Source organism: Poeciliopsis prolifica, unplaced genomic scaffold, assembly GCF_027474105.1.
Source record: "Poeciliopsis prolifica strain line A6 unplaced genomic scaffold, Auburn_PproV2 SCAFFOLD007, whole genome shotgun sequence".
In the NCBI taxonomy this organism is placed as follows: Eukaryota; Metazoa; Chordata; class Actinopteri; order Cyprinodontiformes; family Poeciliidae; genus Poeciliopsis; species Poeciliopsis prolifica.
This window is the reverse complement of record NW_026562382.1, coordinates 3767787-3889297: the sequence shown is the minus strand read 5'-3', so window position 1 is coordinate 3889297 and position 121511 is coordinate 3767787. Positions and strand designations below refer to the sequence as shown.

The window sequence follows — 121511 nt, the reverse complement described above, 5'->3', positions numbered from 1 at the left end:
ACCTTTTTTCCCAGGGATACTACAGAAATAACAAGACGCCAGCTCCTGGAGGCTGACTCTCCCTCTGCTGTGAGGAACCGAGCTCTACTGTTACCTTGTGCTTTGTGTTTGCATTACAGGAGTACAAAATGTGACTTTGTGAAGCTTTTTGTAAATGGATGCAACCTAAATAACGTGTGCCACTGTGTACACATTGGGAGCATGAATATGAATTTTGCTGAGCGATCAAATGAAGACACAAAGGGAGGCCCAACCTGTTGTCGACTCAGCCCCTTTCTTTCCCCTGCTGTGAAAAAATCCTGCTCCCATATTAATTGCGCATCTTTATGACAATAGGTGTTAGGCAAAGCACATAATCACCAAAGCATAAATACTGCATGACGCTGGTTTGTCAGCACACATGTGACGAGGGTATATGCTCAGGTTTCAGATATTAAACCGTTTGTCTCCCTCACTCGATCACTTTCCCTCCCCTCTGCCGAAAAGGTCTCGGCCTCCATACGGTCACAGACTTATCGTCCAATTGCTTCCCATTGATCCTATCAGATCAGGTGCCTAATGCTCGTCCTTTGATGTTTGTGAACTCCTCTGGGATCCTGCAAAGGTAATAATGGTAAGCTTTAACATATTTTGTTACATTACAACCAAAAACAGTTGTACTTAAGGCATTTTATCTGACAGATCAACAAAATATAATAATAATAATAATAATAATAATAATAATAATAATAATAATAATAATAATAATAATAATAATAATAATAATAATAACTAGAAAATTCCTGAAGAAATTTAACCGGGGCCTGCCAAAGTATGCCCGTCGATTTTGACCCAGCGTTCTGATGCTAAACATTAGCATTCATGCTAAAGAAAGCTGCAATGTCATCAATACAATGTGGAGAGTCACAAACATGACTTACTGCATTCAGTATACTAAATATGGGTAATAAGTAAGGGAAATAGTGATACCTCATGCAAGGTAAAAGGCTAATGCTAATGCTCTGCCTTGCTGCGCAAGGCAGAGCCCTAACCTGAGTGGAAAAGATCATGCAGGATAATCTTATTGCACTGCCTACGGCAGTGCACTGATGGGGAACAGAGAAATGCTAATGTTTGTGCTAATGCTAATGCACTGTCTTGCTGCGCAAGACAGTGCCCTAACTTGAGAGGAAAAGATAATGCAAGCTAATATCATTGCAGCGCCGCAGGCGCTGCATTAGCCACGGCCGAATCTTAAGGCTTTTATTTTGAAATGTTCAGAATGTTTCATTTTAAATGGTCAATGTAATCCCATGTATAACAGTGATTTGGTAAAATCAGACATATAATGGTCAAAAGAGCACTTATTTAATATAAAAATTCTCAAGGCTTTTATTTTGAAATTTTTTTAAAGCTTAATTTAAAACTTCCACACTAATTCCATGTGTAACAATGGTTGGTTAAAAATAGTTATAAAAGGCCCAAAACACAAGCAGTTCTAAAGTCCAGCTTTTTTCTCTGAGTTTTGCCATAGTTAGAACTACAGTGATGCGTTTTTGTAGTCCTAATCAGCTGGCCCCCTTGTGTTCCGTTGCCATGGTAATGGATCCTCTGCCAGCTGTGAGTCAGACAGGGGGAGACTTAATTCTATCAGTTTGAGGCAGCCATTTTTCCTAAAATAGGCATGAGCCAGAAAGTAATCTTAAGGCTTTTATTTTGAAATTTTCATTGAGATTAATTTTAAATGGCCAATCTCATCCCATGTTTAACACTGATTGGGTTAAATCAGTTATATAGTGGTCAAAAGAGCAATTACTTGATGGAAAAATTGTCAAGGCTTTTATTTTGAAATTTACATTAAGCTTAATTTAAATGGTAACACTAATCCCATGTGTAACTATGGAGTTTTGAAATCAGTTCTAAATTCCCAAAAACCAAGTACTTGTCATGGCCAGCTGATTACTCATCAGTAGTAACTGACAGTTCTGCCATATTGTAGTTTTTATATTCACCTATGACCTCTTCTGTAGGCACTGAGTGTTCCGCCACGTTGTAGTTCTAACCTGCAGTCATTGTAGTTATAAAGAGCAGCTCAGTCCCTTTCAGTAGTAACTGACAGTTCCACCATGTTGTAGTTTTATATTCACCTATGACCTCTTCTGTAGGCACTGAGTGTTCTGCCATGTTGTAGTTCTACCCTTCAGGAATTGTAGTTCTAAAGAAGAGGTCAACTGTCATGTCAGTGTGACACACAAGGAGAGACTTAATTCTAAATGCTTGAAGAAGTTAGTTTTTCTGACAGGCCCGAGAGAAATATTCAAGATTTTATTTTGAAATTTTCATTCAGCTTAATTTAAAGTTTCCACACAAATACTGTGTGTACCAATGGTTGCTTAAAATCAGTTATAAAAAGCCCAAACACAATGCAATTCTAAAGGCCAGCTCATTCCTCCTCAGTAGTAACTGACAGTTCCACCATGTTGTAGTTTTTATATTCACCTATGACCTCTTCTGTAGGCACTGAGTGTTCCGCCATGTTGTAGTTCTAACGTTCAGAAATTGTAGTTCTAAAGAGCAGCTCATTCCTCCTCAGTAGTAACTGACAGTTCCACCATGTTGTAGTTTTTATATTCACCTATGACCTCTTCTGTAGGCACTGAGTGTTCTGCCATGTTGTAGTTCTACCCTTCAGGAATTGTAGTTCTAAAGAGGAGGTCAACTGTCATGTCAGTGTGACACACAAGGAGAGACTTAATTCTAAATGCTTGAAGAAGTTAGTTTTTTTCTGACAGGCCCGAGAGAAATATTCAAGATTTTATTTTGAAATTTTCATTCAGCTTAATTTAAAGTTTCCACACAAATACTGTGTGTACCAATGGTTGCTTAAAATCAGTTATAAAAGCCCAAACACAATGTAATTCTAAAGGCCAGCTCATTCCTCATGAGTAGTAACTGACAGTTCCGCCATGTTGTAGTTCTGACAATCAGCTCAGACCTCTTTTGTAGGCACTGAGTGTTCCGCCATGTTGTAGTTCTAACCTTCAGGAATTGTAGTTCTAAAGAGGTCAACAGTCATGTGTGTGAGGCAGAGACAGATTTCTATCTTTGTGAGACAGCTCAGTCAGTTATAATGGAAAAAGCAGCCCGAACAACTCCTTGCCGTTCGGAAACCGTGATACGTATCGGAAAACCGTTTGAAGCATATGAGAGAGCTTTTTTGTCTCCGATAGTCCTGCAAATCATATCTGTAGCTCATTCACAGTAATTACAGCGATGAGAGAAAAATGGTTTGCGCTGAGGTCTGAAATTTTCCAGAAAAGTATGAAAATATATGGTGGAGAGCGTCAGTTAGGCTGGAACTTGATTTTGCTAAAGCACCTTGACAGAAAACCGTAAGCCCTAGAAAAATTTTGAAAACATTTTACCGGAGCAAACATTCGTATCTATGTTATGTCTGAGTTTCATACCGATAGCACGATATTTGTGGGTGTGGCGGCGATTTCAAAATTTATTTGGGGTCAGAATCGCACTGCTTCCCACACTCTAACGAAACGTCAGTTACACTCTAGGTTTTGGCAGTTGAGCTTTTCGGTTCGGCAGTTGGAAATTTTGCTCGTTTTTTGCTTTTTACGTCGCCGTCATAACGCCGATTCCCCATAAAAGTAATAGCTCCAATGCCGGGAACGAGCCGCACGTTTTGATACCACTTTTGTGGGTGGGCTCGCAGCGGTGCGAGCCGCATTCCGGTCTACGGAAGAATAAGTTAATTATAAAGAGACATTCTATTGGGTGAAGATTAATAGGTGCCTGCCATGCAATGCATGGAGGCAGTGACTGACTTGCTTTGCAAGTCAGTCACTGCTCTCCTTATGCATTGCTATGGGCAGGCCCCAATAATAACAAACTCATGTGGAGGTTATATGGAGAGTATCTGCCCACATCAACTTACAAATGTCAGCAGATCTTCAGCTGAATTCAGGTCTTGACTTCTGACTTTTTTTTAACAAAATGACAACACTTTGCTCTCCAGTACCTGCCAAATGTATTCCCCAAACATTGCACATCATCGCAAACACATCATCTTCAATGTGAGGTATTATGGTGGCAGCATCATACTGTGAGGATACGTCTTAGCAGCAGGCTAAAATTAGTGCACTAAAACAGAGAAATCCCAGGGCACAATTTGTTTCCATTTACAAGCGAACTGCAGCTAAAGACACACGGAAATGATTTGAAGCAATGTGGATGTTGTCAAGTGGCCCAGTCAAAGCCCAGACCTCAATCCCATAGATAATTTGTGGTTGGACTTGAAAAGGGATGTTTTGCAAAGAAGAATGGAGGAAAAATTGCAGAGTCCAGATGTGCTGACACCTCTCCACACAGACTCCATCTGCAGGTGCATCTACTAAATACAGCCTTGAAGGAGGTGAATATTTATGTAGCCACTTAATATTTTTATTTCATTGACATTATTTTGTAATTAAAAAACATCAGTTTTCACTTTGACGTTGAAAGGGTACTTCTTTTTTTTTTTTTTTTTTACAAAAAATAAACTAAAGTTGGTCATGACTAATTTTTAAAAGCAACAAAAAGGACAAAGCATCCAAGAGAGTGAATACTTTTCATGGGCCCTGTAAGCTTTCAGTTGTAACTCTGACTTTAAGATAATGGTTGTTCTCCTGTCAGAAAATGAAGATTTGGCCCAGTGTCAAGTCTTCTGCCGTCTCTAACAGGTTTTCTGCCAAGGATCCAGCCACCTATCCAATAACTCAAACCAGCTTCCCTGTCGCTGCTAAATAAAAAAAAAAAAAAAGAACCTCTGCATGACGGTGTTGCCACTACCATGTTTTGCTGTGAGTGGTGGCGTGTTTGGAGTTTTAGTTTTCCATCACGCACAGCAATTTTGCAGATTCAAACCTTCCTTCAGATTTGTTTATTTATTATTTTTTTTAAAAGCACATAAATAAAGGACTAAACTAGTAAGAATACATCAACGAATGCATTCACCGGACGTCAGCATAAAAATGAAAAACAGAGAACACAGTCGACACATGACATTCTGAAACAGGTGTATAAAAAAACATCCCTGGATTTCAGTCTCACTTGCAGAGCAGCTTCTTCCAGACTGCCGTGCTTCTTATGGTTTCCTTTTAACAATTCAAAAACCTTGCACTTTTCTATATTCCAGATTTAAGAATGCCTTAATAATAGTTGTCCTCTTGTCAATACACTCCCAAAACAGAGCTGTTATCCTTTGTAGCTGCTCCGGGGCGAGCTTATCTTATTTAATTTCTCTATTTGAATTTCACTGCTGAGGGTCAATGAAAGATATATTCTTTCTTTGCCCAATTATGACCTACTTCATGTAGATCTATCACATAAAACCCCATTGAAATACATTTTTCTTTTGGCGATGGTTTTCTGCCAAAAAAGTTCCAGGGTAAGGCGCCGTGTGTGTATTTTGTTAAGACAGATTTCTCCGTTCTTTCTCTTCCAGAACAGATGAAGTCCTCAGTGTTCATTTTGAAATATAGCTAAATCATTCTGGATGGGCAGCATAACAGAGAAACCCCATTACCTAAAGGCAAGCCGAGAGCCTGTGAGCCCTCAACAAGAGGGGGTGCAAGAACAACCTTGTTTACTTTGGACGGCAGCTGGAGAGACTTTTCCGGTAAGGTGAACCCGGATCAAGGATTTGGGACAGAAACGCCAAGCTCCACCTAAAGATTAAATGAAATCGGCATCAAACACAAAGGCCAGCGTATGTTGGCAGGCACTGCGCTGGATCTGTTTGGGATTGCTTTTTGTTTTCTTTTGATTTTTTTATTCTAATCATCACATAAATTCAAAATACATTTTGTTTTGCAACAACCTAAATCCTGGACGAGAGCCACAGCCCCCGATATGAAACGTTCGGCCATCACTGCTTCACTTTATGATGCTCGCCAGTTCTTAGGTGGGATCAGATCAATGGAGAGTCTCAAATTTGTTGCAGATGCCGAGGTGGACAGAAGACACCATCTTTGGCGCACATTAAGAGAGCACTTTCCTTCCCTCATGATCACAGGTTTCCCTTTTTTAAAATTCCTCTTTACTGTGCTGTTGAGTAAGACTCAACTGTCTTGTGATGTCCCTTAAAAATATTAACGCTAAAAATGGAGCGTCTTTCCACCCTTTGCAATGTGGGTTTAGGTTACTTTGAAAATAATGGCCTAATTAAAGCAACTTCGTTTGTTATTATACGCAAGAAAAATGATTTCTTCAGATCACTGAGCAGGTCCTTACAAAAACAAAAAATCTGTTCACAATACTTCATATTTTCCATAGAGTAAGAGGTGAAAAACATTTTAGACCATATTTTCATCAATTGATAATGTTTATTTTCAACTGCTGATGCACAGAATAAGAACATTTTTCTTAAAACAAAAAACAGAATCGGATACTCTATTGTGAAGAGTAAAAAGAGACCACCTACATTTTAGTGTACCTTGTAGGTCTATGCTGTAAAGACGGCTGAAATTAATCTTTTTTTTTTTTAAATCCAGCTGGATCAAATAATAGGCTCCCTTGTTTATTTAAAATCCCAATTGAACCAGTGTACTGGGTTAGATTTTCAAGACATAAAACGGGTTAAAGTAAAAATAAAAATGTCTAATATTAAGGCTACTAAAGAAGCAGGAAGAAAAAAAAATCTCATAACCTGGATGTGGCACCTATTACCTTCCTGGACAAAAAATAAACTGAGAATGGAACATAAAGTGTTTCCAGTCACACTAATTGTCCCATTTAAAAGTAACGTAGCATGAAAATGAAGAATAGACAAATAATAAATATGACGCATTTCGTCTGGTTGATAAAACTTTACATATGCATATTATATATGGGTGGATTGTCGGAAAGATAAGGAGCTTCTTAAAGAGACAAAGGCTAATTACTTTGAAATCATGTTTGATGTATATGGCATTTTTGTAACATTTGAAGGTAACTTGATACTTACTTGATTGTGCGATAAATTATTATTATGTGTATGGAAAATGCACATTACTGCACGCCAACCTTGATCTGTCAATAACTCTTCCACCATTTCTAATTGTATTTCATTTAAGAAGTTAAAAGAAGTCTGATCAGTTCAAAATGGCTCGGTGAGGACTGATGAGGATCCCTTTAAGCTGCGGCAGAGTTTGTGACTAAACATTTAAATGAAACTACCCAACATGTCTTCCTGCCCCAACATCCTAAACTTGGAATCTGGGTTCAAAAACTAACCCAGCAGGGTTTTTTTGTGTGTAGTGATATAAAACCCACCCAAGATGTTTAACGGCCTATCCGTCTTTCTTCATGCATGGAATTTCTTCAGCTGTTCTGTAAATACAGTGTAGCGGCGCGAACACCCTGCAAGCCTTCTGTCGTGCATTATTCAGTCTCCTTCGGATGTACAGGCCGCCCTCCTCTCTCTCTCTCTCGCTCAGATGAGCCGACCACTAACACGCCGCACTAATGTGATGTAAAAGTGAATGATGAAATCCGAGGAGGCCAAATGAAAGAGGAACAGGGAGTGTGTGTGTGTGTGTGTGTGTGTGTGTGTGTGTGGGTGTGTGTGTGTGTGTGTGTGTTGTGTGTGGTGTGTGTGTGTGTGTGTGTGTGTGTGTGTGTGTGTGTGTGTGTGTGTGTGTGTGTGTGTGTGTGTGTGTGTATGTAAACGCTGGCCTGGGTCTAAGGCGGTGCATGTGTGTTCAAAGGTGAGGCCTTGGGTGATGTGGAATAGGATTCCCTTACCTCCCTATAAGTACAGAGGAGGATAAAAGCCAGATGTAATGACCTTGGTATAATGAAGGCCTTGCTGATTTCCATGAGTTTTCTTGCCTTCGCAAATCAGCCGCTCCATCGGAGCGGGGTTGGGGAGGAGGCCGAGACGGAAAAAAAGAGGGGAAAAGGGGAGCTTTGTCTGCGGCCAGCAACATATGCCCGCAATCGAACACAAACTCTTGTTCCCATGTACGAGCGATTATGTAAAAGATTATTATCTTGAGGCAAATTAATAGATGAAACACATTTTTCCAAATGGGTGGGTGTTTTTTTTTTTTTTTTTTGTTGCTGTTTTTTTTTTTTTTTTTTGTTAGGTGACCAATTTACTTGCAATTTCCTGAATTCGTCAAGTTATTTACAAAGTGATGTAATGCTCGTTTCATTTTTTTATCTTGAAAGCGAAGGCAGCATGTTGTCTAGGGCCACTTTGTGCAGCTAATATGGCAAGACGAAATGAAAGGCTTCAAAAGAGCTCCTCCACTCAGAGCCGATGCGGTGTCGTGGCCGACATCCAGATATCACTCGACTGCAGCGAAGCACAACAATAGCAAACAATAAACAACTGGTAATTGGTGTGACCCTCTGTCCCAACAAACAAAACAAAACGGGAAAATTGCTTGATTTGCTGCAAATTACGAGCGTTAACGTGTCTGCGCGCTGTGACCCTCCGAGGATATCAAAAGGCTCGTGATGGGCCTGTCTCATTAAAGACGAAGCTGGAAACAGATGTACAACACTCTGATCATTAGAACTGGCACGAACTCACCTCTGATTCCTGCTGAATGCGTGACTGGCATGAAACATCTGTGTTTTAGTGAAATGTTTCTGTGGACTGCCTATGAGAACGTGAGTGAGAAAGGTGACAGGTGGCATCTCAGGTTAATTGCGCCCTCTTCAGGCAGTTGCTACACATCCTACATTCTTGTGTAGTGCTTGAGGGGCAAAGGTGCAAATTGTGCAAAGCACATTCGTGTTAAAGTTAAGATTTCTTGAGCGAGAAGATATGTTAAATATCTGTGAACATGCACTGAGCTTTCTTTGGCATCCTCACAACTATTCCTGCCTGAGCTCTCCAACTCCATACATGCCACCTCTTTCATTAATATGTGATGAGAGAGAAAATCTCCAAAGGCCCAATAGGCAGAGGCATTGTTTCTCTTTTAAAGTCATCTCAGATGGAGGGAGCAAACTTCACAGCCTCAGTGAAGTGTGTAATGAAAGGAGTCTCCTCCTTCGCGCCTCCACTTCGCACAGCATATTAGGAATCTAAATGTTGACTGAAGACAGTTTGATTTTTTTTTTTAGTGCCTGTGATTTTCTTCTGGAAAAATAAGAATAATAATACAAAAAAAAAAGAAAAAGTGGTGGCCATGAAAGAGCTTACGAGCAGGCACATCTTTGCTCAATGCCATTTTGGGAGGCGGGAAAGTGAGGTTCACACCACGGTTCATTTGAAAGCCTTATCAAACGGAGGCTGTTTAAGGCAAAGATCAAAGCCATTTCTGGGCCAAAATATCACTAGACTGGCAATATCCTTGTAAGATTCCTGCTTTATGCTAACAACTGTTTTAACAATGTCTGGCTATTATTGGAGATAAAGCAGACACTGTGCACAGCGGGACACAGACAATTAAGTCTACTGTTCAGCAGTATGGCTGAAGCATAAGCACCTAAGCGTTTATTGCAGTTTGAATCATGGTGAAAGTCACAGGCCTGCTTCATGGCTGCAGACGTCATTCTTGGAGAAGGAAAACGAGATTCTGCTTAAGGTCTTAATACAAAATTTATTTTCCATTTTTAAATTGCTGACGGTTTTCCCGCAAAGTCAAGACAAAGAGAGAAGATTTGGGCAAGGGCAGTAGGCAATGACTTTAGGAGTGAGCATCACTGCCACGCACAATTGATTCATGCTTACTCGGTAATAAATCTTGTTTACATTTTTTTAAAGACATCGCACATACACTTGTTATTGCACAGTAATATTTTGTCATAATGTTATAAAAATTACAAAGACGACATCTGTTTCATTTTTTGTTATCGTCATTGTGACAAAATAAATTCTAGTTGTATAAATACACTAATTAGGTTGCAGGCGGGAGGGAATATGATTAATGCAACAGTAACTGTCTGTCATTGTACTCTGGTGAAATAATGGCTGCTAATTACTGACCAGGTACTTACAGAAATAAAATGTGCTAAAGTAATAAATATCAACATTGCAGCTACCAAAGAGTGGAATGAAATTACCAACATATCACATTTAATACTAAACATATCAGATTTGGATTCAAATTACTTATTCATTTTTTTATGTATTGCTTCATTCAGAACAAATGCATAAATTCAAAAAATTAAAACAAACCAATAAGAGAATTTTGACAGTAAAAATCATACTCAGTATACAACACCTTAAAATATTGTGTGCTTTAAGGACTATTTTGTTGTCAAAATGGGAATTTTGAGTTTGGCTAGCTTTAGCTACAAAAAGATGGAACTAATTTATGATTTTGGAGACGAGGTTCGATTGGAGACTAAAACTAGTTAATATCTCGCCTGCAGCAGATAACTCTGCTGGTGTCCTCATTCAGCAAAAATCCAGATTGGTTGTCGCAGAGGCTCAAGCTGGCAGCTAAGTTATGCGCTACTTCACTAATGATGGAGACAGTTAATCTGACAAGAAAAACTTTACATGTTCTGTACTGAGACGTGTTTCACACAGCCTCCAGTCCCTCCAGTAAAAACAATCATAGACTTCTATGTGAAACAATTGAAGGACATTTTTAAATTAACAATAAATTAAAGGTTGGTAATAGTGACCACTTACCTTAAAATTATGTCTTTGCTGGAGAAGTTGTTTTACAATGATAGAAGTTTAATTTAGGATAAGCCATTTTTTTACGAGTTGCATTTATAATAAATAAATATGCTGAGGGCATTTTTTAGCAGAACCTAATTTAAAAAGAAAGCAAATTAACCGTACAATATTTTGAAATCTGTATCTTCAGATTCAAATGTTTCAACTCTGTCCTGTAAAGCAGTTTCTATGCTTATGCATGTTCTTCACACATAAACCAAGAAAACTGACTCCATTTTATTTTATTACGATTAATACTCAGTTTCATTTTGTTTGGGAGTTTTAAATTGCTGGAGATTTTTCAGTAGATTTGTTTCCCCCTAAGTCCAGATAAAACACTAAATAGCAACTCGTGGCCAGAAGTTGCAGGAAACATCTGAGGCACAGTCAGCATTCATTTCACCTTTCTATTCACTTTGTGGTTCATTTTCAGTAAATTATAGTCCTTGTTCTGTGGCCCTAAAAAGCTACATTGCTTATACACCTGCTAGTCTTAATGTCATGAAAATTGCATTGTTGACATGTGGGGGGTTTTAGCTGTTATTATAACACAAGTATACATTATGGTTGTAGAAATAGACTGATCAGATGAAGAAATTATAATTTCAAAATAATGTTTTTGGATTGCAGACCAAAGGAGAACAATCCGCCTCCAAAAAACATTGCTCCCAGAAGAATTCATTTGCAAAATGTTAGAGGAGTACTCAACCTACCATTAGTTAAATAGTTCTTTAAAAGGAAATACGTAAAAACTTTTGGGACATCTTATCACGATCCATGTGGCTTTAGGAGTGAGCTGACATACGTCTCTCTCTGTTTTTAACACATTTTTGGAGCATAATGAATGTGCTGTAAAAATGAAGGGGCCTATCTGTGCATGAATTTAAATTGTAAATGTATAAACAATGTGGGATTAAATTCATTCTACATATCTTCTGGGAAATCTCTAAAAAAAAAAACGACTTAATTCGGGAAATTCTGGAAAATCTGCAACAGATGGAGAGCTAATTTCTTTTAATGATTAAATGTTTGTGCTTATCTCTGACTCACTCAAAAATGTAAAAACACACAAACAAACAAAAAAACATCTACTGCTTGACCAAAGGTTGAAGAACTGGTTCAGGCAGAGGTGGCAAAACAAATTCTTACGAAATTCACTTGGCCCGAGGCTGTAGCTGAACTGGAGAACTACACAAGCTACAGTGCCTTCAGAAGTATTTATGTTCCTTTAACTTTTATATTTTGTCGTTTTTACGACCAAAGATTTCAGTGATAAACCGACACAATGTAGTGCCTTATTATGAAGTTGAAGGACGAAGATGTATGATTTTCAAAATGCTTTAAATTTCTTCCTGGTTGAAAAGCTCAAGCTCTGTGAACCACAACTTTCAAGCCTTTCCATGAATTAAGGCCTGGACTTTGACTAGGCCATTAAAACCCCGAATACACCTTGATCTAAGCCACTCTAATGCAGCTCTGGCTGTATGTTCAAAGTTATGCTACTGAAATGTAAACCTCTGGTTATCCCATCAACTATAACCCGGTTCCCTGTCCCTGTGGAAGAATAGCGTCTCCACAGCATGATTCTGCCACCTCCATGTTTCACTGTAAGGATAGTGCTCAGGGTGACTCTCACTTCAAGTTATACACCACATAAAGCACTTTGCATGTACAGGAAAAATAAAAATTGGGGGTCTCATCTGACCATTCTTCAACCATGTGGAAGAAGACAACGTTCTTCCATATGGTTGCCTCATCCCCCACATGGCTTTCTTCTAAGCCCATTTAGAAAAACAAGTGTAATTTTTCCTCCGCTTCATATTTAAGTGCTGTTTTGTGCTACTGTATTATACAAAATCCCAATAAAGTACACTGAAATTAGTAAATCCAACATGAAACATTCTGAAAATATTAAGGCGTGTGAATACTTAAAAAAATAAATAAATTAATCCTTTATATGCCAACTGCTCTTCCTCATTAAATATGGCGAATATTACTGTGTAAATATTGCTGAAGAATGTTTTCCCTTTAACTTGTGCATTTTCATCCAATTAAAAAGAAGAAATTTCAATATGGAAATTTGCTTCAGAAGAAATGTAATAAAACCTTAAGCATATACAATGTCAAAGACCTTTTATATATATATCCCCCAAATCTGAAAAGTGCACCATTTTCAGCTCTCCTTATTAGAGCGGATTGCTTATCATCTGCTTCAGAGAGGGCCCGTATAGCATAGCTGACAGCAGTAAAGGAGAGCTGCACACATGAACTCTTCACTAACGCTTTTCCTACGCTAACCAGCTGTCCCCCTGTGGTTTCAGCCTCAGCTAAAAGCTTTGAAATGTCCTTCAAGGCATGGAGGAAAAAGGAAGAAAAATAAAACAACAACATGCACACCGCTTTGGGTAAAATCCTATTTGTACACTGTAATTACACTTTGAAAAGTTGCAAAGTTTAAAGTTTCAAGACCTTCACTTTTTCTCTTCTCATTTCGGATATTGATCCGGCTCTAAAATGCATGTGAGGCGGGGGTTGTTGTACAGAACAAAGAGGGCTCTCATTACATGTTGCGCCTCAGACAACTTTGAATGCTTCAGATTTGATTTGCTTGCGCTATCAAGGGACACATAAAGGAGAATGCAGTCAATAATTTTCACAACTGTGGAACCACTGCTAATCTTCTCTTAACAACAAGGCCAGAGGCACTTTGGATGGGGTTATTAGGAAGGTAGATGGAGGTTTGGAAAGATGGGTGTCTCTGATGTATTTCTTGCAGAAAATAAAAAGAAACATCTGTAAAAAAAAAAAAAAAAAAAAAAAAGACGTGACAGACAAGCCCAGAAAAGTTAGCCTCGCAACTGCGCTACTGTCTTTTATTCAAAGGAAACATTCTCGCTTCACAATACAATTTCTGAAAGCCATCTTTTATGCTGCAACTGAGTGATTATGTTCAAAATAGAGGCAGAGGCATAAATGCTTAAAGATATTTTTTTAAAAAAAAAGAAAAGAAAAAAAGAAAGAAAGAAAAAAGGAAAGAAAGAGAAAGAAAGAAAGAAAGAAAAAGAAAGAAAGAAAGAAGAAAGAAAGAAAGAAAGAAGGAAAAAGAAAGAAAGAAAGATAAAAATGAAGAAAAAGTAGTGTTTACATCTGTTGTTTCTCATGACCAAAAGGGGAGAAATTAGGCTGGACAAAATTTGTTGTGTTGGCTCCGTGATAAGTGTAATTGCCCAGCAACACTGTATTTACAGAAACACAAAGTAATTAAGTTGTTGCTTTTGATTGCAGTGCTTGTGCAAGTAAGAATAATTCAAAGGGAAACTGATTTTGTGCCATTAAGATAGGGCCCCATTATCATGAGAAACCAAATGTTTCTTCATACCTAAATGACTTGCTTATCTGTCCGGCACGAAATACCCCAATATAGAATATAAATTTTATTTCCTCTCTGCCGGTGTCAAATACTGTGTCCATGCAAGCGGGCAACTTTTGTTACCCGCTTGCATTCCTGGGGAGGATACGGCGAGGAAGCCATACAGTCAGAGTCCACTTCTACAAAGCAGCAATCAATAAGGATTTCCAGCTCCGCTCACACCAGGTGCTCAGTCAAGAAGAAATGCAAAAACACACAAAAGAGAGTGGGATTAGGTACAGATGTGTCATTGTTAGCCATGCAAAGAAAGTCTGGATTAAATTTGAAAGAGGACACGTTAAATGTGCACCGATAGTCTCCTGAACACAATTGTGGTAATGAGCAGTTCATGTATGGAGTTTTCATTTGCACAAGGGACAAAAATAAAAATAACAACAAAAAAAATTAATAAACAGGATATAGATGTTCATTTTAAGCGGGAGCAATTTTTAGTGTAATGTAACTGTGGAAACGAGACAAGCGTCAAGTGCCTCGCAAAATATTCATACCCGTTTCATTTTTCAGTTTCCGTCACGTCACAAGGACACACTTTACTGTATCTCAAGGAGTAAGTTAAATCCACCGGAACCGATTGCCTTAAGCAGTCCGCTCATTTTGAAGTTAAGTCAACTTGAGTGCATTTTATTCTCAGTATAATACCAGCTGGTTTTGCCTCAAAGGTTTATTTTTGGTTTTAGAGAGAACATTAGTGGGAAAAAAAAACATTGTGAAGACTAAAGAAGACCACAGATAGGTTAGGAATAAGGTTGCAAGGATCTTCAAAGCGGGGTTGCATCATTAAACAGCGCCCTAAGCTTTGAACATCTCACAGAAATCTGTTAAATTCATCATCTGAACACATGGCTGTCCACCAAAAGCTACAGGAGAACATTAATCAGAGAAGTAGCCAAGAAGCCCTCGGCACCTCTGGAGGAGTTGCAGAGATCAACGGCTCAGATGGGAGAAGCTATTCACCTACTGGTTGTTAGTTACAGACTGCATATATCTTGTATTTATGGAAGAGTTGTTATAATACAGGCACTGCTGGGGGCGGAAAAAAGACATAAGAAGTCCTGTTAAATGTTTGCCAGAAAAGGGAACAATAAATACAGGTCAGTTCTGCAAGAAGTCTTTCTGCAAAAGACTTGAGACTGTGACAAAGGGGTGCCTTCCAGTAAGACAAAAGACCCACAAGGGCATAGTTTAGATTAAAAGATTATTCATGTGTGGGGTGACACAGACATCCAGACCACATCCAACTGTGGCAAGACCTGGACATTCCTGTACATAGACGCTCTCTTCAAATAGTCTGACTTAACTTGAACTACTTTGCAAAGAAACTATGTTGGGCATCGATTTTAGTCTCTAGCTGGTAATGCCGATAGAGGCATATTCCAAAGGATTCATGTGTAATTGCAATAAAACTTTGCTCTGACACGAGGGAACTGAGCACTCTACCTTTCCCGACCACAAACGTAACAATGAAAATGTTATTGCCAACATTCTTTGACTTATTAATCAGTGCAATGGGTGAGAATGATTATTATCATCTGGAAAACGTAGAATAGAATAGAATAGAATAGAATAGAATAGAATAGAATAGAATAGAATAGAATAGAATAGAATTTTATACACAAGGATAACAAAACTGACTAAGGATACTGCAAAAAAAGAAAAAGAAAATCCTTCCATCATAATAAGTTGTACAAGTGTTGGGGCGAAGGAGGAGTGGTAATTGATGCTTCTGTGTGGGGTATTTTGTGCCGGAGTTATACTTATACTGCAGACACTGGTGAGTCATTTCATTTTAAACTTTCATGTTTACTTTTTATATTAAATAATATGGAAGATCATTGCATCAAAAGATTTAGTATTTTTCCTTTTCATAGTATTAATAGTCTACTGTTATAAAGACTGTGTCACATGAATTAAATTAATAAAAAGAAGGTGTTAGATGAATGATAGGCAGAAATAATGCTCAGAAAGGAGGCTTCCATCTTATCAGTGATGGAAGCCAAATGGTAAGATCCCCCCAAAAGCACCGGAATTCTCATCACCAGGAGCGAACTTTCCCAAAATCTCGCGATAATCTGGTGTGGTTACCAGGGGAACGCGATCTTAAAAGTTATTTGCTCCATTTGTTCCGCGTCTCACTTCCAGGAATTGGCGACAGGACCGTGGCTTTATTTTTTGCTCTAACTGTATATAAATGCAGTGTCGCTCATGAAGGAAAAGTAGTGCAACGAGATGCCGACGCGTTTCACTCCGCCGTCCGCTCACAGTGAGGTTCGTTTGTTCGTTTATGTAGCATTAGCATGTCAAAGCTACGTAGCGAACCGAGACTGAGTTTATTTTCAACCAAGTGGCATCATGAATAGACCAATTCTCTAAACTCTGGTTTATGACTTGTACGTTACGGGACACATTTCAAGTGAATCACAGATAGGTTGAAGAGTTGTGCTCAAAATATGGTTTAAGTGATCAGTTTGTGAGGGTAGAGCCGCAGGTTCGTATTATACTTTCTCCCTGTCGGCTAATATAGACTGAAAGTTGGCGCTAAAATTGTTTACGAATGTTAGATGTTTACTTTAAACTCAAGGTAGATGTGTTCGTCTGTCTCATTCAACGCTGAGATGTGAATTCATGCCAATTGTTGTTGTTTTTGTCTGAAAAAAAAATACAAATGTTTTGCTTTGACACTGATGCTACTTTCCTCCCCTACACAGTTTCGTCCTTCAGAGAAACATTAGTCAGCAAGATGCCGTCACCACAAGTTCTCCAACCGGTTCTCAAAGTGAAGGTGGACGAGCTGTTCCTCAACTGGCTGAGTGATCCTGGGACACAGTCAGTCCTCAAGGATTTCCTAGACTTAATCAAAAGTGGCGAGTACAGCGGCTTGAGTGGTGGACATGCGCAGGACAAAAAGTCGTTGAGCTTCAACGAGAACAACAATGTGGCATCACAGAAGAACCTTTCCGAGAAAAAGCCCCTGGGTACCAATTCAAGCCCTGCACCCAACAGCACCCTGCCCTCTCGCAGCAGCAGCAATGCACGGGTGACAGGACCCAATGGGAGAGTACTGCGAAGGTCTGTCAGCACGAAGAAGGTAAACTCTCCCTTTAAGCACACTGTTATAACATGGAGGCTGCATTGATGTGCTCGCCTGTCTTTCCATTCTTGTCCATCCACTGTGTTCTGCTTAACCAGATCTGGTCACAGTAGTACCAGGTCCGGCAGGGAAGCCCAGGTATTTCTCTCCTCGGCTCCTCATTCGGTGTGAGTCCAAGACTTTTCCAGGCTGGAATGGGAAACATAGCCCCTTCGTTGTGCTCTGGGTTGTCCTCCATATTTCCTCCCAATGTCTTGCATGTGGAGAAAGTGTCTTTTTTGGTTTGTTTCACTGTCATTATTTCCGAATTATGTGAGTGCTTTGGCTCATAGTGCAATCATATCGTAGATTTGAGCATTTTCAGTCACTATCAATATAATTTCTAAAAAAATAGAAATAAGTGCTTATAAGAGCTTAAATACATTAATACAGCATAGTTAATTTATAGGCAATAAATTGATGGAGGTAGGATTTTGTGTGGATTAGAAAATGGGGTAATAATTGACCTGGAGTCTCAAGTTGATCTTCCATCAAATGTTGTCCCATTTCTTTTTTTTAATTAAGTTATTTTTAACAAACACAGTTTTTAAAAAATATTTGTATTTTTATAATTATCAATTAAAAGATTTTTTTTATCTTTAAAGAAACAGCCTTATGAGATGAAAATCCAAGAATCTTGAACCAGTAACGTGTTTTATTACTTAATAAAATATCTGTGAAACAAGAGCTGCAGTTACATGATATTCTGATGCAGGACATTCATGTGTCGTATATGTCAATAAATTTAAGTGTGAAATGACTAAAACACATTAATTCTGTAATTCTATATTTGCAACATTTTACAATGACATCAGAATTTTTTATGGTTTTTATCAATTCTCAAAAATGATCTAGAATAAAGCACGAGAGCACTGCTGGACGCATTAGTATCTTGTAAACAGTGGAAATAACAGAACTCATCTTGTTGTACCTTTTTAGATCAAATTAATGAAAGTACAGTGAGGCTTCTACCTGAAAACACCAGATTTCCGATCCACTAAGAACTTATATCTGAAACTTAAATCTTCATTGGAGTAGAAAACTTTGTATTAGGGGTCAATTTCACGTTTTCATGGAAGAGATGGCAGCAACTGATCAGAAAAATCTGCATATGTGGATGTGTTTACAGTACTTCCGTATTGCTGTTTTCTCTTGGATTTTAACTTTCTCTTGCTGGCCACAAGAGGCTGCTGACAACCTCACAGCAGTAATTATATTCCAAACAGAGTCTTCATGTTTGTGGGTCTATGTTGTAGATATTAATCAAATTCTCTAGGCCCTCCCTTCAGTGAATTTGGTATGCGGTCAGGGAGTGTTTCACCCAGCCCTACCTGAATCACTCAGGTTGCTCCCTATGTTTTTGTGCTATTGATCCTATTTCATCACATCTACGCCTCTAACTAGATTTAATTGTTGGGGAAACAAAATGTCAAAAGAATGTTTGTCGAAGGACTCGCGTCCTAGTGTTGGATTATGAATGACCCCAAGACCGTCAGACAGCTGGGTGTACGTGCTTCTCAAGAATGCCCAACCCACACGATGCTGACTCGCTAAAGAGGGGCACAACTAAACATTCAAGTAGTTATCGGTTGCCCATCTGTTTCCTTACTGCCTGGAACATCAGGGAGGGGGAACATAAGAAATACAAAGTCACATTCCCAGATTTTCTTTGGTGAAGTAAGTCCAGTTTGTCACTCAATTTGCACTGACCAGTTTGAAGAAAAACTGGCTGAGTGTTTTCTTTGTTTCCATGTGGGAATGGTCTACATGAATCCGTACTCTTCCCAATGACCTTTGGCCCTGATACCCGCTCACCACAGATTATTGCAAACCAGCAGCTGGAAAAGTTCCTGTATTTCGCTGCGACGTGTCACGCGTTGCGACCGCTCTGATTCACTCGGTATCAAAGTGATAATGATGTCCTACGGGTGTGATATTTCTATTTTGAGACAACCAAAATAAATTCCGGCATTCAGATGCATTCTTTAAAGGCTTACTCAAAAATTCGATTTATGTCACACTGGTGCAGGCTGGAACAGCTGCTCTGACTTTGACATCAGACACTGATAAAGATAGCCTTGGTTCCCTTGTGTTGGCATTAGTTACCCAGAACTCTGGCAGTGAGATGAGGTGTGGCAGCACATTCATCCTCTGCTTAATTTACTTTTATACCGCCTTTATTAGATGCTGCTCATTGTCGGGATATGTGGCCGTAGATTGTTTATTTAAAGCGCGTACAGTAAATGCAAAGGTCTTTGTGAATGGTTGGCTATCCTGCCTGCTAGCTCAACTTAAAATTATTTACCTTGTGAACGCACCATTGACAAAGAACCAGTACTTTGTGGACAATACGCAGCGGATAAAACAGCTTTTCTTTGACTAGAGGTGGAGGACACATCTCTCAGCCTCTTTATCTTTTTTTAACTTGCTTTGTGGGGTTAAGCAATATGGCTGCTGTTACAAGCAGGGGCCTCTGAGAACATGTTATCAGTTGCCTGCCGTTCAAGAGGGGGGAGACGGTGTTATTCCCCAAAGTACTTTTGTTTTAGTTGTGGTTGGATGTCAAGAGTGGACAGTTTCAGAGTGTGGTTTCACATCAGACCGGAAATAGCTTTATCAATAGGTACGTTTTTGTTCTGTGATTTCAGGCAGAAAATAGCCGAGAATGATAAAATGCTCCTGTAAAACAAAATGACACTATGTTTATTACGGTGTCTTTTACAGTGGGGCATGAGATTTAAGATTTTGTCTGTGGTGGTCTTTTACTCTCTTCAGTTTATTTTATCCATCGTGTTTATTAATGTCTGCATGCATGTGCCGATTAAAATGTATCAAGTTGCTGGATGAAAACATCCTGAAATCAGTTCAGTCATCTGCTGATGAAGACCTGTTGTTCCTAAAGTTTACCATTTCTGATTGTAAACTATCTTGTTGAGCAAGAAAAAATGTAAATAAAAATAATAATGATGATAAAGATGCTGATAATAATCTGCTTCAAACAGCAAAAATGATCTATCCCCAAGACTACTAGATGAGAGTTTTTTCTTCAATAAACCAAACTTACTGAAATAATTTGAGAAATAATGAATTAAAAAACAAAAACAAAAGTGGCACCAATGATTCAGAGTATTTCCTGTGCTAAAAACTCCTTTCTGAAAAAAAAACAGAACAAAAACTTAAACATAAGCACACGTGTTAGTTGATCTCTGCTGTGCTGAATATTACTCCCCTGTATCCAGATTTGATTGTCACCTTCATTAACAGTATTTCTCAAGATCCCTGTTGAGTGTCAGTAGCTGAACACCCTAAAGTCCTCTAACTTGGGATCTTTTATCCACTTTTTCCCCACTCTTCTGCAGGCCTGTAGGTTTTTTCATTTGTTTGTTTTTTTTCCAGCAGTGTGACGATGCTATTGCTTTTATTCTTATGCAAGATGGCTGATCTGTTTACATCATAAAGTAGATCCTGGCACGCATGCTGTCAGTCAGTGAGTTCATCATGTTATCAGTAAATCAGGCCTATGTTTGGCACATTTTCGCATTACGTTCCTAATCCTTGTCATATATCGAGCGGCAGCAGCACACTTACTCATGATGTAACCGTGCTGTAGCTTAAGCAAAGGGATGTGTGCACAACTTGTCCCTCTGGTGCAACTAGGTTACTAATGCTAAATCTAAAGATATCTGTTCTTAGCATTAGTGGAGCATCATGTATGCTGCTTTAACTGGTGTTTGCTTGAGTAATGGTCTCTTGCTCGAAATGTTTCATTTTAGCTGTTGTGTAATGAGGTGAATATGACTGGCCACATGTTTGTGTACAAATCAGATTTGCTGCCGGAGTTTACAGATTAGAGACGCATGGTGGAGTCACCGGGTCCCTGTGTTTGTTTTCATGTTGTTAAATTGATCCATCAGAGTGGAGACAGACAAAGACCGCTTGTTGACCCACTCGCTGGTGAGTTGTAGTTTGGATTGATTGCCGAAGGTTTCTCATCTTCATGATTTTAAGGGAAAACCCTTAATGTAATCCCAGAAGGAGGTCAAATTCTAACAGGCATCACAGGCTGTTGTGATAGCAGCAGGTCTTGCCTCTTAAAACATAAATTTGGTTTGTTTCATCTTGTTAGGAACTCAACAGTAAGGCCAAAGATATTCTGTTTAATTTTTCTAAAAAAAAAAAAAAAAATCGATAACACAAACCCATCAAAAAGCAAAAATCTAGAAAAAGAAAATGCCAACCAAGATAAATCTGTTTACAAACAAAACTTACCTCTAACAATGAACGCACAGGGAGATTGATAGACAAAGGGTAGCCTGTAAGAAATGAGGAGGGACGGGGGAAGGACACCAAGACAAATAAATGCACTTAGGGATTTAATTCAAGCCAATAAATTATAACTTCAACACAAATGTGACAACTGAGAACATCATAACATGAAGATGTTTCCATTTCTCAAGTGGGATGTTGAGACCACTGTATTTTCTCCAGAGTCAAATATCTCTGCTTCCAAAAGTCTGTTGGATTCCTTCACGTCCTTGTTGTATCAAAAAATTCAATTTCTTTAATAAATAGACAGTTGATGACCTAAATAAACGGCTTTTATCAAATATGTGAGCCCATGTTAGCAAACAACTGCTTTAAATCAATATTGCAAAAAATAAGAAAATATGATCCAATATGCTGATGTGGAAAACAGCTAGGCATGGATTATGTAAATAGTTATAAAGAGATATATTTATATCAGTGCCAATTTACAGACCATCCCAAGACACATTAAGCTCAGTTGCTTACTCAAATTAAAATTTTCCATCTAATGCTGTGAACAACCTTCATACATTCCTTTTTAAAGAAGTGCAGTGTGTTGTGTGGTGTTCAACCATAACAACAGGGTTTGTACAAACCAGTGGAAAAACTGGATTCGGTGAACCTAAGAAAGAAGGACAAGTGTTTTTAGTTTCTTTTCACAATTATTGTGTTGTAAATACATAAAGGTTTACTGACCCAGCTTTCCCATGTGGACATTCTGTCACTTTTTTGATTGTCAGACGACGGACTATGTAGCTAACTATATCTCTCTGTATAGTTAGCTTTTCGAGGACAGCTGTTGAGCTGCAGGACCGGTAAATTTCCCATCATTCCGGGGCAGCGAAAACTGGAAGTGGATGTTTGTTTGAGGACTAAAGATACACTCCTGTTTTCCCATATCTAGTTTCTTGGGTTGCCCAAACAGTGTTTGGTGATGCTTTTAATAGGCAGAGTTGACTGAGTTGGTAATCATTCTTTGAGTTTGACATGCCGGGCCCCCCTCTCAATTGCCCATCAACTATAATAAGACCTGGAATGACTGGCAGCTGAAGCTTGCAAAGGGAAGTCAAAATAAAAATCAGAAAGATTGGATGTTAAGTAGTTTGTAATATGTGTGATGAAATTATGGCTTGGCCTGCAGTTATTTTATCTAGGAGTACTAAATCCTATGTTGTTTACTTTTAATTTTTCTTCTAATTATGTCTTTCAGTCTCAGTTTATTTCAGATTATTATCCTGTAATGTGTAGCCTTCGCGGTAGGTCCTGTTTTTAGGAATCTCATGGTTCTGTAATGTCAAGATCTCATCCAGTTGGATTTCCGGGCTCTTATCAAGGACAAAGTTTTGCCAAAGCATAGTGTGCGGAAGCTTTGTACGAGAAACATCAGTAAACACGAGCAGCGCATTTTCATATCAAGGTGCATCTTCCCAATTGATCGCCGAACATTGCAGGCAACAACAAGTCTCGTCTCTTTACATAACCTTTCCACGAGCACGGAGGAATGTAAACTGAAAAGGGCAGATCCACCGCTCACACCCCTCCCGTCCCCACACACACAGTCCAAGTGAGTCCCACACACATGCACCCAGTCACTCCTTATCTCCACCAACAGCTTTGAAGCAAGAGCTCCTTGACCCATCCACATGTGTGTACGTGCACGTTAGGTAGAGTCAGGAACAACAGGCAAGAGCTGAGGGTTTTGTGACCAGATCTGGAATGGGAGGGAATGTCACAGTAACAGCTGCTCCCTTGCATTAAGAGGCTCTGAGGCTGACAGAGGACAATCACAGGGACATACCCCCAAAGAGACCCTCCACTGTGGTGAAGTCGCAGTGCAGATTGCCTGTGGTTTGCGCGACCGAGAGAGGGAAAACGCTGGATTGAGGCGTTGTGTTTGCGCGTGCGACTGCCCCATCCTGCCTGGAGCAAAGATGAGGATGAGGGAGCTTACTTTACGTCAGGATCCCGACCTCAGGAAGGAGCTGGCTCTCCTGGCGCGGGGATGCGACTTTGTTCTGCCTTCTCGGTTCAAGAAGAGGCTCAGAGCCTTCCAGCAAGGACAGGCAGGTGTTTTTATTGAGTGTGCTGAACTTTTGTGTTGTACGTCATCGTCGTTTCTCGTTCTTAAAGTGGAAATGAAATGGTTGTTGAACTTTCTAAAGGAAATGTAACAAGAAGTTTTTGGGGGTTTTTTTCTCTCCAAAGATGAGGGGGAAACTTTCTTCCACCTGATTATATTTCTGTTTCGGTACATTGTGTCCAGCTGCTTCCCTGTCCTCTTTCAGACCACATCATTTGCAATGTGCAAAATGTCATGTGGCTTAACAGTTGTGCTCAAGAGCTCTGCAAGCATGAAGCGAGAGAGGGGACAGCGCAGGGCAACAGGAGATGTTTATGTCCTTTTATAGCCATGGCTGATACCAACACAGAGCAGTGACAAGCAGAGGATCAGCAACATTTGTCATTTGTCATGATAAAATAAGCAGATTATCACTTGTGGTTTACAAGCATCTTTTGCACCAGGCCCAGATTTCAAAGGCCTTAATAAGCTGTTGTTGAAATCTTTATTGATAACGGATCAATACAAACCCCAGAGGCATTATTTAATATTTTAACAAGTTGCCGTGTGGGTGTGTTTTTCTTCATTAGTCACAAATTGATTCATTTGTAAATCTATTAGCAAATGGACTTGAGTGCAAGATTATGACTGGGAGTAGCATCATGTTTTTAAGTTGCTTTATTAATGGATGAACATAACAGTACTGCAAGTGGTTTCATCTGTCATTATATTATTAAAGTGCAACACTCTTATTATTTGGTTGAACTTCATGACACTTTGTGATACACAAAAGAGGGATCTTAACAGTGTCATCTCGTAACTCCAAAGTCCTCACAGTTTTATATTTAAGTGGTTTCCAGGTGAGTTTGTGGTGATGGTGATTCTTAGACAAGCCTAAATATCTGCTCTGTTTGTATTGCCACTACAAAGGAGGACAATTACAGAAAACAACAAACATCCCACATTAACAAAAGCATCACAATCACAAAAGAAATGAAGCTTCTTATTTGGTATCATTTGCTGATGAATGAAAATTGACTAACAGTTTGTGTTTGTCGTTCTGTGATTTCAGTCTTTGATTGATGTAGTAGGTTATTGTTCTCTAATAGAGGAAGAAGATTTGAATCCAATAGAAGATGGAGAAATTCAACAATTATTCTGATTTCTGCATCAATGCATCTGAAGTGGGAATACTCTAAAACTTTTTTTTTTAAATCACTTAACCCAATACAAAGGAGTCTATTTACTTGTTCTTGTTAGATCCAAGTAGATGAAGAAACACATTTCTGTCTTCCTTAGATTTGAGTATTTGTATATTAGAAGACCGTTGCTGTTCAAGAAATAATAGCAGGCACTTCATCAGAACCCAGCAGAGCACCAGTTTTCTTTTTCTTTCAGAGATTATGCAGCTGCTTTATTCAGCGTTTGTGTCATTGGGAAGAGTACAACGGTTATCAATGTGAAGCGTTAAAGCATGATTCAACCCCTACAGCCTTGGGATGAGTTGGGTTCAATCAAGTTCACCTTTTATCAATTAGACTCTGTTGGTGTGAAAACAAGCAAACCAGAGAATTCACCAAGAATATGAACAATTTATTGCCTCCGATTTTACTAATGAGAAGTTTAAAGAACTATATTAGATTATGTAATATCCTATGTAAATTGGTCTAAAATGTAGGGGTGCACTAATCAGTCACCTCAGATTTTAAATTTTTTGATAATATATGAAACCCATCTTATCCATTGATCTTACCTGTCTCCTTGAAAATAAGCCACTTTTTCATCTACTCTGCAGGTCGATGAGCAGCCTGAAAACTGTAATTGGTTTTCATTCTGCTGAAAACCAATTACAGCAGCCCGTAATTGGCTGCTGTAATTGGCTGTAATTGTAACAGCTATTAAAAGCTGGTTTTTTTTTTTTTGTTTGTTTGTTTTTTTTCAGTTTCTGGACATTTAAATGTTCAAAATTTTTAATTTACAGAGAGAAAACGATAAGAACTGAATGTTTCGAGTTTGGGCAGGAAAAATAATGGTGTTACATCATGTAGGATTAAAATGTGAAACGGGGTCCTTTGACGAGAGAGAAGTATAATTTTATAAACAAAATAATATCCACTAAGAAGCAGAATGTTGTAGAATATGTTGATGTGATCTAATGAATTTGGAATTTTTCTACTAATTGAAGGGCTTTAGCTGAGCACTGAGTTAGCACACTGCTACAATAGTCACAATAAAATTTACCACTATGAAAAATTCTCTTATCATATCTCTGAATTAACAAAAAAAAACACACACACACACATTAGTAGCCAATTTATCAGTGTTGCATCAGGACAGGTGACTCAACCTGATGTTACCCAGACACTTGAGCAAGCTGCTTCTTATGCAAAGATCCATAATACAAGACAGTTACAAGTTTTTTGCTCCAATAGCCCTTTTAGAAAAAAGTGTTGGCAGAGCATTAAAAGACATTAGAGTTCACGCTTGAAGATTATTTACTTTACAAAAAGTTTTCTTTTTAAGTTAAAAATAACAGAAAATATGGAATATCCTTGCAAAAATCTACGCTATTTTTGCAAGAAACCTTCATTCATTTTAGGTGAAATAATGCGTTTCATTTGTGAAACAAGAAATGCCAAATTTAAAACTCGAATTTGGTTGAAAGTAAAACTGAATTTGAGGAAAAATAAAATGGTATTTGGAAAATATAAGGCTGCTTGTCATCCTTTCCGTAAGCTTTATAAAACAACTTTTATGCAGATGTGCATTGGTGCACTTTACTTGATGAATCAAAAGCAGTTTGTGTTTAAGACCAAGCCAACTTTGAACTGTAAGTTTTGCTTACTCGACATGAGTTTGATGATTTTTATGACCTAAATGCTTCATTGTGTTTTCCTTTTCTTGAAAGGTTTTGCATTTGCCGTGATAAAATGGAAGTGAGGATTTTACAGAACAGACACTGTGGCATATTTTTGCCATGTAGCTGGCCCTCTAACTGTGGAGCCCGAACATGTCTCCTGACAGAATTTAAAATTAAATGCCCCTATAATCAAACCATTTAGTCTGTCGTTTACACATATCATACTACTGCCTCTAATCAGGTAGCAGTTGTTTTTTTGTTTTTTGTTTTTGCTCCGTGTAAAGATGTCTCTGCTTGTTATTTTTCTTTAGTGTGAACCACAAACATTCCTGCATCATAGCATTGTACTCCATTGGTCCCTGGAGTACACATTGTGGTTTTTGAGAGAACGTGTAATAGCTTCTAGTAATCTACATTTCAGACTGGACACCAATGATAAAATACCGTTTCGAAACGGTCATGTAAAAGTGTCCACAGAGTTCACTTTACCACCAATTGTTGCGATAAACAATGTTGTTTTGAGACAGTTTCAAGCGCTATCCTGATAATGGCACAATAATGCAAATTTGCTCTCTAAATAAAAAAAATTAACTTTACTTCTTTTTTTTTTTTTTTTTTTTTTAAGAACACTTCACATTGGAAGTGAAAGATATTTAAAATATATAAAATAAAACATGACAAACAAAAACAATAAATAAATTGGAACTAAAAATCACTCAGAGCAGAAACCATAAATTCAATGGGTTACGATGTCTCTTTAAATAACATTGCCCTTCAAGAAATATGAATCAATAGAATGGAAATTATCAAATCCATTTTGTCGTGTGATTGATCGATTATTCTGACATGCAGTAAAGGTCAAAAACTGCTCAGAGGCATTATTTAGAGACTGACGCGTTAACTTCATGCACATCAGGATTACCGATAGATCCTAACTTCATCAGGAATATATATTACAGGTAAGTGGATAATGATTATGAGTCCTAAGTATTCACAGGCCTTCCCTGATGAGGTCTTTGGACTGCTTAGACATATGGTTACATGTGGAATAAGCTGTGTTAGCATTTCGCTGCCTTAATAGCTAACAGTTTCTGTCTCTGTTTTATTTTGATCTTATTCTTCTTCAGGCCCAGGTGAGGACGGAGGAGCCGGTTACAACTGCACTGAGTGAAAACATTCCCAAGTTTTACTTCCCACAGGGCCGGCCCCAAGCCAACCTCAACATCGACGGCCTCATTTCCAAAATTGAGAAAATATTTTCACAATTCCCAAATGAAAGAGCCACCATTGAAGACATGGGGCTGGTCGCCAAGGTGAGAACGTGAGCAGTCGCATCGCGGTCCGGCCGCCCACCGGCGGATTATTTTCACTGGTGCCATTTGGCTTCCGACGATTTGAATGTTTGCTGGTTTTAAAGAAAAACTCCAATTGGAAAATATCATTTCCGTGTTGCTAAGGAATGTGGTCAGCAGCCTGAGGAGCACCTGAGAGCAACGACAGCTAGGTTTACTCAGAGAAATCTGTCAATGATACAATACTGCCTTTTTTTTCCACCAAGCGTAGTTTTGAATTACAACTCCCATCTGTATTTCTTTTACATTTGCTCTATTTTCGAAGCTGCCCTTGTCATGCACTGCCTTGTTTTTTTGTCTTAGGCCTGCGAGTGTCCCCTCTACTGGAAAATGCCATTGTTCTGCTCAGCTGGAGGCGACAGGACGGGTTTCGTCTCAGTACACAAGTTTGTGGCTATGTGGAGAAAGTAAGACAATAGCTATTTTTATTCCCACTAGACCATTGGGTCATTCTCTCCCAGCTAAATAGCTCACACATTGGCCTCTGAACAATAGTGGCTGTTCACACAGGGAACATGGTCACTGAAAACACATCTTTACTGATTATTTATTTATTTATTTATTTTCCCCAGACAGATGTCATTGGCTTTAGAAAGAGCAGAGAAAGTAATAAAGAAAGTAGAGGGCAGTAAAGGGAAGAAACTAACCATTTGGTGTTTTACTGTATGAAGCTGAGATACTGTGGTTCTATGTGCTGAATGTTGCTGTGTGCAATAGTCATGCCCTTGTTTAAATGTGCGAGTCTCCAGAGAACTCGAACAGACGTGGCCTTTGACCTAAACCCATGACTAGAGCTTTCTTTGTTTGGAGGCTATAACACCCTGAGCACCTTAATCAACCAGTGCCGATGCAGAATCCTAATTTCAGAATGTATTATTCTGCACTTGTAATCTTTAGTCTCGGGAGTTAAACCTTGACTGAATGATGAAAAGTGGCTTTCGAGCCAACGAGGCAGCAACCTCACAACCATCTGTTCTCTCTTTTGCTTTTCCAGAACGCTGCAGACCTGTCACGATGATGCTTCTAAATTTGTGCACCTCTTGGCCAAGCCTGGCTGTAATTACCTGGAACAAGACGACTTTATTCCATTCCTGCAGGTACTGACTACAGCACACCCAGGGAGAGAGCAGGACTTGGCAGTGTGGGATGGCAAAATTGCCCTGGCTTGGGTGGCGCAAACTGAGCTTAATTTGCAGGATGCCCTTCTGAGACCTTCCTTGTTTATGTAAAGAAGGGAGAATTTGTGGTTTGTTTTTTTTTACATTGCCATGCAGAAGTATTTCTAATACATGTTCATATTTTGTCACATTACGACCACATACCTGTGGAGGGTTGTGTTCCAATGTGCTTCATTGCATTTCTTTTCAGTCATATCAACACAAAGCGGTGCATAATTCTGAAGTGGAAAGAAAACTGTTTTTTATTATTATTGTTATTATTATTATTATTATTATTTTCTTGTGTTGTGTACATTTGTATTCAACTCCCTGAGTCGGCACTTCATAGAGCCATGTCTTGCTGTGGTTACAGCTCCAGGTCTTTTTGGGTAGGTTTCCACTATATTTGCGTATCTAGAGATTCAAATTCTATACAGTTCTGTTCACCTGACTAAAGATGATGCAATTTGCTCTCTAATGTTCTCCAAAATATGAGTTCAACAACCAGATGCGTTTTTGCTTAGCTTAACTTACACAGACTCCTTAACTAGTTAATTTATCAACGGGTATCACATTAAAGAGCGTCAAATATATGCCACACTTTTTGTTTGTGAAAAGTGGTAAATGTGTAGTTTTCCTTCCATCTCGCTTTAGTAACTCTGCTTGTGTTGTCATTCCATCCGGCAGGTTGTTCGTGGGCCAACCCGGCCCTTCCCTTCACCTGATTCACATTCATGCTTGTGCGAGTTTTCAGTCCGAGCCGAGCGCGCGTTAGCATAGCGGCAGAGATTCCGTGTGGCACACGCTGTTTAATTTGTACGGTTCCTCCCGGCGAATCGCCTTTGACTGTTTTGATGAATGAAAGGTGGATTGCAGTGGAGTAGATTTGACTGTCCCGGCCTGTTTCCTACGCCCAGTGATTTATGTGTTTTCTATGATTTAATTTCTCCCAGTAAGAGTCAAAGAGGCATGACGGCTGCCACGGAGTAAGGCCTTTTAATTTCATTGCCACCATCGCATTTATGTCAACGCGTTCTTCCTTTGCTGGGTGCCAGGAAGGTTGGATAGAGGAAAGACATGAGGAATTGTTTTAATAAGACTGTAACTACAGTTTTGTTAGAAAACGCATGCGTTAGTGACTTCATCACATTATGAAAGTTGTAGTATTTGCTCAACTGTCTCACTTAGCGCTTTAAGATTTCACAGGAACATTTGTATTGGCCAGCTTCTCTCAGTAATCTCTGATGTGTTTTCTGCTCCCGTGAGAATTGTGACAAAACGTACAAGAGGCCGACATCTGATGTCTCTATTAGTGTGTATTCATACTCCTGTTCAGGCAGTCTTTGGGATATATCTTTCACAGATTTAAACCAGATGTGGACTGTTACTTAGCTTGTCTTTGAAAGTAATGGTGTAATTTACCAGAACGTATCTGTTAAAGTGGCGGCTGTAAAACTTCACAGGGCTAAAAATGATTATTTCTTTTGTGGAGCAAAAACTGGGTAAACCATCTGTACTTTATGCTTTCAGGATGTAGTGAACTCGCATGCAGGCTTGGCCTTTCTAAAAGAAGCACCGGACTTTCACTCGCGATATATCACCACGGTATGTGGAGAAAGAAAGCCCATTCACACGCCGTTGGTACTGAACAGGACTTTCTGTTTTTGTGTCATTTTTGGAAGTGAACACCGCTGATTCTTTTTCAGGTAATTCAGAGGATATTTTACAATGTGAACCGGTCATGGACTGGAAAAATAACCTTTTCCGAGCTCAGGAAAAGTAATTTTCTTCAGGTAAACCTCATAATTGTTATTTTTATCTTCTTGTATCTGGCGCCCCATTCAAGTTTATCCATACACCCTTTAATATTTCCACATTTTGTCATCTTACAACTATTATTTTGTTGATACTCTGTTGGACTAAAACAAAGTAGCAAATAGTTGTGAAGTAGAAGCCATATACATTGTTTTGCCTTACTTTAGTAAAAGAAAAAACTGAAAAGCCTTTGTATTTTTCCCCTCAGACGCCATCTTTTTCCATTTATCTTTGCAAAATAGTTTCAGCTGAATATAACCGGACAGTTCTGGCTTCACCACCTAAAGATAACAGTTGTTGGCTTCAATATTATTTTATCACTGAAACCACTTTTTAATTTGTATAGGTCCAGATTACATCAATGTGGAAAGATATTAAATATTGCCTTATTTTAAGTACTCATTGAATACAGAGAAAATTAATATTTGAATAGTTTAATAGGTAGTTATAATAATAAATTCTGCCACCTGTGGCCATTTGAGGCATGTTTTGTTTATCATTTTTAATCTTTTCTTTAAATGTGAACATCTCTGGAGACTCATTGTCTCAATTACAAGAGAGATCCGTTAAATACATTGACAACAAATAGCATAAAAACAATAATAATAGAATCTATTTAGCAATTCTAAAAATCAAATGTTCAGTGTGATGTCCAGTTTTGTTTTTTGCAGTTTACAACTGCTCTATATTTGTTTATTACATTAAATCTGTATAAAAAAATAAAAAAACACATTGAATTTTGTGCTTGTAAGGAGACAAACTGTGAAAACATTTCTTAACCTGGAACCTTTATGAAGACACTTTATTTAACTTGGGGATTTGTATATGTATATTTTTAGATCATACTAGACTATTGGGTTAAACGTCACATGGAAAGAAAAACCTTTTCTCGTCATTTATTTGCACAGAATGTGGCACTGCTGGAGCAGGAGGAAGATGTGAACCAGCTGACAGAATACTTCTCTTATGAGCATTTTTATGTGATCTACTGCAAGTTCTGGGAGCTGGACTCTGATCATGACCTCTACATTGACCAGAAAGACCTGGTGCGGCACAATGACCAAGGTGAACCAATCACGATCACTTCGTCACATCAAAAACTCTCCCTACCTTTTTATCCAACACTAAGCCATTAAACTTGCTCCATTTCTGACATTTTTGTTTTGTATTTCCCCAGAATTTAAATGGGCCAATAGGAGAGTTTTGTAGGACCGTATAAGCTCCTCACCCATAGCCAGTAAAATAGATTAATCTCCCCCTCTCTTCACACCACATGTTTTTAGCTGACGATTCGAGGGTGAGGCAAGGGAAATAAGACACAAGATCAATAAGGGAGCAGCGTATATACTCTGCTTCAATGACGCCATGTCTGGAACAATTTCTAACACTATGCGGTCACAGCGATGACCACCATGAGTTATGGTGCTGTCACAAAAACCGAACTGGAAAGAATGAGAACGGGGCCACATGTGTCGAGTTGTTTGGTGACCGAGAGAGACAGAGAGAGCGAGAGCTCTGTTGTAAGCGACCGCTCCGCTTTGTGTTTTGCAGCCATTTCCCAGAAACTGATTGAAAGGATATTCTCAGGAACAGTCACAAGGTGAGTCGAGTGTCAGAATATGTTGTTTTAATGTCAGCTACCAGTATTTATCTTGTTTATCTGCTGCTGTTGTCATCAGGGACAGACGGGTGTATAAGGAGGGAAGGCTAAGCTACGCTGATTTTGTTTGGTTCCTCATTTCTGAGGAAGACAAGAAGACTGACACCAGGTATCTTGACTTTTGGCCGCACTGACTGTATCATCCTACTTCCTGCTTTCTAAACTGATTGTATTTTGTCCCTTTGCAGCATAGAGTACTGGTTCCGCTGTATGGACCTGGATGGGGACGGGGTGCTCAGCATGTACGAGCTGGAGTTCTTCTACGACGAGCAGTGTCAGAAACTGGAGGCCCTGGCCATCGAGCCCCTTCCGTTCGAGGACTGCCTCTGCCAAATGCTCGACCTCGTCAAACCCGAGGTGGAAGGTCAGCGCTGTTTCACATTCATCCACATAGCGCGCAGTCTGGCTGTCCTCGGTGGCAGATGCACAGGCGCGTTTTCAGGCCAGATCATTGATCATCGGCCGAGGGAACGGTTACAGATGAGAGGACTAACTGGGCTGCCTGCGGCAAGCTGCTGGTGTCATCCACACTGTCAACAAATTCCCTCCAACACTTAACTCCTCCGCTGTGTGATTTAGAAGTTCACAGTGGGGTATGCGTGTTTAGTATTGACGGCCACTGCTGGAATGTGACCCAAGTGCAGCCCGATGGTGTGCTGCACGAGTAGAGTTGTATAAAATTACATGTAACCTGATATGGAACAACCTCTTCACCGAGATGCTTTTTTCTGAACAGTAACTAGGCAGAGCAACCTAAAGTATTCGAACAGATTGTGGTGGGGGGGGCACTTAAAATTCTTCACGTAGGTAATGTCATAAATTCAAAGAATATCCATACCGCTGCCAAGATGTGTAACTTTAAAGCCTATTGCTTCCCTGCAGCTGAGCAGAAACAGCTGAAGCCTTCATTGTCATTCCCACAAATACACTAAGTGACAAAACCGGGATTTTTGAGTATATATATCTGAATTTCAAGCAGCAGACGACTTAATACAAAACAGGCTAACCTTTGAGGAAAGGGAAATACCAGTAAATCTTTTTGTGTTTTACTAGCGTAGCGTCCAGGACAACACCATTTGTCTTCTTTCGGGATGCCCCTGATAATGATTCAAGTTATTAGGATATAGGCGAACATCAAGTCCAACTCCAGTACTTCATTAAAACCATGTACTCACAATAAACTCAGCAGCGTTATTATATTTTGTCGTAATAATGCTTTGAAAAGCACGACATTTCCGGGTACATCGGTCAATAAAGTTTATTTGTACAGTACATTTCAGCAGCAAGTAGATCAAAGTGCTTTACATCATAAAAACTTCATGAAAAGTCACAACATCTGATGATGCTTTTGGCTAGGCTAATGCTAGCACGTTTAGATGTGACTCGTTGATAATCTGACTCGCAACACACATCAGTTCCAGTTGTGCGTGTGCAGACGAGACACTAGCAAAAAATTGTTTGCATCCTCCATAAACGTTCCACTTTGAACGTCGTAAATTGTAATCGCAAGAGTTTCAGCTACTTTCCATGCAGACTGAGCATGTGCATGGTCGGTCATACAGGCTTAAAAGTCAGGTTTAGTTTCTGATAGGCGGCTGAAACACCGGCAACATTTCTTGCTCCCGTTTTAAATCCCATTCAGTACAGCATCATTGGCTAAGTTCAGTCGAAGAAATAATTGGCCCCAATATTATTTGCTACTTGGTATTTGCTGACTAATCAGGTGGTTTGTTGATTTTAACTGGTTGCAGCACAGCTTTACCAGGACCTGTAAACTGGCTGAATATTAAAACAATTAGAGATAATTCCAAAATGATAGTTTATTACAACCCAACCATACCATGTCTTTAAAGACGCAAAACTGTCTGGTGATGCTGGAATATGTTATTACTAATATGCTCAGTGAAAGCAAAGGCATAAAATGGACAAACGGTTTTCATTCTGTTCCAGAATTATTTATACTCTTGTCACATTGCACCCCAAACATCAATGCTTCCCTGGACTTTACGTGATAGGCCAACACAGATTGGTGTATAACTGTATAACCCTTAAAATAGTAGGTCACCTACTAAGTAAATCGAGTCCATCTGGATTTAATTTAAGATCACTGTAAAACCAGTTGCTTGGTTTTACAGTGGCTTTAGTGCTTTCTAAAGCCACAGTTTGGGAACTTAAGTGTCTTTAATTTTATTTATTTTTATTTTTGCATTGGGTAGATAAGATAACCCTGCGGGATCTCAAGAGGTGCAAGTTGGCCCATATCTTCTTTGACACTTTCTTCAACATCGAGAAGTACCTGAGCCACGAGCAGCGGGACCCTTTCTCTGTCATAAGGGTGAGTAAGACAGGATGGGTCAAGGTCATCCTCCCATCAGAGGTCGGTCCATTTTCTAACCACTCCTGCTTTTTTTTTTTTTTTTTTTTTTTGTTCCAAGGAGGCTGAGACGGACGGCCAGGAAGTTTCAGACTGGGAGAAGTATGCAGCAGAGGAGTACGACATCCTGGTGACAGAGGAGGCTGAAAATAATCACTGCAACGATGTGTAAGTGTGACGGCAGAAACAGCTACCGCTCCAATAACGGGACAGATTTTATTCAAATATAGACGAAGCGCAACACGTGGACGTTTGTCCACCTGTTGGAAGTCTTTCAGAATAGTTGAATCTAGGCATTTTGTGCTTCATTCGATTGTAGAAATACCATTGTGTTTTTAACCGACGATGCTTGAGACTTACATTAGTTAGAATTTAACGTTTGTTGTACATTTACTGATGCTAAAAATCGAAGAAAGAGATCTTCTTGCAGGTGTTTGACCTGAAAAGTCTGGTTGTTTTGAATTGTCTGTCACGGTGGACATTTTATGTAGCCAGCTTGCTCTGACTGAGGATAATGTGCAGCAGCAGATGAGCTCCCCCCGACCCCTCTGACAGTGAATCAGTGATTAAAAACCAGGCTGTTGACAGGCATGTTGTGTGGCACTTTTAGGAACACCACTGACCTCTAAAGACAGGCAGCTCCCCAGAGCAGGTAAGACACTCAGGGTTTTAGCAGAGCCAAAAGTTTTCCTCCTTCCACTGTTTTTTTTTTTTCCTGTTCCTTCTCTCTGGGAAAGTTTCAACCTAAACCTACCCCTAGCGTCTATCCTCTGTCCACCAAATATTCACACATTCAAGACAGAAACTAGACCTGGGAGTTTATTACCGAAACTCACAGCTTTTTACATTTAAATCTCTATTTTACATGAGGGAAAACATGAAAGCTCCTCCACATCTGTCCCTGCCTTCGTGTGGTGCTCCTGTGTCCTTTCCGGTTACACCTGCTTGCTCAGAGACGCGGTTCAACGTCATGGATAAATCTATTTTACTTGCTTTCTTGCCACGACGACTAATTTCACTCAGTCCGACTTTTGGCGTCCTTTAAAGATTTATCGGCACGATGCGGTAAGTTTGTGGAAAAACGGCAAGTCTCTCAACGAGAAACCGTCTCCTGCTGCCAGGTTTGATTATTCTTCAACTCCTGGCAAGAAAGCAAACGTGTTTCCCGCCTGTGTTCGTAGCATTTACCCCATTCTGCTGTCGAATGTGTAGAAATGGCACAAGTTGGAAATTCATTTGAAACTATATGTATTTTAATCATTCTGTCAAATTTAGCTCACACACAGTGAAATCCAGAAGTGTTAATACCCCTTGAACTTGGTTGAAATGCTTTGTCATATTCCAATCACGAATTGTCCTGTTTTACGTTTCGGGCCAAAACAAATTCAGTTCAATTCAAACCTACTTTATTTGTCCCAAAGGGGGTAAATAAATAATCTACTTCATTTGCTTTTATCACTTATTTTTTAAAAATCTTTTTCTGGTTATATGGTTAGATGTTGAAGTAGATGTGATCTTGCCTCCTCCATTTCAACTCTAGGATTTGGGTTCATACTTCAGAGTATTATTTGAGCTGCTGCCACAGATATCAATTGTCCAAAAATCATTTTTTTAAAAATCCTTCCAGCTGCACAGCATCATAAACCAGAGGAAACAATTAGAAAGATTAGAAAAAAGATTATAACTTTTTTTTCTTTCCTTTAGAGAGCTACACTAACATACTACCACCATGAGTCGCGAAGTTCTAGAAACTCATAGATGTGAAGTCAAAGAGAAATTGTGACGATCTGGAAATAGTGGCATGCTTTGGTATTCTGCTCAGAGCGTCACCTTTCATCAGGAATCAAAGATCTGCGTCTAAATCCCACTAATAATCTGTTGCAATGAATGGAGAACGATTTCAGTGTTCAGATGTCAGAAAATCGTGCATCATTATCCTTCCGCTTTGCATTGGTCCATCCCAAAAAAAAAAAAAAATCCCAATAAAATCTAGTCCAAAGGTTGTGAATACTTTAGCAGGACACATACCTGTTAGAAGAGCCTGCCAATCGACAAACTTTCTGTGGATTGGCGGACTCTTCCAACACCGTCGTAAGTCTTGGAATACATTTTTACCACGATTGTTTAAAATCCAGCATTAATTAAAAGCACCTCGGCGTCCTGTAGAGAATCTCCAGAGGATTTATTGGTATCCAACAACTATGTTATTGGTAATCCCCGTCTCCTTGTGTCTGTTTAGGTACGATAATCCCTTGAGCCCACTGGGGCAGCACATCTCCAGCGAGTTGGGTCTGACGAAGAGGCACTTCTTTGAGATCCCCACGCCACACTGCAACCTGGACATGGCCGAATACGAGTACGAAGACGACTTCGAATGACGCTCCCTCCTCTTCCGTATATACAGTAAAACGTGACGCGGCTATGAAAACGGCGTCGCGCCAAAAAAAAAAAACAACAAAAGAAATCGGCAGACTCCAGACTCAAAAACCAGAAGGCGCCTTAGACGTCTCGGAGTCCCGCACGTCCAACGAACGAATGGTCAAAAAGTGTGTGGCGCTGCAAGGTTTGCAGCACTCAGAGGCAATTTTATATTTTCATGTGTCACACTTAAAAAAAAAAAATCACCAGCGATGACTTAATAATGTTGAAAGCTGTAACTCTTTCTTACTTTTCTTTCTTTCACTATTGCTCCCCTCCTCATGTTAAGAAGCCTTTACCGTCACGGATCATTCAGGGAAAGTCCTGCTGCACCAAAACATCGGAGTTGCCAAACGGCATTAGTTCTACACCAGATCTCCCTGAATAGTTTGAGACCTTATTGATTTCATTCAGGGATCAGATTTATTGGCTAATGTTACATTCCAGTAATCATATCAAAGGGGTTTTTTCTACAAGGCTGTAAATGCTTAAAGGGTCTGTTGCTGTAAACTCCTAACGAGCCACAGTCTAAGCCTTCTGCTAGCCATTCACACGACCACACACACACACACACACACACACACACACAAACCACATACTGTACGTGTCTGCGTTCATTAGGACTTTAATGTAGAATTGGGTTTCTAAATTATTTGAGATGAATTTATAAAGTACTGTACATATTTATTATGAGTTTGCCGTGTTGTAAATGATTTGGGGTTTTAGACATTTTTCTATGGTACAGAGAACTTTGCGTGAATGTGCTTTGAGAGGAAATAAAGGAACATTTATTTGTTTTTGGTTTTTTTTTTTAATTAATAATGAAGCTTTAGTTACAACAGTAAAGGAATAGTGCTGGTTTTTATACTATATGACTAAATTCATCTGAAAAGAATGTGGGACATTCTCTGAATGTATGATTTTCTTGTTTTGTTTAGTTTTGGGGTTTTTGCCCCATGTTGCTCTGTCACCGTTGTACTTCTGCTGTGCACTCAAACCTGCATAAATGTTCCGATGCCAAAAACATAATTTTTTTTTTTTCTTTTGCATTTTCCACATGGGTATGAAGTAAGAAGGCAAACACTGAGAAATGTTTTGTACATTTAGATAAAGTGGCAGAAAGGAAAACTGAGCAATGATTCAAAAATGATGGCATTGGTATCACGAGGAAAATTCAGTATGATTTACGGTGGTACTGTAAAGATAAATTCAACATTAGCGTTCAATCTTTCTGTTGGACTAATATTTGAAATATTTTAGCTAGTTATTAAAGGGACACTTAATTTTACTGATCAACACTGAATGTCTCAACTGGGTTTAAGAGTCATTTAGTTGCTTTGTAGAAAAAAAACTCATGAGAAATAAACTTTCTATAGAATAAAATACATTCAAGTTTTTTTTTTTTATTTGGTCAAGGAGTGAACGTTTCAGTAAGAGGCTACAGGAATCGTTTTATTCAAATTATTTATGTCACAAATAGATATAAACCGTCAAGACAATAAATAATTGCCAAGAGAGCCAATGAAATCCGACACCGATATAAAAAGCTGAATTGATGAACTTGAAGATGCATTTTATATTACAGCACTGTTTTTAAAAATATATATATAATAGTCACATAATACAAACAGTCCTTGATGTAAAATCGTGTAGGCGTAATCAAACCCTGATCGACCAAAAGGTTTAAAAGACACTTTCAAACTCATCCTGTGATGACCGCTGGAGCCGCGTCGCACTTTGATACAACATAAATCCACCGTCACAAATGATATTTATGAGGCCAGAGGAGGAAAAAATGCCAACTTCACTGCTACAGAGTTGGTCACTCTTTGCTGATGCGTCCAAAAGGCGTTCTGGACAGTTTTACTCATCAGCCCAGGTGTGTGTTCTGTTCTGAGGCAGCAGCTACTTGGTTCATACACTCAAGAATTTACAACCTGTTATAAGTTTGGAAATACAAACTTTTTTCTGTGATTTTTGTAAAATGGTCAGCGTGTTTCATTCTTATTCTGCCTTAAACACAACTTTAAAAAAAACACAAAAACAAGTACGCAAGCCCTGTTTTATCACATGATCTTTGGGTTTTAAAGTAATCCTAAGAAAAAAAAAGTTATTTAGCGTCATTTACATTAAGCATATTTTTGAGTGAGGAATTCCAAACTATCCAGATGTTGCTATACATTTTCAAGCTTCTCTGTGCTTCAGCGTTTCCGGTTATTCTGATATTTTTACATTTTTCTTGAAAGTATTCAGTCTCTGAAAGTCAGTTCAGTCTTAAATGGGTGATTTCCACAGGGTTCCCACACGTCTCCATTTTAAATTTCCAGACCTTTCCGGTCTCAGTTTTCTAGATTTTTCCAGCAGTCTTGCCAACATTACATCCACCTGCTTTTTTGACGACCGGGAATAACGCACCATTCAGATTTTTCATTATAGGGTTTAAATGTAGGTCCTTAGAAGCACAGTTCATGATATTCAGTACATTCTTCTGATTCTACAAAATAAAAATTTATGTCAAAAATTCAATTTCTGTCAGGAAAAACTAAAACTTCCCTTTTTCCCATTCTTGGGTGCATTCAATTTTGAGTTTTCAATTGGTAAAGTTTGTAATGAAGCAAACTAGAATATCATCAAAATATTAATCCCAATGTTTCCCTAATGTATTTAGAAAGTTGAACCCAGGCAGGAAACATATTTTTTCATTGTTAGTTTGGTATTCTCTGTACTTATCCAAGCCTGGAAAGCTGTAAAAGCAAAATTCATCACTTTTCAAGACTGTACAGGAGCCCTGTATCCTTTTATAAATAAATAGTGTTTCTTAATTTGGCACTACTTTAACTACCAGCTTATGTCGTGTATCAAGTATCGCTAGCAACAAAAAAAAAGTGCTGTAGGATATGACAAAAAAAAACCCTGTAAATAACACAAACAGCATTAAATCATAAATAACATGATTTGGTTTGGGGGATTTCGGTCATATTTTCTTCCCTCTTTTAGAAATTATGATACAGATTGTTTAAATCTAACAAAACATTGGAGTCTGGATCTCTGCACAACCTGACGAATGCTAGTTATCAGGTGACTGGAAGTCCGGTCCGGGCGGGTGAGACGGTCCGCTCCCACTTCCCGGTCCTCACAGCTCGATGTCCACGCTGCCGTCGCCCGACTCGCTGTCGTTGCCGAGGACAGTGGCGGCCATGTCGAAGCTTCTTCCGGGGAGCTCCGGAGGGACGGAGAACGGATCCACGTCGCCCGGGTTCACCTGAGGACTGAGGAAGCGGTTCGGGTAAAAATAATGTGGAGAAAAAAAAAATAGCTTTTGTGAATCGTTTTAAAAAATAGTTTCGTCACCCGTGGCCGATGCTGGGTTTGTTGACCTTAGTAAGTTGTTCAGCTGGGCGACCTTGACACGGGGACTTGTGTCCTGAAAACATTGTTAAGAGATAAAACGTGTTGGCCACCAACTTTTCCAGAGTCGGTTCGTTATGGTCATTTTAAAATATGAAACACTAAAGTTCACCATTAAAATTCTGACAGAGGAAAGAAAAAAAAGGAGACAAAATGGAGGAAAACAAGAAGAAAGAGCAAGAAGGGAAGAAGGAAGGACACAGGGATGAAAGCAGTGAAGGAAAAGAAACTACAAAAAAGGAGACTACAAAAGGAAGGATGAAGTGAAGGAAGTAAGGGAAGCAAGGCGGGGAGGACGGATACGATTAAGAACAGAAAAAAGTAAGAACAAAATATATTATTCATCTTAGACAATGAAGAGAAGAAAGGAAGAACGAAAAAAAGAAAGTAGGATAAAATAAGAATATATAATGACAAGGATGCATGGATGGAAAGGTCACAAATAAAAGAAAGAACACAAAGAAAGATAAGAGAAGGGAAAGACAAAAACGTGAAAGAAAGCAGAGATTGAAGGACGAAGAAGGGAATCAAGTCTGGAAATATTTTCCCCGGCTCTTCTTTCGTTTCTCCAGACTTCCCCAGAACTAGAAGATATTTCAATCAAATCACCTGCTTTTCTAGACTAAGTCGGAGCCCTCGCTCATTCTGCAAAGACAGGCGCAGGGTCATACCTTCCAGTTTCTGTTTGGAGACAGGAGAGCGACTGTGAAGGCAGGGCCTCCTGTCTGAGCTCACATACGACACGGCGTCCTCCATTTCTGCCACCGCCAATAAAGACGCGCGGTAGTAGATGAGCGGCTGCCAGCAGTCCTCCCTGAGGTCAATTATGTGCTCTGCTGTGTGTTTTTGCAGGTAGGAGAGCCTGAGAATACAGAGGGAGGGAAAATAAAAAAATAAAAGAGTTTGAGAAATGTCAAAGTTCATATCCGTCCAAGTTGCCCGTTGATTGCAACACTCACACTGCCTTCTTGTCTGGCTTGAGCAATTTGTTGGAGAACTCGCTAAGGATGGTCAGGTAGGAGAGGTACGGAGGTGTTGCGTTGTCTGGAGTCTGTCTGAATTCTTGGAAAACAAACTCCACGCCGTTCCTGAACACAGTCGCACGGGAACTTGAGCCGAACGGAAATGGGAACCGACACGGATCCGACAACAGTCGGGAGACGCGAGGAGCGCCCGGCTGACCTGTGGATCATGACGAGACACTCACGAAACTTGACAAGGTCTCCGAATGTGAGGGCGAAGCGCCTGGCCAGCTCCTTAATGCAGGTGAAAGTCTGCACTCTCGAGTGAGCCCGGCCACCGCTCTCTTGTTCCCTCTTAAGCTGCACAAACAGCTGGGGAGAAGTGAAAAAAAAAAACATCAGCAGCTGTGCTGACAGAAGAGGAGGTTGGTTTTTTTGTTGTTGTTTTGTTTTCGAATGAGCAAACCGTGTTTTACCTGCTGCAAGCAGAGCACCAGAGTGCGAGTGCTCTCTATTTTATCCGTCTGTCTGGTCCTGTAAATCGTTTCCTTGATGATGTCGCCGAAGTCGCTGTAATGCTGGGGACGAAAAAAAGAAATAAATAGTCATTTTTGCAATACGTTACCGAAAGACGCATCATTTGACGTCGTGTAGCACCAGCAGACAGCTGAGAATGTGCACAAGTTTTAGGAAATATTTGAGACTGCAACTTAAACTCAAAAGTTAGGTTTACTTGGAACCCTAACATCTTATTGCAACACTGAAACATGACCTACTAATCAGTACTTTTGACCGTTTGCATTTCTTTTAAGTAAAATCATTTCTTTTAAGTAAAATCCCCCAGCCTTACTGCAGCTGACCTGCACAATGATGCATGTTTGACACATGCCCTAATAAAGCATTCTACAAACCAGAACTGCAAAAAAGTGCTTAATTATGCCATTACCAATTACGCCTAATGTCACTAATTTACATTTAAGTGCACTGGACATTCGAATGAACAATCTGAATTCTGTCTTTTTAGAAGAAACATTATTTCAGGAAGCTGGAGATTATAACAGAGGCAAAAATACATGTCCACCCTGTTATGAAACTTTTTGTTCAGTATCAGAACAGAAAAATAAAAAGTAAAAATACAGCAGTACTTTACTACTAACACTACGATAATTAATAAATACACTGGTTTCTGACTTGAATGTGTGCAACTCCAGTTCGATGTCTTTGACAGGAAGTTCAACTTCCGAGGCAAAATGAACGCATCACTAGACCCAGAATTGTCAGGTGGTATTCTTGTTTCTCTTTGATTGTACTTAACGCACTACAAGAATTCATGGGAGTCATTTTAATTTATGAATGGGTGACTAAGAGGGGGGGTAAAAAAATCACAAAAAGCATCCAAACTGATCTGTTTTTTTTTTTTGTTTGTTTTACTTCTTTCCTGTGTTGGGGGGGGGAAATTGCTCGCTTGAAAAGTATGCATGATAACGAAATACCAAATATCCTGCAAAAGCAAAGGACATATGATACAGAAGTGAAAAAGTTGAGTCAAATAAATATTCATCAACATGTTACGTTTTTTCAGAAATGTCTATGATGCCTCTTAAAAAAAAAAAATCCAAGCAAAATATTTATTTATTTAGTGACCGAATTTGGGAAGTAAAATTTAATTCCGCTCACACAAAATATAAAGAAACATAGAATGCACAAGTTTTTGTTATTGTATCAAATATAATAATATATATAATAACATATATATATATATATATATATATATATATATATATATATATATATATATATATATATATATCTTAACCCTATCAGACAAAAGAACTTCATTGATTTTTGCAACAAAAAAAACAAAAAAAATCATAACAATGAATCTATATGTATATGCGAACATGAATAGATGCGATCTCTGGCATCCAACCCATGTGACGGCGTTAACCTTCACCTTCATGTAGTGCGCGTAGATTCCCGCCGCCGCGCTCATCTCCAGCACTCCGTGTACGATCAACTTGCAGAAGGCCGCCAGCAGATTCCTTCTTCTGTGCAGCTCTTCCAGCCTCTCCACTTCAGAGCTCTCGCTGGCTGAGGGAGAGGAGGGGTGGGGTGTGGTTGAAACACGTGATTGGATGTGAAATGGTCAAGAAGTACAAAAAAAAAAAAAAAAAAGACGAGGAGAAAAATATGGGGGGGGGGAGAGGGATTAATCGCACAGAATCATATAATGGAAAGAAGAAGAAAAAAAAGAAGAACAAAGCCTAAACGAGGAGAGTGAGAGTTTGAGTCTTGGGACGATGGCTTTAGCAGGTGGAAATCAAAGATAACATCAGACTGTAGTTATGGGTGTGACACCATGTGGCTTCAATCTTTCACAAGGCTAATAAAATGGTCTCGGAGGCGAGCCAGAGTTAATGGAATTTTCTCACGAAAAGAGATTGCCCTGATTTCTTGATTTTTTTTTTTTTTTTTTTTTGATTTACCCCAGCGCCCCTGCCCTCTGAGTGATCTCTGATCCCGCGGCTAATAGAAAACACTGTCCATATAACAAAATCATTACCAGGAATAGCCAATAAAACAAGGGCTTTTTATTACATGTTCAAAAACCAATAATCTTGGATTACATTTGCTTGAACATTTAAGAGAGTCCCACCAGGACCGTTATTGGCTTTTCCCGGACTTCTCCCACGTTTTGGATGCAATATGTCTGTGGAAGCAGAAGCTGCTATGAGAGACAATGAAATATTTCGGATGCCGTGAATGAATTCAGACGTTTACCTGCAGGACTCTGCAAAGAAATCACCCCATCCCCCCCCCCCCCCCTCAACTATTCCCCCACGTCACTCTTGTTTTCCTCATTATGAATCAAAGAGGAGCGCGCCGCCGTCATCATCATCACCGGGTTTACACGCTGCATCGCTTTGCATAACAAAGTCAAACACGCTTCCATACAAATTAGTCAATCCTGTTTCAGTCTGCAGGTATTAACGGGGCCTCCTTTGTAATTGGGTGGGGGGGTCAATTGTCAGGTCAGGTTGGAAATCGGGAGACATTTACAGTCGGGCAAACAGCTCTGCCGCGACTTATCAAGCCAAACGTGTGGCCGTGTATTTAATAATTGGCGTTGCTGCGCGCACAGCAAGCTGCGGGGTTTTCTACTCTGAGGCGAAGCGGAGTGACAGTGCCATCTACTGTGCAACGCTGCAGGGAAGGAAAGTTCTCCGCACTTAACTTTGCGTGCAACTCTTCTTGCACTTTCACTCCTCTGCTGGCCTCAGACAAAAAAAAAAACACACACACACACAAAAAAACTCTACAAAGCATAAAGCTGAATCTGTTTTCTATTTTTGTATCTTCCTGTTTTTTTGTGCGAAGTGGTTCAGATAAAAAGCTAAATCTTGTCATCTTTTAAATGTTGGAGAACATTCGCTTTCTCCGATGGTTTGATCTACCTAAACTGCAAAAGCCCAAAATGTCCAAATGTTCTGGGTTTCATCAAAGACATCACGTTTTTCAACATGACATACTTTTTCACTTCTTTTTTCACCCCCTGCTCCTTTTTTCCTCCTAATATCCTCTTCAAGTTTTGAAAGAAACCTACAGCTTAATCAAAATGAGACAGAATATCATTGTGAAGTTTATTAATTTCAGCAATTCGATTCAGATTACATTAATTAATAGCACACAAAGTAATACCTTTCAAGCACTTATTTCTATCAACGTTACTGATTGTTGCTGGTAGCTTACGGACTCTCAGAAAACTAGAATATCACATACCACCAATTAATTAAAAAAAACAACGCTTAATACAAAAATGTCATGCTATGGTCTACGCAAACATGGGGAAGGCTGCTGACACCCTCCGGAAGGAGAGTAAGCCTCAACGGATCAATGTTAATGAATCTAATCTGAGCACAGTGACGGAAAGTTGAGTGGAAGGAAGAAAAACAACTGTCTTGAAAGGATTTCGAAACAAAGCCCATTAAGCAGTTTGAGTTTCATGGTTCCCTCTGCTGACAAGTTTTATAAAAATGTTGACATCCGACAGCTCAGCCTGAAAACAAAAACTAGTTGTACTAACTGTCTTATTATAAGTTTTGTTCTGAGAAACATAATTTTGATCATTTTCATGAGCTGAAAGCCACAAGTGTTTACTTTAAGAACTTTATCCTGTTTTATTCTGTTACTTCCTTAAACTTAATTCTGATTCATGCTTATGCTATTTCAGCATCATGGGTTTTTTTGTCTTAATTTCTATGCACAAACTATATCAAACAATATTTTGAAATTAGAAATTGGTCCAGCATGTTTTTCATATGAAAACATCTTTTTTTTAGTTCTTTTTTTTCTGGGTAAAGTCATAAACATCCTGAAGTTCACAACTTGAACTTCTGTCACAACTTCCTGAGATAAAAACCCTCAAATGATGATCCATTAAATTGGCAGCAAAATATTTTATGTGGATATACAATTCTCTATATGAAGGTTAAAGTGAAATAAAAGGAAAAGTAAATCTTACCTCTGCTCTGGTTGTCGCCATCTGGGACGACAAACACGTTCCTGCATACAAAGGTGAGCAGCGCCCTCTGCAGTTTGGGACTGGGAGTGTAGAGCAGGGGGCCGAAGCAGGTGGAATCCCAAACCTGCAGCTGGTATGAGTGAGCCGTCAGGACATCGCACACACCCAGGAACGCCTGAGGAAAGGGGAAGGTTAGGAAAGAAGGTGGTAAGATGTTCTTCACCCCGCTTCCCGCTGTACCTGATTGTTCACGCCGTGGTTGCAGTGGGAGAGACACCGATAGCTCCTCTCACAGAAGAGACGCAGCTGGAGCCTCTGGGCCACAGCTTTCTCCTAAAATATAAAAATTAAAAAAAAATACACATCTCCAAAATTTTCCAGAGGGATCACAAAGCTAGAAAAATGCATCCACCTTTCCTGACAGTGCAAACACAATCATGCTAAGCATAAATCTCCTAAAATTGACGATTGATGCGCTCCGACTAGATGTATGACCTATATTTTTTTGTTTTGTTCTATGTTTTTGGAAATATTGGTAAAGTTCATTTAAACTGGTTGATTTCCAAAATTCATTCTCAAATGAAAGCAATTCAGTGAGAATCAAGGCTGCATTGAACTGACAAATAGTGGAGTGCTGTCACCGTTCACAGCAAGTCACACAGAAACAAACAAACTATTTGGCCTTTGCAACATGGAGTTTATAGGGAGGAGTGAACCTGAGGTTTTCACACACGAGAACATTCATCGGCTGTCAAGCATGGTGGTGGCAGCATCGTGACGATCCCATGCCTGTTTTTAACATGTCTGTGTTTGAACAAATAAAAGTTTTACTGAATGGAACTGACTTGTGGATTCTAGAAGCTGATGGGATACTGAAGGAGGAAGAATGCCTCTGGACTTTTTTTTTAAACCGCAAATTAACAGCTACATGGTTGAAAGTCGGATGTTCCCACAGCACAATGATCCCAAACGCACAACCAAACCGGTGTGGGAGTAAACGAAACTTGCTAACATTGATGCCCAACCCATTGGAATATTGAGAAACCAAATCGTGAAAACGAACCATTTCAAATTAACTCTACCACTTCTGCCAAGAACAGCAAATTTCCAATCAGTTTGTTGCTGTAGTTTTGCATCAGCAGTGAAAATCAATGTGGATTGATTTTCCCCATTAAACTGAATCTGCATGTGGAGTTTTCATTATATGCGACCTAAAAATAATACCTAAAATGCGTTGAAATGATGCATCATTATGCACCCGGACAACAGTTCAAATACATGATTAGAAAACCAAAATGAACATGGAATTCATTCCCATAGCGTGTGTATTTAGACTTTACAATTAAAATAAAGAATATAGAGTAATCACAGCCAAATAAACAGTACAGTGCAGTATTTTCTTAATGTACATTTTGAATTGGAGAAGAAAGTTTCCTACTCATAACAAACCTGCACATACAAAGAAGTTCAAGTTCACTGCTGATCAGATTGATCATGCTTTCATGGTGCAGCTGTACTCACCCTGCAAGTTAGAGTTTGGCTGCTTTTACTGAGGGACCACAGCATGGCAAACGACATGCACTGCAGTGCCTCCTCCTGAGCCTGTGGAAACAACACCTAATCAGAGAAAAACACAGAAAACAACAACAACAAAAAAACATTAAAAGTGTCTAATTTAATAACGGCACCTCTGGCGGTGGTCCTCCCAGGCTGCTGTCCTCCGTCAGGAGAGGAGACAGCAGGTCAAACACGCTCCATCGACTGAGGTCATGACAGCTAAAGCAACGCAGACAGAGACAGGTTGGAACAGGATCGAACTACAAGCAGTTTACACTGAACTGTTGAGTTGGCTGTGCGTCCTCGTCGGCCGAATCTCACTTGTGGAAAGCTCTGAGTTTCTTCAGTGTCGCTACGATTTGCCTCGTCTCGTCTTCCTCAGCAGAAAAACAGCCACGCTGCAAGAGAGCGTGAAAACAGAAAAGCTGCCCAGTTAGGTAGGACTCCCTGTTTATTTCACAGAAAATAAATTCCACGCTTATGAACAAAACATAAGACATCTCTGATTAAATTGTCGGATAAATCTGAGGCATGTCAGGTACACACATCCTCTATTTTCTAAAACCAAGTAAATTTTGAAGTGTGAATAGTTTCTGAAAAAATTGTCACAAAAAGAATTCTGTATTTTTTTTCCCAATACGCCATTTATTAGATTTTCTTAACATTTGGAAATTTGTGAGCAAAGCATTTACCACAGAAAAAGAAAAATAAAGCTCATGTTGACAATAACTTCCACTCTGATGTAGGAATAAAGGAATATTTCAAGATTTTTTTTTCCAATATAACCAGATCAGCTCTAGTTGGAAATCCTTTCCAAACTGGACCAGAATATACTACTCTCAATACATGTCTTATCAAATCTAGTTTTGGAGTGTTCAGTGTTTATCTTGCATGTTAAAATCTATGTAACTTTAGCATAAGATTTAATCTGTTTTTAACAAAAAGGAGGTTTTCAATGCATACAGCAAATGCACATGTAATTGATATCCTTGATCTAAGAAAGTTTAGAGTCCAAAAAAGCTGTAAAATGATTAAATATATAATAACATATAAATTAACTAATTAAAATTAGTGTGCATTAATCTGTGATTCAAAACACAGCGGATAAATCAAACTGGACAAAGACCCAACTTGTGATGTGGTAAATTAAAGATAAATGACAACTTAAATGCAAGCTCAAGCAGAAAAAAAAACAAAAAACAAAAACAGTATTTTTCAGGAATTCAGATTTTTATCTGAGGCCTGGAACCGCAAACATTTTCCCATAACATATTTTCAAAACACAAAGCCCAACTGTTCCAGAGTTTTAAATACTGCGTAGGAACCCTAAGCGCTCATGTTGGCCACTGCTTGCTTATCTTATCAGAATCTAAAATTGACAAAAGTATGGCTCGGACAACAAAGGCACTAAAAACAGATGACGGCTAATTTCCAAAAATATATTTGGCTGCACAAAGGGAACCGAGACGCCTACCCTGAGCGACTCCCCCATCGTCTCTGTCAGTCGGTCCACCCAGCGCTGGACCAGAGAGTCCCTTGAGGCTCCGGCCGCCGCAGCCCAGGCTGCGCCACCGCCACACAGACTGAGGTATGTTCGAGCCGCTGCTTCCAGAACCGCGGCACCCGAGTGAAGGTCCAAAACAGCTGCCATCTCCATCATCAGGCTTGAAACTGACTGCACAAATGGCGTCATACGAAATAGTTAACTATTTTTGTTGTTTACGCTATCAACTAAAGACACATGAAAAAGCAAAAAAAAAACAGAAATGATATTGGATTAGTTGTTTTTCTAAATCTCTTATTGGCTAAATTTTCCATGTGATTTTACAAAAAAATTAAATAAATAACTAGCAGTACTAAAAGTCAACACACACAAAAATGTAAGAACTCTGCAGTGGATTGATGAGATGAACTAAACTGGATGTTTAAAAGATAAACTAGAAACACTTCATTTCCCCCCATTTTAAAAATAAAACAGTTTTTTTTTAATTAAAGCTCAATTATCACTAACCTCTTTAATATACGAAAAACACTGCAGTTTAAAATATTTTATTATTTAATATGGAACTGGCTGTGATGCAGACCTGTGTGTTTTTAGCCTCTTGACTGTCTGGGTGGAAGTACTGAGGAATTCGCATCAGGGAAGCAACAGTGTCTTCACTACATGAAAACTGCAGAAACACAATAAAATAATTCACATCATTATTATTTTTATTTTTTTACCACATAGAGGGAACAGAGCTAGTGACAGAGGCTGCATGTGGTATAAATACCTTAGAGAGTAACTTGGGAAGCACAGAAAACAGATGATCAGTGAGCTTTAGACAGTCGTCAGCTTGGATTTTCTTTTCTCTATTGCTCATGATCTGTTAGCAAACAAAGTTTGTTTGTGGCATTTCAATTTGAAGCCTTAATGTTCGACCAGATTAAAAGTGAGACATCATTCAGCCTTCTTTTCACCTTTTTGGCGCCGCTCCTCCCCACCAGAGATGGCCCTTCTGTGGCCTGACGTACCGACGCAACCAGGATCTCCACAATCACTGCTTGTTCTGCTGGAGTAAAACCTACAACACAAACACCCACGGTTTGAGTAATACCTATACAATATATTAGTAAGATATTGCTAAATCTTATGAAATCCTGTAACTATTGACAAATTTAAAACATTTTCTTCAAAATATGTTGCAATTATGTTGTATGACAAAGCAAAAGGAATATTGGGTATCGCAGCGTTTGAAAGGGTGTGCATAAGACTGTCTCAAACATGACATAACACGTGTTCTGAACATGAATGTTTAAGACTGTGGTCATGAAGTGTCATTCACTTTTAATGCAGCTTTGCTTTAAAAGTGTTATTTACCAAATCACACTTCAGGGCAACAATCAGAAACATTCACAGAGACTCCTTCATGTTTGCAGCTTGTGTTATGTCATGTTTATGACAGTACCAGACAAAGCAGTTTTCTTTTTTCCCCCGTAACTCACACACATGCTTTTCTACCTGAGCTGTTCTGCAGCAGTGCAGCTGTGAGCGTGGGCCAGTCTTTCAGCAGAGACCCACCGCAGTCCCAAAGGCTGTCCACCAGGTAAACAACATGCTTGTGGAGCTGAAGATTTACGTGATTAAATTTTTTTTTTTAAATCATCCATTAAATATGAAACGCAACAAGCATTTATTTTGTGAACTAAAAACATTTAAAAACAACCCGTCACCTCAGACTCCTGATAAAACAGCAGTAAAGCTTTAAGTCTGTCGAGCATCTGTTGTCTTCGCTCGTCCTCGTCGCTCCTTTCATGCTGGTTATCAGAGGTGGGAGCTACAGCACTGAGAATCCTGAAACAGACCAATGACGTTTCTTGTTTTCGTCAAAACAAGTAATTAGTATATTTAGCCGAGCGACGGAAGCGTTTTTACCTTGAGTAGAGCAGCTCCCCTGCAGTGGCAGCCAGAGGCCGATGAGAGGAGTAAACAACCTGAAGGAGCTGCTTGTAGTCTTCAGATGTCAGCACATCGTCTGTGGCTCTGGGGAGCAGGGGAGAGAAGGATGATGGGGAGGAAAAAAAGCAAAAAGCAAAATAAAAATGGAATCAATATTAATACAACTTACCTGGAGATTAGCACCAATAGTTTCATGGTCTGTACTGCCACCTCATTGTCCTTATCTAGCACCATGGAGAGCAGACGATTCTGCCACACAATGGGACAGAGAATACAATGACGATAAAGGACACTTGGTCCTCAGGGAGAAATGTGGACTGTTTAACTGAAAGTTTTTATCAAATATTTTCATAGTTTCGTAAGTACTACTATTAAATATATCCCTTTCAAAGGTATTGACCTCTTAAACATTTTTTTTATGTAAGCTGCATTACCACGACTCTAGTATGTATTTATTGGTACTTTATGTGATGGTTCAACACAGAGTATGATTGTAATATGTAATAAAAAAGGATCACTGGTTTTCTAATTTTATTTTTACCATGTATTTTCTTCTTTCGAAATTAAAAACATTGAAAAGGTTGGAAAGTATTGGTTCCTAGACCCTGAGTGAACATAAATGTCTTGGGGGAATTTCTAACAACAGCTTTCTTCATTTAGTTCCACCATTTATGCCAGATTTACTGAATCTATAGCTGATAGTTTGTGTTGATAGAGCCACCTGAGCTGTCAATCACTACAACTCCTCTGAAGTAAACACTGTCCTGTTGGCTACTTCTCTTTCTGGTTGATAAAGATCTGTTCTATTCTACAATCTGATTAATCTTCTTTAATATGCCTCATGCCTCCATACTGTATTTATACCGAGATTAAACTACACACAGATTGACTCTACCCACCAATTAACACAACTGATTGCATTCCATTTCATTTAGGGGAATCAAATTAAAGGCACCCCACTTTTTATATTTTTGACTTGTACAAAGCTTTTTCTTGCAATTCCACAATTTTACACAACTTTCTGTTGGTCTACCAATAAAATACACTAGAGTTTGCAGTTGTGACACAATAAAATACTAATAAGTTCTTTGGGGTGTGAATATTTTTGCATTGTGATCCAGATACAAGAATTCATAAGACATAGTGTGCAGCTTAAACAGGGAGCTTGTTTACCTTGAAGCGACTGATGAATAGATCGAGTTTAGGGAGGAGGACAGGATCACCGAACAGACCCTGCAGAGCTAACACACACTTCAGACGCACATCTGGTACCTGAAAGGTGACATATAAAGAGTCTCAGTTTGTTTTCAGGATCTGAAAAGCTGCTTGAATTGCTTGTAAAAGCAGCTGTTGACCTTGTCGTGCATCATCCAGCCCATGTATTTGAGGTAACTATCATTGAGGAATGATGAACTGCAGAGCTTCATCCACAAGCCCAACTCCTCCATGCAGACTGAGCGAATTTCTGGAAGCATATCCCTGCTCAAATGTATACAATATGTGCGGAGTATTACCTGTCAACATAAAAACGCTACAAGCTTTTTTTTAAAAAAAGTAATTAAATAAATTGCAAGCAGCAGTGTAAGAAGTGTTGTGTACCGATATCTTTTGAGGAAAACCCCTTTGAAGATGACGTCCATCGTGCTCTCTACCTCCGCCCTCTTTTCCTGCAACTTTTAGAGGTGTCGGAGTGCATTCAAATTCGATTCAGTCACAAAAGGCTAACACTGAGGCCTCCAGGCGTCTTCAATCCACAAATCTTACCTCCGAGATCTTCTTCTGCGTCCTCTCCAGTTGCTGGGTCTTCTGTCTCACCGTCTTCGTCCTCTGCACGTTGTACAGCTTCTGACTGTTTTCGATCCCGACGCTCAGGCTCAGAGCCACGCTCAGCAGAGAGCTCAGCAACTTCACCGCTTGACACACACACACACACACACACACACACACACACACACACACACACACACTCAGATCAAAGAGTCCATGTTAAATGATTTAACAATTATTACTGCATTTGTATGTGGAAAGCCAGATGGACCAAAACCACCTGATATTGTGTGTTTTTGAGGCTTTGTTCACATGTTATTTGCAGAGTTTGCATGTTGCTTATCAAATACGTGTCAGATTCAACTTTTAAATTACATTTTAACAAAACATCTGACACAAGCACACACAAGAAATTAATGACAATAGTTTAAATTTTTTTTAAATTATCATGTTTTTGGCCCTGCTGGACTTTCATATAGCATCCACATGCGTCTCGTCTCTTACCCGCGAGCGTGCATGTGTGTCTGAACGCCCTTACGTATGAGTTGGACAGCTCAGTGAGCAGCGAGATGAGGCTGTTCATCAGGTAGCTGTCAAAAAGGACGCTGTGCTGACACTGAGCCACCAGCACCGACACAAAGTCGCAGAACTCTGAGTGAAACCAGCGACCGGACGGCCCGGACTGCACGAGTGGATACTCTGCACTATCCTAGAGTTTAGATGGATACAGAAAAAGGATACCATCTCAGAGCAGCAGAGATTTGAGCGTGACAAAATGACAAGTAGCATCATTATATAGTAGAAGAGTATTGCAAAGTGGTGATATTGTTGTGATAAATTTGTGTTCCACGAAAGATGTTTGTGGAAAAGATGTTTAGTTGCGTACACCGTAACTCAGACATATTTATTATGGTTTGAAAAGTACAATGCATACCACTAAAGGTGCTAAAATAATCTAAAGTCATCAAGTTAACAGCATGTACTGACTGCATCCATGGGCCACGTGACGGTCAGAATCCAAGGAAAAGCCAGGAATCGCTTATACTGCAGACCAACAACCTGAAACACACAAACGTCCACATCTGTTTAAGGCAGCCACTCTTTGTAAACATACGGGGGAGAGGACAGGACAAAATATAGAAGTGTTCACCTCATCCAGCTCCTCGACCATTTTATTCTTCACGTGCTTGTCCTCTTTACTCTGGCACATCTCTGCTGTGACCGCGCCTGGAGAGAATGCGAAAACAGAAGGACGTATACATAAAACCGGTTCTGTGTGCCTGCCGTGTTTCTGACTGTTGGAAGGAGTATGAATTGCTTGCCTTTGCAGCCACAGCACTGGATAAAGAAGCTGATGAGGTCGAGTAGAGAGGCATCTCTGTCCGTCACGTATGCTTCAATCCAATCATCTATCACGGCCTGTCCAGGCACCAGGTAATAATCAGAGAATTAATTTATGCTAGAACATATTCTTACTTAACTGTTGGTTTAATAGGAAGAGCCTCAGGCATTATATGGTGGAGACACTCGCCTTTTTCAAACCAAAAACAACACAAAGGCCTACATCACATCCTAAAACAACATCTTGATGATCGTCAAATTTTGGGGAAAACTGGGAGGTGTCTACCAGTAATGTGTGCTTGCTAAGTCATTTTACCTGTATGGCACTCTTGCCCATGGTGATCACCTCAAACAAGGTGACTGCCTCCACTTGCTTCTCTTTGGCGTGTTTGCCCCGTGCCCTCCGAACGCTGCTTCCACTGGCTCTGGCCCTTTTGCTCTTGACATTTTCCGAGACGCTGCACGCTCTTCTTCTTCGCCTCTGCGTAATTACATTTTTATTTTAATTAGTAATGACACTGAGATTTAAAATTTGTAATTTGTAAAAAAAAAAAAAAAAAAAAATGGCGTAAAAAATATTCACAGATATTTATAATTTGGATCACTAAGCTTCTAAAAGGTTTACAGTCCATTGTATGATCAAGTTATCCATCACACCATTTATTTGGAAACATTTTATTTTTAACTGTACTTGAAATATCACAGAAATTCGCTTATACTGTATATACGTTGTTGTAGTTACACAACGTGAAAAGGTTCAGTTGAAAGCAATAACTTTACAAGCCACTGTTAGACTATAAAAGCATCCCCTCTTCACTTGAGTTAATGAGTCTCATCTCTCTATTTCTGCAGGAAAACAGCATCGGTAGAAGAAACCCACCACACTCTTCTGTCTGTTCTCGTTCCCTGACTCATCCTCAGAGGGACTAACAGCTCCAGAGGAGGTCGCCTCAGCCTGAGAGTTTGCACTGGAAAACCAAAAAGACAACGACAACAACAACAACAACAAAAATCATCATATTTGATTTCATAAATCTAGAAGGAAATTTTAAAACTACATCAAAATAGCGTCATCCACAGTTTTGGTGACCAATAGTTACTTTTTCTCTGAAGACCTGGATGCGGCTGCAGCAGAAGGTTCTGGTATCATCTCCTCCTTAGATCTTCACACCGGACTCACCATGGTGCAGTCAGAGGGATGCTTGTGCAGACAACAACAACTCGCGTTCGTAAACAATAACAAAAGCTCGCAACTTTGCCTCTTTCTGTAGGCGCAGCTGGTAGTCTCAATTAGTCCAAAAATAGCAAATAAAATAAATATCTGAGTTTAGCAGACGGAAGGTGGTTAAACTGTACAATTTATATTAAGCGTGCGTTTTTTATTTTTTTAAAGATGCCCTAATTACGATCCGTGAAATTTTAAAGAAATGCGAGTAGCTTCTTTAATCCAATAAAACAGCTACAGCACATGGAAATAAGTAGACAATAACCTATAGGTGACTGTTATACTGTCCAAACTTACCTCCATTACACGGGTTTGTGACTTTGTGATGCTGATTGATGCTTCGGTTTCAATCTGCGGCATGTCAGAGTCAAATAATTTAAAGGGTTTCTCTCATTTCCTCCGTCGTCGAACCGAGCTCTCACAGTCAAGCTATCGGACAGCCTAAATCGAGCTGATTGGCTGTAAAATGAAATGCTGACACCTGATAGGCTCTTTGAAACGTCAGCGGTCGTTACGTCCCTCCCGTTGCGGCTGTGGCAGCAGACGCGCGCGCCCGTCTGGGTTGGGGTTGTTTTTTTGTTTTTTTTTGCTGCCACAGCTGAGGCACAGCTGGGCTAAAACTAAAACCTACGTCCTCGACCTTTAGTAACGTGTCAGGTTGACATAAATAAAACCTAATAGCACTGTTGTTTCTGCTAATCCTTTGCAGAGTTTTTCGTAACAGGATTCAAACACTGCCCTGGTGTGTTTTTTAATTAAGAACTCTCGACAGGACGGGAGCTGTGACGGTATTTCCTGGTTTTACATCATTTAAACAGCAGGGGGAGCTATTTATCTATCTTTGGTACTGTCGAGAGTGGCGGCCAGAAGCCCACAGATTATAGAATGGCGTCTTTTATTTCATTGATTAATTTTTATAGTAAAATACAGCTACTGTATATATATCAGACAGTGATAGATATATCACTCCAAGTTATGTATCTAAAGAGTTTATTTATAAAAATAAAATTTAAAAAATTTGTCCAATTTTGATGGCTTAAAGCTAATGAAAACTCAACATTTGGCCATTAAATAAGGAAGAGGGAAAAAAACTAACAAAGAAATTATGTTGTTTGTTGTAAAAGTGTCTTGTTTATCTCTTTGACTAATTATATGTTAATATCCAAAAAGATGTGTGAAAACAATTATAGCAGCTATGTCCAAATGAGTGGATCATAATTAATACTGTTACGAAATTTGCTGCTGCGCAGCTTGTGGAAGGATACCCAAAACATTTGATCCAAGTCTAAATTCATTTTAATGAATTTTATTCTTCCACTGTATTTTAAAAAAAATTAAGTTGTAATTACAGTAGTGCAAGGGTGGCTTCATCAAGCTGTCATTCAGTCCCAAACACGAGAACAACAGAATAACAAAAGCCCCACATTATCTGCAAGTAAAGCTAGGCTGTCCAGCTCTTCGTTGTTGAGTTGAATCAATTGGCATAGCACCTTTTTAAAAGTCAGTCACGGTTCGGTTCAGTTCAGTTCAGTTAGTAGCCGGATCCTTGCTGGAGTTACCAGGATGTTTGCGGGGGGGTGGCTCTGCTTCTAGGACAGGAACTGAGACACAAAGGTGAAGGCCTGATGAAGGTCCTCTGTCAACTCCTCTGGCAGTGACAGAACCAGCGACGTTAGGCCTTTCGTTATTTCCAGAATCCTAAAAGGCGGAACAGAGTATGGCCTCTTAATCAGACAGTCGATGGATTAATCATCGTCTTCTCAAAAGGCTAGAACTCACCAGCTGATGTAATGAGCTGTCAGCTGAGGCTCATGCCTGCAGCCTTCCTCTGCCACCAGAGACTGCTTCATCTGTTTGAAGTTGGTCTCGATGTCCTTCTTTATTTCTGAAAAGACCTGGATTCCCCTGAAAGAGCTGATGACTTGCTTCAAAAGGAAAGTTAAAAAAGAGACACATTAAGGGAACAGGCAGAACAGTTTAGAAGACTGAAGAGGAATCAATTCAGAGAAAGCAGAAGGCAGATTCACCCCCACTTACATATATAACTGAGAGCTGGTGGGCTATGTATTTATGACTACCCAGGTGCCTGATGTCCTCCTCCAGCTGCTGACTCAGCACCAGCAGCTGGTTCAGTTTGGAGACATGGAAGAAGTATTCTGTAGGACAATCAGCAGCAGAGATTGGTGCCAGCAACAGAAATGTAACTTTTTAACATTGTTTTAAGTGTTGTAATTACAACTTTCAGTGTTTTATCATTGCAATTTTCTGTGACAGGCCAACGAAAAGTAGCGGATAGTTACGAAATGTCTTTCACATGATGTATATTGTGACAAAATGTGGAAACGTTCAAGGGAGAATACACACATATTTTTGTTGTTGTTAAAGAGTGTGTTTAATCCACAAGTTACCCGTGCTTACTGCCAAATATGACAATTTTCTGTTGTGTAATTTGTGATAGCGGTATAATTTATTTACCCTCATGCAGTATTTGAGCAGAAGTAAAGAAAATTCTCAAAATGTCACAAGTCTGCACAACTTTTAATTCATGTGAACATGCTTCCTTAAAGTGATCGTGACCCTGGAAATAATTTTTATGTCATTGCAGTCTGATAGAAAACATTAGGAAGATGAGACAAACCCAGAATGTTTTTATTTGAAATCTATCAAGCGCAATAACCAACTTTAAGACTTTCTTGTTTAGACATTGTACTAATGTCCAATTATGCATCTGTTCAATAGAACTATGTAATATTTAAGCGGGCATAGCTATATTACTAAGAAATGATGGCCCCAGAGAGTGCAAAGGCATAACTTAGTGCTCTGTTTCTGTTGTCTGGGAATGATTAAAATGTCCGTACCATCCATCAGCGGCCGATCCAGCATATCAACAGGGCTGCCTTGAATAAGGAAGACCTCGACACGAGGAAACATGGCTGAGAGACCCACCATGTCCAGGTAGTCCTGAGCAAACACGTGAGATTTGAATCTGTGCTAAAAAAAAAAAAAATCTAATATTTTATTAGGGTAACACTGTTAGGTGTAACACCTCAAGCTGTGGCATTGGCTTTGGTAGATGTTCAAGGCACTGCAGCATTTGGTCAAGAATCTCTGATCCTGGGAGGATACAGAAGAAACACATGAAATACACAGCGTTTAGCGACGCTAGAATGATCCCGAGTCCCGACGGTTCGTTGCCATCATACCTTGGGACTGAAAGGTGTCCGACTCTTCTGGGCTACAGCCTTGACCTAACTGCTCCTGGAACTGCAAATTTGAAAAACAGAATAAAGTTTCAGGCGTAAGAAAAACACGTGAAATCTATTTATTCTATATTGAACCGTGATATTGAGATTGCTCTAAGTTTACAGATGAAGGTGTGAGATATGCATGTCACAGAGGTTATGTGCAAAAGTTGACAAACGTCTCAAAAGTCTTTACATTGTAAAAATGTGAAAAAAAACAACACAACAATTCAATGTAAAACCATTGACACTGGTAAATACTTTAAAACCTATTCTGCCTTTGATGTGACATTTACATTTGGAGAACCTTTGCAAGACAAAGAAAGCGGCTCAACAAACTATTTTATGTTGTTCACACATGTATACCAAGCTTATTGCAACTTTTTATATATATATATATATATATATATATATATATATATATATATATATATATATATATATATATATATATATATATATATATATATATATATATATATATATATATATATATATATATATATCTCCTTGCAATCAGTTTTACAGTTTGATCAAATTATGTATCACGTTGTCCCTTTTTTTTACTTCCTAAAAGTCTGGCACTTTGGTTTACGTGTTTGCTTGTTTGCTTGTCAGAGGTCAGCCTACCTGTTGCATCTGCGCCCTGATGAGGAGGTCCAGTTGCCCGCAGAGGCACAGCATCTCCAGCCCCACCTGCTCAGGACTCAGTCCAACAGGCATCAGAGGTCGCCTCACCTGCAGCTCCACTGACCACACCAAACCACATCACCACATTTTCTTATTTCACTTTTTTTAATTATTATTTTTGTTTTAACCCTCTACTCTATGCAAAGCATCAGAGAAAGGTGTCACCAAAGCCTGGGACCATGCATCAGCCTTTCTGATGTCGATGATGACAGGAGGGGAGTGGTCAGGTTTTGGGGAAGCAGACAAAGCCTGTAGGACGAAGTCCTGCCGCTCTCCCCGATGATAGTTCTTCCACACATCACACTGAAATCAGACCTGAGGCAGAGGCTTACCCTTAAAATCTCCATGATAGACGCAGGGCTGGCAGAGGGGCTCCGTTGCGCTGACTGCCATATCTAACCGGGATGTGACGTGACGATGCTCCTTATGCCGTCCTGCTGGTAAAAGCCATAAGAAGCGGCTCGCACGAGCAAACACAGGACAGCAGACGGACTAATGTTTCTATTTAGTTTAGCGCATTTTGCCGGCGGCGTCCACAGCGAGTGGTGCGTTCGAGTACCAAAGGCTCGGGCGGGTAAATGGACGCCGGCTGTTCATTCAGAAAGTCGCCGTCGTCGTCTCCTCGCAGATGACAACGACTAAACGTCGCAGCGTGGCGAAACATCCTTTATTCCCGGTGTTTCCATGTGGTTTGGGATAGACTGAAGCGAAACGAGACAACGGTGAAATGAATTTCAGGGTCGGTTTCACTGAACGCCAGCCCCACGCAGACTGGGGAGATGATGTCATGCTTTAAGGCTGAGGACCACAGCATCACAGTCACAATGAACCCTTAAAGCTGTCAAAGGTAAATAGGAAATTCCACTTTATCACATACCTCAATAAACTAGAATATTTTATGATTTTACTTTTTTTTTTCCTTCACAGGAGGCAGAAACAGGAAATCCATGGATCAAAGCCTGTAATGGAAAATAAGTGCATTGTGATATTTGACAGATAACGTAAGCCTGAAATATTTACCAGACTTTAAAAAAAAATCCCTAAAATTATGCTCCGTTTTCTTATATTGTATGAAAAGCAAATCATCTCATTTGTAATATATGTTTTTGTGTGTGTGTTTTACTTTATTATAAAGTTTAAATATAAAAGCTGCTTTAAAATGTCAAATTATCATTAGACCAATTTATGTTTTTATGATGTTCTAATTTCTCCAAGAGGAACATTCTGAACCACAGGTTCATCGATTGTCCAACCTCATCTACGTTGCTCAGCTGAAATGAGCTTCCTCCCCAGGGTGGCATTGAGAGGGAATCTTTTTTTTTTTTCTAAAAGTCAGCTCTGAGGAGAGTGAGCACTTCGACAGCCATCGCTGAATGGAAGATCCTTAAAGCACAAACCAACATGGGGCTTTATTAAATAGCAAAGTCAGACAGCATGTCTCCAAATCCATCAATCAGAAGTCAAAATGGTTCTTAGTAAAATACAACTGGCTTATAAAGTTTATCACAGTTTTAGAGTGTAGAAAATGAAAAATTCAAATAAAAAATGAAAAGCGGAGAAACTGACAAAACAAAGGCAAGATCATTAAATAGTGTGCTAAGGAATCTATCCCCTGAAAACTACAATAATATCAGACATAAGAAGAAATATCTCGCAAAAACTATCTCACCTGATTTTCTTTCTGACAAGCAAATTTACAACAATATACATATTTTTGTAAACAATCTTAATTTTCAATAGATACTTTTGCTTACAAGTGTCTGCAGGACAAAAATAACATTTATATATTTGTTTCCTTTGCATTCAGCATTGATTTCATTCCAAGTCAAAGTTTTCAGCTGAAGGAGATGGCATGCCGGATTCAGACGGCCGCGTCTCCTTTTTTCTTTTGTTTTGTCACGTCAGCTCTGGACTCGATCTCAGGCGACTCCAGTTCGGTTTCAGGACAAAGTCTGAACAGGTCACTGTCGAGTGCTGGGGGGAAGCGACAGGCTCGCCATCAGCTCTTGAACGGATGCAAATATGGTGCACTCACCTGCAAAACAAGAGTGTATTAGAGAGGTCGACTCCAGTAAAGTCAGGAACAGAGTCGATATTAGATTAAGGGGGGTTGTTATGCAGGCTTACCCTGCCTGGAAGGGTGCAGCTCATTGAACCTCTTGAGAATATTAGAGACCAGAAGTGCTGCAGCCCCAGAGGAGCTGTGCTGTCTGGGAATATCAGCCTGCTGAGTGAGGCCCGTGGCCATATCGTACACGATGGGAACAATGATGCTCATGGGGTCCTGGGGCACCGGGATGCGTTGGGTGAGCTGTAGCTGTGAGACAAAAAAGACCAAACATGCACACAGTCAGGCTCCTGCAAATATTTAAAGCTCTGTGACGTACATTGAGGTAGGAGAGATGGTGCGACTTACAAAGAAAAGCATTTTGGCCTTGAGCACCACAGCGATGGTCCCAGGAGGAGCAATAGGTGGCGCACTGGGAGGGATGGTGAGACAGAATTGGACATTCCACTTGAGCTGTCCAGCCTGGTCAGGGAACTGGAGAGAGAGAAATATTTTAGTCAAGCCTAACTAGAGATAAACAGATAAAACATGTGTTGGTTGGAGCTGGATGATTTTCAGACTCTGACCACAGAATGGGTAGTAGGAAACTTGAAAAGGCATATTTTTTTTCAAATTGTTAGACCAATGTATGTGTTCTAAATTGGTCATAACATCAACAACTACTCACTCACCTCTGCTCCAAGCAGAAATGAATACAATCTAATGTGATGGTAAGGGCAGAAAATGGGTTTCGAAAGCTGTTTTGGAATTTTTGCATAGCTATAAAAATGCTAACTCTAAAGTGAGATATGTACATCTCTTACAATAAAGAACTCACTAATGAGACAAAAGAAGCCTTGAAAGCAGAAGTGAAAGCTACGCACCAGCTCAAGCTTCATGATGCGCACACAGTCTCTAAGAACATTAGTGGGAGCACCGAGCAGTTTCGTAAAGGCACTCAGAGTGTTGAATTTAAAGGGAGGTCCAGCAACCTGACAAGAGAAAATCAAAAGAAGAATTATTAGGATAAAATGAAGTGGAGGCGTGCCATTTTAGGTGCTGACTGGCATTTTCACTTACCCGGGTCTCGAAGAATCTCTCCAGCACCTGGAGCTCCTCCTGGGACCAGGGCCCTGCGTTTTCCGGGGTAACTTTGAGTTGCAGAGTCTGATAGTTCTTCGGATTGAGAGCCACTCGGCATTTCAGAACATCCGTCTTGAACATGATCACGCCTGGCTCGTTGGAGTTCACGATCGATAACTGAAGCAGACGTGACACGACAGGTGATTACACTAAAAACACTCAAATTTAACGCAAGAAGCAGACAACCCTTTACTGATGAGACACTCACCGTCGCCTCCTGCTGGATGATCCTCTGTAGGTGTCGCCTCATAATAACGGAACCCAAAAAGCGCTCCAGTGGCGAGCAGAGATAGCTTCCTGCCAGGCCGGGTACCATGCAGGGGGTGGGTGAGGGGAGCAGAAGCACGTGTAAGGCATTGTGGGAGAGGATGGTGGGGATGGATGCAGCCCAAGGGCGCTGAGGTAGCTTTCGGGGAGGAGGCATGCTGGTTGGCATGACTTGGGAACCTAGAAAAAATAGAGGGGATTTTGAAAAGGTAGAAAAATACAGAATTTAATATATTTCAGCCTGAGCTAAGTGACTGGTTCTGTTGTACTGAAGGATGATGCACTGCTCAAGTTTCTGCTTATTAAAGATTTTTTTTCCCCAGGCACATCAACTAATCACTGATAATGGATGCATAATCTTTTCATCTTTGTTTTGTCTATGTGACAGACAATATTAGGGAAGGCAACAATTTTTTTTTACATGCAACTTATTTATAGTTCAAATATGAAAAATAAAAAAAATATTCAGATAAACCTGCTATTTGCAGATTGAAACTTTGCAAACACTTAAAATCGATAACTTGCCACTAAACGTTGATCCTCACAACATTAGAAAATATGTCATGGTGGCGTTTACTTTTTAAAATTTCACTTGCAATAAATATAGAGTCCTCACTCATCTCTTCCTCAAATGTCATGATGATGCTGCCAACGCTCTAAGATTTTATCATCTTAGGCATCATCCTCTTTTTATGTGTGGGTATTTCCTGCTGTGAGCCTGAGAGTATTTTTAGCATGAAAAGTGTGAATATTATAACCAACAAACATTCCACTTCAACTAATTCTTCAAATTCGCATCATTGCAAAGACTAATATTGCAAATGTTGTGCATTAAAGATACATTATGTAGCCCTAATAGAGTTAGCATTAGTATTGAGAAAGCGGTACTTACCACTCCCAGCACGTGGAGAGTTGGGATCGGGTATAGGCGAGTGCAGCGAAGGATTACCGGGGGACATGCCAGGGATTCTGGCCCCAGGAGAAGGTCCTGAAACCTGGGGTGAGCCTGGCCACTGGCCCCTGTGGCTGGGAGACACCATGGTGTAAGGAGAGCTGGGGTCCAGAGGACCTAGATAGAAGAGAAATAATGATCAGTCACTAAACACAATTTACAATCAAAGTCATAAATATACCACTGTGTGCCCTGGCTTTGTAAGTCTTAAATTATTTTAGGGCACAAAAGGCTTGGTCCTGTTCGTTTCGGCCTGTTCAAGCCCCTCGCCCAGCAGGGGCCAGCATTTACGGCCCTCCCTGCTGCTTACCGTGGGGACTGGCAAAGCTGGTCTGGCCCATGGCTATGCCGAGAGACGATGGAGACGGGGTGGGCCCAAAAGGAGAGGGCGCCCTCAAAGCTCCGCTAGGGGAGCCAGAGGCATGGATGTTCCCTGCATATATACACACACACACTTACGTCAAATGGCTCATAAGACTCTGCTCCTCTCACACACAACCGCAATCTCTCGTGAGCATACAAGCTAAAGCTGGACGGAGAGGCCGTAGCGTCAGGCTGGGGTGCTGAGATGGAGACCAATGGAAGGAGGGAACATGGCTGAACACATGCTTTTTTTTTTTTTTTCGTCGTGCACATGTTACATGAGAAACATAAATGGTCTTGTATTTTCATCAAACTAAAAAGGGCACACATGGCAGCAGAAGCTCTCGGATGATTTGCTCCGGCAACAAATACGTCAGTGACCATGACGACATGAGAGTCAAACTAAAAACTCCATCGTTTACAACAAGATGTCTGAATGAGATGAGACGACACAAACGGAACAAGACCTCCACACTCACAAATATAAGAGGGAATTACGATGTCCGTTACCTGGCGACTGTGTGGGCATCATGGAGGGCGATGGAGTAACGTTGGCGAGATAATTTGGTGGCGGCGACGTAAGAGGCGGGTATACGCCTCCGGCGCCCCCTCTCATGGTCTGGGACTGCTGCTGAGCCTGCAGCTGGCTCATCAGGCTGTCCATCACGTCGACGCCCACAGGGGAGGGAGGGTTGTCGTCTTCGTTGACGGAACGTCTGCGGGCGTCTTGGCTGCTGTCCACAAACATGTTTAGGAATGTCTGAAGGAGGAGAGAAAGAAAAGTTTGATGTGAAAAACTGAATCACATCACTGGTTTTTGGGGTTATTTGTAGTGTCTAGTGTCCTGCAAAACTATTGACACCACTTAATTGTTGCTAATTAAGTGGTGTCAACATAATTATTCAGATTGTATGCAACACAAAGTAATACAAAGTTATGAAGTGGAAAGAAAGTAATACATGAGTTTAATGAATGAAACCAGGGTCTTTGTAGTTTTTTTTTTAACTCAAATTTAAGACCATTATGAAATTAATTTAAGGCCCTAATTTTCACAGTAATGTACAAACATTACAGTCAATCTTACCCACACCCATCTCACACAGTCAAATAGATGAAAAAAAGCTAGCTAGCGAAGGAACATTAGCAGCTAGCTAGAGGTAGCCTCAACCGACGCAAGTCACAGAAGACAATTAAGCTGTCCGAGTATGACTCAAATTTTTGCCTGACAGAGAAAAATATACATAGGTACATCATATATATAATGTATTAGATTAAATAGTTCTGTTGAGACAAACCTTAAAACAACATTCACATTTTTTTAATGAATAAGACATTTTAAGATCTTGATTTCGGCTACATTGACGTAAAACCTTCCAAGGAAGACAAAATCTGATAAACTCACTAAAATTTTTATCCAAAAAGATAAATAAATAAAAACAAGCATCTTCTCTTTCGTAGTTTGAAAACATGCAAGACGTTTCACTTTAACCCTCTTCCTCCAGTTTACCTTAAGTCCTGGAGCAGGGTAAAACCCTTCCACAATCTTAGTGTTGTCAAACAGGCTGTAGGCTCCGTCTCGAATGGCTACCACTCCTCGGTTGCGGCAGTAGATGTCGATGCAGTACATGTTGCGGAACGCTAGGCGGATGTGCGTGGGGGACTGGGGCAGAATGGAGAAACACTGGTAGGCGGTGTTGGTGCGCTGGGTGAGGCCCAGCATGGGCACTGTTGGTAGCTTGTTGATTGCATTGAGAGGAGCTTGTGTGTCATAGAGCACCTGCAAAGTCACAAAAAGATTTTAAAAATAATTTTGTAAATCTGTGCAGTTTGTTTGATAATACAGACACTGAAAGAACTTCATGTTTTATTTTCTAGTCACAGCTTGTTCAATCGGTCTCTCCAGGAAGTCGCGATCGCAGCTAATAATTGAAATTAAAGCAAAGTATTTACAAATTTTGGAAAATCCCTTCAACCCTTGCCACATAAGCATGACGCTAAATGGTAACTTTTTTTCTGTAATCCTATTTCTGTTCAATAGGATTTTCTTACACCGTGGAAACAACTCATATTAACTTGAATGGCCAATATATAATAATTATTTTCCACTTTGACAACTCCTTAGGACCTGATTGTATTTTAAAATGTTTTTGGCACTTTGCACATTAAAATCTTGTCTTTTTGGAAAGGTCATGTGAAGCAATGTCGACATTTTTGTAAGACAATGTTATGGCAAAAATAAAGCTTAAATTGCAACTTTCCCAGCTACTTTTTGAAAAAGGTGAAAGTTAGAGGTGAATTATGTTTCTTCATAGTTAACATTTTTAACTGAGTAGACATAACCACATATAATAAACATAAATAAATGACCTTTACATATAATACTAAACATTTCCACATATCACCCCCCGCCCCCATGTCTGCCATAACTCTCAGTTGCCATGTAAACTGTTTGGGATTCCCCTCCGTTTTTACGTCACCGTGCTTTCTGATTGGCTCCCTGTCACATTCAACAGGCTGCATTCTCGTTCCCACACAGGCTGCGATAATCAGGCCAAGACAATGTTAAATATGGCTGATTTAAGAGTGGGCATATTCAACACACCACGTAACGCTCCACACACTGCAGGACATTGTAAGATTGTCGTAAAGGAAAAATCAGGGAAAAAAAAAAGGTTTTAGTGGAAACACAGTGCCCCCTAAATCCCAACCCACCCCGAGGCACAGGAAAATTGCGAAGTCTTGACCGGTCCGCGGCAATAAAAAGGTTTGGGGACCACTTGGTTAGAAATCATACAACTTGTCTTTCACATCACTCAATTTATTAGAAAGTTCAGCACAACAAAGCAGCCACTTAAATATACTTTCTATGAGTACTGTTTTAAGAGTTTTGACCATGTACCTGCAGCAGCTGCATCACGTTCGGGTTCTTGTTGAACATCTCCTGCAGCTGGTGGAGGATGATGTTGTGGCAGTTGGAGCAGCCCGAGTTGGGCCCCACGGTGCCCAGGGCGAGGTGGAAGCGCTGCGTGTTGGAGTTCCACTGGATGGTAACGGAGCTGCCTTTGGTGGTGCCGTAGCACAGCACCAGCTTGCGGTAGTTATATAGCCGGACCTCTGAGAACTGGCTCAGGTAAGGCGGCATTTCTGGAGTTTAGAAATCAGCATGTTACACAGCAGAAACAATACTTACAAATATAGGTGGATTTTTCCATGCGGAAAACATAGAACCAAGACTCCATGATTCCCACATGATGTTCCAAATGTCATATTTTTCAAGATACAAGTTTCCAAAGTCCAATTTTTTTAACGATTGTTAAAACATGAGTAGCTGTTTTCACTCTGAATTGTCTACTGTTATTTATACAAAGGTCTGCTTTGAAAAAAAGAATATGTGGAAAGATAGACAAAAGGGTGGATCGATGCATTCATGAGAAAATTTGCACATTCTACAGATTTTTCATTTAACCACTTAAGCCAATTATATAAAACTTTAGAAATATAATAAAATAACAAATAACTTAGTTCCTTTATTAAATAAAAAAACATGTTTTTGCCTAAAAGCCAATAACTTAGTATTCCTTTCGTGAAATGGAAGCTAAAACTGCCACTTGAAGAGATTTGGCTAAAACGTATTAAAAGACAAAGGTGTTTTTATCTTGAATGCAAAATGTATAGACATCATCTTGGCTTAGTTACTGCTCTAAATATGTTTTTTCAGCAAATGGCCTTTTTGAGTTGTGTACTCCAGTTAATGACTAGTTGATTATTTCCTTAATTGATCAATCACTTCCGCCCTACTTTGTAGATTTTTTATTATATTTCTCCACACCTGAAAATAACTTAATTAAAACTCCAAATGTTCCCAGTCTTTGTAGGAGCCTCGCTGATCTCTACCATTGGATTGTTGGCAAATGTGAAGACCTTTTCAGGTCAAAATGCACCCACCTGGCAGAGTGCAAGAAAAGTTCAGAACACACTGGTAGAGCTGGCTGATGGCTTTCCAGTCGTTCAGGAACATCTCCACCACCTTCCTCCCGCCCACAGGCTCCGACAGAGGGTTTTCATAGGTCAAATACACATGGCGAGTGGAGGCTGGTGGAACAGGGAAACTCAGTGAGAAGACGGGTCACAATGCAAACAGAGGAAAATTTTTTTCTATAAAGAATGACAAAATTACAAAGGTATCATGGTACAATATTCTGAAGAAAAAGATGCTAAAATAATTATTTTCAGTGGAAAAAATTATGTGCATTTGGTAAAAATGAAATGCACCTTGTTCCTTGCTGTTGGTGCTGCTGAGCGGGCAGTTGGCCAGCACCAGCTCAGCCACCCAGGTCCGGTTATTCCTGCCCTGCAAGCGAATGGTGCTGTCCAGGAGGGAGCGCTCCAAAGCTCTCCTGGTTTCCTCTCCGACATCTCTACAAGGGGGAATCCTAGAAAACACGAGCCATAACAGATTGAAGGGAACAAAACACACGAAAGAAAGCATGTGGAAGTTTGTATTACTTTAGCAGTCGGATTGCGTGACTACTCCCGTCCCCTTCCACTTGCACCCCCTCGTTTGGAATTGCCATGTTGGAAAGCTACTCAGAAGAGAAAGAAAAACCATTTGGGATCAGTTGGGAATTACAAGCCTTGAATCCGTACATATACCCCTAAATCCCAAAAACTGACTGACCTCTGCTCTGAGACCAATAAAAGGCATGTTGGTATCGCACATGGCTACAAGATGAGCCAGCTCCTTGTTGAAAGCGCACATTTCTCCAGACCTCTTAGGCTTCTTAGGCTCCGAGTCTCCTTGATCTCCAGCAATCTACAGAGCAGAAGACAGAACAATGTCTGCACGTGCAGTAACTTAAGGAAGGCAGTGTGAGCGTGGTAGGTTTGCACTTGTGCCATACTTTCCATTTGGCTGTTATAAACTACAACAGGGCCTGAAACATTTCTAAAACAAAGTTCATAGTCTGACATTAAATCATTAATTTTTTCACAACATAAAATAAGCAACTACCTTTCTTTTTGTTCCGGGTCGAGCCTCTCTCCCTGTTGTTGGGTCCTGGACAAGGTGTTCCAGGTTGGGTTTAAAAACCTGTAAAAGTTGTGCGCACATAGGCCCATCCTCTCCCTCCAACTGAGAAACTGATAGGAAAGAGTATTTGTACTGTAATGCTGTGGGACTGCTAGGCACTTCAAGAATTTCCACCACCTACAGGGAAACAAGAGAATTTTTTATTATTTTTTTATGCATGTTCATGGGAATGAACATGTCTTTAAACAATAAAATGGCAGACAAAACTCACAATGTAGTACTGTGGGAGACGAGTGAGCTTGATAAAGAGTTTGTGCTTGGACAAGCTGCCGACTGGGTGTGTGGCTGAATTGGAGAGATGAAGGATGTCGGAGCAAACGGTGGGAAGGTGCTTCACGGACTGTCGACATCGCTGCTCCCCCAGCCAGAACCTAACCGAAAAGAATGAATGCCTCACAGTCCTGCACAGTGCTCATAATTTATTACATTCAGTAAATAAAGATTGACTTAGTTTATATGAACTTACTTGAGCTGCTGAAGCCAAGAGAGAATGCGCTTCATATCGTCATTGACCGTCTTTTCAATGTCGTCCAGCATGGACTGGTCTATAGAGAGAACAAACCAGGATTTATGGTTCAGAGACTGAAGAAAGCTAATAAATCACAAATATAGATAAATCCCCAGCCAAAGCTTTAAACACAATCAGATGAAAGTCGACAGAAAAAAGATCACCTATAGAAAGAGTTGCATTTTAAATTAAACTAGTCAAATTCTACTTAAAACAAAAAAAGCATAATTTACTAAAAGCTTGTTTTAAAATGCAACACTAATGCAGAACTGGTGTAAGAGTCAAGCTAAAGGAAACAAACACAAAAAAATACAGGGCCCAAAAAACAGAGTTAACATTTGCTGCTGCTTACCTAATCCATAGAGCATGGGTTGAAACATGCCAGAATGAAGATCTACAAAAATGTGCAGGCACTCTGAGCGACCACATGGCTCAAGTATCGGAACGACCAACGTGGGCAAAGCTGTCTCAATGAATGCTGGAGAAACAAATACAGTAAAACAAGCAAGTATTTAACACTAAATAGGAATGGAAAATGTACACAGGGACAAGTCAAGACTGAAACTAGAAAAATCTTTGATTTAGAAAGAAAAATATCCAGTTTTAGTACCCAAGACTGGTAAAGCTGTGCAATGATTTCCTTTACTAAGGGGAAAAAGTGATTCAATCCTCCTCATTATATGTGGAAAACTTACTGAGAAACTTAAGGGTTTTTGCAGGTTTTACCAACTCAAATTTAAGGTTTTTTGAGCCTATAATGAATGGAAATCAAGTCTGTATCACGACAGAAATGTACAACAGAAAAATACTAATAGCAATAAGATGAAAACCTTTAAAGGATGCAACCAAAAACCTATCTTCATGTTCCCCAATACTTTTCAGTAAATATTTAAGTGATGTGAGAAGGGGGAAAAAAAGGACATGGAACCTTATTACATCTGGCATAAAACTAACACAACAGAAATGTTCTGTGTTTTAATGACTCTGTCAACTAGAAACAAAAATTAAATACATACAGTTATCACTGGGATTGCTGGTCTTTAAAATGGCCTTGAGTTCCTGCAGCTTCTGATGGGCGCGGGCATGAACACTGTCTATCAGCAGCTTCTCCACTGAGAGATGATCAATCTAAAGTCGGAAGAGAGAGGAATAAAAAGTAAAATAAAAACTTAGTTGAAGCTGTAATTTAAATGCAAAGAAAATTCTAATGGTCTAAATGTTGCATTATATCAGGAACAGAAATCATTTTCATTTTTAATTTCACCTTCATGGCTCGCTCCATTAACTTTGAGTCGCAGGCAGGGAGAGCAGGCTCATGAGATATTTGCAATGGCTTAGATCCATCCGATTCATCAATCTTGATTGTGACTTTATGCACTGATGCCGTGCCTGTTTTTCTACCCAAAACTTGTTGGCTGTAAAGATGAAACAAATAAAAGCAATTTGGTCTTATTTTTTTCATGTTTCTTCATTAAACCTTGTTTTTGTTTTTTTTCCCTGTCTGAAAGTGTAGAAGCCTTACTTCCAGACGGAAAGCGTGAGGTATTTTGCCGGAACGTATTTTTCCTCCTGCACCAGGTCTCCCCAGCGCTCTCTGATCAGCATCAGTGTCTGAGAATGGAGAACCTCGAGCTGCAGCGACAGACAAAATGAATCTGGATACGGTGCAGTTAAAGAAAGCACAGTATGGGGGAAAATTATAGATCAAGGTAGACGGTTGACTATTTTACTTATTGCAGCATTAACATTCAAAACACACACACCCACACATCCTTCAAGATGTAGATTATTAGTTAAAGGGTTGCTTGTGCCTCACACAGACTGCTCTTTGACGTGGCGGTGGGTGAAAGCCAGTGCAGAGATGTACTGATTAGCATTGTGATTAGCGCAGTCTTGCTCAACTCGCATGCTTAATGCAGACTTTAAAAGTTTGACAATTGCCTAAATGCTAATACCTGGTTGTTTCTATGGCTACTTGAAAGTTGCATTTCAACAGAAACTAATGTCAAGATTTTGTACGCTAAAGCATTGCTGTTGCACGCAAATGTTTGGCTAAATATATGTCGAAGCTCTGTAATTGACAGAAAATGTAATTTAGCCGTATTTCATAAATATGCTGACAGGTGTGGAAGCACACATTTCTTAAGTAGTTTTAAAAAAAAAAACACCTCAGATGACCAATGCTTGCAGGAACAGTGCTGCTCTTTCTTTGCCGTTAACAAAAAGCTGATTTGTTATTTAAGAATTAATGAAAGGGTGCTAGGCAGGATGCATTACTGCAGCTGGGATTCTCATTGGAATTCTACACTTGCCTGCTTGATCAGTCAATACCCTATATGCTTCCACACACACACTACTGCAGAGGGTCAGAGAAGAACTGGACAAAACCTAAACCGTTGCAAAAAAGCCATGTATGAAGTGCATTTAAAACGGATTCGTATTGCATAGATCCAAAACTTTTTCCAAATTTACGGACGATTGTCTACAGGGCAGGGCATTAAAGATGGACTGAAACTGTTAGAAAATGGAAGCTGAAAATACATTCTGTGAAAACCAATTTGTTTCCCCTGGTTTCTCCACATACATCCAGACCAGGAAACATCCTGAAAATGTTTGTCTCAATGAGCAAACACAGAAACATTCAAAAGGATACGCAGGCAGTTGTACATGTCCTGTAGGGGTTTTTCATCTGCACAAAGTCGAGCCTGGACCAACTCATGGATGAAGTTCACCTGCAAACTGTGGACCAGTGCTCGTCCATCTGTCCATAAGCAATGGAAGTTAAAAAAAAAAAGAAAAAAAAGAGGAAATCACCAATCTCATATTTGGCCACACTATGAACATTACTTATAAAAAATACTCAGAATTAGCTTCCTCACCTCCAGTTTCTTTGTCTTCCACTAGAATTTCCAACTTCAACAGCCGCCAGGGAATGTCGGGATCATCTCCCATTACTGTCAGAGTGGCCTCAAACTCTCCCTCCACCCGAAACTTAACACGACCATTAGCTAAAGAATATACAAATAAGCAAGATAAATAATAATAATTAAAATGTTAAATAAATAAAAAATCAACAGTAGGCGGTTAAAATTCAAGACCTTCACACAAACTACTTACCAACTGTGAGATTTGCCAGCTGTGGAGGCAAGTCAGTGGTGACGAGGCGATGTCGTAGAATCTGATTAAGCTGGTTTAAAGTGGTCTGCTTCTCCGTTTTAGTGATTGGGTCAGGAGGTATTATTTTATCCTGAACAAAGACAGAAAAAGTAAATGAATATTATTTCAATTATTCATTGGTTAAATATACGTCGAAGCTCTGTAATTGACAGAATATTGTCTATTCTGACAGACAAGTCAGAATATTTAAATCTGCATCCTCTTTTTATCCAGCTTTAACAGGGAAAGAAAAGTTAAGGTTTAAGACTTACACGTATGCAAGTAGGCAGGCGTGGGTATGACCCCGTCGTCAGGACGTCGATGGCAAAGGGGATGGCGAAGCTGGGTAAGCGAGCGTGCACGAGGGCGTCCCGAGCCAGCAGAGCCAGTCTGTCAGCTGTGTCCACAAACAAGATGGCCTGCTGATCCAGGAAGCTGGAGATCATCTGTCACAACACAACCCAAGTCAGAGAGGTGCGGTCAGCTAAACGTTTGTGCTTCTGTTGACAGACCACGTAACGTACATCGAGAAGATTTTATTAAATGCAACGTACCGCGCACTTCTCAACTTTTCCCGCATTGCTTGCCCACTTAACGAGGGCCAGGAGACGTACAAACAGCTGTCTGGTGCGACTTGCAAACTGGACAATCTCGATTTTCCTTTATGAAAAAGAAATTTAGGAAATAACAGTCAAATTAAAAGAAATGTCCCTTAAAAAGTTGTGCATCTAATGATTGTATTTAATAAATAAGAGGAAATATTTGAAAACAAACATACCGCTCCATATCAGTTTTCCGGGGTAGCCTGCAAAACAAACATCGATTTTAAATTAAGCCATATTAACATCACAGCATTAACACATCTTCTACCCTAAAAGTTTATAGCATGCGCTGCTCTTTATGATTTTAGCTGTATTTTTGTAAACAATGATATGACACTTGTTTTGTTTTATACTGCTTAAAGATGGTTTGGAATTGTGTTTTTGCTTTTCTTTTTCCACAAACTTTGTCATAGAATAACTCAAGGCTTTTGACTTGATTGTTTGACTCTGTTGACTCCTCCAACCCCTGATGGATCAAAGCCACAGTTAAACATGACAATAATAAAAAAATATAGTCAATTCTATATTCTGTTTGTACCAGTTGAAGTGGTTTGACACTTTGACACATCGTTATTTATTGTCCGAACACCAGAATAAAGGGTATTCACATTTACTCTGAACTGTTAGTACTTTAGCTTACTCAAACAATTTCTCTCTTTCTTTTGTGACTGCCAAAGATTTTTTCTCTGGCATTGACTACCTCTAGGAACTCTTTCAGTTTTAACAGTCTGATTGTCATGATGGTATTTCAGCTGAATTTGCGGTGATGGACCAGCACAGTAACCTTCTGTCAGCCAACTGATCGTAAATGCACAACAATCAGGGTCAGACCAGCATCACTACATGGGATTACTTTCTCTGGCACTTTATTAAGAAGAACTTTAAGTCTAGGAAATTATTATAAAAGAAAAAAAATAAAATAAATATATATATATATATTATATATATATATATATATATATATATATATATATAGTGGCTTTTAATGTATTTAAAACCTTTGTATACTTGGGTAAAAAAAGCGCAAGTATGACGTATTGGAAACATGCAGATAAAAAGAAAAATAAAGAAATATGAAAGCAACGTGCTATGGGTTGCCTTATGTGATGTCAGTAAAGTGAGTGTTGGAGGTTGTAAGTGACAGGGTCTCAAATAAGTAACTGATTTTCGGTAAACAGCACAACAACAAAGGAAGCCTGATATTTTTTTTAAGGAAACTAACTACATAAAAAATAACTTTTACTGTTTGGGTAGAATATTTAACAACACTGTACTTACTGGTAAACTTCTGATCACTAATTATGAAGCGGCAGTGGCAAGTTATTTATTTGCAATCACTTGATATTGAGTCATTTTAAAAAATATATATAATAAAATTATATGATGGTCATAGTGATTGTTTGAAGGTAATAAAACAACAAGAGTTTATTTTGCAGCTCTGAAGTTTTCATAAGTTTACAAACGTTAGCCTATTAGCCCGCCTGTGGGCCTGCTAAGCTAACTGCTACTTACAGCTCAGCCAACAGGGTAATTTCATGGTAAGTCCGCTGGAGAAGAAATTCAATAAGCAAGCTTAGTTTGACGCCTTGTGTAGCTGGGGTCCCGGGAGGTGGTGGCTGTGGACCCGAGACAACGGGACCTCCGAGCGGGACGAGCGGCCCATCTGACCCAATCTGCACCGGAGCCATTTTAAAAATTGACGGTAGAGGCTAGTTAGCTTCTCCGCTGTCCAAACAGGCAGACAACGGGCAACTCTCGGCTAGTGGTGGTCCGCTCCTCCTCAAAAGACACTTCCCTCGTATTCTCACACCATTTCTTCAATGAGAAGAGCAGCGCTGCAATGACTTAGTCACTTCTGTAAACCACAAAAAGTCAGCTAATGCTTAATTTAGTAAGTCATTGCGGAGAAGATTTTCAATGCTGCTTAGCCGCCATCTTTGATATCGGGATTATTAGCATACAAGAGGGAGAGACAGAAAACCCAGACAGGACTTTTTTTTAGGACTTTTTAAAGAGCGAGACTCAATGATATTCTGCAGTTTATGTGGATTTTTTATTTTATTTTTTTACCAGACTGGATGGCTTTGACAGCGAAAAGAAAATGCTTGCATCATGTTTACAATTCAGACTATTCCGACTTACAGGTAAGATGTTTGAGTGTTTGTAACTTTGTTTGACAGCTTGTGGTAGTTTGTCATTTAAGCTATGCTTCTGAAATTGTTGCCCTAGAAACAAGTGACAGAGTACTACTTTAAATATATTGGCTCAAATATGTTTTATTAAGCTAATTCATATAGTTCACATAAACTATAGTGTTGAAATTGTGAGGTGTGTATGTAGGAGAAATTTTTTTTTTTAGGTTTCATCCCAAACCACCTTTATCAAGACAATGCTTTTTACTGCAGATTACTATAAGGTGTCAATATCTTTATTAATACCCAATATACAAATTAAAATAATTTGCAAAACAATAAAATTTATTTGCAATAAAAATAATTTGCAAAACAATAAAACAAAAAATCTTAAAGTCAAAAATAAGGGACACATGTCATGTAAAATTAATCTTTGGCATTTTAGGTTGCAAAAGAAATGATCCATCTCTAGTTCTAGTTATGTTTTTGAAAAACAAATTTTATGAGAGATATTCTCAAACGCATTCGAGTTTGGGAAAACTCGCACGAGGAACAGAAAACTACATTTCTATTCAATTCCCAGATCAAAAATTAAAAACCTAAGTTTTGATGGTTGATTCAGATGTGGCTCTTGCTGTGTAAAGTCTAATGCAAAAAATTAGCACACCAGCAAGCATAAATAATATAAACAAATATATTGGCCCCAAATTAATTTATATAAAAGTCCTAAAACTCATTGACATCTCTTAAAATTTGGATTGAATTTTAACAAAACTTTAGATGGATTCTGGTTTTACTTTGTTGAAAAATATGACCGTGATAATGTTAAATAATTTTTCCAAACCAAAATCATGACTGATGTCATACTCAGCAATAAAAGTACTTGTCTTAACAATAACAGGTGTCATTAACAGTGAAGGAGCGTCAGGGCCTGAGGCTTCAACATAACTGTTCATCTGGCTTAATCATTTGCTACATATATCTTTCTATTCACTCTTTGCTCCCATCATGTTTATACCTTTTCAAACAAGAGCCTCAACAACTCAAAAATCAACGTTCAAAAGATTCAAAAACTGCAATCGGAGCACCACTTGTGCAAAGCCTCAAGAGAACTGTGGACTATGCAAATATGGAATACACGTACATAATTCCAATGCTTTGAGCTTTAGATTTTAAGCGGTGAACTTATAATCTATCTATTTCAAAATTATCGACACCTGTAAAAATGTTGAAATACACTTACATATTCAATGTCATTAAATTTACCATGGTTATACACACAATATATGAAGTGTATAACCATGGTAAATATAATTGTTTAGTAATTTTATTGATTGTACCATGCCACAATATACACTTCATATATGGTGTTGCTTCATGGTTTTATTTTCTTAAAAGGAAACAAAAAAAATGTCGCTATCCTATATGGCCACCCCGTCCGATAGGAGGCGTTATAGTGAAGCGCCACAGCTGTTCATTTGTTTCTGCCTCATTTCAGTCAAAATCAGGAATGGATTTAACTGCTGGAACTGGAGTCTCTGATCGGAATCGAGTGGGGTTTTATGCTCTTCCATTCAGCGGGTGTTGTGTTAAGCAGAGCTTGTCGGGGTTGTGATGCAAACCAGCTCGTAGACATTGCCGGAGTGTTGGAGTTCACACGGCAGTCTGGCCTGTTTTACTAAGAAGCGTTTGTGTCGGACTGCGCTTCCGCCATGTTGAGCTGATTCAAGTTGTGAGTGACTACTGGGACTGAGGTGACAAGCCCCAGAACCGGACTAGATAGAGTTAGGGGGCTGTTACCGCGCCGGTGACGCAGGAAAAACACCCAGAAGCGGAGGAAAAAACGTAGGAATTAGATTTTTCTAGTAACAGGTTTGGTACCCTGCGAAACTGCCACTGATATAGGCCGCGTTTATGTAATATACGACGACACAATCGCTGGAGACTGGACGTATCCCGTGAATAGAGGGGAAGTCGTATCAAATTCCTGGTGAGTTGTTAGCTGCTTAGCACAGTATGTTGACTGCTGATTGTTAGCCAGCTACTGTTAGCGTCAGCTGGTGCTGTGTGCAAGGTAACGTTGCTGCATTTAGTGATACTTGTATTTCTCAATTGCTGGCATTGCTTTCTCTAGTAGTTACCAAATTACTGAATGTGTCAACGTAAATAGAATTTAATTTAATGGGAATGTGTCTCCAAATTCACTGAGTTAAGGCTAACGTTAGCTACCCGCAAAAGGACCTCGATACTGTCTACATTCTGATAAGAAACATTTCCTTTAAACGTCCCGTGTTTACAAGTTAGCGGCATGAACATGCAACCAATTTTTGTTTAAATAATGCACTTTGCGATTGCTTTCTGGAAGAAATGCTACTATTTACACGAATTACCTGCAAACCCACCAGTATGTTATATTTTTGAATGTTTTACCCTTGTTCTAACTTTAGGAATACGTATCAGAACACTGTTGGATTTCAGGAAATAGACGCCTCCCCTGTCATCCTTTGCAAAGATAGCTAGCTAACTTATTCGTCATGTTGAAATGTTTTCAGACTGACGATAAGTCAGCTGGATTTTATTGCTTGAATTCCAGCATATATAGTCATGTCAATAATCTGGCAAATTATTTTTGTTCAAATATGTTTACTCGCTAGCTAACAGTTGGCTAACATTAACTGTCTAGATTGGCTCCTGTTAGCACGGCCGTCGCTCATTGCAAATGGCGATCTCGTTACATAGTTAGTCAGCAAGAACGGTGTGACAAGTGATTGTTTGTAACCAGAAATCTCATCTTTGAAGAAGCTTTGGTATGTGGTCCGGATCGTCCGTTTTTGTAGTACATATTTGCAGGGCGAGTGTTTCGCCAAAGGCCCAAACGGACGCCGAGGCCTGAATATGTGACAGCGCAGTGGGCTTTGGACGGTAAGGCCTTCACCGCCTCAAAGCTCTGCTGTCTGGGCGGATCGCCTCCCAGCCAAACCGAACCACAGGAACCGGCGTGAACAACCAAAAACTACCAGGTGTCAATGCTTGGTCGTTGCACTGGTAATTACGTAATATTGCTGCGTACTTGTCAAACTTTTCGATCGCTTAGTTTTGAAGAAACTCGACGAGAAACATGCTAATTTTATTCGACCGATTTATCCATCAACAAGATGCCTGGAAAATAACTTGAGTGCTAATATTTAAAAGCCGGCCTTGCACCTTGTCTTATGACCTAAAATCTCCAAAATGTATGTTTGCGTTGCATAAATAAGAGGTTTCATCCTGTTTCAAAGATGACTTTTTATTTTTCGAGGTTAGAGGTTTATTTTTGAACTATAATATTCATTTCCAACCCCTGTAACAAGTAAGAAAAGACTATGTTTAAAAGACTATGTTTAGTAGGTGTATACAATTGGGCAACACATCTGTCCAGATGTCTCCACTGGTCTTATTAATTTTTTATGCTTGCTTCATTTTTATTTGGAAATGCACAACTTAAGCATTTCCATATACCTTTGTATTCAGACAGCGGAATAGAAGCACTTTTTGAAGCTTTAAAAAAAATATTAGTTGATCCAATTGTGTGCAGTGAACTGAAAGTAAGGATGACAAACTGCTTTGTTTGTATTGACGTTTATTAGCATCTGGACAATTCGGCCCTCATCCTCATTTCATATCAATTGCTGCCATTTGGTCCCCACATAGCTCAGTTTCATTCCTGTAAATATAATATTTTGTTGTCATGTACTTTCACCATTTTTTTTTAATCAGTCAATGTTTCCTTGTGGATAAGTATTTTACTGACTGGTTGAGATAAATATAGAAATGTCCCGATCTTCCGTGCAATTCAACCTATTTTTGTATTATTTTTGGAAGACCTTTTATTACCCTCTTCCTCAATTTATTTTGGTTCTGATCCAATATATACAAGTTGACGTTTATAAAATACAAGACTTTGAACCCTAATCAAACCACAATAAATCTTTTTAGTAGTAATCTTTTGCTAGTTGCTATTTATTGAAGCTGACTACATTTTCTTAACATGGACTTTAAGTTGACAACTATCTCGTTTTTAGAAACACTTGGACAGTTAAGTAATCTGCTGAATAACATTTAAGTATTACCCGAACCCCACTGTGTGTGATGTAGAAAAAAAAACGAACTACATATACACTCGCATAATGCCGTAGATCAGCAAGTAACTTTTTTGAGTCACCCACTCTGACATAAGTTCTATAATATTTTTGACACATTTGGAAATCTGTTGTTGCATTATTTTGAAATGTTTGTAAAAAGATTTGCCACAAGTAGGAGAAATATGTTTGAAATGGCAGAAAGCAGATCAGGTCACTAAATTTGACTGGGCACAAAATATCCTTGTTGTAACTGCTTAATCAAACATATTTCTGCTTTTTGTTTCACTTTTATAAGGAATTAAACACAAACTGTGTTTTCTCGTAAAATTATCTCTTGCTCATTTGAGGAGGTTGTTAAATACTAATAACTTTTAAAAATGCATAGAAACTCTCCAGATTTTGTCTTGAGGCTCTCCAAAGTGGGGGACATACTCTCTGTCTCTACAGTAAACTCAACTCACACTGAAGGTGCTGAAGCAAAGGGCATTTTACACCTGGATAGTAATCTTTCTAGTTTTACAAAAGCATTATAAAATATTGTTTCAGTGAATACTTTTTAAAAGTATTCACCTTGTCTCACCTTGTTAATAAAAGGTGAGAGGGTTATATTTGTATATTTTTCTACCTTCTCTTCATAAAGTTTTGAGTTTGTTTACTTGTCAGTATTTAATGTGTCAGCACCTTCATTCTGATTTCGCTGTCTTTTCTGTTTTTGCATTCGTGAGTTGATCTGATAAACTCTTGGTATTCCTGGCCAGAATGTTCAGCTGAGCAGAGGGCGTGTGATGAATCGACATAATGACACTCTGTCATATGGGTTTTTGTTGATATTATATTAATTAACTTAAAACTGCTGAACATTTTAGTACTGTCCTCCTTCTTCATAAAGACTATTCTGGTAGCGTTGAGTGATGTAGTCAAAAGGAAGTTAAAAATCAGAATTTCTACCAGGTGTTCAATTGTGAAAAGTAAATTATTTCCCTTTTTTTAATATACATGATTTGGTTTATTGTCCCTGGAGTGTGTGTGCACAGTCATCCTATGCAGCAGGGAAATATTTGGTATGAAGTCTGTGGGGTTTCTGTTCTTTCATGCTGTTTCACTTAAGCAATGTTCAAAGATTTCAGTACTCGCTTCAGTCAGCACATGTAAATGACAGCTGTTGGTCAATAACAGTGCACAGATTATCTCGGACTCTCTCCTTTCACATGGAAAGAAGTTAAATCCCGTTCAAAATTTTAAGTATTCACAATGTTTAACCCAGATTATGGTAATGTGGGGTTACAAACACAATTAAAAAAAAACAAGTGTATGTACTTTTCTCAGAATGTTTGTATCCTGTGGTTGTGTGTTATCTTAAAGTTTCGCAGTGAGTTTTGACTTTTTCAGTATTACTTTCATTTACTTCCTCAGCTCGTGTTTCCTAATATGCAATGATGTTAATTATTTTTGAATTCTTTCCACATTTCAGATTGAAGACAACATGAAATGAAGTGTCTCTTATTAGATATATTTCAGTATGTCTTATTGTATGATTTGAAGTGTTTCAGGGTATTTTGTCTTGAATTTATTTTTTGTGTAGGACAGAATAATTGATTACTCCAACATGCATGCTTTAGTAGAAAGCTGAAATGCAAGAATAACATTAACAATATACTAGATATCTTAAGTTTGGTTTTGTCCAGTTATTTTTCAATCTGGAGCTTAAATTCAAGTGTTATGCAAAGTTTTCTGGTACGGTATCAAAGGACCTGTGAAAGATTCAAGATGAAAGATGCAAAAAATATTTTCAACTGCATAACAACAATATTCTTGACACAAACAAGAACCTCCTATGTCTTGGAATCTGAATGGATATCATTTATGTTTTTCAAGCAACTTTCATTCAAACTAGCTCCTACAAAAAGGAAATTAAGGGAGTTCAATCTATAAAATTGTAAGAGTCCACAGAAGCACTCTGTGTTTATTTGAAAATAAAAATAAAACTGAAGAGAAAAAAATACACCTGGCTCTTCTGTAAGGATGGAGAAATACTTTTATTATGTTTGAAAGATAATGTCCATGCAAAATGTCTTCAGTCACATCATTGACCTTTAGTCATATGCTCTCTACCCAGTATTGGGTTTTCACTAGCAGAGGTCGGTGATATGGTAATGTTACGTCGTAAAGGATTTGAATATGCGAACAATCTGCTATAAAATGTGATCAAGATCTGCTCAGTTTTAACTTCCTGCACTTTGAGAACTAATACCTATACAAGTTGACAAAATGTGTATAGGTTAGTTTATTTACCTATACAAGTTACTTTACTTGTATATGTACTTATTAACTAACTTACTAAGTTGGTTAGTAATGCTCGCTTAACTAAGAGATAAAATGCTCTGTAGTGTTTTTTATTAAAAGTGATATTTTTACTCAGAGAACCTGTGATTAAAATAGATTGTGTCAGTCATATTCTTCAACCCCAGATAAGAGATAAAGACATTGTACCTGACTACTTTTGGGTTGCTTTTGCTTTTCTTTGATAAAAGTACAGTACAATCTCTTTACTTTGGGCTGCCAGGATCTTGACCTTTGATCCTTTTCCGTTCACCAGGTTATGCAATGGTCTCAGCGGTACACCCAGATCTCCAGGTGCTTGCGACCCTCTCTCGTGTGTTCAGGCTCTCTTTCCTCCGCTGTACAGCTGAGGTGGCTGTGATTTCCCTCCTGGCCAGCGCTCCCTAAGAGGCCAAGATTGCCAAGATCTGCCCTGTGGCGAGCATGACGGCCACCACGCGTGGCTCTCCGGTGGGGGGCAACGACAGTCAGGGCCAGGGCCAGGCACCTGATGCTCAGAGCCAACCCCCACTGCCACAGAACCAGGTCGGTAAAACTCAAGCTTCATATGTCAACATTTAGTCTCATGTTCAGTTGAGCTAAGTATTTTTATTTATTTGTTTATTTCATTTTAAATCAGTTTTGTTCCCACCTAGCAACACAAAGATGCCAGTTGGGATCTAAAAGGACGGGGGAGAAGGGAACGGAAAAGAGTGAGAGAGTAAAAAGGAGGCAATGAATGAATAGAGACTCCAGAGTGATGGTTAAAGGGTGTGTGTGTGCACATGCAGGCCTGTGGTGGTTAGAGATGAGCTGTGTTGAGATGTGAGGCAAGCTGCCTATGTAGGTCAACCAAGCAGAAGGAGCCATAACCATACTCCCCCACACTTTATATTTCTCAGATATGGATCCCACTCAACAATGCGTATCATTCTTTTCCTCTCAATGCGCAGCTTCTCATTATTATTTAGATGTAAAAGAAAAGGAAAATCCCTTCGCCCCTGCTTCTTTGAGACGTTTCTTCAGATCACTTGACGACCATGGGATTCTCCCACATGCTAATTGCTACATTTCTACTGTGAATGCATTATCCCTGCATTTGTTTTTTTTTGTGCGTCAGCGGGGATAAATGAGCATCGGTGTGTTTTGCGAACACTAAAGGTATGATGAATTGACAAGTATTGTTAGAATGGCTTATTTTAGGAAAAACACCTGTGTCTTTGTACGTGTGTGTTTGTTCAGCTACTCACCAGAACAATAGAAACCATACCACAAAGCCTGTATAGGACCTGTCTTTTACTGGCTCACAACTCTATAGGATCTGGATGGACTTTTTATTTTTGTGCAGGGGTATGGAGCAGAAAAGTTTATAATCATATAATAAAGCCAGAAGGACTATATTTGTGTTAGTGAAATATAACGACAAGTGGTTTGACATTAAATAAATAAATTAAGAGAGAATGATTTGTTTAAAGGTCATGACACACATTAAAAATAATTGTACTTAAGTTAGAAGGATTCAGAGGGTATTGCTGTGAAGAGTTAAAACTTAAATTTTTGAAAAAGATGTGTAAAACTCCTTCGCTAAACACAAGAAGGTTTGATCATGATTGTTTTGTTTTACAACGTTGTCTACAGACTGAGCTGTAATTCCTTTTCCTGTATATTTTAAAAAATATACAGGAAAGATTCTGTTTTGATATTGATAATACTGTAAAAAAAAAAAAGCAAAGGTATAAAAAGCTCATGCTTCCACCTACACTTTTTTCAGTGCACACTTCGGATGCTTGCCATTAACAGAAATTTAAATATCTATTTTTGTAGTATTGCCTTTTTTCAGTGTTGTGTGGTTTATTTATTTTTTTCTTTCTTTTTTTGACTTGGTATGGAAAAATAAAAATTTATCAAAACAAATAAATATATCTAAAAATACAGAATAGTGTTGCAAGCAGGTGTCACCTTTTTAAAAATGTTAATTTAATTTTATTTCTTTTATCCGTTAACCAAAAAGCTACACAGTTAAAAGAAAATATCTTGTGTTTTCTTTCTATATCAGACCTGAATTGGTATGAACTCACCGCTACTGAGTTCATATCTTGAGACTAAGCCTTTCAGGCTTGATTATTTAAGCCATTTAACAGATTAAAAACCCAATTCATCGAGAAATCAGCCTGAAAGTTGAGCCATGACATTTTGGTTGGAAGTGATTCTTTTGTGCAGCACTTTTGAATTTAATCAATCCTGTGGCCTTGCACTGTTGGATTGAGATTTACTGCAGTAGTTGCCCACACTTGACACATGTTTCAGCACCAAGGATGCTAATTAGAGAGATGGATGTATTGCATCTGATGGCGTGATTGCAATATTTGATACTGTAGCTGCTGTCATTCTGTGTTTTGTCTTCCACTGCTTTCCCACCTGCATTTAAAAGCTCCTTCAAATTTATTGTCATGTATTTATTTATCTCCAGACTTCATCTCCTAATTCATCTAACGAGAACTCCCCCGTGAGCCCTCCAGATGAGCAGGGCCAGGGCGAAGGCCCCCCTCAGCTGGAAGAGGAAGAGCCTGCTTTTCCTCACACTGACTTGGCGAAGCTTGATGACATGATTAACAGGTATCTGCTCATCTGCCAGCTCTGATTTAGTGGAGTCAGTGCTACCCCTGTCCTGCTCTGCATTGTTACGAATAAAAAATGTTTCACTGCTTTTTTTTAAAATATCTTTCATTTAATGCCCTGTTGCTTTTAATTCAGTATGCAATTTAAATATCTTAAAATATTTTCATCCATGTCACCAAATTCAGTTTAGTTTTACTGGTTTCTTTTAAAGAAGTTTAAGTTGTTCACACGCTCGATGGGAAAACACTTCTCAATGACTTCGCATTTAAGGAGCTTGGGATGCAGCTGAACAATATTTATGGCATGGTTATACATGTTTTACGCATTACTTTGGTATTTCTACTGATTTATCTTTCTTTAATATATCTCAGGCCTCGATGGGTGGTTCCAGTTTTGCCAAAAGGAGAGTTGGAAGTCCTCTTGGAAGCTGCTATAGACCTGAGTAAAAAAGGTAGGAAAGTGCAGCTTGTTCTTTTTAGTCAATGCTGTGTGGCATTAACGTCCAGCTGACATTTCTTTCAAATTAACTTAAGATGTGAGAGAGTACAGATTTTATTTCTTAATTTCTTAGTGAAATGTAAAGATTTAAATAGTATATGTGACTACTGTTTTCATATTGATATTTTTTCTATTACTATGTTTGTAAGACAAATGATGTTGGCAGTATTGTTACAAGTTTGTGTTTATACACAAAGTTGTTGGCCAGCCATGATACTTTACCTGTTTTCATATAGAAAATAGTGAATTAGCACCACACTTTGAAATCTGTGAGAAAGCATAGCTAATTAAAAATGAATAGTACTTAAGGGGTCAAATGTAACAATTCTTTCAGAAATGTTCTTTGACCTACTTTTTGTTTGATGTTCTTGAAGGGCTCTGTTTTTTAAATGGGGCTGTAAAGATAGTGATATGTTTTTTTTTACCATAACGCAAACTCTTTATGTGGAAACGTACACTTTTTTTCCCTTGTATATACATTCACACTTTAAAACTATTGGAGTTATAGAAGTAATTAATATAAATAAGTCTGACGTCAACTATATTCTTGAGGCAAGCAAACTCTTACAAGGGGACAAATATCTCCAGGATTCATGCTGTCCTCCTTTTTAAAGAGGTTTTTAACTTAAGCCCCCTGGTAACTTGTCAGGTGAGTAAAATGTGTTATGTACCCAAAAGCAACCATCAAAGAACCTCCTTTCAGGGAAAAGAAAATGACAAATCGAACACTTACTTTTTGCATTAAATCCAGCATCTCAGGTGGAATGAACAGATATTCCCAACATTCCCATTCCTGAGTTTTTTCCAAGAGAGGATCTCACCAACTGCTGAAATAGTCTAAACCAAAGTGACTTATCTTTGTTTTCATGAGGCAACAAGTCAGTGGTAAATTTGAGGAATTCACTTTCATTATCATTTAAAAAAAAATACAAAAATGTTTAGGCATAACTTGACATCATGATTGTATCATTAGTGATATTAAAAAATGTTTTTTTCCCCCATCATAGTTTAACTGTTAGACAAAGTGACAAAATCTTCATTCCAATTCAACAGGCTCAATACTTTGGGTTGAGATATATTTGTTCAGACTTTATTTTAATATTTTTACCTACGTTAGTCTTTGAAGTACTCAATGAACTCAAATGTATCCCCTTTTAAGGCAGTTTTCATGAGGATTTACAGCAGGGGTGTCAAACTCCAGTCCTCAAGGGCGGCTGTCCTGCAGTTTTTAGATGTGCCACAGGTACAAAACACAGGGATGAAATGGCTTAATTACCTCCTCCTTGTTCTCCAGAGCTTTGCTAATGACCTAATTATTCTATTCACGTGTGGTGCAGCAGAGGTACATCTAAAAGTTGCAGGGCACCTGCCCTTGAGGACTGGATGTTGACACCCCTGATTTACAGCCTTTGTTTCATTAAGATCAATCAATCAATCAACTAAATTTTATTTGAATAGCGCATTTTAGCAGCAAAGTGCTTTTTCATCATAAACACAAAGTCATGCAACATAGAATAAACAATACATTAAGTCAAGTTCTATCGTTAAATTTTTAATTGATTACGTTTCAAATACAACTCTAAACAGATAACAATTCTAAGATAACATTTTTAGTTAGCTGAAATGACTTAAAGGTTTAAATCAAAAGCAAGTGCATAAAAAACCTTGTTCTTTGGAATAAAAAAGAGATGAGATTACAGTAACTCACTGCCGGATCAGCCTTGACACGGCTTCTTTATGCTGCTGAAATGCCACTGGCTTTTCTTTAGTATGGAAAGGTTTTTGTGCAGATGAGAAAGATGTAGTTTTTACTCATCTCTTTCACTGAAAGCTTTCTGTGGAATATTAGAAAAGTATATTCAGTTCCCTAATAAGCACGTTTGATTCATGACCCTTTTTGTATTTGCTTTAACACAATGTCTTTATTAAAAGCACATTATTTGCCAAGATCTACACAAAACCTCCTGAAGACCTTTGTACCCTGACATCTGTTTAAGCTGAATGTTTCATATGCCAAATTTTAACACTTGATGTTAATGTTGTGAGCTGTCTCTTCTTGTTTTCTCCTCACAGGACTGGATGTGAAATGTGAGGCATGTCAGAGGTTTTTCCGGGACGGTCTAACCATTTCCTTCACAAAAATCCTAACAGATGAGGCAGTCAGTGGCTGGAAGTTTGAGATACATGTGAGTGTTTAATGGGGCTCTACCTTTAAATAAATCTGCATTAATATTATACATTTGAAAACAACTCCCCAAAATCAAGTTTTATGTTCAGTTGTTGAAGATCTAAGGGGATAAAAGGCACAACGTGGAGCGATCAATAATGTTATTGCTAGAAATAGGTGAGGTTGGCTTTTCTTTTGGGAAGATTGATTTCTGGAAACTCGAGGGAATTTGGGGGAAATTATTTCTGTTCTTTGCTTTTGACTTTGGTCAAAACAATGTTGACTTTTTATTTGAACACATGTTGGCTCTTAATTTGTATCTTTTAATACATTTCTTGTTGCTTGTGCACTACCTCAATGACTAAAAAAGGGTAAAATCTGTTTGTACTTTTAGTAAAAAAATTAAATGTGAATATCTGCTTTCTTCACACACATTAATTAGTCATAATCAATGTAGAAAGGAACAGTGTATTGGCATTTTAATGACTATTAGCATACATCCTGGCTCTTGTTGAATTGAGCTTCTTGCATTCCAAATTTTCCTAATGAAATGTTTTCGATAAAGACGTCAAAATATAACATTCAAATCATTCTAACATTGTCCGTCTTAACGTTTAATTTCTTTCCCTGTTTCTGTCTCTCAGAGGTGTATCATTAATAACACACACCGATTGGTGGAGTTGTGTGTGGCCAAGCTGTCTCAGGACTGGTTCCCCCTACTGGAGTTGCTGGCCATGGCCCTCAATCCCCACTGCAAGTTCCACATTTATAACGGCACACGGCCTTCTGAGACCGTCCCCGCTGGAGCGCAGCTGGCCGACGACGAGCTCTACGCTCGTCCGCCTGACCCGAGATCTCCCAAGGTGAAATTTGATAATTTTTTCATAAAAAAAAATAAATAATTGAAAGAGCCATACATGCTTTGTGTTTTTTAAACATTTAAAACCTTCCTTTTTTTTAAAGAATCATCCAGAAATGTAGCCTTTTTCTTCCTCTGCTGGGTAATTGGGTCAACTTTAGCTATCTGAGACTGAAGTTGTAAACTGGGATGACTAAGAGCCCTCATTAAAAATATATGAAAAAAAAAATCTATGTTTATCTAAGTAAATAAAAACAACAGTCCCTCTGCAAGACCTTGAACCTAATCTTAGACTAATTCTTGTAACACTGTGAAACAATTTGGAAACATCAGGGAGTAGAAATTCTCAAGTGAAAAGTGGATGAATGTAGCGTGGGCTCAGGGTCATTGTGAACAGCACTGCAGCACTGCTCGCCTGTCTGCCTCTATTGGCACAGAGCCCATCACTATGCTGAGCTCTGCCTATAATGCTGTTAGTCTCTATACAGTTGTTTTTAATCAGATTATTAAAAAAAAAAGTCTTGCGAGATTAAAACTATATGGGCATATTTTTCTGGATGCTTTCTTTGCAGTTTGGATTAACTGGAAACGCAAGTGAAATAATTAGAGGAAGTTGTTCATCAGAAATGCCTACTTAGGTCTCAAATTGCCACATAATGACTCTGGATAAAGCAACCTGTAAGATTAACGGTGTGTTTTCTGTCCACAGGGCTGGCTGGTTGATTTAATAAACAAATTTGGCACATTAAACGGGTTTCAAATTTTGCACGACCGCTTCATGAGCAGCCAAGCACTGAACGTCCAGATCATTGCTGCACTTATCAAGTGAGAATCAGCAACGCCACAGTTATTTCATCAAAAACATTTCCAAGTGTAAATTTTTGATGTGACTTGATGTCCCGTTTTGTGTTGCAGGCCTTTTGGCCAGTGTTACGAGTTCCTCACATTGAACACAGTAAAGAAGTACTTCCTTCCAGTCATCGAGATGGTTCCCCAGTTTCTAGAGAACCTCACAGATGAGGAGCTCAAGAAAGAGGCCAAGAATGAAGCCAAAAACGACGCACTGTCGATGATAATCAAGTCTCTGAAGAATCTGGCTTCTCGTGTACCAGGCCAGGAGGAGACGGTGAAGAATTTAGAGATTTTTAGGTTAAAAATGATTCTTAGGTGGGTATTGGAGTCTCTTTCAAGCTCGACTGTTTCCATCGTACATCTACAGACTGATCACATGAGAATTGGATTTTGCTTCTTTCAACAGGTTATTACAAATTTCTTCTTTTAACGGCAAAATGAATGCACTAAACGAAGTTAACAAGGTGATCTCCAGTGTCTCCTACTACACTCATCGGCATAACCCTGAGGAGGAGGAGTGGCTGACCGCAGAGCGCATGGCGGTAAGCGCAGGCTTCAAAAGCACTACATTCGAGGCTGTGATTCCGTGAATTTAGCGTCTGTAAAAATTATTTCTGCTCTTTCTGCATCAGGAATGGATCCAGCAAAACCACATCCTTTCGATTGTGCTGAGAGACAGTTTGCATCAGCCGCAGTATGTTGAGAAGCTGGAGAAGATCCTTCGCTTTGTTATAAAAGAGAAAGCTCTTACCATGCAGGACTTGGACAACATCTGGGCTGCACAGGTGCGCCACCTTTAAGCATGTTTTAGTTTTCTGTTTATTGTACACATCATGTTTAATAAGGCGATTCTACAATAAAAGAAAAAATATATATATATATTTAAAATGTTTTCCTCCAGCCTTACTGTTGAAAGAGGAAATTCATTATTATAATGGAAATTGAGGTAGCTTTACAATCTGTTTAGTAGAAGAGTTACTTTTACGCAGGGACTAAATTACATGGTTAACACTTTAAGGTGACTTTAGAATCTTCTAAAGTCTATAAAAATTAAGCTGAAAGCTCAAATAGATGAGATATGGCAATTTTGTTTTGTTCAGGTCAACGCTGCTATTAATTGTTGAAAGTGTTGCAGCCTCTGCAGCAAGAAAGCATCCTATAGCTTCCATCATTTGTTCTTCCTCTGACTGCATTTTAAGCTCCCCAGTAATTCTGAAGCGGGCTGACTTTATCTTCTTCTGTCAGCAACATTGTCCTCACCAAAGACCATTCTTCACCACGAGTGCTTTTACACGTTGGAAAAAGATGAGATTTAGTCATTTCCAATTGCAGCCACTAACAGATTTCTTTGTGCTTCAGGTTTTTCTTTTTTCTTTAAATCTAAATTATGCAATTTGTTATGCAGATAATGACAGTAACGGAGTAGGTTATAGTTAAATTTTTTCTGTAAATGCTGTCAGATTGGGAATGAAATAGATTTTCAGGTTTGTTGCTTTTAGAGGTGCACCTAAATATTAAACTGTACACTAATCTTGGCAATTAATATTGAAAAAAAATGATAGTCTCAAGCAGTTAGACTTCACTACTAAAATCTAACATTTGAATTGTTAGAACAATTTTGGGTTAGTTGAGGCAGATAAGATAATGTTACAATATTTCTGTATTGCTTATGTCTATGTGCAGGCTGGTAAGCATGAGGCTATTGTGAAGAATGTTCACGATCTGTTGGCCAAGCTGGCCTGGGACTTCTCACCCGAGCAGCTCGATCATCTCTTCGACTGCTTCAAGGTAAGAATAATATCGCAGAACATGCAAGTGTTGCGCTTCGTCTTTTTTTGTTTCGTTTTTAGCTAGGTCAAATTTAAATGCTTTGCTTCAAAGCAGGTCATCGGTGTGATAAATCTTGATTAATGCTCTGCCTTCGCATATTCCTCTCCTGTTTTGCAGGCAAGCTGGACCAATGCTAGCAAGAAGCAGCGTGAAAAACTGCTCGAGCTAATCCGGCGCTTGGCCGAGGACGATAAGGACGGCGTTATGGCGCACAAGGTCCTCAACCTGCTCTGGAACCTGGCGCACAGCGACGACGTTCCTGTAGACATCATGGATCAGGCTCTTAGTGCTCACATCAAGATATTGGACTACAGCTGCTCACAAGTAACATTCACTTTTTTTGGTGAACGTAACAAATAGATGCTCACACAGTCGCTAAATATGGAGTGTGGTTTCTTTTCACCCACAGGACAGAGACACGCAAAAGATTCAGTGGATTGATCGCTTCATAGAAGAACTTCGTACCAATGACAAGTGGGTTATCCCTGCCTTGAAGCAAATCAGGGAAATCTGCAGCCTCTTTGGAGAAGCTCCTCAGAACTTGAGGTAAACTTGGAATAGATTTCTATTTTTTGTTCATATATATATATATATATATATACAGAAAAAGATGCTTTCAGTTTTCACAAAATGCAACAGGTAAAACCAAACATTCACATTATTGGTTTTTATCACTTATGTAAGATTGTACATGTTTCTGATGAAAGTGGCTCTACATTTTTTTTCTTTCTTTTAGTAAAATGTCAGATTCTGACTGCAGTTAATCTTTATAAATAATGTAAGGCTTCACAGCTTTTGATTGCTACATTTCTGGCGATCAGATTGAATTCTAACATTATCTTGAGTAACAGCCCACTATGCCAGGATTTAACGTGTTACACAAATTAAACATTAGTCAGTTTTCTGTCTTTTACTTGTGTTGTTGCAGCTTTATTTTTGTGAGCAGCAGTGGTCTAAAAGGGCAGTAGTAATTAAAGAAGTAATCATCATAAAGTTGGACATTAGCTTATACTGTGCATCAGTCTAATTGTTTTTGAAGTGCTAAAACAGTATTTTAGTCACTGTAGAAACTATGTAGCAGACATGCTTGTTGTTTTTCCAGAAAGAAAATGCCAATTAACATACAAACGAACTTAGTGAGGTAAGTTTTTATGCCAATTCTAGGGTTCTCTCTGTTTCTTTTTTTTTTTGCGTCAAGCCTCACTTTCTCTTTGAGAAGTTTACAACTTAAACTACATCAAACGTAAATCTTTGCCACAAATCAGCTTCAACGGTTCTTTTCTGGGTTTCATCTCAAATGACTATTTGTACGTTTATGGGTTGGAATTGGGGTTAATCAAAAACTCAAAAAGTTGTACTTAAGGTACATACCGCCATCATTTTTTTTTCTGCTACATCAGGTTTTTTCAAGTTGTTGGTCATGTTAAGGTGCATTTTTTTGAGTGCTTTCTCAAAAATCTTCCTAAAATGTTCCAGTAGAGGAGTTTGTGTTTAAGATAAACACTAAAACAAGTAATATGTTTTTATTAAGGGGAAGTCCCCAAAATTTCTTATCAGTTCTGTTCTAAAAGCATCAACTCAAGCATCATGGACTTGAAGGATCAGGTTTGAAGACATGTTTAAATGGAAAAAATGATTAAGTCAAATAAAATAATGCATGTGTGCATTAGATTAGCTGGCAGCAAAGGTTCTCAGTTTATTGAACCTTTAAGATCAGTTTTGTCATTATCAAGCGCGAGCTGTAGTTCATGCAGATAGTAGTCGACACAGTTTTCTGAGGTTTATTAAAAAGTCCTTTGAGATGAAGCCCTACTATTCCTCCGGCCAGTTCCTTTCACTTCAAATCATTCAGTGCAGCGTATCGGGGAAATTTCATGCCTTGGATCCATGTTCTCAATTTCTTGAAGTATCTCTCTTATTGCATTATTTGTGTCAAAGCTTTTATTTATAGAGCTGAAGTCACTGTGTGAATGCTGAAAAAACTGCACAACAGTTTGTACAATTGAATAATAACCTGGGTGGGAAAAATACTTTCTCAAGTTTAGATTCTGATTGTATTTTAGAAACAATGTGACAACTGCCTGAATTAAAGGCTTGCTTATGTGGGAAAGAGGCAAGAAATTTTCTTTACCGATACAACCGCCCTTCTGGTTAAACACACAAAATATACACAAACATCTCCCAAAAGATATTTTCTTTTTAGTACACACTGTACCAAATGAGAAATCAAGGTACATCAGGTTACACTTAAAGTTTTTAAACTCAATTCTATTGTTTCTCCATGTTTTCTGCCTTGCTCTCCTTTTGTTTGTCTCTGTACATCAAACTCTCCTCCTCTTCTTGTTCCATTTCAGTCAAACGCAGAGAAGCCCTCATGTGTTTTACCGCCACGACCTGATCAACCAGCTGCAGCACAACCACGCTCTGGTCACCCTGGTGGCTGAGAATCTCTCAGCCTACATGGAGACAATGAGGCAGCTGTCCAAAGGTAGCTAAAGACTTCGATTTTGTAGTTGGAGAAAACCGATCCCATAGGACGAAATTTAAGTTAAGACTTTTGTCCTTTTTAAATTGTGGGCAAAAGATTTTTACAGACTTTAAAAAATCTTTTAGAAATAGAAAATACAAAGTATTTATCTTTAAATAACCAGTCTTTTTGCTTGCTTGTGCAAGGTCCACATCTATTCCATAACTTCTTAGAAGTCATTGTGGTTGATGTGTATTTGACTTCTTTGCTGCGTCCAAATTTACTTTGAATTAATTTACTAAACCTGGTTCAATACAACAAGCATTTTTAAAGAAATAATGACCTAAATCCTGTTTTTATTGCCCAGAATTGACCAAATGTTCTATTTCTTTTTCAATTTTATAAAAATATTTTTAAAACTGGATGTCTTGGCCCATCTAACAAAAAAATGTGGGACATCCCTGTTACAGGGTGTGCGGTCGCAGTCTGATTTGTTGTGTGTTTACTTTTTCAGAAGAGCAGGCAGAGTTTGACCCGCAAACAGTCAGACCGGGAAGCCGCTACAGTCACGTCCAAGAAGTACAGGAGCGGCTCAACTTTCTGAGGTGCGTCCTTTCTTATGCCTAAAAATTTATTTTATGTAAATTGCTAAAATTAGGCATGGTTGGTTGCCAAAGGTTTGTTACAAAATGGATTCTGCAACCAATGTGTCTTGATCAAGGACTGTTTTCTTCCGTCAAAAAGTTGCCGTTGATTTCAGCCTTCAGGGAATTTTTGCCCCTCTACAGCTTTTGTTTCTTCTTCCCAGGTTCCTATTAAAAGATGGCCAGCTGTGGCTGTGTGCTCCTCAGGCGAAGCAGATCTGGAAGTGTCTGGCTGAGAACGCTGTGTTTCTGTGCGACCGCGAGGCATGCTTCAAATGGTACAGCTTTACTCAGACCTTCTCGCTTTTGGCTTTTGCTGCATTTGTCAATTCTGGGCTTTTTTTCCCTCTTTCTCTTACTGCCCTTGTTTATTTCTGTTTAAAAGGTACTCAAAGCTGATGGGGGATGAGCCAGACCTAGACCCAGACATCAATAAGGACTTCTTTGAGAACAATGTGCTACAGTTGGATCCGTCGCTTCTGACAGAGAACGGCATGAAGTGCTTCGAGAGGTTCTTCAAGGCCGTCAACTGCAGGGAGGGCAAGCTGGTTGCGAAACGGAGGGCCTACATGATGGACGACCTGGAACTAATCGGCTTGGACTACCTGTGGAGGGTGAGGACAGTAGCTGCAGCAATTACAGAAGAATGCTTCTGCATTTATTTCTGTCAAATAACTGATTTATATTACAATTGTGTCAATGTTAGATCACCTTGGGCATCATTTCTGTCCCGAAAGCTAATGTTGAATTAGCTGATGTAGGTTTGACAAATTTCCGAAACTTTGAACAGATGTGAACTTGGAAGATGCTCTGCACAGTCCGCTCAGGAATAGTATCAGTTCACTTTTATTTTCTTGTTTTAAAGCGTAGAAGGTGCCTAATGAGCTGACAGGAATTCAAGTTTATGATGGAAATGGTAGATTTTTGTTCTTGCCCATAGAAACTTAATAATTATAGGAGTGACAATCTATAGTACAAAATTCACATAATTAAGACATAAGTAGAGTAAATTCTGAAAAAAATAAAACTGTAGGTGATCTATCACATGAAGATGGCCCTTCAATATTCAGAGGCTGCATACCTCAACATCGTTTGCTTCACGCTGTCCTGCAGGATTTGTCTCACAGTGCACAGTCATTTGAGTCTGTCAGTTTATTTTTTACCATTGAGTAGCAGCATTGGGACATTTCCAGGTCATAAGACAATGCTCTAAATTATATTGGTTTCACAAGGAGACAATAACACAGCATTTGTTTTAGGCAGCGCAGGAATCTTTTTTTTATGGCGTATTTAAAAATTTATATATATAAAATTGAAAGCATCTGCAATCGGCACAATTATTTCAGTACAAGTTTGTGTGATCCACAAAAATAGAAGGTTTCTTGCTCGTCTGTCATTGGTTGTCCAAATGCCTAGAAGCGATCATTTTAAAATCTGAATAAATATTTTCTAAAATTTTTTTAAAGATTGAAAACCAGCTTTTTGGTGTGGTGGCTACAAAATAAATGCTAACTTTGGCATTATCAGCTATTTGTTTGCTAGTCTAAGTATTCTCAGTGTTTAAAGTGCTTGTATCTTGTTTGTCACTGTAGGTTTTTGTTTCCTACCAAGTACCCATAATGCTTCCGCACAAACAACTTCCAGGTGGTTGAGGTTTCTTCAGTGCTAAGTGTTGACAGCCCGGCCCTATTAGCAGTCGGTAGCAATCAACTCTCTCAATAAAAGAGCAGCTGCATTATTTTCTTGTGAATAAAAGTTTATTACAAGTATACGGGCCATCATCTTATAGCAATTACTTTCATATTTGAGACTCATAATAGCTTGCGCTTATTTCACCATAATCATTCGGACGGACTGTATTACAGTTTGATACAGATCTCGCTTCAACAAAATGTCGTGTTTAGTATTGTAACCTGCTGAACCATGAAATCTCTTCACTCTTAGTCAGTTGCACATGTGTGTATTCCAGGCAAAGATTTATTAATAGATTCTGCTTGACTTAATTTCTTCGATCCCTCTTCTCATCCAGGTGGTGATTCAAGGAAGTGACGACATTGCAAACCGAGCCATAGACCTGCTGAAAGAAATCTACACCAATCTCGGACCAAAACTGCAAGTCAACCAGGTATGGATGCTACTTCTTCGTACTATGTCCAAATAAGCATTTAGAGATCATAATGTTTGGTAGTTGGATATTATTATTTATCCCCGTCCCCTCCCATTGCCTCCCTCTTCAGGTTGAGATTCATGAAGATTTCATCCAGTCTTGTTTTGACCGTCTGAAGGCGTCCTATGACACCCTGTGTGTGTTAGATGGAGACAAAGACAGCATTAACTGTGCTCGGCAGGAGGCCATACGCATGGTGCGGGTTCTCACTGTGCTTAAGGAATACATTAATGAGTGCGACAGCGACTACCATGAGGAGAGGACTATACTGCCTATGTCGAGGTAAAATCATTAAATTGTCGTTTTATTCCACTTCAACACGATGATGGTACTTATGTAGCTCTGGTTGGAAAACATTGAGAATACACACACAAGTTTTTTTTTTTTTTTACTTTGTGTTCAGCTTCTTGGAATGATTTAAAAATGTTCGATTGAAACCGACTCTTTGTCTCCTTTGTTGTGCAGAGCTTTCCGGGGTAAGCATATCACACTGATTGTCCGTTTCCCGAACCAAGGACGTCAGGTGGATGATTTAGACATCTGGTCGCACACGAATGACACCATCGGTTCGGTCCGGCGGGGGATTCTAAACAGGATAAAGGCCAACGCCGCACACACAAAGATTGAGCTGTTTATTGGTGGGGAGATCGTTGATCCGGCTGATGACAGGAAGCTGATTGGACAGCTTAATTTGAAGGACAAAACGGTGTGTGTTTGTATGTGTGTAACTCAAACTCTGAACTCCTTGACCACTGTCAACTAAACCTTGTTTTTATTATGCAGCTGATCACAGCCAAGCTGACCCAGGTGAGTGCCAACATGCCCTCAAGCCCAGACAGCTCATCCGACTCATCCACTGGCTCCCCTGGTAACCACGGAAACCACTACAGCGATGGGCCCAACCCAGAAGTTGAGAGCTGTCTTCCTGGTGTGGTAAGTTAACAAGCATGGACTCTATTAAATGTCCAAATGGCACAACTAGCTAAACTGTTTATCTATCATACTTCGACGTTGGCTTGAATATCCTTTGAAACAGAAACGATGCAAACAAAAATAACATGAGACCCTTCGCTCTGATTTCCAGATTATGTCGCTACACCCGCGCTACATCTCCTTCCTGTGGCAAGTCGCCGACCTCGGGTGCAACCTCAACATGCCTCAACTAAGAGATGGAGCTCGAGTTCTCATGAAGCTGATGCCTCCAGGTAAATAACATATTGTGATGTGGAGAATTATTTCTGCATCTTAGTCTGAGGTTAACTTTATAAATACATCAGACAGTTTTATGTCCTTGACCAATTTCATGTTTTTTTTTTTTTTTTTGTGCACACAGATAACACCACAGTGGAGAATCTTAGAGCTGTGTGTTTGGACCACGCCAAGCTAGGAGAGAACAGTCTGAGTCCGTCACTAGACTCCCGTTTCTTCGGCCCATCACCTTCACAAGTGCTCTACCTCATTGAGGTAAGGTTCTGTGTACATTTGTGACAAAGTACTAGCGCTAAACCCACAATCAAAGTTTTGCTAATTCTTTCTGATTGTTGAAAACATGTAGCCTGCCGATACCATATTATTCCATTCCAGTTTCTCTCTAAGAATGAAAAGATACAAGAGCTACACGTCATAGTAGCTCCACTCCATTAAGGTGTTCATCACTGCACATTTGGTGTAGAGTCACTAAATATTTAGAAAGTCACCATCATTACGGATTTTGTCATTTAAAATGTTTTAGGCATGTTATGACAGCGTACATTTCCTAAAACACATAGTAACTTAGCTGTAGGATTTTCAAAATGTTGCCAACTTTTCTGGATCAAGCAAACTCTGACAGAGGGAGGTTACGGTAAAATTTTGGAACAATAAAATAATGACTGACCTCATCACTTCAAATAGCTAACTTTGACTCTTCATCTCTCAGTAACAACTTATACACTGAAGATTAATTTTACTGCAATCTGCTTAGATATGTTGCATTCACAAACAGGAAAAATATTTTGGTTTTAACCAGCATGCCACTAGTTACAGACCTAAAGCTAATTTATTTTTGTTCCAAGTTATTACAAATCACTATAAATGCTCTCCCTATTTTCCACACTTGCTCCTTCTTACTGTTAGCAAATTGCTGTTATATTTATTATTTTTCTAAATAAAGATATTTAAAGTTAGGTTTTTCTGCCTGTTGTTGTTGCAGGTTGTGTATGCTTTGCTGATGCCAGCTAGTGCCACTCTGGGTGAGGATGCCAGTGACTTCCAGTACAACTTCCTGAAGAGCGGCGGTCTGCCACTGGTGCTAAGCATGCTCACCAGGAACAACTTCCTCCCATCCGCGGACATGGAGACGCGCCGAGGAGCTTACCTCAACGCTCTGAAGATCGCCAAGCTCCTCCTGACTGCGGTTGGCTTCGGCCACGTGAAGGCTGTGGCCGAGGCCTGCCAACCCAACGCTGACGGAAATATTCCCGTCTCTCCGGTTAGAACGCTTTCTTTCCTCGTGAATAGACAAACCAGTTTAGCCGGTTCCTGGGTTGTTTACCTGCTGCAGCCTTGACATGTCTATTTCTGTCAGATTTTTTTATTTATTTATTTTTTTCTTTCGTAACTTTGAGCAGATAAATCAGGCGACTCACGACCAAGCGCTGGTTCTTCAAAGTGCCCTGCAAAACATTCCCAACCCTGCCTCCGAATGTATGTTGCGCAATGTAGCTATCCGCCTGGCCCAGCAGATTTCTGATGAGGTAAAGGAAACTTCACATCAACTGACTTCTACTTCCATTATTTAGTGTCTGGCGGTGTTTTAATCACTGAATTTAATAGCTTCTCAAATCTAGTTTGTTTGTAAGAAGTAGAGTGTTAAAAACAATATTAATAATGGATTCAATGGAACTGTATTTTTCATCAGAATTTCTTCCAGGCATCGAAGTACATCCCAGACATTTGCGTGATCCGAGCAGTGCAAAAAATTGTGTGGGCATCGGGCTGTGGCACGGTGCAGCTGGTATTTAGTAATAATGATGAAATCAGTAAAATATACGAGAAGGTAAGAATTTTTTTGCAAAATTAAACTGATTTTCAAAGGACTATAAAGAACTTGACTGTGTATGTTGTATCTTGAAATTAAGCACAATTATTTTTTATATATATATATAGACAAATGCAGCCAAGGAGCCGGATGGAGAAGATGAGCAGGTGTGCTGCGAGGCTTTGGAAGTGATGACTCTGTGTTTTGCCCTCATGCCTACGGCTCTCGACACGCTCAGTAAGGAGAAGGCATGGCAGACCTTCATCATAGACTTGTTGCTACACTGCCACAGCAAGTAAGCGCTTCACTTTGCACATTAAATTCATATTAATATCCAGTTTCAGTTGAATTATTACAAATATATTTTTAAAAAATCTTAATTTGTCACTTTGAGATTATAAAGCAAAAATTGAAATTATTTAATAGTGTACCTCACTTTTGTCATATGAGATACAGTAATGAGGAGAAAATGCCTGTTTCATATAGTAGTGCTGCAACTAATTATTATTTTAGTAATTGTGTATTCTATTGATTATTGTGACATTCAGATAAAAATTTCATTTAACCAATTAGGTCTTTGTACCACAAAATTAAAAACAATAAAATGTAATCATTCGCAATTAACAAAATACTTCTCATATCAACATATGAAAAGCTCAGATTTGTCTGCTTGACTTGACATGAATACAGTGTACTGCTGATCTGGCGATGCATCTTTTTCTTGATTAACCAATTATTGGATAGCAAAATGTGCTTTAGTTCTTTTTTTTTTTTTTTTTTTTTGGAAATACAGAATTTTAACCAGGTTAAGCTGAAATTGTAATAGATTGAGGAGTTTTGGGAGAACATATGTTTTCTAATATATTTTATTTTATCTTAAATACAAAATGCATATATTTTTTGTACAGTTAGTCTGTATCTTCCACTTTATGATTAATTGATTACTAAATTAGTTGACGATTACCTGAATAATTGATTAATCACAACTGGTGTAATTAATCGTTTCGACGCTATTTGTTATTATGATTCTGATGTTTAAATCTCCTTTAAACAGGTCCGTGCGTCAGATGGCCCAAGAGCAGTTTTTTCTAATGGCGACTAGGTGCTGCATGGGCCATCGGCCTCTTCTTTTCTTCATCACCCTCCTCTTCACAGTGCTCGGGGTAAGTGGCTACACAGATTGCGATTGTACGCAAACATTCATCTGACCTCATTTGCTGCGGGTTCTCTCATCCTGTGGTTAACTCTGTGTCCAGAGCACAGCCAAAGAGCGAGCCAAACACGCAGGGGACTACTTCACGTTGCTCCGACATCTGCTCAACTACGCCTACAACAGTAACATCAACCTGCCAAACGCCGAGGTGCTGCTCAACAACGAGATCGACTGGCTCAAACGAATACGGGTGAGATTTGTACTTTGCCGGAATTCTCTTTTGCTCTTGAAATCTCAGTTGTAGTTCAGAGGATGCGGTCTTGCTCAAGGTCAAACAAAATTTCATTGATCAGGATGAGGTTAAGAGGACAGGAGAAACGGGTGTGGAAGAGACCATCTTGGAGGGCCATCTTGGTGTCACCAAAGAACTTCTGGCCTTCCAGACGCCTGAAAAGAAATACTACATTGGCTGTGAGAAGGGAGGAGCAAATCTCATTAAGGTACAGACAGACTTTAAAAAAAACATCCTTTTTATTAGTTTACTCTCATTGCTTATATTTCTTCTTCTCTATTTAATTAGGAGCTGATCGACGACTTCATCTTCCCAGCATCTAATGTTTACCTGCAGTACATGAAGAGTGGGGAGTTCCCCACAGAGCAGGCCATCCCAGTGTGTAGCACTCCTGCATCCATCAACGCCGGCTTCGAGCTCCTTGTGGCGCTAGCAGTCGGCTGTGTCCGCAACCTCAAACAAATAGTTGATACCCTAACTGACATGTACTACCTGGGTAGGAAGACATTTCAGTGACCGGTCCACAGGCAGCAGCCACATAATTGATCAATTTGCGTTAAATTGAGTTTTCCTCCTGCCTCCACATTCAGGTTGCGAGACACTAACAGAGTGGGAGTATCTGCCTCCCGTGGGACCACGCCCCAACAAAGGCTTCGTCGGCCTGAAGAACGCCGGTGCTACTTGCTATATGAACTCTGTTATCCAGCAGCTTTATATGATCCCTCCAATCCGCAACGGCATCTTGGCGATCGAGGGTACAGGCACCGACGTGGACGATGACATGTCTGGTGACGAGAAGCAGGAAAATGAGGTACCAGAAATAATGTGCGAGACGTCCATGTGGGCTACAATCAAAGGGTCTGATCATTTCTGTAAAATTCGAGAAATGACCAAATGATGTCTCACTTCGAGACATCTTTGTTGTTTTGGGTAAATCTACCTGTACTATGGTCCGAAATGCTATTGTAGCTTTTGTAACGCTATACTTCAAAATGCACATAAGCTCAAGCCTCAAGTTTACATAAAAATTCAATTAAGAGCAAGCATAGAGCCATGCATTTATTAGTAGAAAGTCTCCACAGAAACAAATGTGTGTGTAGCAGCTCAACACTTTCATGTGCAGCAAAATTTCACAATAACATCTTTGCATAAATTGGTCCCAAAAATCAGCTTTTAAGAGCCATTACTTCCAAATCAAGCAGCAAGCTGCTCTCAGTTCAAATTAATGATGTGAGAAACAGCATTAACACCGCTGGAGTTTCTCCTAAACTTCTAATGACTAATAAATTCCCTTTGTTTGCACTCATGACAAGTTTGGTTTGTTACAATTCAGGTTTTGCTTCCACAGAGTAATGTAGACCCTCGTGATGAAGTTTTCAGCTACCACCACCAGTTTGATGACAAACCCTCCAGTAAATCAGAGGACAGGAAAGAGTACAACATCGGGGTGCTACGTCACCTACAGGTCATCTTTGGTCACCTGGCTGCATCCAGACTGCAGTACTACGTCCCAAGAGGCTTCTGGAAACAGTTCAGGTATTTTAAAGATTTTTCATTCTTTGATGGGTGTATGCATCACTTCCTTTAGGAAAAATAATCCAGATTACTTTCAGAAAAATTACGGGTTTAAGAATTTTCCAGGTTTGGATTATTGAATTCATGTTTTTTAATTTAGTCTTTCCCTAACAGGTGTGTTTGCTGTGAAATCAAACAACTTTTTGTGCAAGTGGCGCTCACCAAACAGCATGAGCAGCAATGTAGCGTCTAAAAGTTTTTAGAAGCTTGTGAACAAGGAAATAATTACTGTCATATTTGATAAACTTGTAAAAAATGGCTAAAAATTCTTATAAGACCAGATATTTTAGTTAAGAGTTGTTTTAAGAATGTGCTTTCTCTTTTCACACTTCTTGTGCTGCCAGTTGTGAAATTCAGATTTTATCCCAACAGCTTTCTGTGCTGGCATAGAAATACATTTCATGAAATAAAAAATCTCCTGAAAGCATGTCTGTTGATTTCTGTTGATGTTTCTTTTTCTTTTCTTTTTTTTTAGACTATGGGGGGAGCCAGTTAATTTGAGGGAGCAGCATGACGCTCTGGAGTTCTTCAACTCTTTGGTGGACAGTTTGGATGAAGCTCTGAAAGCTTTAGGTCACCCTCCCATGCTCAGCAAGGTGCTAGGAGGGTCCTTTGCTGACCAAAAGATTTGTCAAGGCTGTCCCCATAGGTGAGTACAATCTGAATGTGCTAAGTCACTTTAATAACAATATGAGTACTGTTGAATTAGTTTTTTTTATTAATAACGATTCTATCGTCAGATATGAGTGTGAGGAGTCATTTACAACATTAAACGTGGACATTAGAAACCACCAGAACTTGTTGGACTCGATGGAGCAATACGTTAAAGGAGATCTGCTTGAAGGAGCCAATGCCTACCACTGTGAGAAATGTAATAAGAAGGTAAGACTATAGAGCTTCTTTAAATTGTCACAACAACCGTATGGAAGTTTAAAACTAGATCTAGAACCATTAGTTGTAATTGATTGTTGAAGTAATTGTTAATTAATTTAGTAATCTATCAACTAACGCTAAAAAAGTCAATTTTCTGACAGAACAGCATATGCAGACCAGCATTCAAGCCAAAATTGTACAAAAATAAATATATTTTGACTTTTTGATAATCTAAAAAATAATTTTTAAAAACTTCATTATCTGGAAACCTGTACTTCCCAGAACTCAAGTGACAGATTTAGCTTCACATGGTTCAATTTCTATAATAAGATAAAGCTAAAAAAAAGTCTCTTATTAAGCATCGTTCATTTATCCTAAATTACTAGAGTAATCGTTAGGATGAGGAATTGAATTAGTTGTTTGCATTTTCATGTACTTCTGTTGCATAAACAAGGTTTAATGGATTATCTGCAGGATTTACCAATCTTTTTTTCATGTGATTGATTAATTTTCAAATAAAATCAATAGCATAATAATAGATTATTGTTTCTAAGGCAGCGTTGGTCGCTGCCTTAGTGAGATTTCCAAATTGCTTTTGATTTTTTTCAGGTGGACACAGTGAAGCGTCTACTGATCAAGAAGCTGCCGCCTGTCCTGGCCATCCAACTGAAGCGTTTCGACTACGACTGGGAGAGGGAGTGCGCCATCAAGTTTAACGACTACTTTGAGTTCCCGCGGGAGCTGGACATGGAGCCGTACACGGTAGCAGGCGTGGCCAAGCTGGAGGGCGACGACGTGAACCCGGAGAACCAGGTGATCCAACAGAACGAGCCATCCGAACCCACGCCGCCGGGCAGCTCCAAGTACCGTCTGGTGGGAGTGCTGGTTCACTCGGGCCAGGCGAGCGGCGGACACTACTACTCCTACATAATCCAGCGGAACGGGGGCGACGGCGAGAAGAACCGCTGGTATAAGTTCGATGACGGCGACGTGACGGAATGCAAGATGGACGACGAGGAGGAGATGAAGAACCAGTGCTTTGGGGGAGAGTACATGGGCGAGGTGTTTGACCACATGATGAAGCGGATGTCGTATCGGAGGCAGAAGCGATGGTGGAACGCCTACATCCTGTTCTACGAGCGAATGGACTCACTGGACAAGGACAGCGAACTTGTCAAATATATCTCAGAGCTGAACTTGTCCTCCACCAAGCCCCATCAGGTCAAGATGCCGAGCGTCATCGAGTGCAGTGTTCGCAAGCAGAACGTCCAGTTCATGCACAACCGAATGCAATACAGCCTGGAATATTTCCAGTTCATTAAGAAACTTCTGACCTGTAACAGTGTCTATTTAAACCCTCCTCCAGGTATGCACCTTGTTTTCAGTTTTTTTTTTCTTCATTTAATCTGTGAAAAGTACAAAACACTCACCAGATTCCAGATTGTAAATAACATTTTTCTTCTGATTGCTTTTTTTGTGTGTGTGACACTTAAATGCTTCAGATCATCAGACAAAATCAAAAAGCCTATATTCAAAAATGCATTTTATTTATTGCAGCATAAAAAGCTATCCACGACCAAACTGGACCTGTGTGAAAATGTAATAGCCTCCTAAAGCAAGCAATTGGATTTGCCCGTCTTGGCAATAACAAGACCATAAAGTCAAGCTGCATCTCATTCTCATGAATGACTTTCTGATAGACAGCAGAATTTATTGTCCTGCAGTTGTTTTCACCATGGAATCCTTCAATAGATGCAATTCTTACCCAGTTTCTTCTTCTTTATTGTGCAATCAAAAACACTGACCCTAACTGGGGCAAGTGAGGCTTCAGATGTTGATCGAGATAAGTCATTGATGCACTGTTAGGGTCATTTTGATAGCCAAGCTACTTACCCACTTTTCTATGTATCTTTCTATTTCTGGATAATGGCTCACATTGTCTCAAAGTCTTGGAAACAAATTAAAACCTTTTGAAACTACACTACATTTACACTTGTACACGTTAGAATTTGTTTGATCTGAAACATTTGAGTAGAGAAAAGGCAAAAACGGAAAGGTGTGTGCAAGCGTTTACATTTTCACACCATTCCACATTGAAGTGACATGAATGACTTTGGTTAGCAATCATTTTTACCCTTGAAACATTAACTGTGTGGAAAAAGTTGGCTGCCTCTTGAAGCCAATGTTTGAAAAAACTACAGCTAGTAGTTGCTATTTGTACATATTTGTTGTACTTTAACTCCCAATTATTTCCCTGATTCAAATCCCTCCTCATATTATTAGTTTTTTTTCCGCTGAGAGCTTTTTTTGATCTTTTGATTTTCCATCTTTGTGTTTTGAAAATGACAGTTCATGAATACATGAATACAATGGAAGCATTATTCTGGATCAAAGGGTAGTTTATAATTCTCTGAATTATACTGGCTTTCTAATAGTTGTTTGAAGTGCATGTAGGCCAGAGGAAGTGTAGGGAGCTTCTACCAACGTCGCCCCTCCCAACCTATTTCTGATCAGCAGTCAAGATGAAGGCTGCCATGATTATTTTTTCATCGCTTAAACTTATTTATATTTGGAAAAGTATTAATCAAGAAGAGCAGTTTCTGGCAACAAACTGCAAGTCGACTGAGCCGACTGGATATCCTGCTCATATCAGCATGCTAGATTTTCAGGGTTAAATTATATGAAGCAGAACAATAATAATAATAATAATAATGATTAAAAAAAACATGAATAGCCTTATTTTGTGGAGATTCTGGTACCATGACAATTTCACACTGGGCCAGACAGGTGTCTTGTTTTTTTAACAGTTTAATGGGAAATGACTATAAAAAACAGATAGTTGTCTTTATGTTGCAAAAGTGATGTAGGAAACCTAGCTAAATATTCAATTCACATAGCAATTCAAACATTTTCCTTGTTTGGTTCGAAAAACATCAAGATAACTTTTTTCAGTTCTGTGTTTGGGTTTGGAAAAACAAGGGAGACGCTCCTTTTTTTTTTCATGAGGTTTTATCCTGCTGTGAAGTAAACGAAGCACATCGCTAAGCACTTTTTCACCATTTTGTTTTTTTTTTTCAACTCAGGACAAGACCACCTTCTGCCAGAGGCAGAGGAGATTGCTATGATCAGTGCTCAGCTGGCTGCTCGGTTCCTCTTCAGCACAGGTTTTCACACCAAGAAATTAGTACGGGGTCCTGCCAGTGACTGGTCAGTCCTGTTTGCTGTTTGTTCTAAAAAAAAAAAAAAGGAAGTTTTTGTTCTTGTCCATAAAGCACGATTGCTCTTTTCGTTTTCCCCGCGTAGGTATGACGCCCTTTGCATCCTGCTGAGACACAGTAAGAATGTACGCTATTGGTTTGCACACAATGTTCTCTTTGCTTACCCCAATCGCTTCTCCGAGTACTTGCTCGAGTGCCCGAGCGCAGAGGTCCGTGGAGCGTTTTCCAAGCTCATAGTCTTCATCGCTCACTTTTCCCTGCAAGATGGACCGTGCCCCTCACCCACAGCTTCGCCAGGATCCTCCACTCAGGTTGGTGTGGTTTATACGGGTTCAGCACTTTCAGAAATACACTTTGTTCCCCTCCCCCCTCCTTTGACTGTTCGGTTGACTGTTGTTTTTCCTTTGTACATCAGGGCTGTGATAATCTCAGCCTTAGTGACCATCTGTTGAGAGCTGTACTCAACCTGCTGAGAAGAGAGGTTTCAGAACATGGCCGCCACCTCCAGCAGTACTTCAACCTCTTTGTCATGTATGCCAATCTGGGTAAGCTGTATACGGATCTTTCATGAGTTATTTTGAGCTTTAAGTGTTGTCTTTCATTTTCATCTTGACTCTTTGGTTCGTCAACCACATACAGGTCTGGCAGAAAAGACTCAGCTGCTGAAGCTAAATGTTCCTGCCACGTTCATGTTAGTTGCTCTGGACGAGGGTCCTGGCCCTCCCATTAAGTATCAGTATGCTGAGCTGGGCAAGCTCTACACTGTGGTCTCCCAGCTTGTCCGCTGCTGCGACGTCTCCTCCCGTATGCAGTCCTCCATCAATGGTTGGTGGTACTTTGGTCTTCTTTCCTCTTTTAATTTATTTTTATTTTTATGAAAGACCTAGTATCTAGAGTATTCTAAATTAGGGCTGAAACAATGAATTGTGATTAATGCAAATAATCACAATTAATCTATTATTAAAATAATTGTCTGTAAACATGTTCTACCCAGAAAACTGGGCAGTTTTTACCTCAATTGGTTCAAATTTCAGGGTGGGGGGTACTCTTAAGCACATTTTGCTTAATAAGAAAGCAAAATGTGCTTTCTTAATGAGTTGATGCAAAAATTAATCACCAAATCAGCCCAACTCTATAGATGGGTTGAGCTTTTCACATGTGTCTACAAGATTACTGCTACTGCATTTTAGGCAATAAACTGTTTTTTTTAATTAGCTGAATCATTTCTTGTTTTGCAATTTTGTATATTTCTAATATTGTTAAATGAAAGATCTGCACAATGTGCCAATCTTTTAATCCAATTAAGCAATTATTTTTGATAATTAAACGATTGGTAAAATAATCATCTGCTGCAGCCCTACTCTAAATGCAGTGCTTCTTTGTGTTTTACCAGGTAATCCTCCTCTTCCTAACCCGTATGGAGACACCAACCTGACGGCTCCTGTCATGCCGGTGCAGCAGCTCGTGGCAGAGATTCTGTTTGTGCGGACGAGTTATGTGAAGAAAATCATTGAGGACTGCAGCAACTCGGAGGAGACGGTGAAGCTGCTTCGCTTCTGCTGCTGGGAGAACCCTCAGTTCTCCTCCACTGTGCTCAGTGAACTGCTCTGGCAGGTAAACATCCGCCGCCTCTTTCAACAACCTGGCTCGCTGAAATGTTTGTTACGGGTCGTTGTTCAGATTCAGTTTGAAAATACTTTATTAATCCCAAAGGCAAGACTTGGAACAATGACCTATGTTTGTTTGCAGGTGGCATATTCCTACACCTATGAGCTGAGGCCTTACCTTGACTTGTTGCTACAAATCTTGCTTATCGAGGACTCCTGGCAAACGCACAGGTCAGATTGACTGTAGTATATTGTATTCATAAACCTTGAACCTTTTCATATTTTGTCATGTGACAGCCAATAACATCAAATTATTTTTGTGAATTTTATGTTGGAGCAATATTAAAATAATCGATAATAAAGCTCATTTAGTCCGTAAATGAGGCTGGTGCGGAAGTACACCTTTCATCAGGACAATAACGCTGAGGACACAACCATAGCTAAAACAGAGAAAATGCTTTCTGTAGTTTGCCACACCATTCAGCTTTTACTTTATAAAACAACTTAAAAGCCACGAGTCAGTTATATACTGATGCGTTGATTCACATACATTCCCAGAAAATAGATTGAATTCTAGCCTTGTTTTGTGACAAATTATACAGAAGTTAAAGTGTAATGTTTTCTTCAAGGCCCTGAACAAGTTGTGTTTGCTTTTGCTCTGGTCACTGTCTTTAACTTTGCACTTTTTTGTGTCCATATTAAGGATCCACAATGTGCTGAAAGGCATCCCAGATGACAGAGATGGGCTATTTGACACCATTCAGCGCTCGAAAAACCACTACCAGAAACGGGCCTATCAGTGCATCAAGTGCATGGTGGCCCTCTTTAGCAACTGCTCTGTGGCTTATCAGATCCTGCAGGTACTCATCCTGTGCCTCGTTGGCACAGGCTTGTCGTTTAGGCGTAGTTCAATTTTATTTAGCCTGTCAACAGAATCAGGAAACGCTGTGGCTGACTTTTGTTGGCACTCTTACAGAGCAATGGCGACTTGAAGCGAAAGTGGACATGGGCAGTGGAGTGGTTAGGGGACGAGCTGGAGAGGCGGCCATACACGGGAAACCCCCAGTACACGTATAACAACTGGTCCCCTCCAGTTCAGAGCAACGAGACCTCCAATGGATATTTTCTTGAGCGTTCCCACAGTGCACGCATGACACTGGCCAAGGCTTGTGAACTCTGTCCTGAAGAGGTAACGGCATTTACAGATCACCCCACACACACACACAGTTTCACGCAGACCTAATCATGTAGCTGTAAATGATACAGTTGAGCCCAAAGTGATGCATACCCCTAGCAGATTTAGATTTAAAAATTGACCCATCTTATAAATAGTATTTATTTTAGAAGAAATGAGACTGGATTAATGAATGACTGAATTTGTTTATATTTCATTAAGTGGCAAAATTATCTAAATATCGCCCAATAATCTGAGGGAAAAAAAAGTCATTAGCATTTTTTAGCAATCAAAATTTCCTCATAGCTGCTGGTTTTATGACTATTAATGGCTTTCTTACCATCAATAGTCATAATCTTCAGCTCTGTTCTCTTAGATTTTAGCGAAGACTGGCAGAGTCACTCAAAACACTTCATTACTTCCAGTGAAGAAACAATTTGGCAAAATATAACTGTAACCTAAAATCTGCCAGGGGTATGAATAATTGTTGACGTTACTGTAAATTTAGAGATGTTGAGAAAAAACTCTTAAAGGTCCTTTTCCACCAACCTGGTTCCAGTTCTGATCTGGTTCTAGAGCTTATTGAGCAACAGTTCTCGACAACTTTTCTGCTGGGCCGGAGGGAAAAATTTTCTGCTGGGCCGGAGGGAAAAAAACGCTTTCATTAAGAGCACCATGTTTAAAACCGTGGAACGCAGTCTAGGTTTTTGTCTGATTTCAAACCGAAACACAAGTAAAAACCCTGCAGTGCACTTTAACTGGAATGAGGATGTTTTCCCACAGTTAACTTTGGTGTGGATTAGGAGTTGAGTTTATTGTCTGGCAACTTTTTCAAATTGTTTGGGGTTTTTTTCATGCAGGGTAAGCTCCAGTGAGACCAAAACTTGCCACTATAAATGACATGAAACCGTTAAATCTGTTTACTGGTCAAATGTATCCAGGGTGGAAAACCAACTCGAAGCACAGAAAGTAGATTCTTGAAGTTCTGAAAAAAATAAGAGATGTTAATATTACTCTCATTCTTGCTATTTCATGCAAGAGTATGTAAAGTTTACTGAATGATTAGTTTACAACATCCCATAATGCAACAAATACCTGGCTACAGGAAGGTGCTACATTGGTCAAACTGTCACATTCCTTCACAAAAAAATGGGAAAAAGAAACAGGGGAGCACCAAACAATAAATTGGTTAGTTCTTTATAATGATAAATGACTTGGTTCTCAAGTTGTGGAAAAGCAAACTGGTTGTTTTACAGAACCAGTTAAGAACTGGCTTTAGCACTGGCCCTTGTTAAGAACTGGAACCTCTTTGGTGGAAAAGCCCTACAAAAGAAATTTTGTTCAACTGAGTTTGATCACATCATCTTAGCACAACAACCCATAAAATGACTTGCCTTGTTGTTGTTTATGTTGTAGGTATAATTAATATACATGTCAGAATACATGTTCTATGCTGTGTTCTTTAACTTTAGAACTGTTTTGTCAATTTTTGGAGATAAACAAAAATTGAAAATGTAATTTCTAAACCTAAATTATTCTACGCAAATTGTTTAGTCAGATGAATATGTCTGGTTTTCATAGCCGATTTGACCAATAAACCCCAAATTTTTTATTTCTCACTTCACATGAGCTATTTGTATTTATCATGATGAAAAAAATCCAGTTAAATGACACACTTCTCCTGTAATATTCCATACACAGCTCAAGTGTACTCAGGAAAGCCCAGGGAAGGTCAGTATTCCAGGCAACACGACATCAGGGAAGGAAATTCAACCAAATCTCCCTAAAGATTCAGCAGAGGAACATGGAGTATTGATCAATGTTTAGGCCTCCAAACACATTCAACAACTGTTCAGATAGTTTTAAGGTTTGCGGTTTAGACTGTCACAATAAAACCCATTTATTCCTACAACTGCACATCACTTTTTTCACCTTCTGTCATATTTTAGACGACTGTGACCCTAACATGTTTAGAAAAAGTTCTTGCTATTGCTGAAGGAAAGCTAGGTAGCGTCCTGCTCTGTTTGACAGGCAGTAAGCAGGCAACCACTGACTGCTGCTACTGTCCACAGAAGCATTTATTAAACTACAAAATCACTGAAAAGTTTATTTATGTCAGTGATAAATTTGAGATCTACATTTCAGAGAACTATTACACGATGATGTAGTTTAAGATGTTGTTTCTGTTCATTTATGGAAATCCAAAATGTGTTTTCTCAGAAAATTTTAATCTTATGAAAGAGCAAATAAGAGAAAGGAATTCTACCACAGAAATGTGATTCTATGTATGTGTATATATATATATTTTGGCCTCTGCAATCAGGGAAAACTTGAGTCATTGACACAATCGTTAGGTTATGTAAGCTACTTTTATCATTTTAGAAGATATGTTTTATTCTTATAGAGCCCTATCTGGAAAAAGCACATATCCTAATGTAAGATTAAATTTTCTGTTTAATTTGTGGCAGAACACAAAGACTGAATTGGACAGTGAAACTATTATTATGGCTAGTATAATTCCCATTTAATTCAAGACGTTAGCATCTTCAGTCAAACATGATTAAACAAAGACTGCATTAATCTGTTTTTCTTTAACAAGCCAAATATTCCAGCTCAAAAATAGAAGTGATAAGTCAACCTGCAGAAATGGCCTGTTGGTGCAGCGTAGAGAGGTGCATGTGACCTCTGTCACCTCTATAAGTAGTGAGAAGGCTACCCACCCACACCGAAGCACAATCTAATCTCAGCAAAACACCAAAGCTTAGACTGCACTCAGGCCATTGTCCAAATAAACAGGCAGATTCTATTTTTTCATGTAGCGTTGAAACGTCCGACTCGTCTGACCGGTGGCAATGTTTCTATTCCAGGAGCCAGATGAACAGGAAGCACCTGATGATCAAGACTCGTCTCCACCTGAGGACACGTCTCTGTACCCTCATTCTCCTGGAACCACCCAGTTCCAGCAGGTAGGATCTGACCTGTGCGGACAAACTCCCCCATTGTTCTGTTTTTTTTTTTTTTTTCATTATTGTTATTTATCTAAACTGATCCAAATCAAGCGATGCAGTTTCTGTTCTTTGAAAGCAGATAAAGGTGGGGTATGTTTCCTGTAACTGGGCTCTTTTGTCCATTAGCAGCAGCGGTTACTGTTGCACGACCTTTAGGCGTTTGGATCAGAGTGCTGACATGACCAACAATAGCTTAACGTCTTATTTACGTTTTATATCCGTTTATGGAACAGCTGTAAGCTTTTTAAGTGCTATGCAGCTTTATTTCAACCAATCAACAGCAGGCATAGTAAAAGGTGATGCCTGAGATTGACGACCAGCCAGTCTGAAGCCAGGAAAACTAGATTTTCAGAAACTTATCAGAATCCATTTCCTGGAAAAATGTTGGTTAAAGGTCTGATTTCCGCTCAGTAAATGGTAAATACACATCATGACCGTCCCTCCATCTGTCTTCTCAAACAGAACAACCACCCCCATGGGCAGCCGTACACCGGGCCAGCTGCTCAGCACATGAACAACCCTCAACGTCCCGGTCCAGCCTCCGCCCCGACTCCAGGCCCGACGCAGTCCCAGACTCCGACCCCGGGCCCCGGTACTGCTCCCAGCTCGGGCCCGCGAGCACAAGAGAACTGGGACGGCACCGAGGAGGTGGCCCCGACCCCGACCCCGGCCCCAGCACCGACCTCCGCCTCCACCCCAGCACCCGCCCCTCCCAAGGAGTAACCTCGCCTCCCTCTCTCTTCTGCTGTGCCTCGAGCCTCCGTCGTTCTGCTCACCTTCCTCTCATCCTTCGGTCAACAGTCTCTCTGTCTCTCTCTCTCTCTCTGCCTCTGTCTCTCTCTCTTTCTCTCTCTCGCCGGCCCCAAGGCAGGGCAGAGCCGGGCCTCCCGCCATCCCCAGCCTGTTGGGGGCGCTCTTCCCTGGCCTGGAGCTGCCCGACTGCGTGACAGGGAGGGAGGGCGGGTGGGGGGCCTGCCGGTGACTACAGAGGCGAAGGAGTGGGACAAGAGTTCTAATAAGAGAAACAAAAATTACCCAGAGCTGACGATGCTGATGCGCTTACCTACACGACGAAAAGGTGTAAATAGTATGTTAATGTTTCTGACTGTTCAGATTCCCCCAGTAGCATAACTCGGCGCGGGTTGCTGTTGGGAGACGTTGCAGACGTGGAAAAACAAAATGGATACTATAAATAAGAAAAAAAAAAAAAAAAAAGTCCCGAAAAAAGGAAAAACCTCTTAAGACGATGACAACTCCTCTTTGTTTTATCACCCATGCTCAGCAGTAAAGTTTGTTCTACCATCGGACGTTGTCTGGTCATTCAACCGTCGAAGGACTCATTGTTATCATAATTCTAATAATTCTCCTTGGCAACCTTACGACCCCATGCCAAATCGACTCGAGCTGTGGTTGGTTGGGGTTTTAGTGTGAGACTGGTTGGGTGGACTTTAACGGTGTTCGGTTGATGTGAAAAAGCAGTGATGCAAACAATTAATTGTTCTAAAACTCATTGCCTTTCTTCTTCTTTTTTTTTTTTGTATTTCTTTTTTTTTTTTTTTTGTTTGTTTGTTTGTTCTGGTTCTTACTTCAGACCTTTTCGAAGCTCTAGTTAATATGCTGTAACATTTAGCATGGCTTCTCACCAGAATAGTGTAGCCCAAGGGAAGACTTGTGATCATAACAACCTAAAGCTGTTCTTAATCCAAACCTCCAGAGGGTTGCTGTTTACCCTTTAGGTTTTTGTTTTTCTTTCTGTTTGCTTTTACTTTTTCCCCTCGTTCTTTTTTTTCTACTGAACTTCCTCTATCTACAACGAGGGTGACATTTTTTTTTTTTTTTTCGTTTTGTTTTGTTTTTTTTAACCAGTGTATAAGTGGCTTTTCAATTGCACATCGTACTCCTCCTACGTCACATTTTGGCAGTCAGTTTCGGTGGGTTAGACAGCTTAGCTTTCATCTATAGGAAACCAGAAAAACGAACACATATGCAACAGGATTGCTGCACTGGGCTCTCTGGTGTGTTAGACTGTGTGGTTTGCTTCTGTCTCTTCAATAGAGCGTAGTCGTAGACGGACTCATTTACCCATCGGCTTCCTCTCTTCCGTGGAGCTGGGTCAGGCTGGGGGGGGCGGGCGACCCCTGACCTCCCTGCCCCTCCTTGACCCTCCATCTTCTCCTCGCTCCACTGCGTGAAGCTCCCACAGCAGGGTTTTTTTTTTGTTTGTTTTTTTTTTTTTTTTAGAGGCTGGTTAATCTTGTTGCAACTTGAGCTAACTTGTAATTCTGTAGGAGTAAAAGGTAAAAACATCAGTAAATACTGTATTTAATTGGTAACTTGAATGCGTGTATTTTTTGAATTTTCCTTTTTCTTTTTTTTTCTTTTTTTTTTGTCTAAAACATACCAAATACTCCTGCAAATGAAAATATTCTGCCCACCGTATTTAAATATTTTTCTCTTATTTTATAGAATTTATTTTGTTGTATTTCACTAAAAATAGAATTTGATTTAAGAGGAACATTTTTGTCCTTGTGTTATTTTTAAAGAAGATATTGACTGTACAGAGTTCTGCGCCCTGTTTTTTGCCGACTTTTGTTTTGGCCATGGTGTGACGTTGAATTCTGGAGCTACAGTCGCGATGTGGACTTTCACTTTGTGAGTTTTTTTTGTGCACAGAAATATAACAAAAAAAAAAAAAGCATTGCGCCCTTAGCAAATAAAGAACATGGAATCTTGCCTCTGTCTTATTTTAATCAAGCAGGTTTTCTCGAAGGCGTTTCCGTTTCATCAACTTTCTCTGTTTTTGCTCCCAGTAGGCATGGAGTTGGTCTGAGATTCTCTCTTATCTGCCCCAGATTAACCAAAAAGATACCGTCGCATCAGTCTGAGATCCATCTTGAACATTGTATCAACCTTTCACTTTCCTCATGGTGTCTACTTGAAACTGTTTTTCCGCCATTTTGACCAGAAGTTGCAGGATTACCAAATTGCTTCTGGCCTCTTCCTACTTAAAGAGACCTAGTTGTAATGTTTAATAATCATGTGAAAAAAAAATTGTTGTACATGTATATTATCCAACTTCTTTTATTTCAAAATGAAGTTCTTCCTATTGCCGCTACAATAATATACCTGATAATTTTCACTTTTGCTTTGATACAGACTTGAGCAAAAATATTGGAAAATCATTTGTTTAGTTTGTAAGTTCTTATTGTACATATTATTCTTATTTTTCTGCTTTCCCGGTTATTCTTGATGAGTAGTATTTGCATTTGTGTGGCAGTAGCGGCAGTGGCATGCAGCCATACATTTGCCTAAAGAAGTTGTAAATATTTGTTTTCACTCTTCCCTTCTGTTATTGCACTAAATAACAAAATATCTTGGTGAAATTCTAAGTCCACATGGGCTGTCCCTAGATTGTGCTTTTTTTTTTTTACGTGTCTGCTTCATTATGTTTCTTGTAACCACAGATATTTCATAGTCAACAAATTAGTCTGCATTGTAAGTAGAGGAGCTTTCTTTCAGCCAGATGACCAGCAGTGTGCAGCAGCAGGTGGGAGGATGGTCAGCTTTAGAAAAGAAAAAAATATATATATATATATATATATATATATATATATATACACATATATATATATATATATATATAACCAGTGTTGTTCAAAGGGTGTTTTAAAAACGCTGTGAAGCTGGCGGCCCAGTTCTGAGTGAAAATGCTTGTTTTTTAACCACAGCTCCATATCAATGTATCAAACATAACAGGAAGTTTGAACAGGACGTCAGCAGATGTTTCAGAAATAGATTTGCTTAGTGCGTCTCTAAATGCTGCTCCACCTTGAGCGCCCTCTGTGGTACAACAGCTGCTATTGCAGATGACAATTTGAACGATCCTAAAAATAAATACCAACCCAACCTGAAAGTCGGATTTTTTTTCCAAATACATAAATGACGTCATCAAGGTTAGTTAATTGTTTGGAATAAACTATAAGTTACACAAACCGTTCAAAAGCATTTTAGATTAGTAATTTAATCCAAAAAGTGGGTCTTGTGTCATTTATCAAACATGGAGTGATATTCCAAATGTTCATTTCTGTTTTCTTTGGATTACAAAAGTTTACAACTTCCCAGGAAGTTAGAAAATTGCAGCTTGATATTCACAGCCTCCCTGCTCTGCCTGCAAACGTCTAAAAAGAAGACTTTAGATCACAGAGCAACAATCTAGTGCTTCTCATCCCAGGTAAGACGGTTCTGAAGTTGCCTCTGGTTTAGTGGCAGCTGGAGTCAAAAGTTCTGGACATGCCTGTCTGGTGGGCTGTGAAGCACCAACTCCAGCTGCAGGTCTCTTCCAAGTGCGGCTGAGGAGTCACGATTACTTTGCTTCACTATTCCTGTTTGTGCACTTTTTCTGCTCTGCAGTGTTTCCTGCCACTCAACTTTCTTTTAAAACACGGATGGCAAACTATGAATATACAATATAATCTGCTTTATTTGCATTCTAACTGCACCTCATTTAAAACTTTGACTCAAAACGGCATAAATCATTTATATCCTTAGAGTATTATTTTTCTGCACTTTTCTACAAAGTACTTCCAATAGTTGAGAAAATATGTAGCACTTAAACTCTTTAGTTCATCTATTAATTTCTCATAAAAACAAAATTCTGCTTCATGTTTGACCATTTCACTCTCGCTGAGGTCGGATTTCTCAGACACTTTTTGCGACGTAACTCAGAAACAAACAGGAAAAAGGTGATTTTGGAACATGTTTTATTAACGAGTCACATTTAGTTCTCCTTTTCCTGGACGGTCTTTGTTCCACGCAGTCTGCCTGTACGACGGGCAGCGATAAGACCGACCTTGCGACCAGCGGGTGCGTCCCTCCTGATCGTTGAGGGTTTGCCAATGTGCTGATGGTTACCACCACCGAATGGATGCTCAACAGGCTGCATGGAGAGCAGAGGAAGCAAAGCTTGACAAACAGTTCAACTTTTGACGAGTTTTTGAAAAAATAAACTATTCTCAGATGTAGCCTACTTTAGCTCCAAGAAGTCATTTAAGGTTAACCATCTAGTCCTTTGACTCCTCTGACTTTAGTTTTACCTTCATTTGTGTGGGATTACTGAGCACAACAGTTAAAACTGAAATAACTTTCCAGCTAAAGGCGACATAAATGCACCTGAAGCCCCTGTCGGTTTTACGTCTTTGCTTTTGCACACAGTGCAAGCCAGGACGTGTCTCCAGGTTCACTTACGTTCATAGCCACACCACGGACACGAGGCCAGCAGTTCCTCTTGGCCTTGTACTTGTGGTAGGCGCGGCCGGCCTTCAGGATGGGCTTGTCGATACGACCGCCTCCAGCGACGACACCTTGAACGCAGCAGCAGAGGAGGTGGCATTCGGTTACCTTCAGCGTCACCAAACGCCAACAAAGAACAAACAGAACACGACAGCGTCCTCACCGACGACGGCTCTGTTGGCAGAAGCGATGACCTTCTTGGCGCCTGAGGGCAGCTTGACTCTGGATTTCTTGGTCTCGGGGTTGTGGGAGATGACGGTGGCGTAGTTTCCTGAGGCGCGGGCCAGCTTGCCTCTGTCGCCGGGCTTCTCCTCCAGGCAGCAGATGATGGTTCCCTCGGGCATGGTGCCGACAGGAAGAACGTTACCGATGTTCAGCTGAGCTGCGGAGCGATGAGACGGCCGCGTGAAATTCGAGTGTCAGCGCAGTCTTTCTGATCGGCTCAAAAATTGTTTGGAACGAAAATTCTCCTTGCTTCATTTAAAATTCACATTTTACGCAAAAACTGTGGGGAAGACAACGACTTTGTAAAATTAAAGACAGACTGGGATGGGACCGTTATCAGGTATAATCATCACTAAAGCTGCAGAAACATTTGTTATAAGAGCATCAGTGACTTTCACTACCAATATTCTAACCTACTAAAAAAAAATATTAAAGATCCATACTGACTTTTTATTTTCTTTGAAGTCTGTGGAACTTGGTTTGATCCACTGCTTTTCTATACACTATAATAAATTAACTTCAAAGTGTATGACCCTAACCTTTACGTGTTTTTATTCATCACTCTCACTATGTTGGATGTTTTTTGAGTTTTGATGCACTTAACCCACACAGTTGATTTTATATTTTACATTCAACTTCAGGTGTGTGGAGGAAATTTTCATAATAAAGGGCAAGATCGTGTATTTTGGGAGCAATCCTTCCCCTACTGCTTCACTATTTTATTTTAAACTAAACAGAACTATCTTTTCCAATTAACTCCCGTTCTATATAGTTTTAGAACACACCGCCATTGTAATTTGCTTTTGTTTCTTTTCTTCTTAAATCAATAAGCTTCTGTTGTAATCCCTGCAAAACTTCCAGTTTTATTGTAAAGCTGTTTATCATGTACAGGATGCTAAAAACAAAGTATTTGGTCAACTTAAAACACTTCCCCCCCCCCCCCCACATTCAATGTTTCGGTCAATTTTTAAAACACCTCTGCTCCCGTAACACCTTCCCCTAATCATTTACATATTCATACGTGGAATGATGAAAAATTTCTTCCAGCTACACTGAGATCTAAAGCGATAATCAGTTGTTGAATATTTGATTGGTGTATTTGAATTCTGAACCGTTCATAAGCCAAGTCGCCACAAAACCTGATCATCTTTTTATCGCGGGACCCCCCCAAAAGAAAAAGAAAACATAAAACACACAAATAAGCCACCGAGATCCACGCAACAGTTCAAACACCGATGATGATCGTCGGTCCTTACCCTTCTTGCCGCAGTAGATGAACTGTCCGGTGTGGATACCCTCAGCAGCGATGAAGAGCTCGGTTCTCTTCTTGAACCGGTAAGGGTCACGGAAGGCCACCTTGGCCAGGGGGGCGCCACGGCCGGGGTCGTGGATGATGTCCTGGGTGAGGGGCGCGGACATATTGACACCTCCAACCTTGAAACGAGCACAACCACCATCTCCTGACTGTCTCTGCTTACCTTCACGATGCCCTTGATGTAGCCGTGGCGTTCAGCGAAGTCGACCTGGCGGAGTCTAGCAGCACCTTTCCTGTGCTTGACGTGGGCTCTGAAAACAGAGCCTGCACCTTTTCTCTGACCCCTGATCACGCGTCCCATCTTGAACTGAAACACAAATCATTAGGCGTCTCTCAATCGTTATGGCAGTGTATACAAATGATAAGCAGTCAAAGATGTTATTTGCTATATATAGTGGCTTTTATTCAAGCTAAAAAGCATTTAAGTTGTTTATCTATCAAGTGAAGAGCTACAAAACTTCTTCAGAGGTGTAGCCCATGTTAATTCAGCAGTTTTGAAGTAAACAGTATGAAAACCCTGACACTTTTAGAAGAGTCAAACTTGTTTCCTCATACAGATGAACATAAACTTACGGTTTTGCCTTAATAAACGTGTTTACGAATTAATGGCTGACAACAACTGCTAGCCTTGAAGCTAGCCGCACAAAGTCTGTCATTCTGGAGATGCACGCAGCTCTTACTGTTCAGAGCTGCTGCTTTCACATTTCACACATAAAGCAACTGTAAAAACCTTTAGCACAGATTTACACGAAGCCCCACGAACGCTTTGAGACCAGCGCGCACCGGCCTCCTAGCTAACATCACACCGCTACTGCAGCGCCATGTCACCAAGAGGCAAGAAAACCGCAATAAATCCTTACATAACAACTCTACTATAGAAATACAATACGGGTTACAGCGTTATAAATGTCATGCAGCTTCATATGTGTTGATTTAATGTGGATGAGCCACTAAAGTCAAGATTTATACAGGATTTCAAGACGGGGACCAGAAAGTATCAATCCTACCTAAACTCCGCTGACGGAAAGAGGAAGTACTAGGAAAAATACGGAGGTTTTCTTCCGGAGAAATCACCGAAAGGGCTGATGGGAAATGTAGTGTAGCACTCAACGGTCGCTGTGGGGAGCGCGGTGTGTTAGTTTTAGGGAAGCCAGCCGTCGAGTAAAGAGGAATAAAGTTCTTAAAACACATTTTTATTTGTGATGTAATTATACATTTTATAAACCGGTAGAGTATTTGTTTTTTTTTGTTTTTACAAATATTGACACGACAAAAGGAAATGCCAAAGCGACCAAATGATCACAGAGGATCTAAATTCAAAGACTGTGAAGAAAAACAACAACAACTCTGGTGTCCATCTAAATATCTATTTCTACATATCTAGTTCATACATATATATCACATGTGACGTGACTATTCAAGTTTGACACATTTTACAAATAGATTTAGCTTTATTGATTGATTGATTTAAATATGTAACCTTGAACTACATATTCAAAAGTAATTATTTGTACATAATCTATCTATCTATCTATCTATCTATCTATCTATCTATCTATCTATCTATCTATCTATCTATCTATCTATCTATCTATCTATCTATCTATCTATCTATCTATCTATCTATCTATCTATCTATCTATCTATCTATCTATCTATCTATCTATCTATCTATCTATCTATCTATCTATCTATCTATCTATCTATCTATCTATCTATCTATCTCACAATATGTAGTATGTTGTGAGATAAGTTAATATGTTTCAAGTATGTCCATATTACGACTCAGACTGAAAAACCCCCCAACAATTTTTACCCCTAAGAATTACCTTGTAATATCTCATCACTGCCACAAGATGGCAGCAGTACAATATGAAAGTGAACTAAGAGGAAGCGCTGAGTAAGCCAAATTGGTGAAAGCTGGTTGTGCACCCTCAGTAAAGATGAGCACAAAACTCTCGAGATGTATTTTAAGGTCCTAAAGACATGATGTAACAGAGAGCGTTGGATGTTATTTATTTTGTGTGTGTCCATCCCCACTATGCGTGGCCCACCTCAGTTGTTTTAAACATCTCTGATTTCGCTCTCATTGTTTGTATGGGTCGGTTTAGGTGAGTGGTTGAGAAATATTTTCTAATTTATGGCAAATATCACGTACATCTCGATGAGCTTGTATGTCAAGTGGGGTTAAGAACAAAGGGCCTTTTTGTCAGGGTACATTTAAACCCCACATGGGCAGGAAGTCAAAGAGTATCAGTTCAAAATTCCTATTTTGACCAAATTAAAAAAGTAAAGTAAAATTCAGAAAAATGCTTTAGGAGCATTCATTTATTTTACAGCAGCAGGCAACCCCGAACAGCAAATATTTACAATGGAAATACACTTCTTCTTGTATTTCGGACGTTTTCTCCGAGTTTTGTGTGGCTGTTTGCGCTCCGGTGCAGCAGAGATGTTGAGCAACAGATGGTTCCCCTCCTGAGATCAGAGCAGGAACAATGCTGCTGTGATTAATGAGGACATGCACACATGCAGGGCCGAAACAGCAGGTGATAAATTTATGGCTTACTTATTATGATGCTGCATTGTTTTACAGTCCCGCAGGTATAACAGGC

General features: G+C 39.4%; 6 protein-coding genes across 17 annotated transcripts; 2 read left to right on the top strand and 4 right to left on the bottom strand.

The window, feature by feature from the left end:
- The first annotated feature begins 16165 nt into the window (after positions 1-16165).
- ppp2r3b (protein phosphatase 2, regulatory subunit B'', beta) lies at positions 16166-38579 on the top strand. 3 transcript variants are annotated; one of them, XM_055031552.1, is made up of 15 exons: positions 16166-16334; positions 16775-17154; positions 27548-27733; positions 28076-28179; positions 28767-28869; positions 30460-30534; positions 30636-30722; positions 31653-31809; positions 32296-32344; positions 32424-32513; positions 32593-32768; positions 34621-34739; positions 34840-34946; positions 35389-35430; positions 37018-37122. In XM_055031552.1, the coding sequence occupies exons 2-14, from the start codon at positions 16807-16809 to the stop codon at positions 35405-35407; spliced, it is 1620 nt and encodes a 539-aa protein (XP_054887527.1). In that variant the 5' UTR covers positions 16166-16334; positions 16775-16806; the 3' UTR covers positions 35408-35430; positions 37018-37122. The 3 variants fall into 3 exon arrangements, with proteins under 3 accessions (XP_054887527.1, XP_054887526.1, XP_054887528.1); XM_055031551.1 differs by lacking the exon at positions 35389-35430 and having other exon boundaries at positions 37018-38579; XM_055031553.1 differs by lacking the exons at positions 16166-16334; positions 16775-17154; positions 35389-35430 and adding an exon at positions 22835-23564 and having other exon boundaries at positions 37018-38579.
- A 48-nt stretch (positions 38580-38627) lies between these two features.
- On the bottom strand, positions 38628-55884 carry si:ch211-269e2.1 (cohesin subunit SA-2). Of its 2 annotated transcripts, XM_055031550.1 has the most exons (32): positions 55715-55880; positions 55293-55393; positions 55073-55160; positions 54509-54673; positions 54174-54270; positions 54002-54078; positions 53839-53910; positions 53356-53560; positions 52849-52997; positions 52684-52757; positions 52440-52563; positions 52258-52356; positions 51254-51333; positions 51061-51168; positions 50859-50979; positions 50647-50752; positions 50106-50209; positions 49919-50011; positions 49730-49816; positions 49120-49320; positions 47967-48043; positions 47777-47864; positions 47610-47690; positions 46329-46421; positions 46089-46263; positions 43521-43657; positions 42043-42144; positions 41787-41938; positions 41564-41692; positions 41276-41466; positions 40548-40620; positions 38628-40465 (listed from the first exon to the last, which is right to left on the bottom strand). In XM_055031550.1, exons 2-32 carry the CDS (start codon positions 55340-55342, stop codon positions 40330-40332), a joined length of 3534 nt encoding a protein of 1177 aa, XP_054887525.1. In that variant the 5' UTR covers positions 55343-55393; positions 55715-55880; the 3' UTR covers positions 38628-40329. The 2 variants fall into 2 exon arrangements, 1 of the variants encoding a protein (XP_054887525.1); XR_008606115.1 differs by lacking the exons at positions 38628-40465; positions 40548-40620 and having other exon boundaries at positions 41353-41466; positions 41812-41938; positions 55715-55884.
- An 823-nt stretch (positions 55885-56707) lies between these two features.
- si:ch211-218d20.15 (uncharacterized) lies at positions 56708-60058 on the bottom strand. Its single transcript, XM_055031446.1, has 8 exons — positions 59682-60058; positions 59290-59408; positions 58621-58681; positions 58464-58531; positions 58276-58378; positions 57455-57573; positions 57197-57342; positions 56708-57115 (listed from the first exon to the last, which is right to left on the bottom strand). Exons 1-8 carry the CDS (start codon positions 59740-59742, stop codon positions 57007-57009), a joined length of 786 nt encoding a protein of 261 aa, XP_054887421.1. The 5' UTR covers positions 59743-60058; the 3' UTR covers positions 56708-57006.
- A 681-nt stretch (positions 60059-60739) lies between these two features.
- med14 (mediator complex subunit 14) lies at positions 60740-75412 on the bottom strand. 2 transcript variants are annotated; one of them, XM_055031326.1, is made up of 29 exons: positions 74989-75412; positions 73653-73679; positions 73429-73534; positions 73147-73320; positions 72836-72965; positions 72598-72726; positions 72372-72479; positions 71241-71373; positions 70983-71133; positions 70735-70846; positions 70071-70196; positions 69677-69755; positions 69422-69581; positions 69133-69327; positions 68800-68934; positions 68628-68704; positions 68394-68554; positions 68067-68213; positions 67021-67265; positions 65629-65898; positions 64632-64881; positions 64069-64191; positions 63699-63875; positions 62748-62986; positions 62477-62656; positions 62281-62388; positions 61766-61891; positions 61477-61666; positions 60740-61384 (listed from the first exon to the last, which is right to left on the bottom strand). In XM_055031326.1, exons 1-29 carry the CDS (start codon positions 75162-75164, stop codon positions 61311-61313), a joined length of 4308 nt encoding a protein of 1435 aa, XP_054887301.1. In that variant the 5' UTR covers positions 75165-75412; the 3' UTR covers positions 60740-61310. The 2 variants fall into 2 exon arrangements, with proteins under 2 accessions (XP_054887301.1, XP_054887302.1); XM_055031327.1 differs by lacking the exon at positions 64069-64191.
- A 127-nt stretch (positions 75413-75539) lies between these two features.
- Positions 75540-114803, top strand: usp9 (ubiquitin specific peptidase 9). 8 transcript variants are annotated; one of them, XM_055031319.1, is made up of 47 exons: positions 75540-75620; positions 82326-82594; positions 84519-84664; positions 85039-85118; positions 87239-87351; positions 87977-88195; positions 88901-89016; positions 89107-89358; positions 89450-89585; positions 89676-89828; positions 90727-90831; positions 90991-91197; positions 91283-91419; positions 93228-93361; positions 93855-93945; positions 94149-94262; positions 94370-94598; positions 96014-96109; positions 96222-96433; positions 96617-96857; positions 96935-97084; positions 97236-97356; positions 97485-97615; positions 98343-98621; positions 98761-98886; positions 99051-99188; positions 99299-99465; positions 100225-100333; positions 100427-100573; positions 100677-100823; positions 100904-101111; positions 101206-101426; positions 101964-102151; positions 102666-102839; positions 102931-103072; positions 103673-104429; positions 106147-106270; positions 106367-106592; positions 106697-106826; positions 106921-107106; positions 107675-107895; positions 108031-108119; positions 108592-108748; positions 108865-109077; positions 110764-110793; positions 111930-112028; positions 112533-114803. In XM_055031319.1, exons 2-47 carry the CDS (start codon positions 82493-82495, stop codon positions 112791-112793), a joined length of 7824 nt encoding a protein of 2607 aa, XP_054887294.1. In that variant the 5' UTR covers positions 75540-75620; positions 82326-82492; the 3' UTR covers positions 112794-114803. The 8 variants fall into 8 exon arrangements, with proteins under 8 accessions (XP_054887294.1, XP_054887297.1, XP_054887292.1 ...); XM_055031322.1 differs by lacking the exon at positions 75540-75620 and adding an exon at positions 77144-77598 and having other exon boundaries at positions 99063-99188; XM_055031317.1 differs by lacking the exon at positions 75540-75620 and adding an exon at positions 77144-77598.
- A 2010-nt stretch (positions 114804-116813) lies between these two features.
- On the bottom strand, positions 116814-119981 carry rpl8 (ribosomal protein L8). Its single transcript, XM_055032418.1, has 6 exons — positions 119907-119981; positions 119063-119206; positions 118841-118982; positions 117523-117741; positions 117315-117430; positions 116814-117006 (listed from the first exon to the last, which is right to left on the bottom strand). The coding sequence occupies exons 2-6, from the start codon at positions 119198-119200 to the stop codon at positions 116848-116850; spliced, it is 774 nt and encodes a 257-aa protein (XP_054888393.1). The 5' UTR covers positions 119201-119206; positions 119907-119981; the 3' UTR covers positions 116814-116847.
- Between the last annotated feature and the right edge of the window lie 1530 nt (positions 119982-121511).

What these genes read in the sequence shown, in the direction of transcription:
- med14 (XM_055031326.1), bottom strand. Translation starts at nt 75,164, where the DNA reads ATGGCTCCGGTGCAGATTGGGTCAGATGGGCCGCTCGTCCCGCTCGGA. An exon ending in CTTTTCTTGCACTCTGCCAG is followed by an intron (nt 67,266 to 68,066) that starts GTGGGTGCATTT and finishes TCTAAACTCCAG; the next exon opens with AAATGCCGCCTTACCTGAGC. An exon ending in CTCTCCACGTGCTGGGAGTG is followed by an intron (nt 62,987 to 63,698) that starts GTAAGTACCGCT and finishes TATTTTTTCTAG; the next exon opens with GTTCCCAAGTCATGCCAACC.
- usp9 (XM_055031319.1), top strand. Translation starts at nt 82,493, where the DNA reads ATGACGGCCACCACGCGTGGCTCTCCGGTGGGGGGCAACGACAGTCAG. An exon ending in GAGCGGCTCAACTTTCTGAG is followed by an intron (nt 93,946 to 94,148) that starts GTGCGTCCTTTC and finishes TCTTCTTCCCAG; the next exon opens with GTTCCTATTAAAAGATGGCC. An exon ending in TCAGTAAAATATACGAGAAG is followed by an intron (nt 99,189 to 99,298) that starts GTAAGAATTTTT and finishes ATATATATATAG; the next exon opens with ACAAATGCAGCCAAGGAGCC.
- rpl8 (XM_055032418.1), bottom strand. Translation starts at nt 119,200, where the DNA reads ATGGGACGCGTGATCAGGGGTCAGAGAAAAGGTGCAGGCTCTGTTTTC. An exon ending in ACATCAAGGGCATCGTGAAG is followed by an intron (nt 118,983 to 119,062) that starts GTAAGCAGAGAC and finishes CCCCTCACCCAG; the next exon opens with GACATCATCCACGACCCCGG. An exon ending in TCCGTGGTGTGGCTATGAAC is followed by an intron (nt 117,007 to 117,314) that starts GTAAGTGAACCT and finishes CTCTCCATGCAG; the next exon opens with CCTGTTGAGCATCCATTCGG.
- si:ch211-218d20.15 (XM_055031446.1), bottom strand. Translation starts at nt 59,742, where the DNA reads ATGGCAGTCAGCGCAACGGAGCCCCTCTGCCAGCCCTGCGTCTATCAT. An exon ending in CTATCATGGAGATTTTAAGG is followed by an intron (nt 59,409 to 59,681) that starts GTAAGCCTCTGC and finishes TGGTGTGGTCAG; the next exon opens with TGGAGCTGCAGGTGAGGCGA. An exon ending in AGCCAATGCCACAGCTTGAG is followed by an intron (nt 58,379 to 58,463) that starts GTGTTACACCTA and finishes GTGTTTGCTCAG; the next exon opens with GACTACCTGGACATGGTGGG.
- ppp2r3b (XM_055031551.1), top strand. Translation starts at nt 16,807, where the DNA reads ATGCCGTCACCACAAGTTCTCCAACCGGTTCTCAAAGTGAAGGTGGAC. An exon ending in ACTTTATTCCATTCCTGCAG is followed by an intron (nt 28,870 to 30,459) that starts GTACTGACTACA and finishes TTATGCTTTCAG; the next exon opens with GATGTAGTGAACTCGCATGC. An exon ending in ACCCTTTCTCTGTCATAAGG is followed by an intron (nt 34,740 to 34,839) that starts GTGAGTAAGACA and finishes TTTTGTTCCAAG; the next exon opens with GAGGCTGAGACGGACGGCCA.
- si:ch211-269e2.1 (XM_055031550.1), bottom strand. Translation starts at nt 55,342, where the DNA reads ATGATACCAGAACCTTCTGCTGCAGCCGCATCCAGGTCTTCAGAGAAA. An exon ending in TCACGTGGCCCATGGATGCA is followed by an intron (nt 53,561 to 53,838) that starts GTCAGTACATGC and finishes TCTAAACTCTAG; the next exon opens with GATAGTGCAGAGTATCCACT. An exon ending in AAGCCAGACAAGAAGGCAGT is followed by an intron (nt 41,467 to 41,563) that starts GTGAGTGTTGCA and finishes CTGTATTCTCAG; the next exon opens with GCTCTCCTACCTGCAAAAAC.